The 144,179-nt window shown below is 38.5% G+C and overlaps 4 protein-coding genes across 7 annotated transcripts in view; 3 read left to right on the forward strand and 1 right to left on the reverse strand.

Moving 5' to 3' along the window:
* Positions 1-3,939: 3,939 nt before the first annotated feature.
* Positions 3,940-4,131, reverse strand: LOC129409290 (cortexin domain-containing 1 protein-like). Its single transcript, XM_055155045.1, has one exon. It carries the CDS (start codon positions 4,129-4,131, stop codon positions 3,949-3,951), a length of 183 nt encoding a protein of 60 aa, XP_055011020.1. The 3' UTR covers positions 3,940-3,948.
* Positions 4,132-15,163: 11,032 nt separating this feature from the next.
* Positions 15,164-68,636, forward strand: arnt2 (aryl-hydrocarbon receptor nuclear translocator 2). Of its 4 annotated transcripts, none has more exons than XM_055154755.1 (20): positions 15,164-15,642; positions 22,269-22,380; positions 23,342-23,389; positions 24,610-24,657; positions 25,478-25,706; positions 26,484-26,697; positions 35,188-35,290; positions 45,013-45,078; positions 47,065-47,150; positions 49,468-49,544; positions 54,422-54,556; positions 56,274-56,348; positions 57,523-57,674; positions 59,829-59,904; positions 63,352-63,475; positions 64,052-64,148; positions 65,069-65,207; positions 65,626-65,776; positions 66,288-66,433; positions 66,722-68,636. In XM_055154755.1, the coding sequence occupies exons 1-20, from the start codon at positions 15,612-15,614 to the stop codon at positions 66,818-66,820; spliced, it is 2,208 nt and encodes a 735-aa protein (XP_055010730.1). In that variant the 5' UTR covers positions 15,164-15,611; the 3' UTR covers positions 66,821-68,636. The 4 variants fall into 4 exon arrangements, with proteins under 4 accessions (XP_055010730.1, XP_055010733.1, XP_055010731.1 ...); XM_055154756.1 differs by having other exon boundaries at positions 15,166-15,642; positions 25,493-25,706; XM_055154758.1 differs by lacking the exon at positions 24,610-24,657 and having other exon boundaries at positions 15,165-15,642.
* A 6,118-nt stretch (positions 68,637-74,754) lies between these two features.
* On the forward strand, positions 74,755-85,017 carry abhd17c (abhydrolase domain containing 17C, depalmitoylase). Its single transcript, XM_020927498.2, is given in 4 exon segments — positions 74,755-75,588; positions 79,226-79,259; positions 79,261-79,406; positions 80,850-85,017. Coding segments are annotated over 4 exon segments (885 nt in total). The 5' UTR covers positions 74,755-75,103; the 3' UTR covers positions 81,070-85,017.
* Positions 85,018-89,624: 4,607 nt separating this feature from the next.
* LOC110162588 (cell migration inducing hyaluronidase 1) overlaps positions 89,625-144,179 on the forward strand; it is a 139,609-nt gene continuing 85,054 nt past the window's right edge. The window contains 1 exon segment of the mRNA XM_020927486.2: positions 89,625-89,797. The gene's annotated coding sequence lies outside the window, so the exon portion shown is untranslated.

Here is a 144,179-nt window from a genome sequence, read left to right on the forward strand (position 1 = left end):
TGAACAAGTATCACGTATCATGTAATTTGACTACACTAACCTGGCTGGTCTTGTTTGCTTATGTTTACAGACCTGTCACTTAGTACACATGTCTGCCCTCTCTCATCATGCTTTTGTATAGTATGAGATATTATTTTATTACTTTGCCATATGAAGTTACTGCTCAGTGTGTTCCTTGTTTCTACATATCCTGTGTAAAACCTAATCCCCACAGACACCTGAGTCAGTATCGGGAGCCAGAGCCCACAGCACCATAGCAATAACATCAGCACCATGGTTAAAGACATCCGCGTCTACGGAGATGACAGCTGTTTGATATGCATTACAGCGCTCCATCATGAGCATTGTACAGAGGATCAGAGCTGACCTTGAAAGCCCAGTGGACCTGAGTGAGCTGCATACGTCCTTGTGAAAGACCAGAGAGCAGATCTGAGGAGCATTCACACACACAGCAATGAGACACAGATTTGCTTTTATTCTTGTGTTCACATATACTAGTACAACAGATGCAGGCATTATTCTTAAAGTGCACATGACAGGTTTTCATGTTTTTCTAAGTATGTCTTGATTTTGAGGGACTGTACCTATAGTAAATATATTAGTTAAGGGACCAATTGAGGAAAAAAAGTTTGAAAAAATGTGCAAAAAAAACTAAAGCAAAACAAAACGGAGGTAGCAGTGAGTTTTACCTTTGTCATAAACTCTGAAAATTCCATCCAAATTTCAGCAATTTAAGTATAAGGAATACATTTTGCTGACATATTAAAGACTGATGTAAAGAAGATCTATTGCACTTGTCTCTGCTGTACAGTTAGAATCTATGACACCCATGGGTCATAATGTTATCATTTGCACATTTTAAATCGCATTATCAATCTAAAACGACTTCATAAAAGAAACAAGTGCACAGACTTCCGCTTTTAAAAACTGAGGTGCCCAATGGGAGCTGATGACCCCATAAATGTCATCACAACAATGAGTCGGCAAGTTCTATGGATAGCTTTAGAGCATGCAGTATTTTTTGTCATTTGTACCAAAATGACTATGCGACACCCAAAGTAAAATTGGGGGGTTTGGGTGTATGCGGAGAAAACAGGAGATGACTGGCAAAATGGCATCTTGAAAATAAGCAATAAAAAATTACTCAAATATGCACAAATCACTCCAGATACAACTTTGGGTGAGTAACTGGTGAGGGGAAACAGCTATAACAAGGATATAAGCTCGGAAAAGTCAATTTTGCATAATAGGTCTTTAACAAAATAAAAGTGATGTCATTATTTTTTATATGTCTAACCATAACTAATGTATAATTTTTGTTTACACTATGGTTGTAGGACTGGAACTACCTCTATGTGCATCATATTTGCTACTCTTGTCCAACCACAAAGTAAAATTATAAATGTTACAAAATTTTACAAAAATAGAAAACACAAAGTAAGATTTTTAGTACAATCTTAAATATAATGATGCTCACTAAGTTTTGGTGAAATGAGTAGTCTAACCTCTCATGTGCACTTTAAGTTATTATTGCATCAATAAGATACTTTTTACCAATTACATTACCACAACTTGAGACATACTTCATTGCATTCAGTCGCATAATACTGGTGTGCAAATATTTTATAGAGAAGACCATTTAAAGGTATTGTGCTAAAACAACCCTCTGTCAGTGAACTTATAGGCACTTCAGAACATGCATTTCACAATCATTCTATAAAGTGTGAAGTTTTACCATGGATGCCTTCAGTGTCATACATAATTATGCTCTAATGGACGTGAGAAGAATTTAGTTTTTACTGTATTCATAAATTAATGTCTATATAATATCTGAATGACAGTACATATTCATCTGTGTTATCTATGTATAATACACATCTCTTGTGGGTCCATCACCTGCTTGTTTCTATGAATATGTCATACTGTGAAACATTCCAGACAAACCATTCTCCCTGGGTGCAACATCTCCATGGAGACAAGCAGATGGACCCTTCACTAGAAAACTTGCTTAATGCACCTTTAAAGTGTATATGACACTTTTTCAAATTATTATTTTGTTTGTATTTGTGGGTCTAAGAAAGAACTCACCAAATATCATCATGTCACCAAAACAATATTATTCCACCCAAAATGCAGAGACAACTTATTGAAATAAATAAATAAAACAAAACAACTAAGGAAGATGTAGAGCTAAATCTTAAATGTAAGTCTGTTAAATTAATAAAATGTGCAGCTTAATCTGCCTTATGCACTTCAAATTATTAATCTTAACCACAGAAGTAGCATTGTGTCTTGATGTGCTCTGCTGCACTGTGCAGTGTTTTGCTTTATAAAGTTGATGTTGGCTGGTCTTGGACCAGCTTAAACTTATATACTGTAGATAGTAAAGGGACTTTGCATTGTGCTGCTCTCTGGAGGAATGTGGATTTGTGCCAGACTCTATGGCACCTGGATCTATGGCTTTGGACCAGGACTGTCTCCTCTCCACCAGGTTCAACGTCAGGGCTCACATGTGAAAGAACGATTAATACTAATAGCTAATAACTACTGATTCTCTTTATAGTGCTCTTCATACTTTGGGTCAGTTTGCTCTCATAATGTATAAAGGTTCACCTGGAATAACACTGACTAATCAACACTTAAGGACATACTGGGAAAAAAAACAATAATAATCAGGCATCTCAAAATGCATTTTTACACTTTCAATTGTACTTAAAGCCACAGTATGCAACTAGCAATGTTTTAGCCAAAAAAAAAAAAAAAAGCATATTTTAGTTTTTTGTTTTGCCTCCACAAACCTGCCTCTTACTTGGCCTGGAGAAGGGCTTCTTCCTGCTTGTTTCCATGGAGATGATCAAATATATCTATCTCCATGGAGAAAGCTCCAAAGTATAGTTTCTCTTTCCATGAAATCATGCGAGTGCCACCTCCAGAAAGTTACATACTGTACCTTGAGTATTTACATTTTTACAGATTTGTTGTTCCAGTCAGTCTATTGATGTTTGATTTATTTATATATTTTAAATTGATATCTACTTTATTCAAACACTAAATTGGACATCCTAAAGTCAAAGTGTTTAATGTCAGCCAAACAAAAAATACTGAAATTTAAACTTCACTTTATCAATTTCTTAAGCATATGTATCCCAAATATGTGCAATGTTATGTGCAAATGTGTGCAATTTTGGCATTTTTTACATATAAATTGGATTATTATTACTTTATGTAAGTTACTTACAGAAAAAGATTCAAAGTGAAATCTCTAAAAGGAAGTTGTTGTTTTTTTCCCTATTGCCCTGCACCTTTACTTCTGCAGTCCTTGAGTTTCCGTCATGGCACAGGAATAATATAGATGTGTTCTGTAAACACATGACAGTTTGTCATTTCAGCGTGTAAACATTAGCAAAGGCAACGATTATCTGTCTGTACTAATACATGCTTTTGCACATTGTCCATACAGTCCACACTGGAGAGGTGGAAGACAATCATTTTGAATGACCAATACAGCCTGCTCCTCTAGTCACTTTCCCAATCATTTAACATAAAAATCCTGTAACCTGTTCATTTGTTTTCCTCATCTCTGGAGTTGTCTTTTATTTCATTTTCACCTTTGAATAATTTTGCATGTTAAGACTATCTTCCTGAGCCAAACTAAATTTGCTCTGTTTCACCTTGTGACATCATTAGCTGGTAATCCAGCAACTGCCTCTCCACGTTTTTAAGGCCCATAGATCTCAGGTGTGGGAGTGAGAGTAGTCCAGTTACTTCTCCTCCCAGGTGTAGGTGGGGTCTGTTGTGCAGGTGCTGCTCCTGCCAAGTGCGGGCAGGTCAGTGGTCCAGTTACTTCTCCTGCCAGGTGGGGGTGTGGTCAGTCATCCAGATACTGCTCCTCCCAGGTGTGTGCGGGGTCAGTCATCCAGATACTGCTCCTCCCAGGTGTGTGCGGGGTCAGTCATCCAGGTGCTGCTCCTCCCAGGTGGAGGTGGGGATGGCACTGTAAGGGTCCACGATGACTTTGGCACAGCGGATGATCATGGCGACCAGCAGCAGGCAGAGGAAGCCAATACAGGCTAGAGTGAGCCCCTGATCCACGTCCAGAACATCGGGCTCTGCGGTGCCACCCACCTCCATCACCTCCATGAGCGCTGCCACGGCAACCCGCTCGGCCGCCATGCTGCTGCCCTGCAGGGGCAAACATCACACTGACTTCAGTGAGAATGTAATCATCAATACTGATGGTGAAAGATTCATCACAATCAAATTTGAATGAATGTAATTAGCAAACCAAAACAGCTGCAGATTTGGAAGTTCCATAATGTATTCCACAAATTAGAAAACTTAATTCTGGACTGAGTGTGACATGGTGTCAAATAAAGCCACCGAGGCTAGCAGTTATGGGGCAAATTTGGAGCTGGGTACCATATTAGGAATAGGAATTGATTTACAGACAAAATAGCTACATAAAAACCCCAGGATTATGTAAAGTGGGTAAATATGAACATTTTAAAACCAGAATGAGAAGCCTGACAGCAGCTGTTACACAGACAGGGCTGATGTTTTATCAATAAGTGAAGTGTAGCTGGAGTCAGTGGAGCTGCATGCACTCTTCTGCTCACTTCTTGTTTGGAATGCAGCAGCTAGCAGGCTAACGATGTTCATTTATACAGTGTATGGTACAAACATGTTCTGAAGTCTGATTCTTGTACTGTATTAATTTGTCATTTCATATTTCCGTACAGAATAGTATTATTAAAACATAAACCACAAATGTAATACTTTTCAGACAAAAATGCAATTCGATATTTTTCCCAGATCGTTCAGCCCTTGTCTGTACTGTGTAGCACTGCAAAGTCTGTCTCCTGTCTCTCTGAAGCTCCGCACCATTAGGCCGGCAGCTCTGTGTAGTTTTCCATTTAAAGCAGAGATGCTATCTGTGCGAGCTGAGGGAGGAGTGTCAGAGCCACTGGTGAATGACTGCATCTGCCCTCTTCAATCACAGAAGCCCAACTCCATGCAACTAAATGAATAAAGTTTATAGTGAAAGTTTCATCATAAACTAAGCGCGTCACTGCTGAAGAGGCAGCTTGAGATGCAGTTACTGGGCACTTTGTCAATTCTATTTTCTGCAACAATGGTTTTCAGATCTTTTATAGGATTGTATTTCTTTTTGTATCGTTTGAGTAAAAGTACTGATATATGACCAAAAAGTATCTCATGAAAACATCTACTTGAGTAAAAGTAGTGAAGTACCCATTTAATAATGTACTTTAAAGGGCCTATTGATACTTTGTAGCTGATATTATCAACAGTATTTGGGGGTGTGATGCTAACTGTAGGCACTGCTCTGTCTGTGTTGGACTTTAATCTAACTGAGCCTTCTTTTACCACATCTGACCCAAAAGAGTTGCCTTAGTTGGAAGTACAACAGGTGAGCTGATCTGTGCTATTTTGGGGTTTTTTTTTTAGGTTTTTTTTTTTTTTTTTTTTTGTATCTTTTTCTGCCAGCTAATGTGTACATTATCTCACCATGGTAACTGCTGAACATTCCGTCATACACATAAGCGTAGAACACACCCAGCATGGTGTCACTGCAAAGTATCAATATTGCATACGATTTTTTTTTTATGATATAATGTATCCTGATCAAAAATGTACCTGGAGTTGTGTTTTGTTTCATTTACACAACACACAAATCCTAACTTAAAACTTTTTTGGCAGCTGATGTGTACATCACTTCACCATGGTAACTCCTGAACATTCCTCCAGACGCATAAACGTAGAACACCCCCCGCATGATGACACAGTAAAGTATCAGTATTGCATAAAGTTTTTTATTTATGTTATAATGTTGTATCCTCATCAAAAATGTACCTGGAGTTGTGTTTTGTTTCATTCACACAACACACAAATCCTGCACCAGCTCAAAATACTCCACCTTGTGATGTCATGAAGCAGTGTAGAGGCTAAACTTTGACTCGTTTTCTCCTTGTTACTAACTTAACCTCTTCACAAAGAACGATGACTAATGAGCCTGTCTTACGCGTTTATAACTTAATGTCGTGGCAGCATGGTAAAACCACCGTGTTGCTCCATCCATCTCTTTTCTTTATTGTTAACAAGTTCGAGAACAGCATTTCTTCACATGTAATTACATGAGAATACAACAGATAGGCACTAAGTGCGCCCCCAAATGTTCAACTCATGTATTAATTTTCTTTCTTTTAAATCAAACATATAAATCATGTACTGAAACATATTAAATTGCCTTTTAAACAAAAATACAAATGAGTTATTATGAATTGTTAATTATTTATGCAAATATGTAAACCTTATGAAATGGTGCTTACAAGCAGTTTTCATGTTAAAGGCTACTGTATACTTTTCATTCAGAAGAGATTGGCAATTCCAGGGCCGAAATCATCCAAAAGTTTCTAGTGAAGGTGGCTAAAGTTTCAAAACACACTGGAGTACTTCCTGTCTAATCACATGACATCACAAGGTGAAACTGAGTATTTTCCGTCAGAGAGAAGAGCTTAAACAAAACACAGCTCCAGGTATGTTTTTGACGAGGAAACAACATTATAACAGATCGGAAAATAGCGTAATATGTGCGCTTTAATAAAACTATTAACAATATATCAAGCATCAGCATCGATTTTGAGTTTGCGACAAAAGGAGCCAGGCAGATCCATAATAGCTGTGATCCATACTGTTGATTTCACAGGCAGAGCGGTGCTTGCTGATCAATGGTAATGGCTGCTGAAAGGACATCTAATTAAAGTGATGAATGTGAGATGTGGAGTTTATCTGGAATCACCTCAGCAAGCAACTGTACGCACTATACAGTCTAAATACCTGCATACGACTGCACACTTAGTTATGTATTTCAAACCTGCACATACAATTCACATAACAAAATAACAGCACACACACAGATACAAACATGCAAAGCTTATACATCAATAGCACATGGGATACAAGTATGCAAATATTTTCGTACCACAACTGAGAGAGGGTAATAATAACCTCACATTCACCCTCAAATTTAAAGGGACAGACTGGAATTTTGGACATTGGACCTCATTTCCTCTTGAGCCAGAGTGTTAGAGACGTAGGACACTTTTTAAAATATTCCATCCAGTCCTTGTATTTGCAGAGGTCACTGGTGCTAGGCTAGCTCATGTCAATGGCCATAGTTATTCTGCCACTAAAAACAGTCTTACCCACTCCACAAAACACCCGAAGTAAACCTGTTATTACACCAGACTGTCTGTGTTGATTGAAAAATGTTTGAAATAAAACTAACCTTGCATCGCATGAATTGTCGCATGTTGTGGGACTATTTTCTCAGTAGCAGCGGAATTTTACTTTGCCTGTAAGATAGGTGCTAGGCAGTGTTGTAGTGGGGATTTTTTAAGTGGGGATATGCGATTCGTGACTGAACCAGGAGAGAGAACCCCGAGCTCGTGGAGCAGGGTGTCCACAAAGAGCGATCGGGCGACAGCTGTGCTTCGCTCCTTTGGGTGCAGAGCTCTGCACTGGTCCTTTCGCCTGCGGTCACCTGAGGGTCTAAGCGGACGCAGCTCTAGGCCCGTCCCGACACTCAGTCCTGGTTTAGTTCTGGTTTAGTCCCAGTTCAATCCTGGTTCTCTCATGTCTCAGGTCAGTATAGGACAGTACTGAAGATATCATGTTTTCACCGTTGCCAATAGCTCCAGTTTGACATTTAAGTTGTAGACTATTTTATATTATTTTGTTTTATTTTATATTTATATTGTTGTTTTTTTTATATCTCACATGAGGAGAAGTGGGTGGACGGCGTACCCCTACGTACCATGCCCACTACACCCCTGGTGCTACGTGATATCACTCCGTAGTGTTCAATACTTCCAACCTGTGTCTGTTGTGTCCTTGAGGGAGACACTTCACTTGTACATACCAACTTTAAAGTGCCCATATTACACTATTTTCTGATCTGTGATAATATTTTCCCAAAAACAAAAACCTGGAGTTGTGTTTTGTTTGTTTAACACAAAAAACCTGCATATTTAAGCATAAGAGTTCTTCTCTCAAACAGAAAACATTTGTTCCTTGTGATTTCATGTGGTAATACAGGAAGTGCCTAAACTCCATAGACCTTCACTAGAATTCAGAATTAGAAAGTACCAATCTCTACTGAATACGTGAGCACATTACCCCGATTTAAGCACTGTTGCACTAGCTTTCAGTTTGTTTTAGAGTTGATTTTAAGATTTTATTGTTTGTTTTTAAAGCTTTGAATGGACTGGTCCCACAGTATGTCTCGAACCTCCTCAAAATTTACACCCCCGATGCGTGCTTTGAGGTCCAAGGTCCAGCTTGTGGTGCCTAAAACAAGACTTAAAACCAGTGGCAACAGGACCTTCTCTGTGACCTTCCCCAAATTCTGGAACGCTCTGCCCCTCCATGTCTCAACAGCCCCCACAGTGGAGAGTTTTAAGTCTCATCTTAAAACCTACTTTTATTCTCTGGCTTTTAACACTGCGTGAGTTGTGTAGTCCTCTGTGTCTATTATTTATTTTACCTGTTTACTGCTATTTTATGGCTTTTGCTTTTATTTTGATTTTACTAGTTTTATTGTTTTAGGACTGGTATATTTTTGTTGTCTTCATTTTATGATCTCTGTGCAGCACTTTGTAAACTGCTTTATTTGTAAAATGTGCTATACAAGTGGATTTGGATTTGGAACAAAAGGTAAAAGGTAGCTTTTAACTTGGAAACTACAGCTTTGTGACATCACAAGTTGGAACAGAGCATTTTGAGTTTTAGAGATGTAGACAGACTAATAATAAAGGATGTGTGAATGAAATGAAACACGACTCCAGGTCTGTTTTTGAGGAGCTAACAACATTCTAACATGGCTTAAAGCTCACAAGAGTCAATTTTGCATCATATAGGTCCTTTACAGGGCTCTCCACATATGCATATTTCTATAACTTACTTTTCACTTGAGCCCACTCAGCATATTCTCAGGGTATTCCATTTGTGCCATCGTCTCCTAATGTAATACTCGTCTGAGTCTGACCATGTAGTGAGGAGCGAGGCTGAGTCCATAAAGCTCTCTTCGCTCTGTCACTTTAATCTGCTCTGCTGCTCCTCTCCCAGCTCCCAGCATGCTCTGGCTCAGGGCCTTATCTGTGACTGCACGGGGAGCTCATATCACAGCCACTCAGGGAAAGTGCTGAGGCAGAAGAGGAGAGACGTATTACACATCCAGCCTCTAGGGGGCATGAGGAAACCTTCTTTGGTGGTTTCTAGATTCTAGGATATGTGTAGTTTAAGCGAGGAGTGGTTAAAGCAATGGTATGCACTCTGAATTGTTTAATCCCCTTATATGGTCCCACAAACTGAATGTTCACTTTTGAATTGGACAACCTTTTAGCTGTCCATGAATGTTAATGACAGATAACATTCTGTTTTACTTAATAATAATGCATTCAGCTTATGTAGCAATTTTTTAGATGCTCTAAGTCGTTTTACAATTTTGTGCATTATTCATTCAGTCTGGACTCAGTGGTTGTAAGATACTATTGTATCCACAGCTGCCCTGGGGCAAACTGACGGAAGTGACGCTGCCCATCTGCACCACTGGCCTGACCGACCACCACGCACACCCCACATTTATACTAGGAAATGTGGATAAAGTGTCTTGCCAAAGGACACAACAGCAGTTTTTGCCACTAGCACCTCCTTGTGACACCTGATTTTCCCAGTGCTCTCCCATCCAAGTATTAACCAGGCCTAGCCCTGCTTAGATTCTAAGATCTGATGAGATCAGGCTTTTACAAAGAGGTTAGGTCTTGATGTTAGTCCCTCCATTCTTAAGTCTTAATGTCCACAGCATAGTGTTGTATAATAACAATAATACAAAAAACACCAAATAATGTTCAAATTAAGATGACTTTTAAGTGAGGATTAAACAACGAGCAGCTTTACACAGAACACACCAGTCTAGTCTAGTCTGGCTGTGTGTTTTTGTGTGGGTATTGTGCCCAGCCCACCTCCCAGTGTGTGTCACCGAAAAGTTTCAGTGGGACTGTTCATGGATCTAAACACACATGCACACGCACACAGACACTCTGTCTGAACATGTCGGGGACATAAACAGTTTCACACAAAGTAATATCAGTGGGTATACTGATTTTTCAGTATTTATCTTTTTATTTAGCCTTTTTAGGGCAATATTCAAAGATGGGTAGTGCATAGTTACATTTAGTCAGTTACATTTACTTTTATTTTATTGAAGTATGGTCAATGGTCACATTTTTTTAAGTATTGGTTACTCTTGCCAACTCTGAGTAAGTCTAAAAGTAACAAAAGCTTTATGTTCATATAGTCAATATGAAATGATTTGAATATTTGTGTTTATTGTTCTGCTCCTTAAGATATGTGTTGTAGTTTTTCTTATTTGTCTGTCTCTCCTTTGAAAATATCAGATACTCTGAATTATGTTTTGTCTTTTCTAATTACATTCATTTCAAATTATAAATCAGATATTTTCATCCTGACAGTTACTCTGTAAGTTACTCTTACCTGAGTGATAGAGATTATTTTTTTACTCTTACTAAAGTATTTTTTTGGAACACTGCTTTGTACTTCTACTTGAGTAATATTATTTAGAAGTAATGTCACTTTTACTTAGTAAATTTTTTGGCTACTTTGCCCGACTCTACCCATATTTTAACAAAAGAAATATTTAAATTATTTATGTTCAAAATGTATTTCTAGATGAAGATGAGAATTCATGGTTTGGTTTTATGCATTTTACATTTAGCTGTTTAAAAGTTGTTCTGTCTGACTGTGCTCATGACTAAGGCTGCGTTCACACTGGTTTGATCCTGGTTTAATCCTGGTTTGATCCTGGTTTGATCCTGATTTGATCCTGCTTTTAGCCCATGAAGTTCAGTCAGACCTGCTGTAGACTTGGTTCGGTCCTGCCCTGGTTTAGTCCTGGCGTGTAGGTTCACTGTAGCTCTAGTTCTTTAGTTCCAGTTTTGCACAGGTTGTTGCATTTAAGCTTTAGCGACTCAGATGGATCTGGTCTCAAATGGTGAATTGTGTGTGGCGACCCCCCTCCCCCTGAATTGTCCCTGCTCCAACAGACGACTGAAGATTTGTGACTAGTGCTTCTCTGTGTAAACGCCATCTGCTGTAGAGGAAGAGGAGAGCGAGGATACAAGGGTGATTCATACGAGCGCACTATCTCTCCCCTCACACACACACAAACGGACATGTCCCATTCAACAGTGGCTATATGTTTACATACACCCTAAAAAATCTGATCATTATCTAATTTCTGGAGTAGCCAGATTATTGAAATGTCATGTCATGATCTGATTTCTGTGTGACTGTGCAGGTTTTGAGAAGAACAATTATCCAAAAAAAAAGTGGCAAACTAATGAGGTGAGGATAAAAATGAAAGAGTTATTTTAAAATCGTAGTGTGTATGTTTTTAGTCACAAAAAGCCAAAAAATAAAAGCTGAAAAACATAAAAAAACATGCATCCTTAGTGTGAACGAGTGAGGAGGTGACAAAGAGGGAGTATTTGGATGGTCAACTCAGAAAAGTGGAGATCTCTAGCATTAACTGTAGTAATAGCAGCAGCAGCAGTAGTAGTTTTAGTAGTTGCAGTAGCAGTTATAGTTAGTCATGGAATACTGAGTATATTGTTAGTAGGGATGCAGGATTCAGCTTTTTCAGTTCAGATACCGATATCAATACTAGGACTTTAAGTACCTGCCAATACACAATATTAACCGATACTATTGTAGGGGTGGAAAATAGCACCCTTATTACACAAGAGATCCAACTGTGTTACGCAACTGTTATTTATCTTTCAGATCACTACAAAAGAGCTTTGTGTGAAGTTCCAACACTATGACACGAACAAAATGAGCTTGTAAATGGTCTTATTACATCCAATTATTGGCCAAATCACAATATCAACTTCAGAGTGATTCAGAGTGACACATACACGCAAAAATGTTGACTGAAATAAATAAATAAAGTATCAATTTTTGTCAATATCAGTCAGTATATAGTGATGTTCTGATTGACTAACTTCTGCAGTGGTCTGAGCTTGTGCCCTCTCCACATTTCAGCTTTCATAGATTTTGCTGGTGACATTTAGAAAAATCACAAGGGTAGAATTCTTTATGTGCTATAGTCTCCCCTGCAAACAACTAAATGATGCATTATATGTCCTTTGGATCCTTTAAAAGCTGCTAACTCTGTAGTTTAGTTCAGTTTAGACCTCAACAAACATTTTTGGGGGGATTTTTGGATTAGTTTATACATAAATTTCACTTTTTTTGTTTTTTTTTTCATTTAGCCACCTACCTGTCAATGCCAAGCGCCTAAATGAACCAAAACAAACCCAGACTAAAATACAGACAGTCTTTGTGTTCGTGAAAATGTGCAGAGGGAAAAGCTTTGTGCATTTGAGGACAAGGAAGAAGTCTGGAACAATACAGAATTACTCAAACATGCAAATGTCAAAATACAACTGCAAGTAAACTAGTGATGAGAGAGCACCATTATTACCAAGATAAAAGTTGATTTTAGAACAATATTTCTCCTTCGACATCCACTAGTTCTATTCATCATCCCACATTTCATTTTCAATCTTTATAATTTTCTCTTACATTTTTGTTTTGGACACATTTATTTTTTCAGTATTCCCATCAGATGTAAGTGTTTCCATGACATTTCAATAATCTAACAACTCCAGAAACCAGATAACAGCCCAGTTTTTTCTGATTCTGTAAACATAACCACTAGTCATCATCAAGAAATCCAGTTTAGAAGTATAGATTTTTACTCTTAATCATAACTCCTAATTACTCCCATATTAAAAAAGACTCTTACCTGACTCACATCCTGCAGTAGCGGAGAAGAGGCTGTCCTGAGCTGTCTTCCCCCCCTCTCCCAGTGGCTCCACTCAGACACGGAGCGGGGACGGTGAGGAGCCTGATGGGACGGGGACGCTGCGGGGACAGGGGCGGGGGACAGCGGAGGGACAGGAGAGGGACAGGCACAGACACAGTAGTCGCTCAGTGGTCTACAAATCTCTGGCTCGCTGCTGCCCTCCTGCTCTGACTGAGAGAGAGAGGAGAGGGAGCACACACACACACGCACAGACTCACGCACACACACACACACACACACACACACACACACACACACACACACACACACACACACACACACACACACACTGAGATACATCCAGAACAGCAGACAGCAAATGAACCAGGCACAAATTTCTTGATTTTGTCATTATAGCCTTTAGACTTCTTAAAGGTGCACTTTCCAACTTCCAGAGGGGCTCCGCTACCATAAGATGTTATTGCTTAGCCTGGAATGTTCCTCACTGTGACATTACTCATAACTAACCGGCATTAAATCAGTTATAAGTGTATTTATTTGCTGAGAAAGATGCCTTGAAATGCATGGATTTTTACAGTCAGTGGAGTCACTGCTTCACAGATCTGACTTGGAACTTGGCCTAGTGGTGTCATCTGCTTGTTACCATGATAATAAAAATGTTTAATGTCATACTTTGGAACATTCCAAACACAGCAATAACATCTACCACCAGAAAAGTTACATAGTGCATCTTTAAAGTGGCAGGTTAGACACATTTCAGTAAAACACAGTTAACATAATTGTACTTTAGATTTTACTAAAAATCTTGGTTGTTTTTATTTATTTATTTAATTTTGGTTTATAATTTTACTTCTTGGTTTGATATGGGCAGCAAACTTTGAGATTTTTTGTTGTTATAGACCTTCAGTACAAATGACAGGTTAGACAATACTCATTTCAGTAAAACATAACCAATATAACTTTATACAGTTAGTTAGAAAGTTGATCATTTGACTTCCTGGTTGGACATGGGCGACAGACTTCCAGGACTTTTGTTATTATAGTCCTCAAACGTGTCAAGGTAAACTACTCATTTCAGCAAAACATACTTAACATAATTGTTTTGACTAGTTTTTAAATGTATAAAGTTATACAGTTTGTAAAATGTACTTTTTAGTTGGACATAGGCAGCAGACTTCCAAAAATTATTATAGTACTTGAACTTAACAAAATGGTATTTAACATTTTACTAAAACTATTATGTGTTTTAACTAGTTTTTAAATTTCAGTGAAGTGTTTAATTTTACATCCTGGTTGGACAAAGGCAGCAGATATGACACATGCTGAGGTAATTCCATAACCATAAAGTTAACAAAGGCCAACATTGTAAAAGACTTTTGTCATTCTAATCCTGACCTCACAGGCCTTAGACTATCAACCCTATGTAATAACCTGGTCTCAACTCTCTTTTCTTCTTCTCCTTTAGTTTAAGATGCACTATGTAACCTTTCTGGTTGAGGGTCCAACACCTTCTGGTCTCCATGGAGATGATATTTCCTGACATTTCCACATATGGCATTAATTCAAAAGACACCTGGCCACCAGGTTAAGTCAGATCCTAGGAGAGGTGAGCCTGCACATAGTTACATACCTGAATATTTCAGAAAATAGCCTCTGTGTGCTACATTGCTTTGTCTCCACAGAGCTATACATTTTAGAGGTGGCAAGAAACTAAGTAGACCTGTAGAGTTGGGCATCACAATGATACATTTACAGTTGTAATATGTATAACAATTTGAGTTATACAGCGTAATATACACATTTCATAAGTACTTTGGGGAGCAACTGGAAGGTGATGAGAGCTACTGAAGCTCCTCAGCAACAGATTGGAGACCTCTGGTCCAGGCTCTGTAGTTACACAGTGTAGTTACTGCAACAGATGCAAAGACAACTGGAGGTCTAGATATGTGTAGACTACTTAGTAGCTCATTGTGCTCAGTGGTCAAAGAAAATCCTGCTCCAGGTTTAGACCTAACATGTGTCAGTGATATTAGATATAGACCTACTGTAGTAGGTCTACTGTAGGCCAGTGTAGGACTACTGGTGCTGTTGGTCAGGGGAGCAAAAGAGACAGAAAGTCTTGGGTAAAACAGCAGACGTGTGTGTGTTGTGGTGCAGCCTGTATTGTTTCCTTTGAGCTGGCTCTGGTGACAGTGATGTGCCGGTCAGCAGAGGGTTAAACACCGCTGCACCTGTGGCTCCCGGACCGCTGCACTCGGCCTGTGTCGGATCACATGTTTGGACAATAGGCTCTGATCCGGTATGCGTGCATACAAAGGTGATGTACGTCAGTAGCTGCCTCCGCGGATGAGACAGAGCACAGAGACTGCTTCTTAACATTAATTTATTCAAGCGGCAGTAAGATCTCGCGGTGCTACCGTTCAGACATCTTGCACTGGTTTAGTCTGGCCCTAGCGAACATTTGCCTTAAACACCGCCTGTCAGCGCCCTGGCTCGCCTGGATCCGCTCTGTTCTCAGCTCCCCGCGCTGTGACCTCGGCTGAGCTAATGCGAGGAGCGGAGCTCATAGCGTGACAAGCCCGTGGACTTTAGCAGCCTCCGTTGGAGCTCGCAGCCTGCCGTGCATTGTGCGTCATTGTGCGCCATCACCAACGTTCGCGTCTTTTTCTCAGCCGAGAAAAACATGGCAACACCGGCCGCGGTCAACCCTTCAGGTGAGTCCCCACGGAGCGTGTTTGTCCCGGCACAGCGCTGCGCGGTGTGTCGGTCTAAACAAAGGCGAGTGGAGCTGTTCGTGCGGAGGACACAGGCTGGCGTGAGGCCGCCTGGCTCCGCATCCAGCCCCTTCCCCCACTTCACCGAGGCGACGGGCTTTTCTCTACAGGCAGCACAACACAACTTCTGTGAGCTAAGACTACACAGAGCGAATATTCACGTTACAGCTGTATCCTTTATTACACCGGAACGAGCTATTATGCGCCTCTTATCCATTGGTTACACAGTTTTCTCAGAACACGGTGCTTTTTGTATCGGTTTTGCAAAGCTCTTCTGTGACGGTCAGTGGAAACAGCCTGTAGCCTGGTGATGTAGACACTGGTCAGTTATGGACAGCACTTGTGCCTTAAACTTGTCCAAGTTTACAGAGAAGTAAAACCTCTGAGAGGACATGAGAGACAGAGCATGTCTCTGTGGTCCTGCAGCATGCTGAGTTTCAGATTCCCGTGTTGAATGAACACATTTTATTACAATTTCACTCTTTAGGAGATGCGGTGTAGACTATAAGTCCCCGTAAAAGCTGTATTAATGTCTTGGCATAGAGCACAACAGTAACAAAACCAACTCTCTGGATTAAATCCAGTATGTTTGGATTTCAGATTATTAGCTGCTTTGCTACTTGTTGGACAGTACCACTGGCACTTGTCACAGAGGAAGGACTCTCCTTCCTCTGAACGACAGAAATTCATTGTTGTGTTTGGTCAGACAATGGTGATTGTGCCAAAGGGACAATGTCTTAAACCAATTTTTATTGTTAAAGGTAAACTATGCAACGTTTTTGTGGAAGGTCCTCCACCTGCTCATCCAAATTGCTATTACTGCTTTGCCTGGAATGTTCCAATGTATGGCATACATTTATCGACATGGAAACAAGGTGACACCACCAGGCCAAGTTCAAGTCAGATCTATGGAGGTGACATGCTTACATGTTTGCAAAGTATTTCTTCACCAGTAATAGCTCCTGTCTTTTCTCTCTTTTTTTATATAAATGTAGGCTAGATAGATAGAGTGAATGGTGTACTGTGATGTAGAACATTTCAGACAAAGCAAGAACTTCTCCATGGTGGTGCACCAGAAGAGTTACACAGTACACATGCACCTACATGTCTTCATTCATATATGATGGACAGTGCTCAGATGGAACTACAAAAGGCCCCCTGCATCTGAAAACATCACAGTTCAATGTCAAATATTCATTTTTAGACTATAAACTTTTGTGAACAATGACTGTGGTTAGATGCACAATTTGATTATTGTCAGAGAATAATAAGATATTTAAAGTGTGAAAATGTGAAAAGCAAAATCATCTGATTTCTCTCAGGTCATGCAGTTTGCATGCCATTGAAATCATCTTAAAGGTCCAGAAATCTGATCATCATATTTTGGTGTATGTAAACATAGCCAATGTCAAATGCTGTGCTGAGATGTGGGATGTCTATCAGGTGAATGGTTACTCATACAAATGTATTTCAGACCAATACAGCAACAGGGACCTCATGGAGCTTTGCACAATCAACTGATCGATTACACATATAAACTAAATATACAATCAGTGATGTAGTTTAATCAAACAGAAAATAGTGTTACCATGTTAAACCTATGAACACATGCTCTGAATATTCTATAGAACAGAGGACATTCTGAAGTTGACCTGTGAATACCAAGACCATCCCTGCTTGTAAAGTGTAAAATTCCCAATTACTTCTATGACCCTCATCCATGTCACATACTGCACAGAAGAGACTAGGAGGCTCACCTGGTTTGAGTCAGAAATATCCTCCACCGTTAATATTTTTTCCAAAGGATGCTTTTAAAGCCTGAATCACTCTTGATAGATTATGTATTAATTATGAAGTAAGTGGTCATGCTTTATTAAACCTGTAAATAGTTAAATATAAACATGACAAAATATCACCTATCTTGAACAGTTTTAGAATAATTTTCAACATCATCAACACCAGTTTAGAACCACATGCTAACTTAAAGAAAGCACTATTATTTTGTACCAAATTGTAATACTGTGAAAACACTAGCCTGACCATATTTACTACACCAGCAAACCAATGCCCACAGTACCATCCCTGCTTGCTGTGAGCTTGGTGCTTTCCTGGTCTCTCAGCCTCACAGCAACATGCACAGATCCTGTAATTAATCCTGTGTGGGAGCCCTCAGCTGAACAGGTCAAGCGCGGCCTTCCTCGCGTTCCTGTCACTTCATTGTGGATGTAAATGAAGCCAGAATATAAATAAAGAAGTGGTGCTTATTAGTGCTACGGCTGCATACAGAATGTGTGCGTGCTGCTGGAGAATCACAAATGAGCAATTGTATCTCCACAACGCACTGTTTGAGAGGGCTAAGGGGTCTACGGAGGCTGGGTCTGTGTGAGGAGCTGGGATCTGATATGAGGTTTGGTCTCAGTTTGGGTTGGCAAAAGTATTGAAAATCAGATGATAATTGTTACAACAACTGGTATCGAAGCTATATACACGTTCGAGCAGGTATTGATTCTAAAGAAGTTGCATTCACAGGACAGAAATTAACCTTTCTTGAATATCTTTAGAATTGTCTTGTGCTGTTTTGGAACAAGTATTAGCGCATAAACTAGAATACACCCATGGAACCTACCTGGACCACTGAGGGTTTACACAGATATAAGGCTGCATGGAAATATAAAAATACTTTGTTTTAATGTTGAAAATGACATAATGTCTGTGGTCTAAATAAAAAGTGTCGGAATTGGTGTGTTCCTTAGTATCAAAATTGAGTTTGAAATTTTAATATCATGACGACATTAGTTTCAAGTCTGTGATGATCTGATGCGATGCCCTATCCGATCCATTTTTGTCAGTAATAATTTAAGATCTAAAACAAATGACACTTGGATATTGGATATTTTCATCAGTACGTAAATAGTCACTGATTGGTTAAATTGGCTTGTCACTCACTCAGAGCAAGAGGAAGGGTGACCAGTAGAAGTGGGTGAGGATGAGCATACAGATATTAAATTGAATATTTGTGAATTATGACTTTTCATTTCACCAAACTAGCGTAGCCCTAAGATCTATTCTGAGGTCTGTTCTGGTCAGTTCTGACATCAGTTCTGAGATCAGTTCTGGCCTGTTCTGAGGTCTCCTCTGAGGTCTGTTCTGGTCTGTTCTGAGGTCAGTTCTGAGGTGTGTTCTGAGGTCAGTTCTGAGGTCTGTTCTGAGGTCAGTTCTGAGATCAGTTCTGGCCTGTTCTGAGGTCTCCTCTGAGGTCTGTTCTGGTCTGTTCTGAGGTCAGTTCTGAGGTCTGTTCTGAGGTCACTTCTGAGGTTTGTCCTGAGGTCAGTTCTGAGGTCAGTTCTGAGGTGTGTTCTGAGGTCAGTTCTGAGGTTTGTTCTGAGGTCAGTTCTGAGGTCTGTTCTGGTTTGGTCTGAGGTCAGTTCTGAGGTCAGTTCTGAGGTCTGATCTAAACTCAGTTCTGAGGTCTGATCTGAGGTCAGTTTTGAGGTCTGTTCTGAGGTCAGTTCTGAAGTCAGTTCTAAGGTCAGTTCTGAAGTCTTTTATGAGGTCAGTTCTGAAGTCTGTTATGAGGTCAGTTCTGGTCAGTTCTGGTCATTTCTAAGATCTGCCATGAGATATGAAAACTGGTTTGCTCAGATAGAGCACAGCGTTCCCCGGCAGACACAGTCTTGTTAACCTGAGGACGTTACATAGCAGCAGCCTTCCATGTTGTTCAATACTTTGGGCCATATCAAAGAGGATATGGGTCAAAGAGTATGTCAAATATTTGCTGCAATTTCTTCATTGTGAATTTAAACAGTTGAATTGGATGGCTTGAAAATATATGTGCTGAACATTCAGTTAAAAAATTCAGAATCTGAAACAAATGATCTTTTGTAGTAGATAAGGTACAATAATACCCGTTAGGGGATAACTGCATAATCTCAAATGTTATCAGGTTAAACTGGACGCTGTTAATACAGTGTTCTAGATTGACTGTACATTCTGACCAGTGTACAGTTTGACCAGATAACATTAGTCATTATTCTGTTATTCTCTCATTAGTTGTTCTGTTATTCCTTAATAAGAACTAGTACATTCATACTGAATTAATTTACCCTGTGCTTCTCTTACGTTCCAAAAATACAAAATCTGCTTAAATAATTCTTATCAGTAACTGCAGTAACTGAATGAACGTGAACAATGCCAGCCCTGAATCTGAATCTGAAAGTGTATGTAATCTCCACATACTTCTGATGGATGGTCTTGCTTATCTGTTCCATTTTAAAGCAGTGAGGTTAGAGGCCTGGTCACTTTTGTCCAGAAGTTTGTGTCTGACTCTGATCTGATATCATCATCTAAGACCTGTACTTGTGATATTCCCCTCCGGGGTCATCTTTTATGAATGGTGTTTGACCGAGATAAGTGCAGATATGAAGCGGGTGCAGGCCTGGTGCATACTAACTGAGTGAGGAGTCTGGGGAGCTGAGAGGGTCCTGAGGGAGGAACACTGCAGTTTGACTGACAGAACACAAAGCACTAGTGTCATACATGTTCCCAGTGGAGATAGCTAAACATGCTTTGTATAATGTAGGGCAGGGGTCTCCAAACTGTGGTTCAAGTACCTACATGAAGAGTGACAATAGGATGCACCATTTCACAGAAACACTGAGAAGAATCATTCAAATGATACAGATCTATAAAAATATGATTTTAGTATTTATGCACCAATCCAACCTTTCAAAAATTGTTAACATCATTTGTAAATGTTTCTTACTTATTAACTAATAATTTACTAAGAAATGCCAAGTCATTAACAAGTGTTTAATAACCATTTACAATCATGGACAAGACAAAAAGTGTCATTACTGATTTATAAAACATTCATAAATTTTTAATTAGGAACATTTGTAAACAGTTTATTTTTAAAATTATTTTATTTATTGTATTTAACTACTCATGTACTAATAATGACATACTTGTATTTTTTAGTCAATGATTAGTTAAAGGTTAATGTACATGTACAAATGATGCAGTCATGCCTTATTATAAAGTGTTACCAAAAAATCTATAACTTCTAGTCCTTTAGTTGTTTAGTCAATGAATTGGCTGATATCTATCGGGCTGATATTTGCACTTTTAGAATACGGCTATCATCCTTAAATCAGCCGCACAGGCCGATGTTTTGTTTTGGCCGAGCTTTTGCCTAAAGAGGACACATAAAGCTTTATTTGCTCTTAAGTACAGAGATTACAGCACACAATGTGGCTTCACCGCTATCTTATGAGTTTATGGTAAAAAATGGCTGCGGGTGAGCTTGTAGTAACTTTAAATTACTCAATTTGGAATAAAACAATCAAAATCAGCTCTACATATTGGCCCAAAAATATCGGCAACGTTTATTAGTCATCATTCTCTCTGGTTCTAAACAATCCACATTGGCCATGAAAAAAGCCCACATGGGTTGACCTCACATTTTTATTAGTTGAGGCAACTAACTATTTTAATTTTGGGATTACGAGGATAAAAGCAGAAAAAGGAGAAGGAGAAAGCAGGGAGCGGGCTGGAGATTTTGTGGTGACTGAAACGTTGCATCTGCCTTTTCACTTATAAAGATGCAGTTAATAAGAACTTCTCTTGAATAGTTGTTTTTGTGTGAGATTCTAATCATGTTGAGGGCTTTTGCAAGTGAAAATTCATGGAATGATATATTTAAACATGCTTGCCTTTTATTGAGGATTTCATGCTTTGACTTTTTTGAGTAATTAAAAATGTTTTAAAGGGTTAAAAATTGCAAGCATTTGAATTGGTAGGGTCCTAGTATAGGTATTGCAGAGAGATCTATTTCTATGCACTACCTGTCTGTACCATATGGATAGTGTTCATAGGCAGCCTCATCAGAACAGTGCCCACCAGACCCTGAAAGCAATCAGACACATGTATTTATGCAAAGGGGGTTCTGGGTACCTGGAGACACACTGGGTTGATAAAGCACTTCTCAGCTTACAGACCAAGTCCTACATTTTGACTAGTGCATGCACACTATTTGAGGTGAAAAGTGAGTATTCACACAGTGTTGTTGAGTACCACTTCACAGCTCCAAACTGTTCCAAGCTCCTTAGTCATATACTATATATATATATATATATATATATATATATATATATATATATATATATATATATATATATATATATATATATATATATATATATATATATAGTTTATGTTTTGGAAATTAATAATGAAAAAAAAAGTCTTTGTTTGTAAGACAACAAAGACTGAATCAAAAATCGTGATCAATCAAGAGTGAAATGAGGAAAAGGAATAATGATTATTTTTTTGTCACGTTGCCCACCCTTACATTAAAGATGGGGTATTAAAGTTTTGGGTATTAATTGCAAGCACATATATATTTAGATCATTATGCTACTGTTTATTGTTTTGAAAATGCTATGTTTGTTGAAAACAGCACATTAAAATGCTTAATACATTTTTTATGTTTTGAGTTCCAAAAAGTTGATTTTGTATAATGCTCTGTAATGATTCCTAAATGTGTTTTTGTTTTCATATCTTTGCAGAGATGGCCAGTGAGCTGCCCGGTGCTGTGTCCATGCCTGGAGCCGTGGGAGGCAGTCAGGTACGGATGGGAGGAACGGTCCCAGGACGAGGAGGAAAGAGGCGCTCTGCTGGGTGAGTGTGTTCTTTCACACGAAAGAAAAAGCATTCTGTTTACAGGGACATGAATAAGTGATACAGAGCATATGGACTCAGGATAAACAGTGAGGCACAGAACAATCACAGCTCTGCACTGCTCTAAGGCTTTCAGCAGTTCAGGAGTGACTGTACGAGGCTGCAGAAGGCCCATTTAACATGCTATGACCCCCCAACCCCGCCTCTAGAGAACACCATAGTGAATGGCGCTCCATTAGGTCCATATCTGGTTTGGTTTAATACTTGATTATCAACCCCTAACACAAACCCTAACCCTAACCAACTTAACCATGTGACGGCTTAAATTTCTAACATGTCTAACATGTTTTTGTTCACAACAGCTAGTTGTGATCTCATTCATGTTGTAATGATGTGCATAATGTGCTTTTTTGGTGATATTGTCAGATCATGGTTCAGTATTTTTCTATTTAACACAGGTCTATGATAAAACACAGACACTTTTTCCCACCCACTCCTCCATAAATCTCTGAGCTAGTGACAGGTGGAATTAACCTTTCATTGTGATCTATGAACTCTCAGAACAAGCAGATGGCTTATTTTACAATTTAAAGGCATTAAAGATACCAAGTTTACATGAATCATGATAAAATTGAAATCATGATCTGGCTCAAAGATAATCATGCTATAAACTTTTTGGCATTATCCACTCCACTCTTCACCAATGGTGCCCAACTCTGTACAACGGCTGCAGCTGGACCCTCTTGGATCATTTCAGTGCTCAAACTGCCTTCATCAACATGTATCTCCACTGTGAATCAAGCAACTATTGTTTTAGAGAGCACCTGTGCTGCACTTGCAGTAGGTGTGCATGTGATTGTGTCCACAAATACATGTGTAGCTCTGTGTCCATGATCCTTTCAGTATTCAGAAGAGCTTCCTCTTTCTTGTTTCTGAAATGTGGTTTTCTGGTTCTGTTCAGGATGGACTTTGACGATGAAGATGGAGAAGGACCAAGCAAGTTCTCCAGGTGAGAGATCAAAGGAAGCAGATGTCATTGGTCATCTTATCTCAAAACATCAGGGTATCAGCGGTTTCAATTCAGCTCATTACAAGTATATAGACTGAACTCCTTCTTGCTTGCAGATGCGTAGGGCACCTTGAACCAGTAGGGGGCCCCCAAAGCACATGCTTAGTCAGTAGCAGTATCTCAACGAGTGGTCTAACATATTACATAAAGAGGACAGGGTTAAAGGTGCTGATACCTGACCGGTACCTGTTTTTTACTGTCTTAAAAACAGAACCAGTTAATTTTAAATGGACTGCAGTGGTTCAAAGTTATTCCTCACTTACATTATTAATATTATAATTCAGAATATCCTAATTATTCATCGTGATGAGTTTATAAGTGCTTTTCACAAATTTCAGAAACCAGAGTGGACTTTTGTCACCACAAAATAAAGCAACAATTAGCATGAGATCTGTGCACTTCCTGATTCTAGGATATTAAAGCATGAATTAGATGTAGACACTTAAAAATTATGTTTTATTGTTCTTAATATTTATTGAAAACATTTCCTTTCAAATATGATGGGGTTATAATATCACTTCATAAAAATATGGTTGCTGTTTATTGCAATATTTCCTATAGCAACAACAGATTACTCTTCTTTTGTTTTGGACCAATTAAGCATCTTGCAAAGGGGCCCTCAGAGCTACTGTATAAGTTTGCCTAAGTCTAAACCAGTTGATACCCTGCCTGTCCCATGTTTCCACTCTCACAGCCGTCGCTCACGTTTACAGCTTATTGTTTTGAATGAATGTAAAGAATGTATGAATGCATTTTTCACTATATTGTCAAAGTGGTGACCTTACAGAGTTCATTCACTTCAGGAAGAGAGCTCCCACTGGTGGTCACAGGAGGAACTACAGCAGTCTGACTCCCAGGGTTTGACTCCACAACAGATTTATCCTATATATTTTTTAGTATGCACAAGTAAGCAATTGTAAAAAGCTATTGATAATTATAGATTTTATTTTGTTTTATAATTGTTTTATTTTGTTTTACATTTACATTTAAAAATAAAATTATGCACCACAATAAATAACATATACCCATTTTAGGCCCATATGACTGAAAGTGTTTTTAACTTTTGTTTGCCATTTCCTGCCATTGCCCCCACTTTTTATTAGATGTTTTGAATATTTGTGCATAGTTGTGTATTTGACGGAGCATCTTCTGTGTTGCAGGTATGACGATGATCAGGGGTCTGGTGGGGATAAGGAGAGATATGCCAGGTATGGAGAGCCGTCTCTGGGCTTCTGTAGGAGATCAGACAACAAACAGGAGGCACTGTCCTGGGAACTTGTCCAACTGTTTAAAAGTTCAGTCAGCTTCATTTGGTCGTCCAGGAATTTATTCTAACAGATTACATTTTCAGACCTAAAAAGAAGGGTCTAGAAAATAATGTGATAGAATAATTGATTAAATTGACAAATGCAAGCTGAATAAATTTAATGCCATTTTGTGGAACATTCCAGGCAGAGGAATAAGATCTCCATGGAAACAAGCAGATGGCGGTCCCTCCACCAAAAAAATTTGTGCACCTTGAATATCTGATATCAAATTGTAATTTTTCTGACAACCATTGAGATTAGAGTGGCAATTTATTTTGTAAAATTTTGATTTTGTTTAAAGTGCACATTAGAAGAAACAAACTGAAATATGAACTGCCACACTCATATGTCACGTCACATATTTTTCAAAACATGTGACATGAGACATGGTCTAAAAGTTCAAGATGTGCATTATGTCACATATTACTAACTAAAGTTAAACTGTGGTAAATGAATGAATATGATTGTACACATTTTTGTTAGTTTGTCAAAATGATAAAAGGTTAAATTCAGGTTTCCATTTATAAATACATGATTGTTTTAGAAATGTTATCCAATTGCAAACAGTTACATTTTGACAGTGTTTTTTGTGGGGTGATATCCTCACCCCCCTTCTTCATGTAACTTCACCCTGTACCCATGTGTAAAAGTGTTAGCGGTCTCATCATCACCTGTGTGTATTTTTGGTGTGTATTCTTAGCGTGTTTCTCGTCTGATTTAGTTCCTTCCTCTGCAGAGAGAACCATAGTGAGATCGAGCGACGTCGCAGGAACAAAATGACTCAGTACATCACGGAGCTGTCGGACATGGTGCCCACCTGCAGCGCTCTGGCCCGCAAGCCCGACAAACTGACCATCCTGCGCATGGCTGTATCCCACATGAAGTCGATGAGGGGCACCGGGAATACCTCCACAGACGGGGCCTACAAACCCTCCTTCCTCACAGAGCAGGTATGCATGATTTGCTTATTATTACTTGTTACAAATATTCATCATAGTTCTACATTAGTTAAGTGGTACTTTATAGAAAAAAACAGAGAAGAATATACAAAAATATAGGAAGCAGCACTCCAGAACAGCTTTGAATCATCTATGCCATCAACAGAAAACTCTAGCAAAAATTTAAGGAAGATTTACATGCAAAGAACATTTTTTTTCAGCTTTATTGTTATTTATTTTATTTTTATTATAAGTCTAATAATAACTACTGTGTAAATTAGATAATTATTGGCCATTGTAAACATTATGGTTGGTAGGTAACAGTTATGGAATTACTTTTACTTATGTCATAGCCTTTTTGCTGCCTGTATTGAAACAGGAAATAAGTAGGCCTATAAACCACCAAAGTTAATGGTGTTTTGTTTTTTTTGTTTTTAATGATGTGAAGTATTTTTTAGATAAATTAGTAGTTTAATCTGTCAGTCTACCACAGGACAGCTGAGGCTGCAGAAGGGAGCTTACCACCACTGTGGAGTGAATGAGTAATGAGTACACTGTATTGAATTATAGTAATGACACAGTGTAGTGCCTTTGTCAGGCTCATAGGCACAACACTCAAAGGCACTGTATTATTTGTGGGTGCACTCTCCCGCACAGCTGCACTTTTTACTGGGAGCAGAATCACAGGAGCATATATAAGGGCCTGAAAAAAAAACAAGCCTTGGCTCAGAAGTAACAGTAGTTTTCAATCTGCGACACAGTAGAGGTAACTTTTTTTGTGTTTTGTAGGAGCTCAAACACCTGATCCTGGAGGCAGCAGATGGCTTCCTGTTTGTGGTGGCAGCTGAGACCGGCAGAGTCATCTATGTGTCCGACTCGGTGACACCCGTCCTGAACCACCCACAGTCTGAGTGGTTCGGCAGCACCCTGTATGAGCAAGTGCACCCTGACGATGTGGACAAGCTGAGGGAGCAGCTAAGCACCTCTGAGAACTCCATGACAGGTATTCATGACACAACTCACAACTGAGGTCACCCTCCCATCACGACTGTTCACACTCCCATCATGACTGTTCGCTCCCACACCACAATTGTTCTGTACCATCCCTCAATTACCATAGTAACTGGGGGTCTGTGGTTAAAGCAGGGGTCCCTCAGCCTAAAGGTTGGAGGATTGATTTCTGTTTGGACCAAGTTCTGTTGTTTTGTTGCTTCCATCAATCTGCCCCAGGGCAGCCGTGACTACAGTAGTAGCTTACCACCACCGAGTGTGACGTGAATGAATAATGCACTATTTCATGCAAAACGTTTTGGGTGTCTTTAAAGGCGCCATATAATATTAAAATCACACCATACTATTTTACAATGTTTTCTTTTTTACATATAGAATAACATTTTGTACTTTTGAACCCAGATTTTCTTTTGCACTATGGCAATGACAAATACTGTTGCTGAGAACAGGGGTCTGTTATGGCCTCCATGGTGAAATGGTGGAATGTGCGCTAGTCAGCACAGGGTTGATTTTTTTAATACGGTTTGTTTTGGGAGATGTCTCAAATGCTGTTGAAGTAGGAGTGAGTGGGAAAAGGTCATTTATCATGTTTTGCACTCATGTATAGATCAATTTTTCTGTCCTCAAATGTGAATGTTTAGGTTTCAAACTGTGTGCAAGCAAGTATTGTACTTTTTTTTTTTTTGCCTCTGAGGGTTGTGTTGATGTCTTGCACTCTGTTTTTCGACACTAGAGGGCAGTATTGTGTTGTATAAACCAGTCAGTCTGTCAGCAGGTCTGAAGCAAGTGATTGATAGCTAGTGTTCAGTAGATTCTGCTCTTCAGTCTAATGCCAAATAAAATGTAATTTATTTTTCCTGTTTGAATGCTTTAAAAGTACAGTATGTAGCTTTTTTCTGATGGAAGCCCTTCCTCGTGCCATCTGCTTCTCCCATGAATGTTATTGCTTGCTTTCAGTCGCTCCTGCAATGTTATCTCTTTCATTTGCCACAGCTGCAGGTATTTTTATTGATCAGGCTTGCCTCTCCATAGCTGTGACTAGTACTTGGTAGCGTCACCTCCTTGTATCCATGGAGATAGTTAAGTTTAGAGCTGTGGTGATTCACATATATTTCCTAATAACAATTCTAATGCAGATTTATTCTTCATTGCAATAAAGTGAACATGATGGTCATGTTATAATTTATGTTTTGGTTGTGATGTGTCCGATCAGTAAACAGAATGAGCCTAACTCGAGTCTCATTTGGGTTGCCCCAGTACTTGCAGCCAATCAAGAATCAGTGCTAGTGCAGCCTCTGGAGGTTCTGAGCTTTCACATGAGGCATGACCTGTCCATATACTGAGAATGAGAAAAAAAGTGTCCTCTATCTGCAGATTAAGGAACAACCCAGCTTCAGTTGATTGTAATAACTTTTTAAAAACAATAAGAGCTATTGTTGTCATGATACTAAAATTTCAAACTTGATTGCGATACTTAGAAATAGATTCAATACTCAACAGAATGAGATTTTCAGCATTAAACAATAGTACTTTTATATTACCATGTGGTTTTATATCTGTGTAATCCAGGGATCTCCACCCTTTTTCCTCCGGTGAGCTACTTTTACAAAACGAAAATGAAAGAGAGCTACTAGTTTTAGCGGTCACAAGAAACTGAGCATATATAAGAAGCACGGTAAGCCCTACATGAGGTACAGTTAGATGCCTATAAAACATAACCATTTATTAGTGTAGAAAATTATATATGTATCAAAATGATACAATGTACAGTGATAAAAAGGCATTTAATTAATACAATTTTACTTATTCAGCACATTACGTGTAATTCAGAAATCCCTTGGTGAGCTACTTGAAAAGGAGTGGAGAGTTACCAGTAGCTCCTGAGCTACAGGTTGGAGACCCCTGGTGTAATCCCTCAGTGCAGGTAGGTTCGGAAGTAGTCCATGGGTATATACAAATCTATGTGCTCTTATATTTGTTCTGATGCAGCTCAAGATCATTCTAAAGCTATTCAGGAAAGGTTCATTTCTGTTTCTACCTGCTCAATTGAGTATCTACTAGATAATAGTTGTAGTATCAATTAGTGTCTAGTTTTTGATACGTTTGACAACCCTAATAAGAGCAGAGACTACTATGGTTCCTTCCGTTTGTGATGGGGAGTAGAACACAATAATAAACACTATATTGTTAACACAATAACCGAGTGACATTGATTCACTTAATTAGCAGCTTGTTTTGCTTCACAGTTCAAGTCTTAGTGACGTGGTGTTTATCAGGGCTATAAAGAATGCGTGGGGAGTGGGCTGTGCGCCTTCAGCTGCCACTGGCTAACTCCATATTATCACGCTAAAAGGCTGCTTCCCATCAGTGTGCTGTGTAGAAAAGTCTGATGTGCACATTCCGCTGGAGGAAAACATCTCCCCCTCACACACATACACACACACACATACCCGTACAAAAACACTCGAGAACATAACACATCAGTCATTTTGATTGTAGGCCTTGTTTTGCCTCTATAGTGCACCTTAATATTTGAAAAGGTTGAATTCAAGGTAAAAATGATGTAATGTATCCAGAAGGATTTTGGCGCTGTATTGTACGTCAGCCCCAGGAGCTCTCTCAGGGATGTTTTGAGCTTTGCAGGGGCCCTAAGATGCAGCTATGGGCCCCATACTGTGGAAAACATGTTAAATACCTTGACTTGTATAATCCATATTCATGCCAAAAATCTAAATCACCTACAACTATAAATGTACACATATTGTTCCCATAGAGAAATATGTCCTCTGCATTTGACCCATTCTTCAATGTCTGGAGCAGTGGACCCCAAGGACCCATCTCCAGATCTTGAGCTAGTCTTGGTCAGGACTACCTTTGCTGGGGGATTTTTTTTTACCTTGTTCATGTTTTGGGTTGATGAGGGAAACCAGAATGCCCAGAAGAAACCCACTCATACACAGGGAGAACATGCAAATGCTACACAGAAAGAGTTTGTTTTTCATACCTGACAGTTTCGACTGCTCACTTCCCTTCCTCAGAGTGTTCACGTGATGTGATGTGTCCGGTCTGCTGATTTATACAGGTTTTGGTGCTGTTTTCCTACCAGAGGAGGCAGGATGATAGCGCCATCTGCAGTCCAACTTCCTCAGGACAGTATCCCTAGGACGGAGCAAACATCATTGGGACAGAGGAAAACAAACATCGCCATTGGATTAAAGATGCAATCCAAATACGGAAACGTGCCCACATGACTATAAACTGGGACTGGGGCTTTTTTACTCTCACACACCTGGGATACTGTCCTGAGGAAGTCGGACTGCAGATGGCGCTGTCGTCCTGTCTCCACCGGTAGGAAGACAGCGCCAAAACCTGTTTAAATCAGCTGACCAGACACATCACAGCAACGTCACGTGACCACTCTGAGGAAGACCACAGGAAAAACAAACTCTTGGTCTGAAAAAAGAACCTCATGACATAAAATATATGAAGACCAAATTAACCTCATTGGACTGCTACATAGAACGGCCTGGGCATCTCTCACACTAAGACATTTTGAAGCACAATTTATTGCTACAGAGAAATATTGTGATGAATGATAAGTAAATCATCTTTAAAGGTGCATTGTGTAAATTTCTGGCATTGGATCAAATGGTTTAATCCATGGAAATGTTATTGGTTTGTCTGGAATGCTTCACAGTCTGGTATTAAATCTTCCTATCTTCATGTGGACCAAACCAGAGCAAGTTACAGGTCAGATCTGTGGGGAGGCGACCACTCTCACAGTCAGAATGTCTGTTTTTGTAGGTAATTTTGAACAATAAAAACACATGTAATTGAATAAATGTAAGGATGACATATAGAATGTCATACTCTGGAACATTCGAGGCAGAGCAATAACATCTCCGTAGAAACATTAGAAAGGTTACACAATGCACCTTTAAATATACTGCATGATTAAAAGGCTTGAGCTGTAACACAAAAATGAGAGAATGAACTAATAATTTGTTATTTTATTCAACCCTCTGCAGCTCAAATCTTCCCTTAATACATAAAATGGTGAAAATCTCCCCACTGTTGCAAAGAAACGGTATACACGACAAATACTGAATAATCGTGACAGGCCTAGTAGCATGTGTATGTGGGGTATTATAAAACGTTGCTTTTCATTAGTGATAACAGCTCTAATTTGTTTCATCTGCTGGCAAAGCGAGCCTATTGTTTACATCACATTTGATCTATCATATTGTTTTAATTAATTCATACTTCAAATATAGTATTTATTTGTCACTAAAATACAAAGGACTGGCACTGTCTATCCAATTTTATCCCAATAAAATACTAACCTTAAAATATATCTTTGGGGGTTGCCCTGGCTGGTGGTCCTATCCATCTACAGAGCCAGCTTATACCAGAGAACAGCATTGTCCTCTGTGTACCAGAAGTTTTGGACCACATGAAGCCTGGAAGCACTTGTCCCAGACTGAGTGCGTCTCTACGGTTGGATGAAAAGCAGACTTGCAGACATTCACCAGTGCTATTTGTTCAGTGTCTACAGCAGTTACAATCACACTGCGAAGACATTTTCAGAAGTTATATCTGCTTAGGGACAGAGTCTGGGCTGAGGCAGTGGTGCGGACCTGCCACTGTCTTCACACTTTGATTGATCTTTGTTCATTAAGTGAAAAGAACTACAATCTAGATAATAACATGCATTTTTGTAGCTTTTTCTGCTCAGTCTGGTAATATAATGGCAATTATCTTTGTTGGAGATGATTACAATTATACAAAATGTACCACAAACGATTATTGTTAACCCTTTTAATAATAAGCAATAATGTTGTTTATCACCTCATCCTGATTGGGTTTTACTTTACATCGATTAAAACTGAAATAAATTATGAATCAAAATTATTTGTCTAACTTACCTAAACTAAATGAAACTGTGTCAAAAAGACGAGAGTTGTCACACTACTAAAGCTTGATTTCGATACTAAGGAATAGATTTGATATTGATTCAGATTCTATGATGATAATTTAAAAAAAAACACTCTTTATTTAGACAATAGAACATCATTTCCAACATTAAATCGTTATATTTCCATGTGATCTTCTCTCTGTGTAATCCCTCAGTCGTCCAGGTAGGTTCCATAGATTTCCATGGGTGTATACTAATCTATGTGGTTTTACAGCTCAAGATCATTCTACAATTATTTAGCAAAGGTTAATTTCTGTTCATTGATGATCTTTTTGTATCTCGTTTTTCTATACTTTTGATAACCCTACTACATTACACACCTGTTCTCCACATGTGTAAAGAGCAGGTGACCCTAAAACATGTGAGGACACTGTGAGCCTCAGGAAGTCACAGGAAGAATTCTTCTCCTCTGCATATTCTCTACATATGTGAGCAGACAAAAACATTAGGCTGTTTGTCCATCAGCTTCAACCTGGGCGGGAGGGAGTACACTGGACAGATTCATGTATTTTTCCAATTATGACATGTTATAGTGATATAGCACATGTCGTAAATATTCATCATTTTTTTACATACATTTTGTGGCAGTTTGTGAAGAAGCGTAGAAAAAAAAAAGTTGTAAAATCCAGGAAGTATGAGTGAGCTCTAAAATGAAATCCCTCTATCATCAACTATCATCAGTTCCATCCAAAATTCAAGGACAGTTTATGCACGAGGAAGACATTTTCTTACAGTTTAAACATTGATAACAAAATAGAGGCGTCATTTATATTTTATACTAACTCTTGTGTAATTTAGGCAGGCTGTGACAAGGGATGCACCAATACTGATACTGGCACAACACAGAAAAAAATGACTGGATTACATATCGGATCCATGATGTTGGTTCAGCCGATATCCTGGTTGGGGTTTTAATAGAACGTAATGAGACTATTTACTAGGGCTGGGAATCACTGGCTCCCTCACGATTCTATGCAATATACACGATGGTTCTCGATACGATATCACAAAATAGCGATACGTGTGATAATCAATATATTTCACATGATACTCTGTGATATATTGCAATTTATTTTAAGAACCATACACATTTTAGCATCAATATTTCTTTGTTAAACCACTACTTGTGCAAAGTTGATATGAATACCTTTTTTTAATAATCAAAAGAAGTGAATATGTTGTGTTAAAGTTTCCTCCCACTAAATAAACAACAAAGACCACCTACTATTTACATGATTTTGTCAATGTCTTATAAGATTTTAACTTATTCATACAAAGCTATTCAGTAGTGATTTAAAGGATAAATAACAGTGATATAACACAATTAGATCTCTGGTGTAGTAAGTTAACTGTTTTATTTTTAAGTTAATAAGTGTCGTATTCCATCCCTATACAGGTATTTGTTAATATTGGGTATCAATAAATACTTTAAGTAGGGGTGTAACAATAACTGAAATATTGTGAAATCGTATCATCAAAGTTCTCACAATAAGATCTTGGGCCATCACAATATATTGAATTACAAGAGTCTTTGCTTAAATGAAGAGCTATGGTGCGGCAATAGCTAAAACAAACAGAGCGAAGTACATAGACCATGATCTTTTGCTCCATTTCAGTGTAGACTACAAGAAGAAATAACAGTTCTAAGCACTTTTAAGTTGTCATTCTTTGGATTAAGTCTTGTCAAGGCATTTTAAGAGGAAAAAGTAGTATATTCACAGTTTTGCTAGCCTCCACAAAATATCACAATAAATATCATACCATGAGATAGATTTAGATATTGTTACATCCCTAACTGTGAGCTTTCCCACAATATCGCAGTAAATATTGTACCGTGAGGGTCATACCATGATGATATCGCATTGTGAGACTTGGATATCGGTACCTCTAACTTTAAGTCAAAGTATCAGAATTGAAAAAGCTGGATCAGTGTATCCCTAGTTTTGATTAACATTATGTAGGCTATGTCAAATTTGCTGTCCATGTTCAACCAAAAGTACAAAACTAGAAAAGACTGTTCAAGATTTTAGTCAAGTCTTAAATATAATATGTATGATGTAATATATATAATAAATATATGATGTATAATGATGAGAAGTGAGTAGTCTGATCTGGCATATGCACTTTAAACACACACGGTTAGTAAGGTATTTACTGGGGCAGCATATTGTATAGTATAGTGGTATATGTATTTGTATGAAAATCTAATAGCTGAATGGGCGTGTATAATATTTGGGGCTGTAGTATCGCCAAGACTTCACAGTCATGACTTGGTTATTGAAAAAATGCAATGCATGCATAATTGTTGCCAAAATGAATTCTTTTCAAAGACATCTTGAAAAGTTTGTCTCGAAATTGCACAAGTGATGCTAAAATTAAAAAATTTGAACAACTGCAGATCATATAAGTACAAGCATGTGGTTTGGGGCAGCATTCTCTGAGAATTGGACATTGGAGAAAGAAATTTGGCAATTTTTGCATTGTTTACATTTAAGGATAAAGTATTGAAAATGTTGTTTTTAATAAGATAAAATCAAACAAAATCAAAAATTCTGATCGATCAAGTCATGGGAAAAACAAAATCATAATACATTTTTGTCATATTGCCCTACCTTATGCAAACAATGGTTGGATGGTTGCATAACTGTTTTGCCATGTTTGTTAGTAACATTAAAACACCATTTGAATATTTGTAAAGTTACCAGAATATAACTTGATACCACTGACTCACTTCAGATTAAATAATAAATCCAACCTGGCTATTAATGTTGTCACACCACAAAAATGTTGAAAAACTCGATTTCGAGGAATAGACTCAGAACTCAATACTGATTCCGATAACACAATGATAATAACAAAAAAAAAAAAAAAAAGAATGCTTTTGATACATTGCAGTGACATCATGCTGAGGGTGTTCTACATGTATCTCTAAGTAGAAATGTTCAGCAGTTATTATGGAGACACAATGCACATATCTGTCGAAAAAAAAAAAAAAGTAATTTTAAGATACTCTGAAAACTCAAGAAAAACTGCAAAATGCATTTAAACAACACATTTTCAGGAGACTGTGGTTAATACAGGCGTTCATAATCCTGTTTAGGTGTTTGATTTTCAACAAAAATGTGAGCGTGACTAACTGAAAAACTGTAAACTAATGCTTGCTACCTTGTGACTGTAACGTTGTGTGTGACAGACGTGTTTAACACTAAAATGATCCAATCAAGCCAGCTTTTTCTGGTCTGATTATGTTAAAATAAAGATCAGTCTAACTTGAACAGTGCTTCAGACAGAGCAGTGTCTACAGTTAGCCTCACACACCTGTGAATGTTGATATCAGCTGCAAAGGATCAATTCCGGGAAGGTTAATTTTTGTCCTGTGAATTTGACTTTTTTAGTATTGATACTTGGTCAAATAAGTACCTAATATCTGATTTTTGATACTCTCGACAGCCCTAGTTGCCAGTGAGAACCACCAGAATGACGTGCTCTGTTTTGTGTTGTGCTCAGGCCGGATTCTGGACCTGAAGACTGGGACGGTGAAGAAGGAGGGCCAACAGTCGTCCATGAGGATGTGTATGGGCTCACGACGCTCCTTCATCTGCCGCATGAGGTGGGTCACACAGCTACACACACGCACACATTCACTACTTTTACATGCAAAAAGGAAACCTGGATAAGTGGCCTGGTCCAATTTAAAGTGTGTATGATAGATTTTTATGATTTTCTATTTTTGACTTAATTTGGTGGCTTTTTAACTATTGTAAATAAAAATATATATAGTTTGACACCAATAGAAAAGCAATTTGTAAAGAAAAACTGAAAAATTTTCAAAATTACACTAGGGAGAATTCAACAAACTGGAGGTGTTTTCTTATATTTGTATTTGTAATATAATCATTTCTGTGTGCATTAGAAGAGTTTTAGTAGGTAACAGTAACCAGGAAATAACATTTTAAGCCAAAAAAATTGTGAAAACGAGTGTGAATATTTTTGCAAAAATCGTAAAATAATGATCTTAACTGTTTTAGTAAAATGAGAAGTATAACCTGTCAAATGCACTTTAAACTTTTTTTTTTTTTTTCGAAATGCATCTAAATCTGGGAATCTTTGATTGCTGTGTAGTGGATTGCATTTCAAAGATTCTAATGACAAATTTGGAGGAGCCAACATGTACTCGGATAAATGCTACATGTAACAAAACCGACTGATTTACAAGTTGAGCCTTTAAAAAACACCTTATCTCAGATTTTGAATGTAATTTTGTGTGTTGATGAAATAGGTATATATAATCCATTTTAGAACTCTCCTCTACATGCTTTATTTTTGCATTTTTTACAAACTGCCGCTTAACTGACGTGGAACTAAATATAGATAAATATTTACCACAGATACTATCCCATCAGACCAAGAAATAATTCAGAAAACATGAAACTGTCATTTTAACCCATATCTGATTTTGAAACCATGTTGATGATGTAATAATAACAGATTTAGATGATGGGGCCCACACACAGACTGCACACAGGGTCAGCAGCCATGAGCAGGCTGTTGGCTCAGTTCATACTGTGTGTTTGAGCTGTTTGTACTAAGAGAGTCAAACTAACATATAAATAGACAGTGCTGGACAATGCTCAAAGCAGAATAAGCAGAAGTATACCCCGATTTCCATTTGTGAAAATTAAACAGCTGTTAATGACTGACATATGCTGTACCTGACCCGAGTAAATCCAGATATGACATATAAATAAACAAACACCAGACCACGTCATTCTGTGCTTACATTTTTGTGCGGAAATAATCTACTTTGTTGAGATGATTGAGTGTAACAGTAAGTGATAGGTGGAGGTGGTGGAGTGCAGGGTATAAAACCAGAGCCTTGCCAGTTAATTTCATGTTCCTACTAGGGATGGGAGTATTGATATTGAAGTATCGATATATTGATACTGACTTGTGCAAATTTGGGTATCAGTACTGTTATGCAAATATTGATACTAATTAGCATATGCACCTTTTAGGGCTAGGCATCTATTTTAGACATATTAGAGGCATTTCTTCATAGTTTTGATTTAAAAAAGCAGCAGCCTTTTGGACTGACCCATATGTCAGGTGTATGGTGATATAATGGACATATTTGAAGCCCCTTTATATACATGTTTTTTTTTTTTTGTTTTTTTTTTAAATCCCTTCACCCCTAAGGTTAGACCAGTACTTAGCATTGGTATTGAAAAAATGACCCCCTGGAGTACTTGGTATTGTATTGATCAAATCAAAAATGTTGGTATCACCCAAGCCTAGTGCCTTGTCAGTTTATAGCTGTTGTGTCATTTACTAAAACACATTCCTTTGAATGTATAAGAGTCAAATTTCATTTGATATATGTTGGACAGTGGCCATTAGTATATTGGCATGTTGCTACAGTGTGTACCACATATTTGACATGATCTCATGGTCATCAACAGCATGTTATAAGAGGAAGTCTAGTGGTCATTATGCCTTTCAGAAAAGTCTTGGAATTTGTCTTGAAATGCTTAATCCTTGAGCTCAAATGCCGCTTTTACATGCTAATTGTCATTTAAAGTAATATATTAGAGTTTCCACACACTCACTTTGTGGTTTGTGAGGGTTAATGCTAACAGCTATAGGGAAAAATACACCGGCTTAAAAAAAAACTGCCAGACTAGCTTGATGGCGAGTGATTGATGGTATTAGCGTCAAACACTGTATGTATTCATTATGTGTATACTGCGCATCCAACCTCTCTGACACCATCAATCACACAGTCATACTACTACACTGACAAAGGCACGGCAGGTGAAGTGTTTTCTCTTTGCCCAAGGACATAGATCTACCTGCAGTGTGCAGTGCTGCTAGCGGGTTCAAACTATCAGAAAGGTACTGTTAGGGCATTTGAACATCAGATTATACTAGTTAGTGTTGTCACGATAGTAAAATTTCAATTTTGATACAAAGGAATAGATACTGACTCCAATAACACAGTGATATAAAAACAATAGAATGTCAACTTTAAATCATAGTACTTTCTTTTATATGTGGCCTTATATCTATGTAATCCCTCATTCGTCCAGGTAGGTTCCATAGTGGTCCATTGGTCCATAGTCTATTTGGTCTTATATTTGCTCTGATACAGCTCAAGATCCTTCTAAAATTACCAGGAAAGGTTCATTTTTAGTATCAATACCTGCTCAAATTAGTATCTAGTCTTAGTATTGATTAGTATCTGATTTTCAATACTTTTGACAACTATTCTGCTCATGAATATGGTGGTGTTGACTTGAAAGCGTTGAGAGCAGCATGGGCAGGTGATGTCAGGTACTCAGAGTGACAGGTGCATTGTTCCCTCTTCAGAGTGCTGTCATTAGTCGCACAGGGAGCGCTGGTACTGCTACAGGACTGTGGACCGCTGGGTCTGTCAAATGCACCTCTGTGGGCAGCGATCAGGAGAACAGAGGAAACCAATGGCAATGAAAGTGTGTCTCAACCATAAAACAGTGGCTGTCTAAGTGTGGTGAATGGGCTGCTTCTCGTGGCACTCAAGGTCCTCTGCATTTCTTGTATTAAAAGGCACTGTACCTGAGATGTACCGTCTGAAAAACAAGAAAAAACAGAACTAATTCATTTTAAACTATTTGCGGTGGTCCAAAATTATTCCTTACTTGCCTAATGTGTTCCAAGCATCCTGATTATTCACCATGATGAGTTTGTGAGAGCTTTTCATAACTTTCAGAGGATGAGGATACAGTAAAGTTAACAAACATTAGCAGGCTATCGGCATACTTCCTGTTTCGCAGGGAGAACACAATGCTTTATAATTAGATGCAGACAGCAGACATTGGTCTTATTTTGACTCTCAAGAACTGTTTTTTCAATATATCTGTACTGAGACTGAACACATTTTACTTTATTATTGTCTTGATTTGGGATTTTTGTTGTTCAGAACTGTGATATTTATGTTTCTCAAACTGTAATACTTGTCTGGTTTAGCCCTAATTTTAGGCCAGTTTAAAATCCGGTTGCACTCACACAGCCAATATTATCATGTTACTTGGTGTGACATGAGAACCGCTTGGACCTGGACATTCTTTAACCAAAATTTAAGTGTGTGAAAACCTTTAGCACCAATTAGATGTGTGGCCAGCACATTCTACTAGTATATCTATATCTCTGGAACACAAGCCATTTCCTCCACCTTCCCTATAGGTTCTGCTTCACTGTGATTGTAGTGGTCAGGATATTATTACATTAGATTTTCATTAAAAATAATTGATATTGTGACATTTCCTCTGACGGCCCTGCTGCTGACCTGCTGGTGGACGCACATTTATCCAGCAATGAGAGATGGCAGCCCTCCCTGGAGCTGTGGTGATTTGTGAAAAACAGGAAACTTTCGAATTGAAAACACACCGATTTGGCTGAGCTGAGCTTGAGTCCAGATACTCAGAACCAGACCAGAAGATGGAAATATGTAAAGCAACATTCTCCGGGCATAAAACATATTGGGGTGGTTTATTTAAGTAATTATTCATAAAGTTACTTGTGTTGTCATGATGCTAAAATTTCAAACATGATTTCCTTGGAATATGACTATGACTTCATACTTGGTACTGATTCCAATGCCATGATCATAATGAAAAAAAACTCTTTATTTAGACAATCAAATGTCATTTTCAATATTAAATCATAGTACTTATTTTAGTATTGATACATTCTCATATCTGCTTTTGATAATAGTTTTAGTATCAATTGTCTAATTTGATTTTGATTTTTATACTTCTGACAACCCTGATATTTGCATCAGTCGCGCTTCCTATTACAACCAGACGTTAACGTTACTGGATCGGTTAATGGAACTCAAATCAGCCTTGTCTGATGGAGATATGAAACGCAACATTTCTCTCCAAAAAATATTGTGGCTGCAGTGTTTGGCTCAGTGGCAGGGAAGTGAACTTCTAACTTCCTCATTAACAACATTTAGTTTTTTCTTATTTTTCATATTTCTTATTTACTGTTCCATTTGTTTGGTCTCAAGTAACCTGCTGCATGCTATTGTATATGATGATGATGATGATGATGATTATGATGATTATTATTATTATTGATGATAATAATAAGGACAAGCCTCATTACTGTCACCAGTGGAGTATGTGTCCACTGCAAATATGTAAATGATGAATAAAGGTCATTGAGGCTATTGAGAAAAATATACTAAGATCTAAGAACCGAGACAAGAGGGCGTACTCCTTATCACACACCTGGCATTGCTGACACAATGTCTGACTGTAGGGGGCGCAAGCTTCTCCCACTGAAAAACTACTTAAAACAGCTTTTACGTGCCACGGTTCAAAACAGAATGAACCTTCACCGAAGATTTATGGATCCAATTTCCAGTATAATTTTACAGAGAGGCTGTCCCATATTTTCAGCGTGATTTGTAGTGTGTACCTGCTGTCGACAGATGTAAGGAATGGGGCAGTTGATTAAAAAAGGAGAGAGAGAACAAATTTATTAAGTCTACAATAGAAAAGCGCTTACCAGAAAAAAGAATCTTGTGTTAAATGTTTGCCATAGTGCTAGATTGCAGTAACTTGTAACTGAGATGTCTGAGATGTGTCGCTTTGGCCTGGGCTGGGGTAAAGATAAGGTAATGTGATGTTTTTTGTAAATTTACAGGTTGTATAATAGGGTTAGTTCAGAAGTGTTATCCCCCCATTATACGTCAGCCTGTCTCACATGTATTTCTGGTAAGGTAAGATAAACTTCATTGTCCCTGTAGAAAGAAAATTCATACTTCAGTGCAAGAAGGATTCGAGTTCAGGCAATTCTGTGCGGAGTTTGCGTGTTCTCCCTGTGTCTGGGTGGATTTCCCCTGTCAACTCAAAACATGCCCCATGAGTAAAATCCTCCAGCTAAGGTCCTGATCAAGACTAGCACAAGATGTAGAGATAGGCCCTTGAGCGTTGTAGGACAATAGCTCACTGCTTCTGACAGGTTACTGAAGCTCCACTTGTTGAGAGATGGGTCATATATAGAGACTGAATTTCCTTCATTGAGTGCTAAGTATACTTTACAGAGGGAGTATTATGCAAAATAGACTTTTTGAAGATTTCTATCATGCTATAACTTGTTCCTTCATCAAAATCAGATGTTTTAGATGTAATCCATGCATGTTTGAGTACCGTATTTTTCGGACTATAAGTTGCATTTTTTTTCATGGTTTGGGTGTTTCCTGCAACTTATACTCCGGTGTGACTTACATATTAAAATTTTCACACTGGCAGCCACGAGAGGGTGCCCTAGGCTTGTGTGTCAGTATCTAGTACTACTATTACCTCTGTACCACTGTCACTTCGCACTCTACTGCACATGCCTATGTAGAAAAATCCTCTGTCTTGCCCCAAATAGTGAAATATGCAGCCAAAAATGGTAATCGAGCAGCGAGAAACTGAGGGACTCATGGAAAGCGGGGGATGGAAAACACAGCTTCACGGTAACCAGGCAAGTACACCATGCAACTTTCCTGGAAGTCACTGGATGAATCGACAAAGCCTGAACTTCAGTGATAACCGAAACCATCCTGTCAGGATTCAGAAACCCTAACCTAACCCTAACTGGAACTGATGCTGAGTCTAACGATAGCAACACAGAAGAGGAAGCAATGCTCCGTTTACATCATGGATCTATGGTTTATCTCCAGAGCTTGCACAGAAATGACACGGAGAATGAAGAATTCAATGGATTTAGTGATTTGAAGTGAGATCGTGAGTTTGGTAAACTTGTTATGTTCTGTTGTCTATGCTATAATTATCTTCATAACTGTTCATATGTGACGTTAACATATTAAGGCATATTCAGCCTGTTGTTCTCTGTTGTGTTGTTATTACTGTAACTTGCCTTTCAAGATTAAATGTCGGTTCCTGGTCTCTGATTTTATAAAATACATTTCCCCAAACAGTGCAACTTATAGTCCAGTGCGACTTATAGTCCGGAAAATACAGTAATGTAGTGATCTCTCCCGGGCCGTATTTGAACCCTCCTTGCGGTTAGCTGTACGATTCTGTCCAAAGCTCAGCCTCCAAGCCTAGCTCACCCAGGCTCCCGCAGAGCAATTTTCCATCAATATACAGAAACATGATACAAAACAATAAACTACAACTTCACAATCCTGTATCAGGGTGCAGCAGTTTTTTGCACGCTGCTGTGATAGCGCTCTGCAGGGGCTGAGAATGACTTAACACAGTAAAAAGAGGAGAGATTCAGGGCAAATATCGCATTTTCAAAACAATAATAGGTAACATGGTGATCTAAAAATGTAAAAAAATGTGTAAGAAATTAATACCCTCTGAACCTTAGAGGGACTGTCCGGAATTTTGGACACAGGACCTCATTTGCTAGTTAGCCAGAGTGTATTTGCAGAGATTGCTGGTGCTAGGCTAGTGCATGTAAATGGCCAAAGTTATCCTGTCACTAAAAACAGTCTTACCCACTCCACAAAACACCCGAGTCAAATCTATTATTACTGTAGACTAACGATGTGAATGTCTGTGTCGATAGAATAATGTTTGAAATAAAACTAACCTTGCATCGCAAAAAATTGTCGCATGTTGAGGGACTATTTTCTCAGCAGTGGAATTTTACTTTGCCGGTAAGATAGGTGCTAGGTGATGTCAGTCCATCGCTGCCAAGCTTTTCTATCAGGAAGTACAACTCACTGCTGCTGCTCAGACATAAATCCTTCAAATGCAAGGTTGGCTTTACTTGCATTTGAAGACATTCACATCGACAGTCTAGCATAATAATAGATTTGCTTCAGGTGTTTTGTGGAGTGGGTAAGACTGTTTTTAGTGGCAGAATAACTATGACCATTGACATGCACTGGCCTGACCTCTTCAAATACAAGGACTGGATGGAATATTTAAAAAAGTGTCTCCACACGTCTCCAACACTCCCTTTAACATGTAAACTTTGCACAGAAAGTCCTTGTTTTAAATGGGAATTTAACCAAGGACCGTTGCTTAGTGTCACAATACATGCAGGTTTCGGTACATCTAATCTATATATCTACCCTCTTAAAAAAAAAAAAAAGTCTGTAAGATATCCCTCTACCTGCTCAGTTATGAGAGAATATTTGTTTATCAGATCAGACTCAGCCTCCATCGCTCCAGCGTCGACACAGGTAGAGACTTAACCCCCTGCGTGGTGAGTACAGGACCCAAGCATGGAGGAGCTGTCACCCAGACCTCCGTATCTTACCACAATGTGTTCAGCTGTTTGGAATGTACCCGACTCTGCTTGTGCTGGTCCTATTTTAAGGCTTTGCATAATTCAAACAACATGGCCGTCTGCCGCTGTGACTCGCTGAGGAAAGCTGGTGCTGGAGCTTATTGGAAACATGCAGGCTTATGTAAGGGCCGTGCACGCGACTGCAAAACAACCTCTGTGATGCAAATGAACCTGCGTGTGTTATCCCCCTGACCTCTGCCCATAAGCCACATTCCGTGCGTTTTTGCGCATAATGATGAGATGATGAGAATGATAAGATGGATGAGTTAAAGATGTTACCTTGGACTGGCTGACAGAATCCAGGAAGTGTCGCGACTGGACTAAAAATGTGTTTTGTGTTATATTGAAGCATCTGTTCATTGGTCGGTGCAAGATAGTATGAGATAGGTAAGGGACGGGCGGCTGTCACTTGTCATGAGAAGTGATGGAGACAAGTTAATTAAACATCCTAATTTGACATGTTAGCATGTTGTTACCTCATCAAAACAGACCTGGAGTTGTGTTTTGTTTCAGTCATATATGTTTGAGAAACCTTTTATTGTTAGTTTGTGTCTACATCTCCAAAGCTCATAATGCTCTATTTCACCTTGTGATGTCATGACGCTGTTATTTTCAAATTAACAGCTAGCTTTTGACTTTAGTTAAGTAGAGATTGGCAGTTCCAGGGCTGAAATCATCCAAATGATTCCAGTGACACATGACAAGGTAGAACAGTGTCTTCTATCTGAGAGAAGAACTCAACCTAAATATGCAGGGTTTGTGTGTTGTGTGGTACAGGTGTAAATGAAACAAAACACAACTCCAAGTATGTTTTTGATGAGGAAACAACATTATAATGGAACATAGTATAATATAGGCCCTTTAAGGTTATGATACTGGTTATGGTTAATTTTAGGAAAATAGTTAAACTTTGGGTTAGATAAGGTGTACTGTGTAACTTTTCTGGTTTTAGATCCATGGAAAAGTTATTGCTTTTCCTGAAATGTTGGTTTGTTTGGCATTACACTTGTGATGAACATTGTGACATTGTTTAAATTACAGGTGTTTTTAATGTTCATAAATACCTTGAAAAACAGGGTCATCTCACTACAGATCTGACCGGTACTTTGGCCTGATCTGTCATCTGCTGTTTCCAAAATTTGATGATTACTGTATAACATTCAGCAAACACATGCATTCTTACTATGAGTGGGGGCGCCTCTCCATAGATATGATCTGTGACTTTGGCTGGTGCGCTTGTTTATTATCACTTGTTTTAAGTCATTGCCATATGTTAGTGTGATCTCGCCTAGCACTTGATTTAGTTCTGCTTACTTCTCTTTTGGTTCAGTCTTGTTCACATACACTGTGCAACCTTTGGGATGGAAATTAGCCTTTGGCTATAATTCATGTGTTTATATTCATGTTGTATCATGTCCATCCATGCACTGTCCCAGTCAAATAAATAAATACATAAATTTACCTCAAACATGCACCATGAGCCACGTGAGAGGCCATCAGATGATCGTCGTACTTATTTCCATGACAACACACTTCAAGTGGACAGACAGAGACCCATAAATATGCAAGTACACGCTCATTGGTGCTAAACATGGTGGTCTTTCACCTGAGGCAAAACACAATGTGAAAGCTGTACGTGCTGATGACAGCAGAAAAGAGTGTCTCACTTAAGATGATGCAAAATGCCAGAGAAACATGTTAAACAGTAGCTCTGCAGTGCCCATTCATACAAATACATGATCCCAGAGCTTTTTTGTCCAATTCTATGCACTGTTATGGCCTGAGGTCAGCTGCTTTCACACTGCACTCTCTCCGCTCCAAAGTGCGAGTGGAGCTACTCTGAGACCACCTGTTTGAAACGCTTTCCAAGCTTTTAATGTGAATCAGGATGTGTTTGTCATGTTCACATTGGCCCAAGCACTGCTCTTGGAGTGAATGCTCTTTTACATCAACCAAACATGTGGCAGTGTGAAGACAACATCAAAGTGGTAATAATTGTCTTCTCTTTGGGTGTGTGTGTCTGTGTGTGTACAGGTGTGGCAGCGCTCCTCTGGACCACATCTCTCTGAACCGCCTCTCCAACATGAGGAAACGATACAGGTACGGTACACTATCTCTCACTGACTGAGCCAGTGCAAACTATAAGAGCATATATGCATATACTGTGCATATGGTACTACAGTGGAGAGCAAAACAAGCTGAACATATCAGTATGGAGTAGTATGCAGTGCCACAATAATATAAATATTATATCGACACCATCCTATAATAATGGCCACCAGAGTTTTTTGCATGAATCAGAGCAGCGTCCACCTCTGGTACAAATTTGACTTAGACCATTTTATTGAAATGGCTACATTTGTTATAAATATCAACACTGTCATAAAATAATGGCCTAGTCATTTAGTGTCACATGGGCCATACAAAAATATGTCCTGTTCAAAATGACTGAAGTCGCAAGCATTAATATATCATTTCTTATCTGTTACTATTACTATTATCTTTCTGTATGAAAACATAATCACATGTTGTACTGTTTCCTATTGGTACAGTTTTTTTGTGCTTCCTCAAAAATGGAGGAAAATGACTTAGGCCATTATTTTAGGAGGGCATCAGTTTTATTGATTGTCCCTCTGTTTTGAAGAGTTCAATTCCAGATATCTCTGTTTTGAAAAATTATCAGAAAGTATTATCAGTGAATACGATTTCTAGTGGCATTAATCAAAGAGGGGTAGAATATTATTTGAAACTGAGACTTTGAGACTTTTTCAAATGGCACTTATCTGTTTTTACAAATTAACTCTTATTTTTAATGCATGGCCCTGGGTGAAAACAGTTTGGATACCTAAACAAGAGCATAAATGCATGTAAAAGGAAATATGTCTTTAATTTGGTAAACATTTCACATGCTGATATCCTGTTGTCCCAATGTTACATGGCCCTGAGTTTATGAACTGAGCAAAGAGACATCATAATAATAAGGTCATAATAGTTTTAAAACTTGCCCTCAAGTCAAGATTACTGTTACTTAAAAATAACATTACTTAAGTGTCCATATCAATATATCATTCAGGTCTTATTCCACAGTATGGCATTAAAATGATCTTGCTTCATTTAAATGTCCTATATTGCGCAAAATTGACTCGTGAACTTTATGTTAAAATATTACAACACTGTTACCTCATCAAAAACATACCTGGAGTTGTGTTTAGTTTCATTCACACATCGTTCGGTAATCCTGGTCTACAAATATAAAGCTCAAAATGCACTGTTCCACCTTGTGATGTAATGAAGCGGTAGTTTTCAAGTTACCGTTTACCTTTTATTTGGTAGATATTAGTGATATTAGGGCTGAAATTATGGAGCATTTTCTGCATGGGAAAATAACTCAGCCTAAATATACAAGGTTTGTGTGTTAAACATGTGTGAATGAAACAAAACACAACTCTAGGTATATTTGCGATGAGGAAACAACATTATAACCTAGACCCAAAAATAACATACTATGGGCCCTATAATGATGGGTGTTTAAAAGTCATAATACAGTAGTTTTCTAGTAATGCATTTTGAATTGATTGGCTATTGTGTGTTACATTTGGTGCAGTACAATACTCCAAAATAATATTACCCAGCTCTAATCAGGGCAGTCCTATGTGATGTCACCAACTTCTAGAAGTTGCAGAGGCCACTGAGGGCAGCACAAACTTAGATTTAGGTGCTTTTTTTTTTTTACCTAGTTACTAAATAGGCAAAAAAAACACTAGGAACAGTAGATACTGCTATTAAACACCATATACACAATTTAGTGAGGAAAAAGGGAATTTAGTGTTTAGATCCACTTTAAGGATGATGTGATACAATTACTTATGGTAGTCCAGATTACTCAAGTACAAGTAGTAGTAAAAAATACCCACCTCTGTATATTTTGAGTTCTGTTCCCCTTATCACACTGCATTCTTATAGTAGTTCTTCTCAGCCAACAACAACTCTTCTACCATGTTTTCCCTCAGATATTGAAAAGCACTGGCTCTCATGTTGTTAGAGGGAACCATGTTTTTTGACTCGTGCTTTGTTTGTGTGGGACAGGAACGGGCTGGGACCATCCAAAGAGGGAGAGGCGCAGTACTCGGTGGTCCACTGCACAGGATACATCAAAGCCTGGCCCCCAGCAGGTAACACAGGCCCCTGGGTGTGAAGAGGGAGAGAAGATTCGAGATGGTTTATTTTGCAGGACCCAGGACTGAGCTAGGACATAGTATGCAAAATAGGCCAGAAGTATCATAATATTCTCCACAAACACCAAATCATCCTTTCTTATTCTGCAAAAAAGCTGCTAACCCTGTAGTTTAGATCTGTACAAACATGCTCTCAAATGTGATTTTTGGATTAGTTTGTCAGTTCATATTTTTAATTTAATCTTTGAACAGAATCCTATTATTAAAGCATTAATTGCAAAGTTAATCGCAATGGCAAAGCTTGAAAGAAAAATTGTAATGAGATATTTTTTTCCCAAATCATGCAAACTCATGCAAAATCAACTTTTAAGAGCATTTTTTTCCATGTTATATTGGTTCTCTCTTCTCATTTTTGCACTTGAAGTTATATTTAGACTGAATCATGCATGTTTCTTTCATCTTTATTCTCCTGCATTCAAGAAGCCATTCCTCCAAAAATCCACGTTGCGTCCAACCCTCCCATACCCACCCGCTGCTTTGTAGTTTGATTTTTTTATTTATTTTTTCATAAATAAAGATGCATGTACGATTCAGCATGCTGCGTAGCCTTTTTGGCACAAAAGAAGAAAATCATAATCTCAAGGGAGACATATTATGCTAAATTAACTTTGGTTATCAACACTGTTATAACCTTGATTCATCATTAAAGCCGAGGTTTTAAGCTAAATCGAATTTTTAGAGCTTTCTACCATGTTACAACATTGTTCCTTCATCAAAAACATGCCTGAAGAGGTTTTTTATGTCATCCACGAATGAGTAATCTTGCTATCTCTCCCAGGTCCTATTCAAACCCTCCTTACGGTTAGCAGACTTAACCCACATGCCCACAAGCCCACAAGCCCATGCTCATGTGCTTTTATTTTCCATAAATATACAAAAGAATGCAACAAAATAACACACTACAACTTCACAAACCTGATGCAAAATGCCATAGTTTCATTGGTGAAATGCACACCGGTTGCGTTGTGATAGCGCTTTGAAGGGGAGTGACTTCGCAAAGGGAGAGTGTCACAAACGAAACTGAAACTTATTGAACAATATGTTGTTTTTGGCAAATATCGCATTTTCAAAACAGATACAAGGTAACATGGTCATCTAAATATGTAAAAAAAATTCTATAGATTAGAATTTTATAAAATGTGAAAACTGATGCAAGTAATACAAGGTTTACAGGTAATACAGGTTACAAACTGTACATGTAGAGACTTGCCAAAAGGTAATCATGACTCAACTGCCTTGACTCAAACTATATTTTAATGACATGGAAATGTGTGAAAGTTGACACTTGGACTCATATCCTGTTGACTTGAGTGAAGCTTGGATTGCACTTCTTCTCAGTCAGTGTTTCGCTCCTTTCTTCAAACTGATTGAGCCATGGGTGCTGTCTGTTTCTTGTGCCCCTTGTTCCTTTGTCCTGGATGGTCAGACGTGATGGTCAGTGAATAGCAGTAATGACCGTTCACTTGAGCTCCCCTCCATGCTCAGAGTAAGCATGTGGTCAGTGAATAGAGCTAAATGAACAGTCACCTGATTGTGTCACTGAGAGTGTGACCCATGTGGAGAGCAGGGCTGTGGTTCTTTGGCCACTCTAAAGGGCAAAACATGGAAACAGGCAGGCTCCACAGAGCATGGGGCTGTTGTGAAAGCTCCTGTTGTGCTCTCTATTTAGTCATGAACATTTCAGATCTTTAATGGGAGCCAATTTTGTGTATTTTATTCAAAATGTATAAGATTACAAATTAAGAATTGTACTTATTTTATATTTTCAGAACAAAAAGTGACAAACCAAAAGCAGCAAAAGAGCCACCACCATTAAAGTGTCTGAATTAGGATATTTTATGATCTATTTTATAATGTTGTTTCCTCATCAAACATACCTGGAGTTTCATTTTGTTTCATTCACACGTTTAACACAAATCCACCACCACTGTTCCACTGTTCCACCTTGTGATGCCATGTGGTAATACAGGGAGTGTTCCACTGTGTTTTTTAAACTCCATACATGTTCACTAGAATCATCTGGATTAACTCTACTGAACTAAAGGTAAAAGGCTTGAAGAGGTAACAATACTATAGCAAGGCTTGTGTAACATATGATCTTTACAACACATGCTTATAGAATTGTATTGGATATGGCATTCTTTATTCAAATGTTCAAATGGTGTTTCTACATCAATTTAAAATAATATATTCAAGCTCAAGTAATATTCTGCTTCCTTCACTCTCTCTCCTTACCTCACTCCATCCTTTGCAGGTATGACCATTCCAGACGAGGACACAGAGGCGGGCCAGGGCGGAAAGTACTGTCTGGTGGCCATCGGGCGTCTGCAGGTCAGTTCTGTGCTCGGTCTCTGCCATGTACTGTGTTCACTGTTAGGGTTGTCAAAAGAATTGAAAATCAGTTATTAATTGATGCTAAAACTAGTATCAAAACTACATATTCATTTTAGCAATTCTCAAAACTAAAGAACTCATATTCATAGAACAGAAATTTACCTTTCCAGAATAGCCTTAGAATGATCTTAAGCTATATCCATAAACTGCATAAAGAAGAAAAGAAAAAAGAAAAAAACAAAATGCCAAGACTCAGAGCAGTGAAGTCAATTGAGCCAGAAGTGCCCCTGTGTTCACTTCGCGGCAGTTAGGGGGGTAGCTATGTCCATTTATATACAATCAATCAATCAATCAATCAAACTTTATTTATATAGCACTTTTCATACATTTGAAATGTAGTACAAAGTTCTTCACATGCAATAGAAAAATTACAATGATTAAAAATAACAGCAACCCCACCCCCATGGTTCCATATGTACAGCAAAAACACAGTGAAATTGTATAAATGCAGGAGCTGCCAACTAATATATGCCCATGGACCACTAACAAACCTACCTGGACAACAATGACTGAAACCACATAACATAATATAAAAGAAAGTACTACAGCTTAAAGTTGCACTGTGTAATTTTTGTGGCAGAGGGTCTGTCATCTGTTGGAGATATTGTCTGGAATGTTCCACAGTATGGCATTACACTTATTTATTTCTACAGCAGGGATCTCCAACCTCTAGCTCGGGAACTATCAGTAGCTCTCCAAGGGATTTCAGAATTACACCATTGTACTGAATAATAAAAATCTGGTTAATTACATGCCTATTATGATTGTAAATGTATAATTTCGATCTTTGTGCACTAATAAATGGACAATGGTTTATGTTTTGTAGGCATCTAACTGTACCCAAAGACTTGCTCTCTTTCTTCGTCTCAATTTCTTGCGACCCCTAAAATTAGTAGCTCTCTGGCATTTTAGTTTTGTAAAAGTAGCTGACCGAACGAAAACGGTTGGAGACCCCTGCTCTATGGAGACAGCAGGTGACCACAGTGCCAAGTCACATATCAGATCTGTGGACAGGCAAGCTCACTCATAGTAAGAACGTAAGTTTTTATGTCAATAACAACCCATGTTATTGAGTAAATGCAAGATGGATACGTTTAATGCCATACTGGGACATTCCCAACAAAACAGTAACTTCTCCATGGAGACACTTGGGTAGCTGACCCTCCACCAGAAAAGTTACCACAGTGCACCTTTAATATTGAATTGCTTGTTGTTGTTTTTTTCATTGTGATACCGTAATCAGTATTGAGTATCGAGTTTATTCCTTAGTATCGAAATCAAGTTTGAGTAGTAGTACTTTAGTCATAACAACACTACTCACTGCTCAAATCTCCACTCTCTTCAGTCAGTTGCCGCAGCTAGACTCTCATGAGAGGCTTAGCTAACAGTCTGCTATCACTCTGCCCCATGACTGCTCCACTGCTCATCCACAACACTGAGGTTTTCACTGGCCGGTTTGATGTGGCTTTGGCCTTAGTCTGGATTGATTTAGAGCTGTGCTGATGCATCTCTGCTCAGCCTTTGAACACATCGAGTCTGCCAGTGCTACGTCGACTTCAGCTGTCACTAAAACAATATGTAATTACACGCATAATTTGAAACATAAATTAATCTTATCAAAATAAGTCACTGGCTGTATGAATGCATTCAGTTGCGTCTGAAATTGAATGTTTCTAATGAATCCTGGAGGCGCTTTAATGATTTTGTGTTTGCCTCTGTTATGGCCCATCAACGTAAAATGTTGTGAATAGAATAAATAATAAAAGTCATCATTAAAATATAAATAAGCTCAATAAGGTTTTGAGAATACTGCTTAAAGGCAATGCAAAAATGACTTATTAAAAGAGAGGCAGGAGAAGAAATGTTGCTGTTCATGTGCTTTTATCAGAAACCATATAATTTTATGTTAAAGGTGCACTGTGTAACTTTTCTCTACATTACATTTATTCAGTTACAGGTGGTTTACTTGGTCGACCATACCTAGAAAAATTGGGTTGTCTCTCCACAGATCTGAAATTTGACTTTGTCTGGTTTGGTCTCCATGAAGATAAAAGGTTTAATGCCATACTGTGAAACATTCCAGACAAAGCAATAACATCTCCATGAAGAAAAGCATTTGACAGACCCTGCATCAGAAAAGTTACATAGTACACCTTTAAAGAACACACGTTATGCAAAATTGACATTGTTGACCTTTAAATTACGTTATACTGTTGCTCCTGAGCAAAAACTTACCTGGACTTGTGTCTTGTAATCCGCTAAACCAAAGTCATTCACGTATTGCCTGTTATTTCTGTCATAGATAAAAATCTGGACTTCTCCTAGACAGTTTATAAACCCATAAACCATCAATGGACTCATTCTGAGGTCAAATTGTATTCACAACAAACACATGACTCTATTAGCATAGCATTTGCTGTCACAAGGAATTCAGTTGTTTATTTTCTAAACAAGCCTCATCGGAAACGGAGGTGAAGTTCAGGAAGTATAAATTCCAAATGTTAGAAACTGTGAAAAACATATCCCGAGGTGATCAAATGCATGTTTAAAAGAGAAATAAAACCACAAATAGGTATAATATGTGTTTTTATAAGTGTTTTTTAGTTTCAGGTGCACTGCAAAATCTACTGGGTGCCATCTGCTTGTCTCCATTATTGCTTTGGGTGCAATGTTATCGTTGTATGACATTAAACTTATCTATCTTCAAAATGACATAAAAAGAAGTTACAGGACAGATCTGTGCTCACAGTAAGATGTATCCTTATAAGATAGATAGCCTGTACTGAAAAAATCAAATATAATAAATATTTGCTTTTCCTTCCAAGGATTCCCTGTATTAAACTTATCTATCTTGCCTTTATTCCATTAGAGATGTTCTTCAAACCTTACTGTGAGATTTGTCACCTCTCCACAGATCTGACCTGATGTCATCACCTGCTTGTCTGTATTGATAGACTGATTTAGGCCCTGTCCACACTAGTACGTATTCGAATCGTTGTTGTTGCGGATGCAGTGTTCGTCCACACTAATCCAATTGAAAACAGCTCCAGAGATGGGAACGATCTGGTGCCGCCAGCTCCCACGAATTCATCTGAGTACAGATCTGATCTGACACTGTGTGGACACCTGAAAATGCTGATACGCTGATGTAGTTCTATGCTAGAGCCCGACCGATATGGATTTTGTTGTGGCCGATATGAAACCGATATAATGCGAGTTGGAGCTGCCGATATATTTAGTGATGTAAAAATTCACTGTAAATCTTGAATTGTTTTAAAAACTTAGGTTTGGCTCTAGTGGATTCTAAATTGGGTTTATTTAGGCAACATTTATTGTTATTCTGACTCTTTATGTCATATTTACATAAAGTATATTGGCCTAATGGCATTTTTGCATCACATTCTAGCTACTAGTGATGGGGATTCCAGTTTTTTGTTGTTTTTTTTGGAGAACCGGCTCTTTTGGCTCGGCTCACTAAAGCAGCTGGCTCTTTTGGCTCCAAAGCGACTCTTGAGATTGTTTTGTTGCAAACAGGACTAAACCAAAACTGAACCAGGACTGAAAAAGGACTAAACCAGGACTAAAACAGATTTAAACCATGTGTAAAACAGGACTAAACCAGAACTAAACCAGGACTGAGTGTCGGGACTCGGTCTCTCCCTCACTCGAGCCCAAGATTAGTCCTGGTTTATTCATTTTATGCTGAACTGCAGCCAAATATGCACTTTTTTTATCCTATGCACATGCAGATTTCTGAAAGTTTCGTTTTCAGCCGCTGCTGCTGTCAACCTACGGGTCTACAAGTGGCTTGAAGAGAAAAAGTGAGAAAAAGAGAAAACACGGCTCCCAATAAGAAACATGCTCCCGTTGTTCGCTTCAAAGAGCCGGATCTAAGAGCCACTTCGATCGCGACCGACCCATAACTCCTAGCTAGTAAATAAACTAGCGCTATTAGCCTTTAGCCGTAAAAACGTGCGCGCCGCCACATATTAGCCACATATTAGGACATTTATCTGTCTGTAAATTGGATTAAATGAACATAATGTAGAGAGTCTAAGCTTTATAATGAGGTATAACATGCCCACGTGAAATATCGGCCCATATCAGCAAGCATATCGGCCGATAGCCGATATGTCTCCAGGTGCCCATATCGGCCAATAATATCGGACAGCCGATATATTGGTCGGGCTCTATTCTATGCACCAAGAAGTAGCTAATTCACTGCCAAAACGCTAAGAGGCTAGCATATATTCATATACACGGTCTATGCGTATGACCTGCAGACGTATAATCTCTGAAAAGTTCCACATGAACCATCTCCAACACGACAGAAGCACAGAACAGACTCACAATTAGCAGAACATCCCACTGTCACAGACAGAACACATTTAGTCCAACAGAAGCTGAACTGCATCAGCACTCAATAGTGAGCTGTTTTTTGAGCGCTTAGTTTATGTAAATTAGCCATGTGGTTTTAAGTTTAATTTCTGTAAAATGTAAACAAATATGCTCAAAGCTGTGTGGATAAGGAAGGCTTGTGGACACAGAAACCAATACGGTGATACGTGGATTCGTTTCAGTGTAAACAAGGTCTTAATCACATACAGTGGAACATTCTATGCATAGTAATAATATCTCCAAGGAGACAAGCAGGTGGCTTATGTTGCAAGTATTTTATTGTAGTCCCTGAATACAGAATTTGAAATTTATTGATAAACACTCCACTCAAAAGTTACCTAATACAAAACATATTTATTGAATGTCAGATCTTTTTGTGCAGGTCTTGCCTAACCAGTCTGTTTGTGTGTGCCCAGGTGACCAGCTCTCCCGTCTCCATGGACATGAACGGCCTGTCCGTGCCCACTGAGTTCTTGTCCAGGCACAACTCAGATGGTATCATCACGTTTGTGGACCCGCGCTGCATCAATGTTATTGGGTACCAGCCCCAGGTCAGCCCCCCACTCAAACCTACACTCTCCATTAGCCCTCTGCACTCTCCCCTCTGGGATGTAGGCTCAAACATATGGATCCTGCCGTGCCGTGTCTTTAGATGAGCTCCAGATGTGTCACATTCTTCCTGCACAGATGTTGTAGACAGAGGACATGCTAAAGCTATCGGCCTGTGCTGTGTTCAGTGTCAGTGTCTCTGTTCACAGCCGGCAGCACTTACAGGGCTGTCGAGATGTCTCATTTTAGGGTTAACATTGTTCCAGCCCCACACTGCCAACTCAGCCCGTGTTATCTTGACCTACATCATCAGAGGTATAATACTCCTGACAACAGAAACATAGCCAGACTTGACTTGAATGAACAAAACTATTATAATGTCTAGAGGTGAGTAGAGATGGTTCATGTCTGCAAGTTCCAGGTCCTATACTGATGGTAAAGAAACAGGCATTAGAGCAGCAGTAACTGGCTCCCACTGTTGCCAAACAAACCAAAAGAACAATGCAAAACGACAGCATATTATAGCAGAAATAGGAACTGTTTTCTTTTTGAAAAGCATGGAGAAGGTAAGTGCTTTACATTTGTAGACAGGGAACATGTATGTACGTTTTACTCAACTTGATTTAACATGTTTGATTTCTCAGCTTGTTGTAACTTCATATCTCTTTGTACAACACGCAGGCTTCTACAATACCACCAGATTAAACCTGCTGACAAAAGTTACAGGATATTTTAGGTTTTATCTATGGCTAAGACAGATCTAAAACAGGAATACAGTTTCAATAAAAATTTTAACCAAAGAACAACAGTTTACATTGACTCTAAATTCAGCAAATAGTAGAACTGAGCATGAGCTTGTGTACCAGTAGTACACGTAACACTGTTTGAGAACCAGTGTTGTAATTGGAAATACACTGACGTAATTATAGAGCACTTTAAAAAGCAATGGTAACTCTCCATTCACATTCAATCACACTGCTGTATGTGTTTTTGATGTTTGCCTAAATGATACTGGGGAGATTGTGTTACCCTTGAAATTCTGATAATTACATTTGGACATTTTGAAGTTTAATTTTAACATGTGTTTTGAATTCACGATGCTTTGTTTAATTTAATTAACAAAGCTTTGTTCATGTAAAGATGGATTCTGCCATCTTCAATTAAATTGTGCGTTACAAACAAAGTTTCAGATTAAAATTCTGTAACCTGATGTGCATTTAAAAGAGAAGACAAAGAATAGATGGATGAGATAATCACTGTAGCCTGTATAGTTCTTATTTCAGTAAATAACATGTAATCAAATCTTGCATAATGCGATAATCTAGTTGCTTTTTCTATTCCTTATTAGATCAAATTTCTGCTGTCAAAGGTTGGATTTAAAGAATGCAAAAAGTGTTCTGCTGTAGATCACTACTGTTGTGATAATAAAACATATGGGATAGGCCTGCACATTATATTGCGATCAAATCAAAATTGCTGTTTGAGTTGGCGCAATTATCAAATCAGAAAAGCTGTGATTATTTTAAGTAATGTAATGTCATCTGCAAATAACAAAATATCTGGTCTTTTTATTAGAAAATCTTATTAGTATTAGTTTATCAAGTGATATTTCAGTCTGTTATCGCACTCTCAGAATCCTACTTTATTGCAATTGCAGCACTTGATTTTTTTTCTTTGGTTTTATGGTGAGCATATGTCTGTGTGCATTTGTGTGCGCAGGACTTACTGGGCAAAGACATCCTGGAGTTCTGCCACCCGGAGGACCAGAGCCACCTACGGGAGAGCTTCCAGCAGGTACCACCCCCTCTGTCCACTCAGAGCCAGATCACTCACTAAGAATGGTCCAGTATGGAACAGATACCAATACCCGATATTCATCTTGCTATATTGGCCACTAACTGATATTTGCTCATATTGATAACTGAGAAATTAAAATCTATAGCATGGCTCATACATTTAAAGCTGCATTGTGTAACTTTTCTGGTGGAAAGTTGTCAAATGCTTTTGTCCATGGAGATGTAATTGCTGTGTCTGTAATGTTTCACAGTATGGTATTAAAACTTTCTATCTTCATGGAGACCAAATAACAAGTGAGATCTGTTGAGAGGTAACCCTGCTCACAGTCAGTCAATAAAACCATCTGTAATTGAATAAGTGTGAGGTAGACCTGTTTAATGTCATACTGTGGAACATTCCAGGCAGAGCAATGACTGTAAAAACAAATTGTTTATGTGGGTTTGAATGTAATTTGTTGTATTTTTAACATGCAGCCACCTCTTCACTGCTCTTCTATTTCCATTTGAATTACAATTCATTCAGTGTATTGCTCTCTTTTGGACAATGATGCTTAACATTGCATTGTTCATTCATTCCACACTCAATAGTGGTAAAATACTATTGTAGACTGACAGATTGACAGACGTGAGGGTCCCAATATGCCCCATTATCCACACAGAGATAGGCAGCTTACAAAACACGTGTAGTAAATATCTGGAAACTTTTTGAACCAATACTGATGTAGCTGAAAAAATCCCCCAATTAATACTTTGCTGTGACATCTTGCTAGGGGTGTTCTACATGTCTCTCTAATGGTAGAATGTTTAGGAGTTACCATGGTGACACAATGAACACAGAAGCAAGTCAAAAAAGGTTTAAGATTGTTTAAAAACTCAAGAAAAAACACAAAAATGATTTCTATTGCATTACATTACATTTTTATTTATTTATTTATAATTTTATGTGTGAGAGACTTGTTTAAGCCACAAATCATCAGTTCTTTATGGTCAGATTGTATTAAAATAAAGCTCAGATTAAAGTCTAATGAAGATCTTATTTAGCATCACGCCCGGAATGTTGATTACATCAGCTACAAAGTATCAATATCACCTATACCGATAATAGCAATGGATATACAGTCCCTCCCTATATTTGACCATCCTGTGACCTTCATCCTGTTGTTTTGTTCCAGGTGGTGAAGCTGAAGGGCCAGGTTCTGTCTGTCATGTACCGCTTCAGGATGAAGAGCAGAGAGTGGATGCTGATCCGCACCAGCAGCTTCACCTTCCAGAACCCCTACTCCGACGAAATTGAGTACATCATCTGTACCAACACCAACGTCAAGTAAGGACGCCCTCACACAAACAAACAGGCTATGTTTCATCACTACATTTTAGAGTTTAAAGGACCTATATTAAGCTATTTTCTGATCTGTGTTATAATGTTGTAATGTTGTTTCCTCATCACAAACATACCTGGAGTTTTGTTTCATTCACACGTAAAACACACGAACCCTGCACATTTATAGTATAGAGTATAGAGTTCTCTCTCAAACGGAAAACACTCCACCTTATGATGTCATGCGGTTTACACAGGAAGTGCTCCACTGTGTTTTTAATTCATGTATGGACCTTGACTAAAATATTGGGATCATTTAAGCCCTGGTATTGCCAATCTCTACAGACCTAAAGGTAAAAAACTTGAAAACGACCACTACAAGACATCACAGAGTATTTTGAGTGATGGTGATATAGACAGACTTATAATAAAGAATTATTCAAACACATGTGAACAAAACAAAACTCCAGATGTGTTTTTGACAATGTAACAACATTTTAACCAGTCTTAAAGCTTACAAGAATACATTTTGTGTAATACAGGACCTTTGTAGCACCTGTTAAGAGATTAAGAGGATTGGCAAATAGGATTGGTTTTAGCATCCACTTGTTTCTATTAACTAAAGGTGCACTATGTAACTTTTCTGATGGGGGTTTGTCTTCATGGAGATGTTATTGCTTTGCTTTGGAATGTTCCGTAGTGTGGTATTAAACTGATTTAACTTGTGTTTATTCGATCTCATTGTTTGTATTACTAAAATACAATAAAAATGGCAATTTACAGACCTGATTTGCGACTTGGTTGGTTGTTTCCATGGAGATATAGAAATTTAATGTCAGAATTTGGAACATTCTATGCAAGATAATAACATCTCCATGGAGACAAGCAGGCGATGGACCCGCCACTATAAAAGTTACATATTCTTGTACCTTTAAATCACATTGTGATGCATTGTAAACACAGAATGGTATGGTAATGTGTGGGTGTGTGAGTATTGGTAGTCCCGAGTGTTCCTCCTCATATGTGGAGCAGCCAGGCTGAAGTCCCTGAGAGACATCAAGAGAAAGTGCACCTGTTTTATTTACTAATGCTGTTTCTATCAGACACTTCTGACACAGACATGCACTCAGCGCATTTCTACCAATTCAACTCTAATGTGAGCCTTTTATTTTATACTTTAAAAACGATGTAGAGAAGGTTTCAAAGGTGATCTTCTGGACACTGTTTGCAATGGGTTCAACACAGTTAAGACAATATATATACAATATACAATGGGGGCATACCGACCCATAATGATGTCAGCTAAACAACAGCAGGGAAGTGTCATAGTAAAACTCCTCCCTCTCCCTCTTTTTTTTTATTATTATTATTATTTTTTTTTACATAAATGTCAGATTTGGGGCATTACAGTCAGTGGAGTGGTGAGTGTCCACAAGTGTAGTTACTGCTAATGGACTGAGCAGTGAAAGCCCAGGAAGCTTTTTACTTTCAAGGTTTTTCTATAAAGATTTAAAAAATGAAATTTCTTTCCTTTATGACCTGTCCTGAGGGTGAGACACTGCTGGTGATGTAATTTTTTATATAAAAATAAGGCATTTTATGTGTAAAATGACGTTTTAAAAAGAAACATGCATAGAGCCAATTTGTAATGTCTTGCTTCATTTTGTTGTCAGATTAGATAAAAAAAAAAAAAAAAAAGAATAATTTTGGATATTTTATTTTGTGAGACCATGAAATCACAGTGAAAATTGGCCCAGAAATTCACATTTTGCCCAAGTTTTGAAGTTAAAACTTGGAGCCACTTGGAACTTGGATATGCAGCCCTGGAATTGGATATTAAATATCCAACTGGATAATTTGTCAAAATCTTGTTAAATACATAATTGTGTAAAAAGTCTATGTGGGTATTATTTCAAGGGTTGATTCAGATGTCCTAATAGGAGAAAAATTACCCATGCAATGACCCACAGAAATCAATGGCTGCAATTTGATACAGGCAATTAATAAAGCCTCTTGTTTTTGTGGAGATTAGCTTGTATGTTGAGAGCCCAAACTGACCAAAAAGATAAAAATAAAAAAATAAAAATGAGTTTTGTCTATTGTGTATTGACAGTGAAATGCCAGTATGAGTTTGACGGGCTTTGTTTTGTTGTGTTGCAGACAGCTCCAGCAGCAGCAGCAGGCAGAGTTGGAGGTGCACCAGAGAGATGGGCTCAGTGCCTACGACCTGTCCCAGGTACCAACACTCAACACTCAACACTCAACGCTGCAAACAGCCAGTTCCAGCTTTCAAACACCAGCAAGCAGCAGTGGTCAAACTCTTCACACCACATACTCTGTGGAAATTTTCTTGAGTGGAACATAACTCATTACAAATACTCAGAAGCATATATAAATATTTTTGGGGCAGTTGTACTTTTTTGAGTTAATGTTTAAACTTGTACATGTAATTGAGTATAATTCTAGTCATGCTACTGTTACGAGTTACATTTTTCATCATATCAAAAAAGATTTTGATCATCAGTAATACACTTTCATTGTAAATATTCTCTGTTTAGAAGCCTTCAGTCACCATAATTCAACCTTTATTTAGTTGATAATTGTATTAATTATTATTAAAGTCTCAAAAGAACAATAGGAATAACTGCTCTGAATGGAGCGATGGGAGCAGGGAACCCTTCTCTAGATCTTGAACCAGGAGTGGGGGGATGTAAAGATTAAAGGAAACATATTATTCAAAATGGAAATTTAATGCTTTTATAACTATGTTATTGCACTGCTGTCTCTGCTTCTTTCTATAGCTGTCAGCACTGCATCATCTGCTCTGATTGAGAGCTCAGAGTACATGTGGATTGAGGTTTACGATGACTGAATTCAGTTTTACACTTTTTGACTGATCAAGATTTATATAAAAGTGTGATCTAAAATTCTTAAAAATGTGTGTTAGTATTAGTAGCATTTTTCATGTGTACTTTTATATTTGGTCTAGTACACATTTTCAGTACTCCTTCCACCACTCTTACTTGTATCTAATCAAAATAATATAATTTTGACACCTCATGCAGAAGTATCATTGATGAAGCCCTTCGTTTAAGAAGTACACTGCATTATTGTGTAAGAGGTGAATTTTCCATGCGTGACTTAAAGTACTTTTAAACATCCAAATAGATGAATATGTTATTCAGTACAAATTCTGCTTGCTTTCTTTTCAAAGCCTGTTATGCTGTGATGAATCAGAATTTCACATCACTTTAATATAATCAAAGCCGGTCTCACTGATGCCATAATCTTAAAATACCGAGGCTCTGATTAGACAAATATGTGAGAAATGTATGTGTAAAGCAGCCATGGACAATCAGCAGCCTCTCCTGAGTCCGAGCTGTTTGGGAGGCACAGATGGGCTGATGACTGGCCCCACACCAGCTGAGCTCCACGTTCCCACCACAAATATACAGCGCACGCCACACTGCTAGTATGTCGACACAACCATGACAATGCTCTTCTGGAAATGCTAACAATAAAAGAATGTTTATGGCATCACAGGGGTTCATTATTCATTTCAAAGTACTTGTGTAGACAAACAGGGTTTTTATTTTTCAGACCAGTAGCCAGGCTCTGTGAAGCCTTGAGGACTCATAAACCGTGTGTGTGTGTTGATTGATTTAGCCTTCACTGTGCCAGTGTGTCCACCTGCACACCACCAAACAACCAAGATTAATCTTGTCAAAAATAAAAGCTGAGTTTCTTTATCTTTTCTTTTTTTTCCAAGATTACGTCAAATATTTATTATATTTCATTCATTCATAGTGTTGTCACAAAACAATAAAATATTTCAAAACTCAATTTCAATACTAAGAAATAGACTTGATACTGTTTTGATACCAATTTTAATATTGATTATTATCTGATTTTCGATACTTTTGATACCCCTAGTACCTATTGCCTAATTTTATTTATTTATTTATTTTATTTTTTTAAAGCAGCACTTTGTGACAAAATCTGAATGCTTTGCACTGTCTGCTTCTAATAATAAGTATTTAAGCAAACACCAACTGAAAATAAAGAGACAATGCTGAGCAGGTTGGCGATGCGATTTCAGCTTCCACAGATGAATGTTGTTGTGTTCTTAATCAAGACACTTACCTTGCCTCACCCTCAGTGTCTCTGTGCTGATCTTTGTCTAGCTGTTGTGGTCAATAATCCACTGCAAGGACAACAAATATATGCTAAAGAGGGGGTGTTACGCAAAATCAGAATTTTAAAGATTTTTGACCACGTTATCACATCAAATATATTTCTGAAGAGATTTTATATGTCACCTATACATACATAATCTAGCGATCTGTCCCGCACCAATCGAACCCTCCTTACGCTTAGCTGTACCGAGCTCACACCCCATGTACAAAGCTCAGTCCACAAGCCTCCACCACCCATGCCCCCACAATATACAAGAGTAGACTACAAAACATTAGACTACAACTTGACAAACCTGATGAAATGTTCATCAGTTTCATTAGTGGAAGGTAGGGAGCAGGGACTGAGCATCAAAAATGAAACTGGAACTACTTAAATATGTATATAGCATTTTCCAAACAACAAAAGGTAACACGGTGATCTAAATATGCTATGTGGTAGCAATGAATACCCCATAAAATTGTGATATCACTTCTTAAGTAAAGACTACTACAAATTGTGTTTATCTGGCATATAAAATCATTTGTTGCATGATTGTGTAAAGATACAGCCATATTTTACCGTAATTGCTCTTCTATTTAAAGTTTTACTCGAGTGTTTGTTTAAAAAGACATTACTCAGAAAATTCTCAGATTACACAGATAATCCATCACTTGTATAAAAATGCCATATAAATCTGATCATTTACGATTTTCCTACTTACCAAAGGGTTTGTGAAAGCTCGGAACTTTTCACTGCGTCAGTGTGTGAAAATTAGTTTACAGTACAACTTTTGGCTATTCCCAGTTCTGTTTAGTCACCGTTGACAATATTCCTCATTGATTATGTTATTATCTTTTTATTTATTTTTTGTCCAACAAAACATTCCATCCGCGAAATCTCTGACGAACTATATTAGTCGACAAAAGTAATATTGAAAACATCCTGACCAAGAGGGCCAGATGAGGAGCAGTGGATGGTGCCCCTGTTTCCGCTGTGGAAGGGTGGCGTGCTGGCTCCATCTGCTTCTCATTGTCTGCTTCTGTCATAGTTCCAAGCAGCATTACCGGCCTGATGAAGGCATGCGCCTGCACTAGGACAGATGTGTTTGTCCTGCCATTACCTAACACTTGTATGTATGGATATATGTGTGTGTATGTGGTACATACACCACCAGTCAAAAGTTTAGGCGCGTTCTCATTCAATGTTTTTTTTGGTTTTTTTTTGTTTACTAGCTCTGACATTTTAGATAAATATGGAAGACATCAGTAACCACCACCTCCACCATAATCGTTTTTCATTCATTCCACACTTGGCGGTGGTAAGTTACTTTTCTAGCCACAGCTGCCCTGGAGCAAACTGATGAAAGCAAGGCTACCTATCTGCGCCACTGGCCCCTCTGATCACGAGTCACGCACAAACTATATTCACACTAAGCAACGCAGAAGTGAAGTGTCTTGCCTTAAACACAGCATGTGTATATAATAGTGTATGTATGTGTATGTGTCAGGTTCCAGTGGCCAGCGTCAGCAGTGGGGTCCACGAGGCCGGAAAGACCATGGACAAGTCTGAGGGGCTGTTTCCCCAGGACCGGGACCCACGCTTCGCCGAGATGTACTCCGCCATCTCCAACTGTAGGTCTTACAGTGCACTCACCTATACAAACACACTGAGGGGTTCAATAGTTGTGAAATGGACTCTAGTTTTTGATAAGGGTGTTTTCTTTTGTAGTGGGGGGTCAGCCACCTGCTTGTCTCCATGAATATATTACTGCTTTCCTTGGAATCTTCCACAGTATTTAAACAGATCTGTCTTGCACTGATTATGTTTTTATTGCTAAGAAAAAACAAGCATACTTTTGGTCAGCTTTCCACAGTCCAACCCTCTCTGTCCAGCCCTTTCCACAGAACCGGCCTGGTACTTGGCCTGGTGGTGTCACCTGCTTGTCTCTATGGAGGTAGAGACAATAAGTTTAATGTCATACTGTGAAGCAATAACAACTCCATTGAAACAAGCAGGTGGCATACCCGCTTCCAGAAAGTTACATAATGCATCTTTAATCTTTTGCATAGTGCAATATCACAGTGGCAGAATGGACTAAGTAGGCAGGGCAAAAGGTTCAAACTAAAACATGTTTAAAATCAGGTACAGACCTTTTGAATGGATGGAGGTTTAGATCTGTTTGTGTTTCATTGTTGTTTCTTGCCCAGCCGGGGACAAGAAGATGCTGGTCCCCTCATCCACAGCAGGAGGACAGCTGTACTCCCAGAGTTCCTTCACACAAGGACACTCAGGGAAGAGCTTCAGGTATGTGCCATTTATATGTAAACTGCACAAAAACATAAGATTATGACATGTGAAAAATCCCTGTCGTCCAGGTCGAATCCATGGCAAAAGGAGAAATTGAATATGTCAAATGGACAAAAATGTATTTGGTCAAACAGGTTTCGCAGCTCATCCAAGCTGCTTCTTCAGTTCTGGTCAAAATGCTGGTGGATACTTCATGGAGGCAGACAGATATGAGGAAATATCCACCAATATTTTGACCAAAACTGAAGAAGCAGCTTGGATGAGCTATGAAACGCATTTGACCAAACAAACTTTTGTCCAGTTGACAAATTCTATTTCTCCTTTAATTATTTATATAGATTAAAAGGTATTATTTTGCTAATTGAAAGCAGTGTACAAAATTCTTCCTGTCTTAAAAGTGTGATAAACAGAGCTAGTTCATTTTGCAGTGGTCCAAAGTTATTCCTCATTTACCTTATGCATTCCGAACATCCAAGTTATTCACTGTGATGGGTTTCTAAACACAACTTTCAGAAGCCAGAGTGGAGTTTTGTCATCGCAGTAAAGCTAACAACATGCTAACACGTACTTCATGATCATCGGACAAAAAAAGATTTATAATTAGAAGCTGACATAGTTTGATTTCAAGAGCTGCTTATACAACATGTCTGTACTAGGGCAAGAAAATTAGTATAGGGTGTTTATCTATATTTAAAAATGTTATAGTACATATTTTACTAGTGCAATAAACCTACTAAACTGTATGATATTCATTTATCATCACTCCTGTATTCTGTTTATAAATATTATCACAATAACAACATACATTTTATTTTACCCATTTCAACTGAACAAATCAGCAATGAGAGGTTGGGAGGGCATCTGAAAGCACTGAAGATCGTACTTTTAATGCTAAATGCCTGTGTACTTTCTCACAGTTCTTCAGTGATCCACGTCCCAGGTGTGAATGACATTCAGCCGTCAGCATCGACCAATCAGAATCTGGCTCAGATCTCCCGACAGCTGAACCCTGGACAGGTGGGCTGGTCTGGGACCCGCCCCCCTTTCTCTGGACAGGTCAGAATGCACTGTCACTGTTATGTTTTTTAATCGGGCTCTGATAGTGTTCACATGTGGTCAAGTGGTTATCTCTGGCCAAAATGATCTTGAATATTTATAGTGTTACATAGCCATGTTTGATGACCAGTATTAATACATCCATTGTAAGTTAATTACAAACTATTTGCCAATTCAGAAAGGTTCAATAATTTACTTGGTTTCGTTTATTTATTTGTTTATTTAAATGGTATTTTATTATCCTGCTTCTATTTCTGTTAAATAATTTTTTTTTTATTAATTCACTTTCATTTTAAATGTTTTAACTTATAGGTGACTTATAGCTGGCATCACTTTGAATACTGCCATACAAGTGGAATACATACTGTTTGTATACCAGCTACATAGCCCATTTATGTGAGTATCTTGTCCTCCACAGTCCAGTAAAGCCCAGTCCAGTCCGTTTGGGATCAGCTCTGGGCACAGTTATCAGACAGACCCTGCCTCCTACAGCCCCCTGTCGTCACCTGCCACATCCTCCCCCAGCGGCAACGCCTATTCTGGGCTCACCAACCGCACCACTGCCTTTGGTAAATCACATTGATTATGAATATATTATAGAGATGGATTTTACTGTTTTGCAGCTATTCTTTTAGTCTGTTTCAAGTTGCTTAATTCTTCAGTGAATTCCCTGGATTCCCATCAATGTTTTTCATTTTATGTGGGCGGGTTTCCCCCCATCAACCTCCAACATGCACAATGAGTCAAATCCTCTAGCTAAGGTAAGTCTGACTAAACCCAGCTCAAGCTCTGGAAATGGGTCCCTGGGGCCTGTACTCCAGCTGCTCCTGCAAGGCCCTAGCCCAGTGGAATTGAAGGTTGGGTCAAATGAGGAGGAGAAATTTCCTGAACAGGACAGTGGTATATCGTTCCTACAGTACTACCACTTCTTATACAGCATTTTTTAATTGGGGTTAAATGTAAAAGAGGGAGGCTTTAGTCTCAGTCTGCAACCATCCATCTTATGTCTCCTTTTCACCACAGAAGAGGACATTCTAACCTTTAACACTGCTCTAAGGATCTGTGTCGCTCTGTGTTTAGACGTGTCCGGAGAGAGCAGCCAGAATAGCGCACAGTTCCAGGGACGCCCCAGTGAGGTGTGGTCCCAATGGCAGAACCAGCACCACACCCAGCAGACGGGAGAGACGCATACACACTCCACCCCCAGCCAGAGCGAGGTCTTCCAGGTAACATCCACACTCTACCCCCAGAGTAAGGTCTTCCAGGTAACATACGCACTCAGTCCCACAGCGAGGTGTTCCAGGTAACATAAACCTGTAGCTAGAGAGAGCTGTTCGAGGTAATATCCACACTCCACCCCTAGCCAGAATGCGGGTTTCCACGTGACATACACAGTCCACCTCCAGAGTCAGGTAACATAAAAACAGCAGCTCCTCTAGAGGTCTTGTCTATTTCTTCTCTATAGGCCCTCTCACTGTTGGAGAGTTCTGTGCTGATGATGTTCTCCTCCACAGGACATGTTGCCGATGGCAGGAGACCCCACCCAGGGCACAGCCAACTACAACATTGAGGACTTCGCAGACCTGGGCATGTTCCCTCCCTTTTCTGAGTAGCCCTGCCCCTTCCTGTGGACTGGTCACCTCAGTGTCATGAGCAGCACATACCTCATCCACTCCTCAGTGCACTGAAGCTCCACCTCTGTGTCCATGGCCTGTGCTCTCCATGAACCTGCAGCAGAGCAACACTGTGGCTTTCTCCAAAAGGTCCCATGCATCCATTCAGCACACACCTGCCCCAGCCTGACAACAGTGTTTTGTACAGCATCCAATTACGTACATTGTGGACAGTTTGTTGTGTGATGATTTCTGAAGCATTCCAAAGCAATGCTCTCCGCTCTGACCATTCCTTCATGTGCTCACAGCGCTCTGTGTGCACTCATTCATGGACCAAGCGTGGAACTGGAGTGCCTATCAGAACCAAGATTGACCCAGTCCATGCAAACACCCAGGAATATGGGTTCCACACTGTAGGGACCTTTTCCTGTCACGTTTTTTGACTCATACTTATTTTGACACACTTTGTTGCATAGGTGGAACTGAGGACCGAGACTGTGAATTAAGGAGTTTTGGGCCCTAAGGCAGTTAGTTTCCAATCAGACCATCTCCAACTGTAGACTGCACTCACATACACAAACAAACTGAGAGGTTCAATATTTGTGAAATGGATTCTAGTCTTTTGGCAAGGATGTGTTCTTTTCTAGTGGGGGGCCAGCCACCTGCTGAATATGAATGAATATGTTACTGCTTTCCTTGGAATCTTCCACAGTATTTAACCTGATCTGTCTTGCATTAGTTCCGTTTTTATTGCAAAGATAATACCTTGGAAAAACAAGCATACTTTCTATCAGCGGGGTCCTTATCACAGATACAACCTGTCACTTGGCTTGGTGGCATCACCTGCTCCTCTCCATGGAGATAGACACAGTAATTTTAATGTCATACTGTGAAGCAATAACATCTCCATGGAGACAAGCAGGTGGCATACCCTCTTCCAGAAAAGTTAGATAATGCATCTTTAATCTGTGACATAGTGCAATGTCACAGTGGCAGAAAGGACGAAGTAGGCAGGGCAAAAGGTTCAAACTAAAACATGTTCCTGACCAATGGTTTGAAACATGCCTTTTAGGTGGACAGAGATTTAGTCTAGACTCTTGTCCAAGAACCATCCAGTGAGGTGGAGACTTATGTAACACAAGTACATGCATTCAATATTTATTTGTACCATGCAATCAAGATGCTAATTCTAAAGCCAGCAAGACTCACCCTATTAATCTCAGAAAGTTTGTCCATGGAACTAGCTTACCATGTTTCAATCTGACAGCTCTCAGTTGTGCAAACACAAGCAGGGGCACTGGGAGAATCCTAATACTGGATTAGGCCTAGGGTGTCCCAGGAAAACATTCACTGTACAGAATTCAAAGAGGTTAGCCTGACTACCTCTCTCAGTCTATGTAGTCATTTTCATACAGCTTACGTCATTAAAGCAGACCACAATCACAGAAAGAAGAGCCCAACTGGTGGTTCTTTGTGTTCTAGAGTGCTCCTCAAGATGCCCCCGCTGACCTGCTGCCATTGGGGGGCCGTGGACTTGTGCGCACTGCTGGTGGGATGGCTCGGACACAGGCTTTTGCTAAAATCTCCACTCAATGTTTTTGTAAATAAAGGTGATTTTTATGTAACTGTTGTTCTTTCACACAGTCCATGTTTTGTGTAGATCTAATGATATTGTGTGCAGTGTGGTACATACGTAACTCTGGCATTAGTTAGTCTGTCTGTGTACACTCAGCCCTGTATAAAGTGCTCCAATGTGGCCGTTCTTTTGTGTAACAGACTGTGCTCGTGGCAATAAACACTTCTTTGTTACACGTCACCATGGTCCTCTTCAGTGTCAGTTTCTCCCACTCATGCACCACCATCAGCGGGCATACACAAGAACTATAGGGGATTTCTGATTATGTTTATGAAAATAAAGTTTTGCACATATTTCATTGTATAATATAAAATAAGCTAAGAGAAAACTTTATTTGTTCCACAGTGATGAAGTTACAGTTTCAGTTTGAGTGAGAGATGCATGTGGGAGTGGGTATTGCAGGCTTTTGTCATGTTTTATGAATTGTGCGGGTGATGTGGCTGGCCTTGGTCCAGCAGGGGACTAAGAATGGAAATGAGCTTTGGCTACAATCCTGCATATTTACAAGTACATGTTTGTCATTGGCAAATAATAAATAAATACAAAACACAAATTGATGCAGAAATAACAAAAAAAACTATGAGTTATTGTCAAATGAATCAAATTTTCAAACCCACAATGCATTCAAAGTTCTATAGTGCATGAAATTTGTGCTTTAAGTCATGTTATAATGCTGTTACCTAATCAAAAACAGACCTGGAGTTATTATTTGTTTCATTCACACATGTTTGAGTAACTCTTTATTATTAGTCTGTCTACATCTTCAAAAATCAAAATGCTCTATTCCACCTTGTGATGTTATGAAGCAGTAGTTTACAAGTTTGCAGGTTACCTTTTACCTTTAGTTCTCCAGAAATGGGCAATTCCAAGGCTGAAATCATCCAAATGATTCTAATGAAGCTGCACAGGATTGAAAAATACTGGAGCACTTCCAAAAACACAACTCCAGGTATGTTTGTGATGAGGAAACAACATTATAACAGATTATAAAAGATCTGAAAATAGTGCAATATGGGCCTTTTAAGGTACCATGAATCACTCTTGTTTTGCCTAGAATGTTCCACAACATGGCTTAAGGTTTAGCAGTCTCAATGGAAACAAGCAGATGACTCCACCAAACCAAGTATTTTTGGCAATAAAAGCCTGTAATTGGATAAAGGAGAGGTAGATAAATTTCTACCATATTGTGGAACATTCCAAGCAAAGCAATAACATTTTGATGGACCATGAACCAGAAAACTAGGTCAAGCCGGCCTATCCAATTTTTCCCATGTATTTAAGTACATTTGAGTTGGCTGATACTGTTATACAGATATACTGTATAAGCAGCTCTTGAGCTAAAAAATATGCCCACTGTATGCTGTCTGCTCCAATTGGAAATATTTTATTGCAAGAAATCAGGAGGTGAGTGGTTAGCATGCTCGTTGTTGTTAGCATTATCACCACAGCAAAACTCTGCTTATAAACTCATGTCAATTAATGATTAGGATTTTCAGAATGCATAAGGTAAGTGAGAAAAAAAATTTGATTATGTAAAACAACTGTTTTGTTTTGTTGTTTTTTTTTAAGTTCATCCTACTCCTTTAGAGCGCCAAGTCCCAAATATGTACATGTACATGTCCATGTTTTTGTTTGTGTTGGTGATTTAGTTTTACCTCACTCAAATTAAAAGAAAAAAAAAAAGATTTTGAGTTTTTAAGACAAAACAATTGTTTCCGTGAAGATGGGCTAAGAATCTTCCACAGTATGACCATAAACTTAAAAATCTCCATGGAGGTTTGTATGCCAAATTACAGATTAGATTCATGTAGAGGCGAATACACTCACAGTAAGAATTCATGTTTTTAAGATATTTTTGAGCGGATAAAATAACACCTATATTTGAATAGATGCTAAATTTGTTTAATACCATACTCTGGACAATTTAACATCTCCAGGTTGCAGACCCTCTCCAGAAAAGTTACAGAGTGCACCTTTAAGTACAATTATTAGCCATCTTCTGCTCTACTCTGCCCCAGCCCCTGCCTTGGCTGTAAACAGCACTGTTCGACGGATCCTGATGCCAGCAGCTGCCCATCTCTGCCCCGTTGGCCCCATGATGAACACTGTCTCTGGGAACACGGTGCCCGAATTTTCCCCTCGCCCTCTGGAGGTTTAGTGTTTCATTGAGGGGCCAGCTGGTGCTCACAACTGGAGAACAATGTAAAAAAAAAAAAAAAAAATGTATAAAAGACTAAAATTACTTCAGAATCTGTGTCATCATGTAGCGGCATTAGTGGGCCTAGTATTTGTTGGTGTAAAGTTATTTTATTATTTTCAGTCTGACTATTGAATAAGAATGTTTGCTTTTTAGGAATATTATATTGAATAATAATAAAAACAAGGAAATACATCTACAGAACAGAACTACTTACTCTTTTCACTGAGAGCACTTTTAACAACTTTCAGAGACCAGAGTGGAGTTTTGCAATCAAGGTAAGCAACTGCGGCCATGCTAACCATGTACTTCCTGATACTCGAAGGATGAACACTTTCTGATTAAACGCAAGACAGTACACAGCTGACGTGTTTTGTCCTAAGAGCTGCTTATGCAATATATCTTTACTGAGACAAAGACAAATTCTGGTCCTTTAAGGTGGCTTTTTTGTTTCTGACAGTCAGTGTTAATAATTCTCCGAAAAAGCAAAAAAAAAAAAAAGTCTTATCCAAAAGTCAGATTGAAAATATATAAATAATACTGCCACTCAAGATGTACTCCTCTTCTCAAACCAGGAAACCATTCCAGTGATTTAAGTGCTCTTAAAGGCTAGATGTGCACTGAGGTGAAAGAGATAAATTAAAGGTTGACCAAATGCATTCATCATATAACATCATGATATCTTTAAAACACGGAATGTTCCGTACCAGGCTGTACAATGTTGGTAGACCATAAAAATGCAACCAACTGCTGATTTAACACTTGGGCAAGTCATGAAAAGGCCGACATGTGCACATGGACAGCTCAAAAACACCACTATCTATAGAAAAGATTGCATCAGAGTCAAAGGTTAAATGAAACTAACTGGTGAAAATGACAAAAGTCTCACAAAGCCTTTCACTGTTGTTGTGCTGTTGTGCAAGACATTTCAAAATGTAACCTTTTTTGTGGGTGATTTGTCAGGTGATTGTCTCCATGGAGATTGATGCTTTTTCTGAAATTCTCCACAGCATGCCATTAACATATATCTTTTGTTTATTAAATTACTGGTGATCGTTATTGCCTTGAAAAACTACATTCTTAGTGCAGCCTTCTTTACAGAGCTCACCTGTAATGTGGCATGGTGTCGTCTCCATGGAGATAAATATGCTTAATGCCACATGAAGAACATCCCAGGTAAAGGTCTGGTGGAGAGGGCGCCAAACCGCAGACATAAAAGGATTAAACAACATACAGTATGTGCAAGTAAAATTCCACATGCTTTAATCTTCTTAGCAATATTTTTTCACAAAAAAACTACAAAACAAAACAAAACACAAAACATTCCAAAATTAATAAAAGAAGAAGAGGAAATTACTTACTTTTTCAAATTTCCTAGGGGTGGATCCATAGATCTCCTGTCTTCATTCTGATATAATATCACTTCAGACTTTACCTTTATTTCATGATCTAGTCATAGACTGTATAAAGAAGTCATCTAACTGTGATGTCACCCAAATTCGTTCTGCTCAACTCAAATGAAGCTCGTGATGCTAGGCTCTGTATTATCTAGCAGTTGTAGAGAGAGGGGCCACAATATTCCAATGTAAGTCAATAAGAGCCAGGGTCAGTAAGAGCTGAAAGAGCCGCATGTGAACTTCCGTAGCAAAAATAACCAAATATGAGGGAGGCTGGTGGCAGGGGATTACAATATGAAATCTTGCCTTGGGCTCCAAAAGAAGCAAGAACCAGCCCTGGAAGACTGTCTTGAAAAGTTCCATAGTGCATCTTTATGTGCGTTTGTTAGTACCGTACTATTAATGCTGAGAGAATCAAGTACAAAAATGAGTAATGAGTAACAAAAAATATATGTATTAAAAAATCGAATCAGTGCGCTCAACTTAAAACAGATGAATAAACAAATGTATGGCTTATCAAGAGAACAGGTGCAAGAGGTGAAAAGGTGTAGAGGAGGATGGGTGTTGTACAAGCTGGGGTGGATGAGAGATGGATGAGTGAAGAGGAGGAAGAGAGGGGAGATAAGTAGAGTGAGGATAAGCCTTTGCTCGGGATTTCACCTGCAAATTCTATATGCACGAGGGAGAAAGAGAGGGAGAGAGCAAAAGAGAGAGGGGGAAATCAGACAGTGTGAGATAGCAGAGAGGGAGAGCAAAAAAAGCGAAAGTAAGAGAGACAGCGAGAGAGAGAGAGAGAGAGAGAGAGAGAGGGGAGAGAAAAAAGCGTGAAAGAGAGAGAGAGAGCACAGCTTAGCTCTTTAAAGCCTGTACAAAGTGTGCAATGAAGGCTGGAGAAACCTGATACTGAAAAGAACCCTATGGAGCTGACGTGAGAGTGGCATCACTCCTCCTGATCTCCACTGATCCCTCGAGAGCCCAGCACCGCATCCTTCCCTCCTATAGGCCAATATAATTACTATATGAACTTATCATTTAATAAACAAGTGGTCAATACTTGCTCTGGTAGTACTTTTAACTTTATTTCTTTGTGGTATACAACATTTGAGCTGTATTGGGTCAAATAATCATATCAGTAACTCACTATAAGTATCAGCACGCTTTTACACATTGAACATTGTGTTTTGTGTGAATTGACAATATGAGGTATATGAGTTTCACTTATGAGTTTACAATATTATCATTTATTGTGACATATTTATGAAACAATATACCCTAAAGACCATCCAAAAGTTATGGTGGTGACAGGCCCAGATCGTCCCTCTGTGCTTTCAGCGTGGTTATGGCATCATCAGGCAATGCAGTGAGCTGGTTCATTGTGGCTCATAAGGGGGAAAACAGTTTGATGTGAAGTGGGCTTAAACACGTGCGCTGCAGGCCTGTCACTGCTCTGTGGAGTGTGTGAGGAGGGAGATATGTGGATTTGCATAAGCTGCTGTTGTGTTCTCCGTCTGGGAATGGGGTTGGTGGTGGGGTTGGCTGGTGGTGCGGGGCCAGTGTTTGCAGCCTGTGTGTCTCCAAATTGACAAGTTTATCAGAAATGTGCCTCCCCAAATCCTCCATGATGCTTTAATCTCAAACCAGCAAATATGAACTTGTTACACCTCCTTTATACTCCACAGATTCTAAACTACACTTGATCATATAGTGGAATCACCTGCATTAGTTAATTACAGTAGTTGTTGTGTCTATGGGCAAGGCACTTTACTTGGCCTGTGTGAATGTGTAGGTGAGGATGTTGGTAGTGATCATAGTATTTCCTTTAGTTAGATGTAGTTTACTACAGTTGAGTGTGGAGAGTTTGAGGAGTTTGTAAGTGCAATATTATACAATATTATGAGACTAACTGTCTGGAGTGTCTTTGATTGTGCTGATGATTGAGTGTTGGTCTGATTGTTTACATGTACATCTTACACTGGATACTTGATTAATGATTATTGAACTGTATGTGATTTCAACACACCCGTGAGTCATGTTTAGGTGCCAAACATTTAAATCTAAGTTTCATTTAGTGTGGGACATAGTGCCTCCTGTTGAGTCCAACACAGTAGTGTGCACTCTAGAGAGCTCAGTTCTGACGGCCCATGCAGAGTTGATAATCTGATCTAAAGTGTAATGGTGCTATTATCCCTGCTCCTGTCTGCGCTGTCACACAGCTGCTGTCTGCTCTCTGCTAATGGTCTGTGATTACACCTGCTGACAGAGCTGACACCTGACCAGCCTGGAGGCTGCTACCCCGGGGTCCTGCAGGGTCTCCACTGTATCTTATTCATTCAATTATAGCTACATGATCCCCAGAAGGGACTGTCTGAATTTTGGGTAGAATTGTTTACCGCTTCTGGAACACTGTCCCAACGTTATGATCTCAGAACTACTCAGGCATGGAGTTTATAACCCTATTACTAAATCCTATTGTTAGTAGTAGTATCTTAAGGGCACAATTAGGCCTAACAAAAAATCATGCTGATGGGTTATTTGAGATATTAAACAAAAAATAAAAAATACATGCAATACTTTAAATTCATTTAAAAAATGTAACTTTAATTTAAAAATTAACAAAAATACTATTATTCTATTTATTTATTTTAATACATATTTATATTTTTGAATTAGAAAATGTGGCTACGTCATCAATGTGCGACACATGCCAAGTCGATACACGGAAGCTTAGCTTTGTGTTTGCGGATAGCCTGCAACAGTTAGTAGCACGGTGTTTTGTGCTCTCAAAATTGCATTTTTAAACAAAGAAAATATGAGTTGGAGGTCGATCCGTGTCCACAGGATTTTATACGGCGGATGTGAAGAAATCCTTTGAGCAAAGTGTGCCCTAGGCACCAGGTTTAGCCATTAGCTGTTAGCATTGTGCACCTGTCACCCTCAAAGATACCTTTGCTTTCCTCTGCTACTTTCTCCTCCAGCATGCTCTCGTCTGACAAATAGCACCGCTACTACCACCTGTGTTTACCCGGACTCCTTTAACACTACACCGAGGCCAAATGCCCGAGCAGGGTCCCAGGATGAACGGCTTCTCCCTGGGCGAGCTGTGCTGGCTCTTCTGCTGTCCGCCCTGTCCCAGCCGCATCGCCGCTAAGCTGGCCTTCCTCCCGCCCGAGCCCACCTACTCCATGCACACGGATGCTAACGGGGCCACCAACCTGCACCTGACAGAGCGGGCGGACTGGCAGTACTCCCAGAGGGAGCTGGATGCTGTGGAGGTGCTAAGCACCAGAAGCACCCGAGGGAACCGCGTCTGTTGCATGTTCGTGCGCTGCGCGCCCAACAGCCGCTACACGCTGCTCTTTTCTCACGGGAATGCCGTGGACCTGGGCCAGATGTGCAGCTTTTACATTGGACTAGGCTCCAGGATCAACTGTAACGTGTTCTCTTATGACTATGCGGGCTACGGAGCGAGCAGCGGTAGACCGTCTGAGAAGAACCTGTACGCGGACATCGAGGCCGCCTGGCAGGTGCTCCGGAACAAGTGAGTACTGTGCTCCGTGCGCCCACTTCTGCACTGTAAAGGAGCGCTTATACACAACTAGTGATACACAGGTTTAGACTGGACTTTATCACGAGACTTTTATAGTTAAATCCATTATACTACACTCTGTGGACCTCAGCCTGGACCTGTTGCTTGAATCATCCCCTAAATTCCCTCATATGCGCGTAATTTCCTGGAAACCACATAAAAGTTTACTGCAGGCAATGCACGGGCTGGAAACGGTGCTAAGCCCGTGAGCTAATAATGCTGTATCAGCCTGTATGAGCAAGTATAAGTCTGTAATATATTAGCTCACCACACTGGACAATGATTGGAGAGAGGCGGATGGATAGACCCAGTGGGACGCTGCTGAGAGCGAGGTTCTCTAGGAAGTTCAATAAAAATGTGCTCTCTCACAAGCTTTAAAAGTTTTAAACCAAAATCATTTTATTTAACAAGGAAGTCCCATTGTGATTCAGAATCTCTTTTACAATCTCTTAATTTTAAGTCCTGAAGGCCAGTATTGCCATGCCCACAACCACTCTGGTCTCCTGAGCAGGTTAGTGAGATAGTGAGATATTGAACATTGGTGAGACAGTGTCATTATGGATTCTACCTGGACGACTGAGGGATTTTACAAACGACAGTGTCATTACTTCAGAATCTCATTATAGACTTTCTTGTCCTTGCCACAGGTGAGCGCTGTATTGACTGAAGTCTGAATGTCACAGATGTGTTTGTTTTTGGCAGATGAATCCTGTTGCTCCTGTCCTGCCCTGGAGCGGCCATTAGCTCCTCCCCCAGGGCAACTGGGCTTAATCCATTTTTAATTTGCTCCTGGAAAAATCGTTAAGAATCTCCAGAATTTGAATATGTTTGGGATATAGCTCCTCCTCTGTGGTATGTCTGTGGCTCACAGTGGAATAATATATGATTTCTTGGCCAAGAAAGTTATAATTGTTTGAATAAAAAAACTTAGTTTGGTGGTGTAGTACCTGTGGTTAATATTTACCATTGTTTTACATCAGGGAAGCTGCCGTTTTCTGTAAAGAAAAGTACTAAAAATACAGAAGTACTAAATACCTCAATCTATGTCATCAACACTAAAACCTCCATGCAAAATGCAGAGACAATTTAGACTGAAGGAAGGTATTTTTCTGTCAGTTTAAACCTTCATTTTCCAAAACAGAGGACTATTTTTATTGGTCTAATCATAACTACTGTGTAATTTAGACACGAGTTGGCCCTTGTTAAAGTACACCTATTGTGCTCGAGGCTGTTCTGTAGTTATTATCTACAACACTTGTGGATCATTTTGTTATAATTTGCACATTTTAAATGTCAATACTCATCTAAATCAACTTAATAAAAGAAACAAGTCAAAATTGGTCAACAAAGTACGTACAGAGCAGTAGTGGTGAAAACGTGGGTTGATCGGCAATATGGCATATTGAAAATAAGTTATTGAAATTGTATTTGGAGTCATTTGCTCATGTTTGAGCAATCTTTACAGGGTCAGTGAGAAGGGGACACACCTTATAACATGGTTAAAAGCTCTGAAAAGTTGAGTTTAGATAATAAGTCTTCTTTAATATTATGATTGCTAGAACATAACAGTTATCCCAACTAAGAAGTAAAATTAGAAATGTCATCAAAATTAAATAAATGTGAAAACCTAGACAATTTTTAGTGCATTCTTAAATATAATAATGTTAACTTTTTTTTTTTTTTTTTTTTTTTTTTTTTTATGAAACAAGTAGTGTACCCTGTCATATGCACTTTTAAAAATAAACAAAATGGGCATATCTACTCTCTGCACTAGACCTATGTTTTTGGCTGGACTTTTAAACAGCCTTTACTCATTGATAATTATTATTAATTATTGCAGAAGATAAGTGGCCGGTATGAGCGTGACTAGAAACTAGACATTGCAGCCTCACAGAAGAGCTTAGTGTGTGAAATGCCTGTCCTTCTCACGAGCACTGTGCTCGCAAGGACATGTACTCTCAGTCGGTCCACCCGGCACCACTGCTTTCATTGAAAACATATTACTCATGGTTCAAGAGTGTACTGCAAAATCATCACAATGTTAAGAATTACCTGGAGCACAGACACAGGCTTTTTGATAATGCTGCTTCTTTTGGTTTATTGCTTCATTTAGTTGTGGCGTGATGTTTTAGCAAGTTTTTTATATGAGATGCCTTGCCTGTTGCTACCAGCCACTAGTGTTACAATGCTTAAATGTCGATACAACACACAAATTAACAGAAGTTTCTTTAATATATATTACCATGTGGTCTTACTTAGTTCTAACTAAGTAGAATAGACCATTCAGTATCAAATTGATAGTTGACAACCATACCAGCCATAATGTACAGCAGGCATTATAATGCCAAGAACATACCTGTATTATGTAGTAGTTTAGATGGGCGGAATCTAAACTATGGCCCAGGAGCCAAATGTGGCCCTCAGACTAATTTTTGTTAGCCCTCAGGCTTCCTGCTGTATTGGCCTATATGATCAAAGGCAGTAATTTTAACTGGAACTGTAAGTATTTCTACCACTAGGTCTGTCATGAGAACACAGTTTGAAGTATGACATGCTAAAGAAAATATAGACGATAAAAAGATTTTATTGAACTCATTTATGCCACTGACTGAATCTGTGTCATTATTGTAATCGTGCAAATTACTGCCATAAAGAATAAATCCTGATACTCAGTACCAATTTTGATAACACACTGAGGATAAAAACACCTCTTCAGCGATACAGTGCAATTTAGAAAATATGTATGTATGTAACTTTTCCTATAACATGACCTGATGGCGTCACATAGACAAACGGGTAACACTACCAGGTCAAGTTACAGGTCATATCTGTGAAGAGGCGATCCAGTTCACATAACATAATTTAATTTTAAACAATTAACACCTGCAATGGAGTAAATACAAGGTATATTTAGTTTATTGCCATAATGGAGAACATTTCAGGCAAAGCAAAACATATTCTCTATGATGGCAGACTGCCCACCAGAAAAGCAACATAGTGTCTAGTGTATACTTCTGAGATGGACCATTGTAAGACTATTCAGGAAAGGTCAGATTTGATCTGTTATCAGTATAGATGCCTTTTCACACTTGTTCAGTATTGATTAGTATCTGGGTATCTACCATACCTTCAGTAGTTTCTTGCCTTGAGACTGGAGCAGCACTAGTCCAGTTTATGTAAATGTAACAGTGCTAAGGAATACTAAGGAATAGACTCAAGACAGATTCTGATACCATGATAATAATTAAAAACTCTTTATTTAGACAATAGAATGTGCTTTTTAACATTGAATTATAGTGCTTTCTTTACCTTGTGGCCTTATATCTGTGTAATCCCTCAGTCGTCCACGTAGGTTCTATGTGCTGTTATTCTTGTTCTGATACAGCTCAAGATCATTCTAAAGCTATTCAAGAAAGGTTCATTTCTGTCCTGTGCATGTGACTTTTTTAGTAGTAGATACCTGCTTAACTCTAGTTTTGATGCTGTATTTATTATTGATTACTACCTGATTTTCGATACTTTTGACAACCCTAGTAAGTGCACAAGTCCAGTTTATGTAAATGTAACTAAGAACCATATGCTCGTGTAGGTACGGTGTGGCCCCAGAGAACATCATCTTGTACGGGACAGAGCATTGGCACTGTGCCCACCGTAGACCTGGCCGCGCGGTACGAGTGTGCAGCTGTCATCCTGCACTCCCCCCTCATGTCCGGACTCAGGGTGGCCTTCCCAGACACGCGCAAGACGTACTGCTTCGACGCCTTTCCCAGGTACCAGCACCACATCACCAAACTCCCAAACTCATTCCTCTGTGTGACGGGCATGTGCTTTGAAATGTCCATCCTCATTCTCATTGGTCCCAAATTCTCACATCTGAAATAGGGCTGAGTACTGATAAAGCTAGGGGCCCTGTTTGAAAGAATAATGTAGGTAATACCTGTCAAAAATATGGACACACTTTTTCATTTTTTGTTATGTCTTTATTTTCATTAAAAAAGAACTGAACTTGTTTTAGAAAAATAGCCACCCCTTGATTTGATCACTGCTTTTGATATTTGCTATTTCTTGACCTTGACAGTTCATCCTTGTGAAGTGAAAACCATTTCAGGTGACTGAAAACAAAGCAATCTGTGACAACTCTGAGAAATAATAAAGACAAAAAAACACTGAATGGGAAGGTGTGTCCAAACTTTTGACTGGTAGTGTAAATGTGTTTACTAGTTCCTAGCTAGACACATCACTAGCTCAACATCCATACGTTTCTTAGTGCGTACAGCTCTAGATCATTTTTTTCCTGACATTAAAGTGAAGTATGAGTGGACTGCCATTGCACATCCAACATATTCTCATGTCAATATGTATTTAATCTGCCTTTGCAATTCATTAAATGTTTGACAATTACATGCAGACAGCACAGTCTTATTAGTCTTTTTAATAAAAAAGAAGAAACAACTAAGGACAAATTTACAATGTAACCTATGGGGGGATTCACTTTTCTCTTCAAACCCCCAGCCCACAAGATCACAAGGCCCACGTTAATATAATAGGAAAAAAAAAACCCTGTTGATAGCATGAGAGGAAAAACTCACATATGTACATAAGAGACATCTCAAAAGAATGACATTAAAGTGGGCCTAAACACCTAAAGTGCTCCCCAACTCCATTTTAAATGAAGCTCCTAAACTGGGAAGGACTCAAGAAGAAAGTGAAGGGGAAGAGGGGTGGGGACATATGAGGAACAGTGTGATAGATCTAACAGGTATCCACACTTTGAACTCTACCCCTGTAGCCTGGTGTTGGTAATCAGAAACACTTGGCTGTAGTCAAGTCGTGTGATCTCAGCAAGTACTTACAATAGCAGTGGACACTGGAGCCAGGGCACACAAATTTTTATAATTTTTTTCACCACAACGCTGCAAATATAACTAGCTTGCACTTAAGCTTTCGAAAAAAGCGATAGGAACAGCAGTTAATGTTACAGGATTAAAGCACCATATGCACAGTTTAGTTGCAAAAAAAAATGTTGATTTGCTTGATGATTGATTGTGTTTAGTTTCACTTCGAGTAGTATATATTAGCAAGCTTTTCCATTCACAGATCTGCCTTCATTTACATGCTTACTTACCCACAACAAAGACTAAAGCTCATTGAATGACCTCCACAAACCTATTTCTAATCGTTCTTCCCCCGTGTGTGTCCCCATCTCACCGCAGTATCGACAAAGTGTCCAAGGTGGCGTCCCCGGTGCTGGTCATCCACGGGACGGAGGACGAGGTCATCGACTTCTCCCATGGGCTTGCCATGTATGAGCGCTGTCCACGTGCCGTCGAGCCTTTGTGGGTCGAGGGGGCGGGACACAACGACATCGAACTCTATGCGCAGTACCTGGAAAGGCTAAAGCAGTTCATCTCCTTCGAGCTGTCCACATCATGATGATGATGTTCAATGCGCCAAAAATGTCTTGCGGCAGCGGAGTGGGGTGTAGCCTGCATTTCAAGCCTGGATCATAGTGCTGCCCGCTGCTAAACTCACTCCAACGTGGTTCAGTATGTCCCCTGTGTCCCCTTTACCTGTCTCACTGCTGTCCCCAAAAATGTCAAATTGTCTCTTTCCCCATTTGTCCCACTTCTGTTCCCACCATAGCCTGTATAAAGAAGTGGACTAAGGGAGTGCGACTTTACCCATAGCATTCGACTCCAGTCAAATGACAATGATCACGAGGCTAGCAGGTACACAAGCAAATTTGGAGAAGATTTCCATATTAGTAATTGGATTTTTTTTTTTAATGGACAAACATAGTGAAATAAAAACACCAGGATGATGTGGCGTGACAACATTTTAAGCCCAAAATGATGAGTCGATGGAGCCAGAAGCACCCTCATGCTCACTTCCTTTTTGGAACACAGCGGCTAGCTATGTCCGTTTATATATACAGTCTATGTGTCCCCCCATTCTCACTCCAACTATTTCAGAAAATTTTTTTGTCTACGGGACATGCCTGTACTGTAGTTGTTGATCTTGTTTTTGTTAGTTTTTTTTATAAAGAGGTCTATTTCTAACTCCCTCCAGAAACCTAGAGATGGGATGCAAGTGCTACTGTTTTTTTTTAGTTTTTTTTTTATGGGTCCTTATTTTCAAAATAGATTATGGTCCAGAAGCTGATTGGTTGTTCGTACTGCCACAGAGGTAGTTGCAATCCTTTTGTTTTTTATACATATAGTTCTTTTTGGCAAAGTTTTATGTAGAGCTGTTCTGATATGGATTTAACGTGGATACCGTCGTTTTCAAGGTACCGGCAAGTATCTAAGCCAATTCATTATACCGATACAATATTTTTCATGACCGAGGAACCATACATGCAATCTTCATGGTGTTGTGGCTAATGCTACTGTTAATACCCAGAACTGCGATTGTGGAGTTATTTTTTACACACTGACCTTGGCGTCGGACTGGTACTCAGCAGGTTCTCGGCAGCTTCCCTGAGCCAAAGTATTGGAATGGAATGAAGAAATTTTAATAATTTTTTGTAAACAAATATTTTTGTTTTTGTTTTCTATGTGTAGTGGGGTTCAAAAGTGAAGTGAAACACAGATTCAAACTGAAGGAGTAACTAATAGTTCCATCTCATCCCTCGAGCTACACGGCGGTCATCCGGGATTCATAGAACCATGGTTAGTTTTAATGAGTACGACTTTATGAACTGCCTTATTCCCCAAGAAAGTCCCAGACCAACCTAACTGAGGATTTCTGACCAAATACATGGGGTTTTCTGACATAACACTAATACGAATTTGTAACTTCTGAAGCCTCCAGACAATTTTACGTTTTATGCCTGTATTTTGTATTTTTTATAGTGAAGAAATCTCGCTTTTGCACCAGATTTGATTTTGTGCGTTCATGTAGTTGTTGAGTTGCACTTTGATTGTGCAGATTAATATCAGGTAATGGTTATTTTCTAAGTTTTGTTCTTTTTAAATGTGTATTGACTGTTTTAATTGATCGAGTACTTTTTTGTGTGAATTTTTTAGATATTTTTGTTTTCAAGATTGAGCTCAAGGTGAAATCTCTTACAGTTTAGGTTAGGGCCCATATGATTTCAAGTACCGTACTCATTTCAGCTACACTCCACATACTGGCTAGCCATATAGCTCTCTGTTTGTGTTCTGTGCTGAGAAAATCTATCTTTATCCGTATTACTCCATAGCAACCAGTCCCAGGGGGTAAGCTCTTTGCAACGCAGCATGTCCTGTCTTAAGAATTCTTTTACCAAAACAGTCAGGATGGTGGTTGCATGCTCCATATCTTTGCAACCTTTTGGATAATCTAAACAAAAAACTCAGCAACTGGCAGCTTTGAAAGACCAGATTTTTGCCATGGTTTGCTATGATTGAAATTAGAAAAAGTAATACCAGATGTACCCGCTAATGTGTGTAGAAAATGAAAGAAATTGTAGGCATGCATAGTAATCACACTGGCACATGAATATATTAGGATATTACTATCAAAACCTGTTCAGTGAGCAGATTTTTTTGTGCAGATGGTTGCAATGTAATTAACTATGATGAAGGAACTATAGAATGTATCTTAACTCAACTTGAATTGTTTATGTTAATGACAAAAAAACAAAAAAAAATCACTGAATTTTCCAGTTATAATAATGTGGCTGTGAGCGTTCAAGATGTATGCGAAAAAGTATTTTTAAAGAGCCCATATTACTCTACATGGAGTTGCTTTTTTTTTTAATTCACACATTTAACACACAAATGCTGCAAAACAGAAAACACTATTCCATTTTGCGATGCCATGTGTCCACTCCATTAATCTTCACTAGAATCATTTGGATCATTTCAACCCTGGAATTGCCAATCTTTCCTAAACAAAACATAAAAGTTAGATGTTAAATTGAAAACTACTGCTTCATGACATCACAAGGTGGAACAGAGCATTGTGAGCTTTGAAGATGTAAACAGGCAAATAATAAAGGGTTAATCAAGCGTGTGAATGAAACAAAACATAACTCCATTCTAACATTCACTCAAACCAGGCAGAAGTAGACTTATTAGACTGCATAACTATTGCTGCCGAGCCAATACTACAGAAAGTCATATGGCTAGCCAGGTTACTACTACTACTACTACACACACTACTCAACAACGTGTCTGAATCTGACCGTCGGATGCTTGAACATTTGTAAAACTGTTAATATTCTATACAAAGCCTTATGTTCGGACCACTTTTCATGAAGGAGCTTTTGGACTGACGACGATGACTACTACTTCTATTACTACTGCTACTATTACTACTACTGCTGCTGCTGCTGCTAACCCTGTCTCTCACATATGGGACCGACCTGAGTGAGGAAGACATCTGGACACTCTGGCCTTGGGCACGTCCACTGGTCCAAACTCGAATCAATGTGAATAATGACCTGTCACAAGGCTGAAGGATGGTAGATGTTCGAGCAGAAGAATGTTCACTGCAAAAAAATAAAAAATGTATATCTTTGGGTGTTAAAATGATTTGAATTCAGATACTAATCTAGTTTGAGTAGATTCTGGTTGGACCCACTCATGAATTCCACAGAACTTCAGAGTCGGTCATCTTAAAATTATGGTTCTGGTGGAAGCACCGTCCAATGCTTTTTTCCACTTAAATGTTTTTGCTTTGCCTGGAATTCCTCACAGGGGTATTGAAGCTTTCTGTCTTCATGGAGACCAAACTAGACCAAGTTACAGTTCAGATTTGTGGAGAAGCGACCCCGCTCACACTCCGAAAGCATGTTTTTCTGGGTATATTTGAGCTGTATTTGAATAAATGCAAGGTACAACCTGTTTAATGTCATACTGTGGAACTTTCCAGGCAGATTAATGGCATATCCATAGAAACAAGCAGTTGATGGACCTCCAATCAAAAAGTTACACAGTGCAAGTTGAAAACAGATGAAAAAAGCATAAAAATCATTATATAGATTTGAAATTTTCTATCAGTAACCCAAATATCCCAACACAAAAATGCTATGTCAAAACTACTCAAATCAGTATTGTCCATTGAACTCATTTTAACTCTTGCAGTGTTGATGACGACAACTGTGGGCTGTTTCATCTGGTCAACCCTCACTTGTCTATGCATTCTAACATTCTAATGCCAATGTTTGATTTTGATACTGAGATTTTTTTTTTAACTATTTTTCAATGTGAATGTTTGAACGGTTCTATACTCGTGCTGTACCCGGAGAAGAGATGGTGTGTCTTTATGCAATGGTGCCGTAGATGTGGGTCTCGTTGGACTAAAGCCTTAAGATGCTGTGATGATGAAGATGATTGTCCTGTCACTGTTCTGGCAGCTCGGTGATGTTTGAACTAATAAAGAATGCATGAAGTATGGAGTCTGTCAGTGCGTCATTTGTGTTCAAGTCGATAAAGTATGTATGGCAGGTTTTGATGTTTTTCTGATTCTTTGTTTGGTGGGGTAGAGTCTGGGAAATGTTTAGTACAGTGTAGTTTTACATTTAATGGTAGTTTGAAGAAATGTTGGGGAAAATGTCTGGAAAAGTATCTTTAAATATAATTCTGTTTTAGTAAAATGTGTAACCCCGTCAGATGCACGTTTCTTATTTTTGCATCTTTAACCAAAATCAAAAAAAAAAAGAAAAAGCTTGAAATTCTATATTAGTGTATATATGTGCTTAAAGACACAGTAAAAAAAAATAAAATAGAGACAAAAATAAAAGCATGTTTATGACACTGAAAAACACAGAAAAACGTATGTGTGAGCAGAATTGCATTTCCACAAAACTGACTCATATTTGGCCGGGAAATGGGCCTCCTCCTCTTGTTTCCAAGGAACTTTTGTTCTTTTGGCTATACTATTCCAAGGTATACTATAAAACATATGCTTTTGATCTCCATGGAATCATGCAAGTGACATGCCACCTCCAGAAAGTTGCATACTGTACCTTTAAATTGTTCATGCTTTTAGTTTTTACATGCTACTTTACTGGTGGAGGGTACGCCACCTGCTTAAGTTTAAAATGTCTGACAGGTTTGACTCCTTATTAAATCACAGTTAAAATCATTATATTTAAGATTGTTTGCGCAGTTTAGCCATTTTTAAGGTTTAAAATTGTACCTCCTGGTTGGAAATTATGACATTACACTAAATGTTACTTAGCCAAACTCCTTTAATGTACACATATACAAATACAAATGTAAGAAAACACCTTTATTTTGTTGAAATCATGTTTAAATTAAATTATCTGAAAAAAAAAAAATAGTTTGATGTGTGTAAATTGTGTCAAACTTTTGGACAGAATTCACCCAACTTCTCTTATGAAATTGCTTCTTGATTGTTATAAAACTAATTTATATTTACAATAGTTATAATCACACCAAATTAAGTCAAAATTAGAGAATCATACAAATCTGGCATATGAACTTTAAGGTTCCCCATTGTGATATTAATCTAATGCATTTGACCCAATCGTCAGTGCTGCTGGGTCAACCTGTCCTATCCTGGAGCAGGATCCATCTCCAGATTGTAAACTATTGTGCAGGTTTAGCCTCAAAGCATGTGCAACTCCTGGCCAATATAGTTTTTAATACTTTAGTGAAAAAATACCTTTTGGAGCTACTATATTTTAATATATATAGATCCAGTAACCAGTGCTGGATGAAGTACTTAATTTTGTTAGTTAAATAAATGTACAGTTACCAGAGCAAAAAAAATGAAACATTTCATCACATGAAAAAAATCTACTTAAGTTAAAGTATTAAAATATCAGTTAAAAATGCACTTAAAGAATAAAAAAGTAAAAGTATGTTGTGTACATTTTAAGACTTAACAAAGCTTCAAATGGTTTTCAGTGATTTCAAGTGATTTTAATGAAGATTTGTATTGCATTTTGTTCAACAGAAACTTTTTTTTTTCTGTAGCATTTTTTTATTTGTATATTTTTATTTGTTCAAATTGCAAACATGTTAAAAATAAACTACTCAGCCTTTTCAGCAGACGTTTAAAAAAAAAAAAAACTTCAGTGCTGTTCAAAAATGTAGTGGAGTAGAAAGTAGATACCTGCTCTCAAATGTACTAAAGTCAAATTAAAAGTATCCACTATAAAATGTACTGTACATAAGTAAAGTGCACATACCCAACATTTCTACTTAAGTAGAGTATTTTATTACTTTGACTTTGTTACATTCCACCACTGTCTGTAACTCATATAGAAAGCTGTCTGCCACCATAGACTCTGAGCAGCTTAGAATATAATGATGCCACATGAACCCAATCAAGGGTTTGTGAAGAGAGAAGAGAACAGACATTCAACCCTAATCAGGAGTCTAATGTTGGCACGGGCTTATGTGGAGATGGACCAAAGATACAGAAGAACAATCAACTCCTCATCATCCCACAGCTCTGGCTTTTCTCAGACAAAAGGCAAAATCTGGGACATAGAAATGCACAAAAGGGTTACTCCAGGTGCCACAATTCTATCCTCATTTCCACTTTTAATATATTGTGTTTATGTATTTATATATATCATACAAGCTGCCAAATCTCTATCCATCCATTTTCTTCAGTCTAAGCAAGGACTCCCAGACTTCCTTCACTCAGGACACTTCCTCTGGCTGCCAAATCTGCTTGTTTCTATGGTTGCTGTGCCTTAAATGTTCCACAGTATGACACTGAACAGTTCTACCTTACTTTCATTAAATACCAGGTGTTTTTATAGCTCAAAAATACCTAGAAAAAACCTGTGAGTGGAGTTGCCATTCCATGTGGTCTGGTTTAGTCAAGATTTAAAGGTTTAATGCCGTACTGTGAAACATTCTAGACAAAGCAATAACATCTAATAAGTAAAAGTATGTCTTGAAGATTTTAAGATCTAATAAAACTTCAAATGATTTTCAATGATTTCAACTTTTTTATTGCTTTTTTTATTTGTATATTTTTGTTTCCTCAAACTACAAACGTGTTGAAAATAAACCACTCACTTCCATGGAGAAAAGCATTTGACAGACCCTCTACTGGAAAAGTTACACAATATGCACCTTTAGGGGTTGTAAAGCCATATGTTTGTTCCATAAATATGAACTTTAAGGTTCTTCATTGAGATATTAATCTACTGCAGTTGACCCAATCCTCAATGCTGCTGGGTCAACCTGTCAGGAGTAGGGACTGTAAACAGTTATGCAGGTTTAGGCTCCAAACACATGCAACCCCCAGCCACTATATTTTTTAATACTTTAGTGAAAAAAAACTTTTTTGTGCTATCTTAATATATAGAGAAATCCAGTAACCGATGGTGGAACTACTATACTAAGTGTTCAGTTTTGTTACTTAAGTAAAAGTACAGTTACCAAAATAAGTCACATGAAAAAATCTACTTAAGTTTAAGTGTTAAAGTATCAGTTAAAAATGCACTTAAAAAGTAAAAAGTAAAAGTATATTGTGAAGATTTTAAGATCTAATAAAGTTTCAAATGGTTTTCAATGACTTCAAGTGATTTTGATCAAGATTTGTATTGAATTTTATTCAACAGAAACTTTTTTCTATTGTGTTTTACTTGTATATTTTTGTTTCCTCAAACTACAAACGTGTTCAAAATAAACCACTCATCTCCATAGAGAAAAGCATTTGACAGACCCTCTACCGGAAACATTACACAATGCACCTTCAAGGGTTGTAAAGCCAAATGTTTTTTCCACAACTACTAAGGTTCCCTATTGAATTTAATAACGTTCAACTGGAAGTGCCACCACAAAAAAGTGTGATTTAGGAACATTTAGACACAAAAGTGGGCAGGGTGTAATAAAGTGGATAAAGCAGTTTTTATTTGATCAAAATTACATTGAAAAAAATTTAAAGTTGTGAGAGTTGTGTTTTGTTTCATTCAGACATGTTAACACACAAATCCTTCATATTTAGACTGAGTTCTTCTCTAAAATGGAAAACACTTGGTTCCACCTTGTGATGTCATGTGGTAACACATTAACTGCTCCAGTGTGTTTACATGTTAACTTGAAAACTAAAAAAAACAACTACTAAAACTAATAGGCCATAGGACCTTTAAATTAAGAGCGGGGTTTACACTGTGGGCTCATGCTTCACAGCAGTTTTTCAGAAAAGGTCCAATTATGTCCTATGGAATTGTTTTAGTAAGGTATAACATGTAGTTTAGATACTAGTATTAGTGTTGAGTAATATCTATTTTTGACAACTCCAGCTGAACTTTTTGGAAGAACTTTTCGTGGTAACTGCTGCTGGAAGCAAACAAGAGTAATTAAACAGACAGTGCGTCCGGATTGTGGTACATGTGAGAACTGTTTACTTATGACTAACCGCTGTGTAAGCACAAAACTGTCCAAGGACTACCGTTAAGGCCCGGTGGCGCCCCCTACTGCAGCACCATGCAAGCTACCCAACCTGCCTCAACAGTGGAGGCTGCAGTGGACCACCAACTACTGGTCCAGAATTAATTGAATGACTCTATTATTTATATGTAGCCTGTGATGATGCGGTGTAATCAGAGCCTAATATTTCAAAAGGAAATGGTCATTGTGATCTAATGACAAGTGCACTGATCCCCCTCATTGGCAGACCGCCTGTGGAAAGTGAGTTAAACACACGGAAACTGCAGGCCAACTCTTGAGCTTCTACTCTGGAATTTTCCTCTGGGATTATTATAGCCTTTAATGCCAGAGTGTGGTAGCGCAAAACCCTCAGCACCTCCTCCAGACTCCTCCAGACTGGAGTGAAACGGTGATCCGCAGCGGAGGTAAGTCGACCCGCACGAGCAGCTCGAGTGTCCGCTGTGCCCGGTGTGGTATAGGACCGTGCACAGGAGCGTGCACAGGACCGCGCACAGGAGCGCCTCAGCTGTAGTCTGGGATTGACAGTTCACAACCCACAGGCGCGTTTTGGAGCCACGCGCGCTCTCTGGGCGTGTCTTATCTGAGCCGGAGTAAATAGAGGCGGCGGGGTGTCGAGGAGGAGATGGCGTGTTTGCGCGCTCACACACCGCCTGCTCACTGAACATCTGCGCTCCACCGCTGTCTCTGCCTCTCTGTGCCACGGGCTACTCAGGTCTCCCTGCCGCGTCTGACGCTGTCTGCAGCTGTCACTGCCGCTGTCTCCTGCCGCTCCACGAGGACTGCACTGCACGGTAAGAACATCTCTGTGTGTGATGAATGGGTGAGTGGAGAGCCACAGGTGTGCGCTCGCGGCAGACTGGAGCGTGCCTCCTGGTTCTATAGGCGCTTTGCTCCGTCCTCAGTGCGCTTGGAGCGGCTCAGGAAACATGTGCCGCCCGCAGCTCCTGTCCAACAGGTCCACGCACAAACGGGCTTTGTGCGCGAGCCTTTGGAACAGTTGACACGGAGCTGAACCCTGTCACGAGACGCACCACTTTGACCAAAAAGCTTATGGCACAGTGTCCACGTCCACTTCATTTCTCATTCAGGTGATGCTCAGCCCGGCATCAGGGAAGATTCTAACCATCATCGAAGCTTCCCAGCACCAGCCAATAAGATTCTCTAAATTACTGTCCAACTAACATCATGAACCATTTCTAACAGTGGATACTTCTAATGTCTCATATGCGCACCTGTGTCTCGTGTAACCTTGTTGATAACATTTGAGTGTGACTGATGGGTATTTGGAGTGTTGTGTGTGTACTGAGCGCTGCACCTGCCTCAGCCCTGACTCCTGACAGCTCCGCGGGGTGCTGGAGGTGCTGAGGGTCGCTGTTGTACGCTGTTGTTTCTGTCACACTGATTATGAATAGTGCAGTCACAATGACCTTAAGCTTCTTGTAGTGCCCTTTTCATTTTTTTTTTTATAATGCTTTGCTACTGGGCGTGTTTACAACAGGATTTCATGTTTTATCACATAATGACTGTTTGTCATGTTTTGGAATGTTGGTACTGTGATAGAGACAGACAGAGCGTGCCATGCATGTCGCCCTCTGCTGGCAGTGGTGGGGAGTGAAGCAAGTTGAAATGACTTACGAGCAGCACGGCTATTTGCAACAGGATCCTATAGTTTATAAGTTGATATTATCATAAGCTAAGATAATACATCTCCTGCTTTTTAGAAAACCGATAGATCCTCAGTGTGAATATTAAAGGGTCTATATTACACAAAATTGATTATTGTGAGCTTTAGGTCATGTTATAATGCCGTTACCTGCTTAAAACATATCCGGAGTTGTGTTTATTCACACATGAATTGAGTAACATTTATTATCAGTCCGTCTGCACCTCCAGAGCTCTAAATGCTCTGTTCCACCTTGTGATGTCATGTAGTGGTTCAGTTAAAAAATGTCAGTTCCATAGCTGAAATGATCCAAATGATTCTAGTGAAGGTGTGTGGAGTTTAAAAACACAGTGGAGCAAATCTTGTATTACCACTTGAAGAGAAATATGCAGGTTTTGTGTTGAACATGTGTGAGTGAAACAAAACACGTCCAGGTATGTTTGTGATGATCAGAAAATGATGCAATATAGGCCCTTTTAAGGATCGTGTGCTTACGTACACAGAAGGCTATTAATGTCTCTGAACAAAGTGATAAGGCAGTAATTATTTTGAAGTTATCTACAGAGTTATCAGTGAGTGAATGTTGTACCAGGTAATAGGTTAAGGTTATGGTTAAGACAGATTGTGATAGTCCCTGTGGGGAGATCTGTCCTTAACCTTTAATTCATCCTCCAGCAGCACAATAGTGACCGGTCAACAATGGAGGCAATATATGGGGTAAGTAGTATACAGTTACATTTACTTGAGTAATGTTTCATACAATTGCACTTCTCTGAGTAGTTTTCAGACACCATACTCGAGTAATATATTTGACAGTGTAACAGTACTTCACATTTTGGTTCCTTTTAGTCTGCTAGTGACAAAAGATTTATGACATTATTAAATGATTTGAACATTTGCTCTGCTCAGATCTGAATTAGTTTCTCTCATTTTTGTGGTTGGTCCAAAAATACAAAATTCTCTGTTCTTGCAATTAAATCGACTTGAAACTATAAATCATGGTGTGTCCAGACAGCTCTTACAAATACTTTTACTTGACTAGTTTTCCCAAATTAGTTTTTACTCTTATTTGTAGTACCTGCTTTGTACTTTTACTTGAGTAATACTATTTATACTTTTACTTAAAGGTGCATCTTGTAACTTTTCCGGTGAAGTGTCCATCAAATGTAAAATTTTCTCCATGGAGATGTTATTCCTTTGTATGGAATATTTCACAGTATGGTATAAAAATCTTTCTATTTTCATAAAGACCAAACCAGACCAAGTTACAGGTCAGATCTGTGGAGAGGCGACCCCGCTCACAGTCAGAATGCTTGTTTTTGTAGGTATTATCGTGCTATAAAACCACCAGTAATTGGATAAATGTAAGGTCGAGCTGTTTAATGTCATACTGTGGAACATTCCAGGCAAACCCCCAACCAAAAAGTTACATAGTGCAGCTTTAAGTATAATTTATGTCTTCTACATAAAAGAGAGAGAACATAAATCTAAATCTGCCTTGAATCTAGTGTTTGTGGTTTGATGCCTGCTTCAACCAGTGCATCCTATTGTGCCCTTGAGCAAGACATTTCACCCTCTCAGTGTAACATGGTGTGTGAGTGGATATTTAGTAGCGTTTGGATAAGGCTGTAAATGTTGATATAGCAATATACTGTAATAGATTTCTTAACAGTACATATGACTCATGTTAATTCATTATAAATGGTTGAGTTATACACTTAAATACCTGCTGAAGTGAACCAATTTTTTGTTCTGATGCTAAGGCAATCGTGTGCATGAAATTATAGGGGAAATATCTATATTGTAAACCTTTAAGGCCTTTTTATTAGTTTTATTAGCATATGTTGTGGTGAACCCTGTATCAAAGTATGTATTGTATGGTAAGTGCTTGTTGGTGATACCAAGCCCTAGTGATTCGAACAGCTATTGGTGTGGATTATGGTTAATAATAATGATGATGAAGTCTTATATTGTGCTTTTTCAGACACTAATTGTTGCCTTAAAATTCTGTGCATTATTCATTCACTCCATACCCGGTGGTGGTAACCTACTATTGTAGCCACAGCTGCCCTGGAACAGACTGATGGAAGCGAGGCTGCTAATCTGCACCATCAATCCCTCCAGACACCACCAACACTCATGCACACACCACATCCATAACAGGTGAGTGAAGTGCCTTGCCTAAGGACACAACACAAAAGCCCCACTGTGGCACCGGGGACAGCCTCCTCTCCAAGTGTTTACCAGACCCAGTCCTGCTCAGCCTGAATAGCTGTGGCTCCTGGAATAGCTCACCATCATCAAGTATAGAGAGTGAATTAATAACAATGTAAAGTGAATAGCACCATTATTTTGCATTAGTGCTATATTATGACGTATCATGCCCAAGCAGGCATGTGACGCAGTGCTGGGACTTGAACTAGTGTGCGTACGCTTTTTCCACATTTTCCTCAAGTTTCATTCAAAACAACATTAGACACGCTCCTTTTATCAGATAATATCTTTTTTTTTATTTTTTCATTTGAGCTTGGGGACGCCATACTTAAATCCTTACAGCCTCCCTTGCTTCCCTGGAAAGACTTCTATCCACTATGCTGCGAGGAGCAGCTGTCACTTTCCAAGAGGAGGCCCTGAGCCGCCTAGGAGCCGGGCACAGCGCCAAGCCCAAATCTCTGGAATCTGGCATCCAGGAATCCAACCAGAGAGAGGGCTGCCTTCGAGCGGAGCATTCCCAAATCAAACTCCTAATCTCTGCCTGCTCGTCTGTCAGCGCTTTAATGGCCTGTGAAATTGTTTAGTGCACTTGTTTGCATGTCTGAGCCTGTGATTTCGAGAGGGCTAAGGATCTGACTCCTCTGTGTCATAGCTGGAGGACTGTCCCATCTGTGGATGATGTAGGACAGCCAGGGAGTCTGAAATAGAATGGTGGCAGTTTGGGTTAGGGTTAAGGCTGGGATTTGGGTGTGAGCTAAGGTTAGGGTTGAGGCTAGGGTTAGGATTGTGTCTAGGGTTAGTGTCGGGGTTATGGCTAGAGCTAGGCATCAAACCATCAAGGTGTATAGCTGAATTCAAGAACTGTGTTAGGGCTTTCCATGAATTCAATGAAGTTTTGTTTTGGTCATCCCATTAAGGGAAACTCAACCCAAAACATGCACAAACTAGGATAGCTAAGGTAGTCCTGACCAAGACTAGCTCAAGATCACAGAGATTGGTCCCACTGCTCTTGACAGGTTGCCCCAAAAGCATTGAAGGATGGGCAACCAGGGACAACAAAGTGTGACCTTAGCAATGTAGTGGAGGGAGTAGGAGATAATGAGAGAGTGGTTAGCGCCTCACAGCAAGAAGGTGCAAGGTTAAATTCCTTAACCTTGCAGAAGTTTTGGTGTGGAATCTCGATGAGGTTTCCTTTGAACATTCTGGTTCATTCCATTCTCCTTTTTATATAAATCTGTCTCAGGCATTTGGGCCATCATTCAACAATTAGTACTGGGAAACATATCAAGTAATTCTACATGTGTAAAAAAATACACGTTCAGAATAAAAATTTTGAGTAACTGGTGGTATTTCGATACATTTGATGGTGTTAAGAATACAACGTAAATGTCATAAAATGAATACAAGGCTGAACTTTATCATCCAAGTTATGTTTCAGACAGTATTATTGAGAAAAACCAAAGCTGTTTTTAATCCTATTGTGTATCCGTAATTCGTTCACTGATCTGAAGGTTTGCGGTTCGAATCCCTCTCTTGACATAAACATCATCGGTAGAGCGGTCAGATCCACTCCCCCGCAGAAGAATGTGGTCTGATTGGCTTATTGGTTGTTTCCTGATGTTCAACACTTGTACCGGTCAGTGTCCTCCCACACAGCGGCCTGCTCACTGTCTCTCCTTGCTGGTGTGAAATGTCTGCACGCCTCACTTCCCACTTACACTTTTCATCTGTTTAAATATTATTCACACATGTCACTGTTTAGGCGGATAGCACATTCACTTCTTCTTTCAATCTTAAAATATCAATGCCCTGGAAAGCAGAACTAGTCTATTTTTTAGAAGTCTTAAATCAATTCCTACTTCCCTTATGAATTTCGAGCATCCCGATTATTCACCATGATGAACTTATAACATAAACTGTATAAAGAAGTGAACTGAGGGAGTGTGACGTCACCCATAGTGTTCGACTCCAGTAAAATGAAGCTCATGACGTTAGCTGTTATAGGAGTGAATATGGGGCCAGGTCCATTATACTGGGAACTGGAATTAATTTACGGACAAAATAGCAAAAATAATAACATCAGGATCATGTAGAGCGGGTTAATATGAACGTTTTAAGACCAAAATGACAAGGCTCACTGCAGCAGTTACAGAGAGAGGGGTGACAATATTCCAATGTCAATAGAGCCAGTCAGAAGTAGCTGGAAGCGCCCCTATGCTGACTTTCTATATGGAACATGGCAGCTGGGGGGTAAGCTATGTCCATTTGTAGATATACAGTATATACAGTCTATGGTTCTATGGCAGTGTTTCCCAAATTTTTTTTTTAATTTTTTTTTTTTTTCTTTTCTGGGGACCCATATTTTAAAAGTCACAAACCTTCGCAACCCAAGTCAATAGACATTATTAGCAAATCGCAAAATAAAGGTGGATTTGACCATTATTGAACATTAATGAGGATATTTTATTGTTGACTGACTGATAGTGTCTCTCTGAACCATTAGTGTTACTCAAGTTTTAAACAATGAAAAACGGTAATTGAACCAGCAATAAAAGGTTTCCATAAGTATCTTGAAGTGCACTGACCTTTGCTGATTTATCACCCTTCGTTTTGGACAACCAAGTAAGCATTTCTCAACTTCTCAGCTGCAGGAACACTTGTTCAAGGCAGTCAGATAGGATTCGCTGACTCACTACTTCTCTCACGTGTTAGAAATCTATATTATATGCAGACCTACATGCAGATCGTGACAAGGCGACCCAAAAAAAATCTCTTGTGACCCACCTGAAAGTCACGACCCAGTCTTTGGGGAACAGTGTTCTATGGGATAGCCTGAAGTTTTGAGAAAATCTGACATCTGATCCAATGCTTCTGCCCATGACATTACATTACAGCCCTGACATATGTCCTTGGACCATAGAAGAGACCACACTCAAATCACAGACTGTATACTATATACTTCTAGGGATGTAACAATAACCGAAATATCGTGATATTGTGTCGTCGGAGTTCTAAAAATATGATGGACCATCACAATATATCGAATTACAAGTCTTCTTTGTTTAAATTAAGAGTCATTCTCTTGGTCTGTAAAAAGAACCTAATAACATAAAATATCAGAAGACCAAATGAATCTCATTGGTCTATCCCTACTTCTTTATACAGTCTATGACTCAAATCAAATGAGTGGTCTGAATAAAGGTTTATCACACACCTGACCTGTTGTGATTCAGCCTGATAACTCTCTCCCGCCCAGCCCCAACTCTAAACTCGTATCATTTTACTATTATAGGCTCATGAATGGATAACAACATTCCTATGTGCTATACGAGTCATGGTTAGTTCAACAGGTGTTCCATACTGTTCTTTCTAACATTAGCAACCATGGGACCCATCTCCAGACTTTGAACAAGATCTTGGCCAGGAGAATAGCTATAGAGGACATCAGCAGGATCACCATAGATAACTCACACAAACATAAGAAGAACATTTAAACCAACACTAACTTCTAGTTTCGGACCAAGACTCAAAACCCAGAGAGCGGTCCCCAGGTGCTGCTATGCCAACCGTGGCTCCTGTCAAATCTCCTCAGCATCATTTGAATGTGGTTCAAAAGCAGAGGACATATTTCTCTTGTGCTTTGTGAAACTGTCAAACTGGTTTTGTTTTGTTTGATTGTCCCAGTGCTGACTAAGAGAGAAAGGCAATAACACGATGAGTCATGAGGGACAGAATAGATGTCTTGCTTACTTTTCTTTTTTTTTTTTTTTTTTGTGCTGATCGCATTGTGCCGAGATTCTGTTGGAACTTGTTTTTTATCTTGTAACGGTCACATTTTTGCATAATCACTGTGCTCTGAATCCTGATTGCTGGGTGTTTTTATAGTTGTTGTGTTTTATTGACAGTTAAAGTGCCTATGCAGGTTAGACTACAAATGTTATTAAAACACTTTAAGATCATTACATTTGAGATTTAGCTAAACCTGTTTTCTTTCTTTTTTTTCAGTTTGGAAATAATTTTAGGTTTTAAATTTTAGACTTAGAGTTGGACAAACAAAAAAACTTTTACTATTAAAATAAAAAATAACACTTACTATTTTCTACTATTACTATTACTTTACTTTACTTTTTTACTTTACTACTTTACCTTGCTTTACTTTGCTCTTTGTTATTATAATATATTGTCATGTGTGAGCAACTGTGTCCAAGTAATTTCCCTTGTGGATCAAAAATTTTTACTTCCCGACTGGCAGGAATGATATCACAGTAGGAAATTCCATAAACGTTACCTCGCAACCACATATTACACTTCCTCTAATGTTCATAAAAATATTATTTGTAGAGTAAAAACATACAAAAACATGTAAATAATGTTTAAAAAATCAGCTAAATGTGTTTATTTAGTGTAAATTGTGGGAACATTTTGTGTAGAATTCTCCCTGATATTTGAGAACTCTCTACTTTCTGTAATTTTCAACAGTTGTTTCAACATTTTTTTCACAAATTGCTTCTTGATTTGGATAAAAATATAATTTATTTACAACAGGTATTATCCCACCATATTAAAGGGACAGTCCGGAATTTTGGACATAGGACCTCATTTTAGTTAGTCAATTAGACATGTGGAGACACTTTTTTAAATATTCCATCCAGTCCTTGTATTTGCAGAGGTCGCTGGTGCAAGGCTAGTGCATGTCAATGGCCATAGTTAGCCTGGGATTTATGTCTGAGCAGCAGCAGTGAGTTGTACTTCCTGATAGAAAGCTTGGCAGCACGGACTGATATCACCCAGCACCTATCTTACCAGCAAAGTAAAATTCCGCTGCTGCTGAGAAAATAGTCCCTCAACATGTGACAATTCATGCCATGCAAGGTTAGTTTTATTTCAAACATTATTCTATCAACACAGACATTTACATCGACAGCCTGGTGTAATAATGGATTTGCTTCAGGTGTTTTGTGGAATGGGAAAGATTGTTTTAGTGGTAGGCTAACTATGGCCATTGACATGCACTAGCCTAGCACCAGCAACCTCTGCAAATACAAGGACTGGATGGAATATTTTAAAAAGTGTCTCCACACGTCTCCAACACTCTGGCTCACTAGGAAATGAGGTCCTATGTCCAAAATTCTGGACTGTCCCTTTAAGTAGAAATTAGAGAATCATCAAAACCTGTCATACGCACTTTAAAGTTAAAATCGTGAGTTATACATTTACATTTTTCTATACTGGAAAAAACATTCAGTTTTTCAATTGTCTCCTGGTTTTTTTGGGTTTCTTTGCCAATAAAAAACACATGATAAAACACAAAAAGAATGTATTTTTGGACAGGCTGGTTAGCAGTGTAAAATAAAGTTGAAGAGTGAGTGAGTAGGGTTATGAAAAGTGTCAAGAACTCTGATATTGATCAATACTAAAACTACAAGTAGTATCAACACTAAATACTAATTTGAGCTATCAATATTAAAAAAGTCACATTCACAGGACAGAAATGAACCTTTCCGCAATTGTTTTAGAATGATCTTGAGCTGTATTAGAACAAGTATAAGAGCACATAGACATGGACCAGATATAAGAGCACATATGAATATTGAAAAAAGATTCTATGATCTATGATCTATGATTTAATGTTGAAAATCACATCCTATTGTCTAAAGAAAGTTTATTTTTGCTCAGTATCGGTAGCCATTTATCAGTACTGGTAATTATTTATTTATATTTTCCATTTTTTTATTTATCCAATTTTTGTAGCAGAATTTATGTCTTCTTATGACATGCAAATACACCGACAATATTAACTTTTTACATAACCCTCAGCTTACATAATAGAAAAAGGAATGCTTCCCGCTAATGTCAATTAACACACATATTTAATCCAAATTTATAATGAAAGTCCAAACCACAGACTTTTACTGTCCATTAAAGACCACAGAGCCAATAACTGCAATTATAATTTGAATTTCATAACATAAGCTGGCACTGATCCTGTATGCTACCAGGAAAAACTTGGACACACCTTTTCATTCAGAGTGTTTTGACTATTTGACTATATTGATTCTTGTGAGCTTCAAGCTACGTTCTAACATCTTTATCAAAAACATATCTGGAGTTGTGTTTTGTTTTATTCACACATTTTTGACTAAACCTGCATCACTTGTCCGTCTGCATCTCCAAAGCTCAAAATGCTCTTTAGTTTTCAGCTTAACAGGGCTGAAATGATCCAAATTATTGTAGTAAAGGTGAATGGCGTTAAAAACACAGTGGAGCACTCCCTGTATTACACATGACACCATAATGTAGAACGAAGTGTTTTCAGTTTGAGATGAGAATACAGCCTAAATATACAGGTTTTGTGTGTTAAACTTGTGTGAATGAAACAAAATACAACTCCGGGTGTATGTTTTTGATGAAGAAACGATATTGTAACATAGACAGAAAATAGTGTAATATGGACTTCCTCGAAAATGCCACCCTTTTTATGAAAACAAAGGAAAAGCAAATATGAAAAAGGGTGTCCAAACTTTTAACTGGTAGTGTATGTTCATGTATATTCAACAGTTTTTTTTTTTTCTTATCCTTTTATTGTTATGTTGGCTCCTATTTGGTACCTCTCTTTACTCCCCCTACAGACCGTAAACAGCACTAAAACATGTACTGGGTTATAGGTCATGTGTAGTGCTCTTTACTCCCCCTGCAGATCATAAACAACACTACACATGGCCTATACCTCCGTGCATGTTTTAGCAGCTTGTGTGGAGAGCGGTGCGTTCAGGAGCTTGTTTGTGTGTAGAAAAGAGCAGCTCTTGGCAGGAGGATCACTGGGCAGGCTGCAGGCATGTGTCTGGACAGGCGGTTCTCTAAAAAGAGCACAGTGTGTTGGATAAAAGCAGTGCTCTGACTAATCATTATTGTGCTGACACTGTGTTTGAGAGCAGCACACAGGTGTACAGAAACCACTGAGCTCTCCTCTCCAAGTCAGACTCACAACTACCACCTCTGGACTTTGTTGAACACTTCATTAGGGCTGAACAATTTTTGGAAAGAAATGCTTTTCTGTCTTCTTTATCTTTATATTTTGCAATATATGTGTCAAACAAAAAAAGGATTCTGTTCAGAGTGCACATTGTAAACAAGAATGCCCAGTGGTCTAGTGGGGTATGCGATTCGTGACTGAACCAGGAGGACTAAACCAGGACTGAACCAAGACTGAACCAAGACTGAACCAGGACTGAACCAGGACTAAATCATGACTAAACCAGAACGAAACCAGGACTGAACCAGGATTAAACCAGGTCTAAACCAAGTCTAAACCAGGACTAAACCAGGACTGAACCAGGACTGGTCCAATGCTGTTCTTGTGGCTACTTGTGCTCTAAACCAAGTCTAAACCAGGACTAAACCAGGTCCAAACCAGGACTACACCAGGTCTAAACCAGGACTAAACCAGGACTACTCTTGGGCTTGCCTGTACCAGTCCATTTGCCTGTGGTTATCCAGCGGTCTACATGGGCGCACCTCCGAGCCCATCCCCACACTCTGTCCTGGTTTAGACCTGGTTTAGACCTGGTTTAGACCTGGTTTAGACCTGTTTTAGTCCTGGTCCCTTCATGTCACAGGTCACTATGACAGTATTGCAGAGCCTATGCAGTTTGTTTTCACCATTACCAATAGCTCCAGTTGTACATTTAAGTTGTAGCTATTTTATATTTTTTATTTTTTATATCTCACCTTGGGAGAAGTGGGTGGATGGCGTACCCCGCATACCACACCCACTACACCCCTGTGAATGTCTCACTCCAAGTCTTCTTCTTCAAAACAACAGCAGCCACTAAGAGTGTAATGAGGCATCGTGCCGCGCTGCAGCTACGGCTGATCTGTATCGGGATGAGATCGGTGCTGGGAATTGCAAATATTTTAAAAATCTGTATCAGATCGGTAGCCGAAAAGACTGGATCAGGACTTTCCAAATAATTCCATGAACATTTTTTTTAGATGTATTGCGACAAATTGAGTCATACTTAATCGTGACTTTTCTGAATCTTAAAGTCAATTAAAATGGTTAGCTTGTAGATCTGCATATAGAATACCAAGCATAAGATGGTAGAAAAAAGCTGAGTACACATTAAACTAACTTGTAGCATAACATATATGGCTTTAAAGCTACCATCCGTAAGTTTATTTGATTTTCTTTTGCCACCAGTAGATGCGAAACCTGTTCCCCCTCATCCCTCCCTCTCACCTTTTCTCAGACTCACCTGTGCTCTCTGCTCTTTTATCAGTCCAAAACTGGAACATTGTGAAACAGCTGTAACGTAGGTACCATCTAGAGGTGATATGTGAGAAGACAACAGGGGTAGGTGAGCCAGTCTAATTACAGATGGTAGCTTTAAGTGATCAGGACCAGACGTACCATATGAGTGGTTTAAGCAGCTTCAACTGGTTGCTAATAATGAAAAACCTTGCCTTGCCTTTTAGCCAACTCAATGACATTAAAAGGTTTAGGAAAACAGGAAAAATTGTCTAGCATTAAAAAAAAAAGTCCCCAGGCGCACGCACACCCACACCCCCTGTCCAATGCTGTTCTTGTGGCTACTTGTGTTCTTCGCCTTCAAATGTCTTTTTTCCATTTAATATTTCCATGTGATGCTGGAATACAGACACAGCTAGTGGTTGTGAACAGCTGTGTGCCATGTTGGGAGAAATGAATCATCAATAGTTAAGCTGAGGCAGTGAAATGGTGAGGGCAGCAAATTTAGCTGAGTGCCCCCTGCAGGCTTGAGTTGGCACTGTAAGTGTATTTCCTGAACTTTTTTGCACATTTCTGATCTATCATAATATTGTCCAAATGCGAATATATATTTAAAAAAAATCTAGTTTGAGTTTTTGAATTGTTATAAGTTTGACTGGGCATTATTAAGAAGTTGCCAATTCCTCGATACATAGGCCACGATACGATACATATCTCGATACAGTGAGCTTTCGATTCGATACGGTATATTTCAAATCGATTCGATACGGTTCAATAAAAATAATGGCCAAATGATGACTTTTGTTAAACCACTTCTCATGCAAAGTTCATATGAAACACAAAACATTTTAATCCTCAAAACAGTGAAAATGTCAAATGTGTCGCTTCAACAAGTTTCCTTCCTCTAAACAAACAACAAAACAATTTAGTAAAGTAAACCAAAAAATTCTCTTGGCAGTATATCGATACAGCAGCCCATGATATCGATACTGTCATATCATCATCATATTAAATGATACGATATAGTGATATGTCGATATTTTTGTACACCCCTAGTTATAAGTATGAAATCATTAGTTATTGAGTTAAAGGTGTATCGTGTAACTTTTCTGGGTCTGTTAAATTATTTTTCTCCATGGAGCCATTATTGCTTTGTTTGGAATGTTTCACAGTGTGGCATTAAATCTTTTGACCAAACCAGATCAAGTTACAGGTCAGATCTGTGGAAAGGCGACCCCCCACCATCAGAATTGTTATTTTTCTAGGTATTATTGAGCTATAAAACCTCCTGTAATTGAATAAATGTAAGGTAGAGCTGTTTAATGTCATACTGTGGAACATTCCAGGCAGACCACTAACATATCCATAGAAACACGCAAGTGACGGAGCCCCAACCAAAAAGTTACACAGTGCATCTTTAAGTTCCATGTCTTAAACCTAATCCTGTAGATAAGACGCCTACAAGCATGATATGAAATACATGAAAATCTTGTATTACTTTAACAATTTATGCTTCTAGATCTTTTTAAAATGTACCATGTGAACTTTTCTTTCAATAAAGGGGAAAAAAAAAACAAAAAAAAGATTCCAGAAGATTCCACATGCAACTTGTAGCCTGGTTGTGGCTATGATTGGCTGTGTTCCATAGTGGTGCTGTGCCGTGATTGGCTGCGGTGAAATATATATGGGACTCTATATATGGGACTTGATTGGATAACATAAGCAGTAATTATCTGTTGTCTTTCGTGATTGGTCAATAGCTTACTCTTTGCTGTGATTGGCTGTTCGTGCTCACTGTCTCCCCCTGCTGGCGTGAGGTGTCTGCACGCCTCACTCCTCTGCTTGAGCCCACGTGGACTTTTCATCTGTAAAAATATTATTCACACATGTGACTTAGGTGGATAGCACATTCTCTTCCTCTTTCAGTCCAATAATATGTCTACTTAAAGGCACTGATATTTACTGTCTGAAAAACAGATCATGAAAAGTAGAAGTAGTTTGCAGTCTATGGTCCAAAGTTATTTCTCGTTTACCTTATGCATTCCGAGCATCCTGATTATTCCCAAGTTTATATGTTTTCTTTCACAGCTCTCAGAGACCAGTCTAGACCCTAATGCTAACAGCAACTAGCATGCTAATGTGCACTTCCTGACTATCAGAAAGTAAATTGCTTTATAATTAGATGCAGACAGCACACAGACTAAATTTGACCTCAAGAGCTGCTTATATAATAATAGTCTGTACTAGGGATGTAACGATAACCAAAATGTTGTGATATAGTATCGTTCAAGAGTCTTGCAATAATATCTTGGACAGTCACAATATATCAAATTACAAGTTTGTTCGCTTAAATGCATGGTTTTATAGTAGCAACAGCTTATGGACATCAGAAACTACATATCCCATGATTCATTTCAGTGCAAACAACATGAAGAGATATGTTTTTTACTTGAATTCTTGGGATTATGACGGAAATAATTCACACCAAAATTGTGTCAAGGTATTTTAAATGCAAAAAAGTGTCCCATCTACCATTATATTAGCCTCTTCAAAATATTGCAGTAAATATCATGCCGTGAGATGCGTATCGTGATAATATCATACTGTGAGATGCATATCATGACAATATCATACCATGAGATGCATATCATGATAATATCGTACCGTGAGATTTGGATATCGTTACATCCCTAGTCTGTACTGGACACAACAAATTTTGCTCAAATACAAATTGGGTGTAGGGTCTTTATTTTATGCATCGTTTGGGCTTCTAAAACTCTGTGGTACACCATGGCTTTGGCATAATATAAAAAAAATATATAACATTTTTAAAGGTGCACTATGTAACATACTGTTGACGGCCCATCATCTTTTTGTGTTTATGGAGTTCCACAGTATGGCATAAATGTGTTCAATTACAGTTGGTTTTATAGCTCCAAAGTACCTAGAAAAAACTGGTGTTTGGTGGGGTGGCCTCTCCACTGATCTGACCTGTAGCTTGGTTTGGTTTGGTGTCCATGATGATAGAAAGGTTTAATGCCATACTGTGAAACATTCCAGATGAAGTAATAACATCTCCATCAAGAAAAGCATTTGATGGACCCTCCACCAGAAAAGTTACACAGTCCAAGTATAATTATCTTACTGTATATAAAACACCAACAGAGGGCGCAAGGACCCCACCACCTTCACACTGAGGATGGAACAGTTTGTCTGATAAGGTTATGGATTCTGGTGTATGAGAGGAGTTTGGGAGTTAAAGGTCCATTGTGTAACTTTTCTGGTAGAGGGTCCATCAAATGCTTCTCTTCATGGAGATGTTATTGCTTTGTCTGGAATGTTTCAGTATTCCAATATGGCATTAAAACTTTCTATCAGTATGGTATTAAACCTTTCTATCTTCACAGAGACCAAAACAGACCAAGTTACAGGTCAGAGTTTTTAGGTATTTCTGAGCAATAAATCCACCTGTAATTGGATAAATGTAAGGTAGAGTTGTTTACACAGTTACACAGTGCACCTTTAAATACACCGGAATACTCAAACATCAAACAAAACACAACTCCAGGTATGTTTTTAATGAGGAAACAGTATATAGATAAGTTAAGGAACAGTATGTAAGATTTTGATTTAAGTAAACACATTCAAATCAAATAAAGCTTTTAATGATAACACTTCTAATGCTGATTTATTCTTATTTAAACACTGGACATAATGCCTCGCATTTTAATGTGTTTTTGTTCTCAAGACGTCCAATCAGAAAGCAGAGTGAGCCTCTTTCATGTGGGCTGCCAGTGTCAATACTGAAATCCAGTTGGTTTAAACCTAAAATGCCTCTCTCTGATCTGATCTCACTAAACCCCAGCACCTGCAGCCGGTCATGAATCAGTGCTAGAAGTTCTAAGTTTGAAACATGAAAAACGTGTCCTCTATCTATATAGAGAGGTTAAAGAGGCCATATTACGCTATTGTCTGATCTTCTATAATGTCGTTTCCTCATCACAAACATACCTGGAGTTGTGTTTTCTTTCATTCACACATGTTTAACACACAGATCCTGCATATTTAAACTTCTTCTATCAAACGTAAAACACTCAGTACTAGGGATGTAACGATATCCAAATCTCACAGTATGATATTTTCACGATATACATCTCACGGTACGATATTTATTGCAATATTTTGTGCAGGCTAACAAAACTGTGAATATGCTACTTTTTCCATTTAAAATGCCTTGACAAGACTTAACTGAAAGAACTAAGATTTAAAAGTGCTTAGAACTGTTATTTCTTCTTGTAGTTTGCACCAAAACGGAGAAAAGGATCACGGTCGATGTAGTTCCCTCTATTTTTAGCTATTGCTGCACAATAACAATGAATTTAAGCAAAGAAGTTTGTGAGTCGATATACTGTGATGGGCCACGATATTATTGAGAGACTTTTGACGATACGATATCACAATATTTTGGTTATTGTTACATCGCTACTCAGTACACATAGTACAAGAAGACAGATGGATCATTTCAGCCCTGGAATTGCCCATCTGTACTGAACAAAAGGTAAAAGGCAGGTGTTAACTACTTTAAAACTGTAAAACTACCGCTTCATGACATCACAAAGTGGAACAGAGGTTTGAGGTTTGGAGATGTAGACAGAGTAATAATGTAGGATTACTTAAACAGGTGTGAATGAAACAAAACACAAATCCAGGTCTGTTTGATGTTTGCGAGGTAACAGCTTTATAACATGGCTTAAAGCTTACAAGAACCCAATTTGCGTAACATAAGACCTTTAACCAGAAGTGATGACCTGATTCTTGTTTTCAACCCAAACACCATTAGCAGTATAATCTCAGAAGCAGGACTCATGTGTAGCTTTGGATTTGAATTCTTGTTGAAGAAAAAACACATAAAGAGCTCTTCTCTGCCGCCCTGTGATTGGACTGACTTTATGCAAATTCACTTTTACTTATGTTAGTCCTTGTTCAGGTCCAGACTTGTTTAGTACACCGCAAAACCTCAAATCTAGCCAAGTTCAGATGACTTGAATTAAGAACGTTTTATCGTCATTTCAGTACATTTTACTTGACAAGTAAAATGATCTACAAGTGGAGCAAGACTTTTCAGTACTTCATATATGAAAATACATCTTGCTTCACTTCACGAATCAGAAAAGCAACAACATTTTGCACTTAAATAGGGAACAAGATGTAATGTTGCTTGAAATAAAAAAACTTACTTGTTGCATCAGTAGAACATTTTACTTATCAAGATGAAACTGCTCAAATAAAGTTAAATGTTCTTAATTTTAGTCATGTTAAGCTTTTTGCAGTGTAGACCTGATGTAGACCTGGTTTAGACCTGGTTTATACCTAGTGTAGACCTGGTTTAGACCTAGTTCAGACCTGGTTTAGACCTAGTTCAGACCTGGTTTAGACTGGGTGTAGACCTGGTTTGGACCGGGTGTAGACCTGGTTTGGACCGGGTGTAGACCTGGTTTAGACCTGCTGTAGACCTTGTGTAGACCTGGTTTAGACCTGCTGTAGACCTAGTGTAGACCTGGTGTAGACCTGGTTTAGACCTGATTTGGATCCGGTTTAGACCTGGTGTAGACCTGGTTTAGACCTGGCTTAGGCCTAGAGTAGACCTGGTGTAGACCTGGTTTAGACCTGGCTTAGGCCTAGAGTAGACCTGGTTTAGACCTGCTGTAGACCTTGTGTAGACCTGGTGTAGACCTGGTTTAGACCTGGTTTAGACCTGATTTAGACCTGTTGTAGCCCTGGTGTGTAGACCTGGTTTAGACCTGTTGTAGACCTAGTGTAGACCTGGTGTAGACCTGGTTTAGACTCGGTTTAGACCTGGTTTAGACCTGTTGTAGACCTGGTTTAGACCTGGTGTAGACCTGGTTTAAACCTGGTTTAGACCTGGTTTAGACCTGGCTTAGGCCTAGTGTAGACCTGGTTTAGACCTGGTTTGGGCCCGGTTTAGACCTGGTGTAGACTTGGTTTAGACCTGGTTTAGACCTAGTGTAGACCTGGTTTAGACCTGGTGTAGTCCTGGTGTAGACCTGGTTTAGACCTGGTGTAGACCTGGTTTAGATGTGGTTTAGACCCGGTTTAGACCTGGTTTAGACCTAGTGTAGTCCTGGTTTAGAACTTCCACTAAGCACACCAACAGACCCAAATATCCAACCCAGTACTTTTGACCAGAGTTGGGCAGTACTCAGTTACATTTACTTGAGAAATTGTACTTTTTCTATTCTAACTTCATACTTTTACTTCTACTTGAGTCATATTGTTATTGAAGTAACTACACTCTTACTTGAGTAAAAGTGTTGGTTACTCTTCCCACTGTGAGTAAGTCTACAAGTGACAAAATCTCTATGTTGACAATATGAAATGATTTGAATATTTCTGCTTCTTGCATCGCTCCTTCAGATTTGATTTACTTCATTTTTGTGTCCTTTGAATGTTCTAATCAAAGTCATTTCTTGGACCACTACTTTGTACTTCTACTGGAGCAATAAGATGTTGAAGTAATGTCACTTTAATTCTCTTCTAGAACATATTTCCTCTCCTTTACTCCTTCAGATGTGTCAGCTGCAGTCACGTCAGCTGTGTTAATCTGCGCTGGGATCAGGAGGGCAGTGGAGCGTAGCGCAGAGAGAGGAGCTATAAGACTGCATCTGTACCTGTCCGCCACATATCCAGACCAGGACAGGTGTCAGCTCCACTTAGGCTTTGTAAAGACACACACCACAACAGGAACACTACTACTATAATATAAGTTGCATTAGGCTTTTACTGCTACACCAACAAGGACAAAGTCAAGGAACGTTCATGGAGATCTTATATACACTGCAAAATGAACAGCTAGTCTTGGTTAAAATGAGTTTAATCCTGGAAATTTGGGATTAAAGTAGGGGTATTTTACATCTGTGGGGTATTAGCTGCTAACACATGATATATTTAGATCACCATGTTACCTTTTGTATATAAGTGAAAAAAAGAGAAACTACTACACATTGTATCAGGTTTGTGAAGTTGGAGTGAACAATGTTATAATACATTTTACATTTTATTCATACAGAGCTTTCTAAACACTCAGACGCTGGTAGAAAAAAAAAAGATTTAGCAAAATACCACCTCTTTAAACTGGTTTTATTGCTATAAAATACATGCATTATATATTTGAGCAAAGATGCCTGTTCACAGATCTGACCTTTAACTTGGCTTAGTAGTAGTATCACTTAGCCAGGCTGGCGCCACCTAGTGCCTCCACTCAATTTCATTTCTCTCCAGCGACTAGGTCAGGAATTGGAATACACTAGACGGTTCGCAAAAATCCCAGAAGTGTGAGTTCGGGCACCAACCAATCAGCGAAGAGCCATATATTCTGTGTTGGCAACGGTTCCCGAGATCGAGGATTTAAAGCCGGAACAAAGAGAATGTTGAATGTTGTGAATTTTATCAAGGGGAAGGATGTTATTGGGATATTAACTGCTAACATAATATGTTTAGATCACCAAGTTACCTTTTGTATATAAGTGAAAAAAAAGAGAAACTACTGCACATCGCATCAGGTTTGTGAAGTTGAAGTGAAAAGTGTTTTACGTACATTTTACATTTTATCAATACCAAGCTTTCTAAACACTCATAGATGCCAGTAAAAAGCTCCAAAAAGAAGATTTTGAAATGGTGTTTTTATTACTATAAAAATACATGCATTTTATATGTAAACAGAGATGCCTATTCACAAATCTGACCTATAACTTGGCCTAGTGGTATCACCTACACTACCCATCAAAAGTTTTAGAACACCACACTTTTTCCATTTTTTTAGTGTTTACTGTTTACTGTTGACCAAAACTTATTTAAACTTTTGATTCATGAAAGTCTCCACCTTTGGCAGATGTAACAGCTGAACACACTCGTGGCATTATTTTTTACAATAGAAATCCAATATTCTTCAGAAAGTTTTTCCCAAGCCTGTTGCAGAAGTTCCTATAAATGTGTGGCACTTGTAGGTTGCTTGGCTTTCACTCTTCTTTCCAGTTCATCCCAAACCAGCTCAATGGGCTTTAAGTCTGGAGATGTTTTCAAGTTTACAATCTTGTACTTTTTTCCTGAGGTAGTTTTGGCAGAGCTTGGACTTGTGTTTTGTTAGCTTTTATCTTTTTTTAACCTCTGTTCAGACTTACCTTTGTACCATTTCAAGTTATTCATTGGACTTGCACGACTTGAATTGCAATAAATAACTGGAAAAATTTTAGTGACTGGTAGTGTACATGTAATTGATAAGTGTAGTATCATTCTGCTGAACATTCCAAGCAAAGCAATAATGTCTCCATGGGGACAAGCACCGCAGAAGACAGCGCTTTAACGTGCACAGAACTTTAGTGCACGGGGCTTTTGTCATAACTTGATACTTCCCTCCACTACAGCTGAACTGACCCATGAGTTATGGCAATACACTTCACACATGTTTAATCCTGAATCCCATTTATATTAGTTGAGTGAGCAACTCTTCAAATTCAGATCATATGCTTACCTTTGATTCTGTCATTATATTGTTCATAGTCTATTTATAATTTGCAAATGTAATAAAAGAACAAGTACATTGTCAGCTCAAATCAAGACTGCTATTGCTGGGTTTCAGATGCCATCACAACGTTCGATAGGACAATATTAACTCATACAGATGGGTGCAGCAAAAATGAGTACTGTTAAAATGCAAAACGATGTAGTAATACAGTGAGCTAATACAGTGAGCTGGAGCAGGGACTCCTACTATATATATAGGGGTCCCTGTTCCATTTCTCTCTCTCTCTTTCTCTCTCTCTCTCTCTCTCTCTCTCTCCATATATATATATATATATATATATATATATATATATATATATATATATATATATTATATATATATATATATATATATATATATATATGTATATACACACATATATCATACAATTGTGTTTTATATTAAACTGGGCCTAGTGTCATGTATGAACAGCTACTCTGTTATTGTACATTCAATACTAGGGGGGTATTCCATCAAATTTCCTTAACAAGTCTAAGTTTACCCTGAGATCCTGAGCTGAAATTAGGTCCATCTCCAGTTTAACCCTCAAGTCGTTCCATGACAGAAATAAGCCTGACCAAAGCTAATTCAGGTCTGAGGTTTAAGCTGCACTTGACTCTGAGAAGGCCACGTCAATGGAGCAACAACATCACGGAAAATGGACTCCAAGTGTGATTTTTTAAATGATCTGATTAATGATCTGACCCCCTTGTTGAAGACCTCTGGTATAGACAGTGAGTGCTTATACATGCACATCAGTATCCTGGTTATGGCAGTATTCGGGATACTGCGTATACATGCCACAGTATCCCGGTTACTATCGGAATATACCAGCTTTAGTATCCTGATTTCTCTTAACCGGGATACTGCCGATACTACTACTGAAAACTGTCTCTTGTTCTCCATTTGGTAAAAATAGACAACAAGAAAATTACCTATTGAGTTCTTGGGCAAGACACTTCATTTAATGAACGTGTTAGTGTCACTGCAATTAGTGTTTGGAGCAGCTGCTAATATGTAAACCACTGTATAACCACCTCCTGATTGTTTACAAGGAAATAGGTAAGTTTAAAGCCATAGTGAGGAACAGTCCAGGAAAAAGTAATAAAATCTCCATGGAGATGAGCAGGTGGCAGACCTTTCTCTAGAAAAATTGCAGTGCTGCTTTAACCTGGCACCACTGCATGTTAAAGTGAATGAAAAGTGCCATGTCATTTTTCATAATGTATATCACCTCAGGCAGTAGATAACTATGGAATGTACTTGAAATTATTTGACAAGATGCTTATGGATTTACAATGAAATCACATTTACCAATAGGTTTGTGTCTGTCAGTGTGTACCTGTGTGTGTGTGTGCTGCTCTCCATTTCATTAAGTCCTGTTGTTGACGCGTTCTTCACCTCTCCGGGGCCTCCTCTTTGTAGCAGTAAACAGTCCATTCCCACACAGTGATAAATGGTGCCTCTGATTGTATCTAATTGAATCTTTCGGCCGGCACTCTGACAGTGAGGTCCAGGGAAGACGTAGAAAAGCATTGCTCCGGCAACAGCCATCTCACTGCGCCTCTCTGGTATTGAGTTTGTATTTTCCTCTGCAGCTGTTCTGTGTGAGTCACTACGCTTACATGCACAGGGAAATCCGAGTGTGCTAAAATAGCCCATTTCTAAAGGGCTCTGGTCCAGAACCTGTCAGAGCACTCTACACCAGACTACAGCAGGTCAGAGAAGTGAAGCGGTGCAGGGGCTATGAGACTTTCAGGTGCTTCTTGTAATTTACTATTACAGCTATAATCACTAATAAAGCAAATACCGTGCATAAAACCAGACTTTTGGTAGCAATAAATGAGCGACATCTCACTTACATTGAGCATTAGATTTTCAGACATGATAGTAACTTTATTATTTGCTCTCTGTAGAAAAATAAGCACAATGAAGCTCGGGTAGGTTTGGCTTTCACTTTAACATAAAGGACCAAAAAACAAACTACCATTCTAATATGGACTTTCTGATACGCTGAAATAAAATTCTTTCTAATAAGCTGCAGACAGCACGCAGCAGACTTAATTTGACCTCAAGAACGTCTTATACAATATGCATCAATATCTGTACTGGGGTAAGTTAAATTTGGTTCAAATCAATGGGAAAAGGGTACAGGCCCTTTAAAAATCTCTCTCTCTCTCTCTCTCTCTCTCTCTCTCTCTCTCTCTCTCTCTCTCTCTCTCTCTCTCTCTCTCTCTCTCTCTCTCTCTATATATATATATATATATATATATATATATATATATATATATATATATATATTCTTAGAGAGTTGCACCTCCACAGATTCACAGATAAATACTTTCAAAGGACTGAAACGAAACTTATATATTTATATATTTTCTGATCTACTGTATGTTATAATATTGTTTCCTCATCACAAACAGACCTGGAATTGTGTTTTCCTTCATTCAAACATGTTTAACACACAAATGCTGAATATTTAGGCTGAGTTCTTCTCTCAGACAGAAAACACTCTGTTCCACCTTGTGATGTCATGTAGTAAAACCTGAAGTGCGCCACTGTGTTTTTAACCTCCTTGCACCTTCACTAGAATCATCTAGATGATTTCAGTCCTGGAATTGTCAATCTAAACTAAAGATAAAAAGTTGCTAACTTGAAAACTGTCATTACATGACATCACAAAGTGGAACAGAGCATTTGGTGATACCGATAGCCATGTAACCCTGGATTATTAATCCAGAGTTGCATGTGTGAATGAAACAAAACACAACTCCAGGTATATTTTTAAGGAAAAACTACATTTTGTGTAATATAGGACCTTTAATAAAATCTTTTGGAAAATTCTAGGAAAAGCAATGAGATCTCCATGAAGACAAGCAGGTGGCAGACCCTCCATCAGAAAAGTTCCGCAGTGCACCTTTATGCTATTTCACCCTTTCTGCATCCTCACAGAGCTGTGGCCTGGATGAGAGAATGCCACCTGCTCGTCTCCATGGAGATGTAATTGCTTTGCGGGCTTTGGCTTTCAGTGTTGGTTTGTAAAAGGACTGTTATCAAAGACAATCTGATGACTAAAACCACTGTGCCTTCACTGGATGCCAGAAAAAAGAATGTATTTTCTTTCTTTTGTTATATTATCATAGAATAAAATACAACTATATTTGCAGAGGTGGTAGAGTGGCCAAACATTTTTACATTACTTCAAAATAATATTATTCAAGGAGAAGCACAAAGTAGTGGCCCAAGAAATGAATCAAGTGAAGGTGAAAAAGTATATGGGGAAAACTAAAAGGTACTAAAGAATAAGTATAAGGACGTAACACCTGATTTATATTTTGAAGGTAAGATTATGTAAAGTCTGGCATTTTCAAAAGATCAGACAAAAAAAGTAAAAAAAACAAAACAAAACAAAACTGAAAGAAACACAAATATTCACATCATTTCATGTTGTCAACATAAAGCTTTTGTCAATTGTAGACTTACTCAGAGTGGGAAGAATAACCAACACTTTTACTCAAGTAAGAGTACTGTCACTTGCAGAAGAAGCTCTACCATTAGGCAAAGTAGCCGGCTGCTTAGGGCCCCCAAACCTTGAGGGGTCCCCAACCAATTGCCCTCAGCGTCACTAATGGCCGAGGCCTCAGAGCAATTTGATTTTCTCTCAATATGGCATTAAATTAGAGTAGTTTACTTTTAAACAATAATCATAAGAATAATAATAATCATCATATGTAATGGATGTAAACAAAAATGTAATTGCACCAGCAAAAACATAAAACTACTTTCATTTCTACTTATTTAGTAGGCGATTGAACAAATAAGACAAGTTTCTAATCCACCATAATTCAAATAAATAGAGATGTGCATGTCTTTATTATTTGTTATTTATTTATTTGTAAATGGACAGCACATATTGATGAATATTAAAAATGTAAACATGTAAAGATTATAGCCAGCGTGGCTAATTTCCATCTTCAGTCCCTCGGCAGGTTGATGTGAAATCATCTACAGGACAGAGAAAAGTACAACAACAATCACACAAAAGTACATAACACCAGCAAACTCACTATACATACAATACACTCACTATACATACAAATTAATTTCAAACTGTTCATTTGAAGTTCAAAATCAAGAGTTTAACAGTTAAACCAAGAGTTAAACCAACAACCCCTCAATATACAAGAAAATGTAACTGTAAAAATTTTATTTTCTCATTACATTAAAGAGAGTAAAAATGTAATGTATCAAGAACAATAGGAAAAAAACAAACAATAAATATATTGAAAAACTAAATAAAACAGAAAGTGAGGGCCCCAAACTCAAGTTCACCTAGGGCCCCCAAACTGCTAACTCCGTCACTGGTCACTTCAATAAAAATATTTCTCAAGAAGTTGTAAAAGTATGCTGCTTGAGTACTCTGAAAAGTAGAATTTTTTAAAAAGTTAGTTAAGTAAATGTGATCTACATGTATTCTTTCCTTATAGCAGACTTGAGACATGTTTTCTCTGTGGGCTGTGCAGTCTGTCATCTTGCTGCCAGTATAAAATGATCAGACTTCCTGTTCTACTTTTAGACATAATAATTTTCCCCTGCTCCCTCCTAAAGCATTATTATAGAGCTCAGGGGTCACTTATGGCTGTGGTGAGGGCATGTGGGGGCCACGTGGTGGAGTCGGCCGGGCCCCTCCTGCCCTGTGGGCTCTGGTCTGAGGGCCTATCCACACTGACTGCATACAGCTGTGTTTAAAGAAGAGCCATTGTGCAAATTATGTTTAGCTTTCCACCTTGTCATAATGTTGTTCCCTCATCAAAAGTATGCCTGAGGGGTTTTAAGGTGTAATCCATGCATATTTCAGTAATTTAGTGATCTCTCTCCTTACGGTTAGCTGTAAGATTGTGCCCAATGCTCCGCCCACAAGCCTACCTCACCCACACACCCACATGACAATTTCCCATAATTATATAAAAGTAGGATACAAAACTGTACACAGCAACTTCACAAACCTGATGGTATGTGCAGTAGTCACATTAGTGTGATGCATGCTGATTGTGTTGCGATAGTGCACTGAAGGGGGAGTGATTTAGCTAGGTTAATAATGTGTTATAACAAGTTAAAAAATATAAATATATAATAAATGCTTAGTTTAATTAGTTTTATTCCAAAACAATAAAACCAATAAAGTCAAATAAGACATGTCAGCTCAAGATACTAGTTATCATTGTTTATTGTGATCTATGTAAAAGTAAGGGATGTAATGATATCCAAGTCTCAAGATACAATATCAGCACAGTATGAACCTCACAGCACGATATTTATTGCGAAATCATGGGAAAGCTCATGATATGGTGGGGAGGATGTAACAATATTTTCACGATATACATCTCACAGTAGAATATTTATTGCGATGTTTTATGGAGGATAATATGCAAGTTTTTCCTCTTAAAATGCATTGACTAGACTTAATTTAAAGAACTAAGACTTAAAAGTGCTTAGAATTGTGATTTCTTTTTGTAGTCTGCGCTGAAATGGAACAAATTATCATAGTCTATGTCAGACATGTCAGACTCAGGCCCAGGGACCAAATTTGGCCCACAATATAATTATATTTGGCCCTCAAGATCATATCAAGTAAGTGCTGAGCTGGTTCGCCTGCTACAGATAGGCTATAGAGACATTATTAAATTTTTTTTTATTTTTTTATTTATTTTTATACTTGTTCTGGATTCAGTGTTTAAGCAAAACTTTTATTAAACATTTATTTGAATAAGAAATGGTTTAACATTATATATCTTGAAAGAAGAGAAACATGCAGATGTTGATGAAATTTTTCAATAAATATTAGTTTGGCCCACGACTTAGTCCTAGTTTTAAATTTTTGCCCCCAGTGAATTTGAGTTTGACACCCCTGCCCTATGTAGTTCCCTCTGTCTTTTTTTTTTTTTTTTTTTTTTTAGCTATTGCTGCACCATAACTTTTAATTTAAGCAAAGACACTTGTAATTCGATATATTGTGATGGTCCACAATATTATTGTAGAACTCTGACAATACGATATCACAATATTTCGGTTATTGTTACTTCCCTATATGTTATAGTATTGTTTCCTCATCACAAACATAGCTGGAGTTGTGTTTTGTTTCATTCACACATGTTTAACACACAAATCTTGCATATTTAGTTTTGTTTAGATTTTCTCTGAAATAAAAACACTTTATTCCACCTTGTAATGCCATGTGTTAATACAGGAAGCACTCCACTGTGTATTTAAACTATCCATAACTTCATTAGAATCGTTTGGATGATTTCACCCCTGGAACATTCAATCACTACTGAAATAAAGGTAAAACGCGAATAAGTGCAAGAAATATACTTAAATACAAAGCAATAACATCTAAATGGTGACAAGCAGCTGGTGCATCCGCCTCCAGAAAAGCTACATAGAGCACCTTTAATGTATTCACACATTAAATCATTTTCAATAGAAAGCTAATTACACATTTCTGTATCTGAGCGAGCCCATGTCCCCTGGGAGAGTCTCTCTATGTCTACTGTCCACTGGCATCAATTGATTTTCACAGCAAAAGGACAAGAACATGTCCTGAATTTCAACGCTCACAAATAAGTGTAGTGTCAAAACATTTCTTGACTTTGATTTTTGTTTTCCTCCTTTTCTTTTATTTTAGCACGAGTTGATGTTAGGGTTGTGAAAAGTAGCAAAAATCAGATCATAATCAATAGTTAAACTAGTAGAGAAACTAGATACTCATATGAGCAAATATCGGTTCTAAAAAAGTCACATTCACAGGCCAGAGAATAGTTTTAGAATGATGTGGAGCTGTATCCGAACAAGTATAAGAGCAAATTGACTAGTATACGCTCATGGACCACTATGGAACCTATCTGAAGTGTTTTTACCTTTACTTTAATTTACTACTTTGTGGTATTATTATCTGTATTGGGTATCAAGTTCGAGTCTATTCCTTATGATGCATTTACTGGGTTTTAAGAATAGTAAGGACCTTGCCGAAACTTATATCTCCCTCACCTTATAAACCCCCATGTTGGTCGCTTCTTGTAACTAGTTTTGGTTCCAAAGATTAGAGTCACTTTCCTGATAGTATCAATAATATCAGCTGTTCTCTTAGCATTTTCTAAGGGCCTCTCTGTAGATATCTCCTTGCACTCCAGGTCTACAGAGAGATGAGACCGTCCTTTGGCAAGAATTTACCCATACGGTCTGATCTCTCTCCTCCAGGTTGGCGCAGTGGATAGGACAAAAGTAACTTTTTATAATCACTTCTATACTTACCACACCTTCCAGTTCACCTGGTTCAGAGGCTCTACACTAAAAGTACTTCTCTAAATCTGGGCTCATTAAATATCAAACTAATGGGAGGCGGGACAGTGTACACAAAGATCTCCATAGACTTACACTCCATAGACTCCATAGACTCCATAGACTAAATAGACTGTACACAAAGAACAAAGGGTTACCAGTTTACAGATAATTTAGATAATAATCTCTAGAATATTGTGAGGTATATTCACGCAGTCTACAATGATATCAGAAGGTTAAGTTATTGGGTTTTATCCTGGGTCATGAGGGCCCCAATCATCTCTCTTGGCGTCCAACCATCAACTTTGAATAACCAACCCAACCCAGCCCAGACCCCCAATCTTACAACCCCAAAAGTTCCTAAATATTACCAAGCCAATGCATGTGGGTGGCAGTCTCTTAGTAGATGCTGACCCAAGAGTGTGAGGCCCCAGAGGCACCCCTTCCTAAGGCGGGCGTGCTCAACGAGGTGAGTCCTGGAAGTTTATTAGCCCTGGAACTTTTTTATAGTTGCCAACATCTTGAAGTAGGTCGCGTCTAACGTGGTGATCAGGAGATACCTTCGCTCTTTTTTCTCTGTCAGACGTACCACATTAAGACAGTCGTACATCTGGTTTGTGCTTTTGTAGTTTCCAGGTGAGGCATTCAGTGAAGCCACAGCCTCCTACAGTGTGCGGTTAGATGCAGTAGAACAGTCTGCTCTCATGATTTGGAAGCAGCAGATATAGTAGTTGGTTTAACATATTAGGACCACAAGTGGACAAAGAGGGTATTTTGACCTTGTGGTTGTGGTTATACGATCTATATGATCTATATGTGTCCATCAGGCTGCTGTATGAGCTATACACAGACATCAGGTTATTTTCAGCTTTTGCAAAAACACAAGGTTTGCAATTTTGAGTTCACTTCATGTGAAACATAGTTCACTACTGAAATAAACAAAATGAAATGCAAAAACATACTGCATTCATGAAGTGAAGAAAATAAATGAGTACATATATAAGTGCAAGACTTAAAGGTGCATTGTGTAACTTCTGGTGGAGGGTAAGCCAAATGTTTTTCTTCGTGGAGATGTTTCACAGTATGGTATTAAACCTTTCTAGGAGACCGAATTGGACCAAGTTTCAGGTCAGATCTGTGGAGAGGCAGCACCAATCATAGTCAGAATGCCTGTTTTTCTAAATATTTTTGAGCTATAAAATTGCTATTAAAAAATGTAAGTTAGAGCTGTTTAATTTCATTCTGTGGAATATTCCAGGCAGAGCAATGACATATCTATAGACACAAGTAGGTGATGGACCCCAGTTAAAAAATTACACACTGCACCTTTAATATGAAAGTGATTTATAAATTAAAGAACAAGAGCAAACATTTTTAGAGCAAACTGAGTTGCAGCCTTCTCAACACTCAGCAACAGAAATTTAGATTTCAATTCAAAATCGAGTTTGAAATTTTAGTATCGTGACAACAGGAGTTGGTATAAATATTAAAAGGTAAAGAGCATTTTACAGATGTTTTTCTAATTTGGTATGGTGTAGTAAATATTTATCATAGTTGTACAGTTGGTGGAAAAAAATACAAAGACACAGGAAGTAACAGTGAGTTCTACAACAGAATAGGCTCTATTCACGCTTACATCACAAACCAGGCATATGTTTGGAAACATGCAATGACAACTTACGTCAGGCTCTGTTCGTGGTAGTAAGTCTGACAAAATCTAGGAAAAATGAGAAGTTGGCCAAGTTGAAGCATCATTGAAACGTTCTGTTATGTTTGACTAATCAAGAATTCCAACCATACCTCAGTTCTCATCATTTCCCCACTGACACACAATTCTGAGTGCACTGGGTACATGCGATTAGAAGAGATGAGGCACCAAATTCAACAGCACATACGTATGCAGTCTTCATTTTACAGCTGACCACATTTACTTCAATGGGTTTTATCACAGTCGGTCTGCGAGTCCAGTGTCGGGAACTACACCAGAAGTTGTCGTTGCATGTTTCCAAACGTCTTCCTGGTTTGTGACATAAGCGTGAATAGAGCCTAAAGCTGCTGCCATTTATTTTATTTTTCTAATCATCACTATTGTGCAGGTTACACAGATTTTTGTCTTTGTTAACATTATGTTTGCCAGGTAACGGTTCTCAAATTACTCCTGTGTTTGTAATATCAGCTGTTCATATCCATCTAGTAAGATAAATTCAGTTGTTGACCTTATGACGTAGCTCTCAGAGGTCAGCGAAAAAGAGAAGGAGAGCCCAATTTCAGATGAGGGTCTTAGTTCCTTGAGTGTGTTGGTTTGCCCCCTTGGTTAGACTCCTCCCTGACTCCGTCCCCCTGCCGAAAGACTCCTAATGAGCACTTTGAAACACATATGCGCATAGGGGCCTCTATAGGTTGCAAGGCGAGAGTAACCAGCGCACACCTGCAGGAAGTCATATCTCATAAGGATTTTACACACTGTTAAAATATAGAGTACACCGGAACAGGCACGATCAAACCCAACCACACGTACCACCAGATCTGAAGTCCTGACCTATATCACGCAGACAGGCTTTGTAACTGTGAAACTTTTATGATGGAGGGTAGGTAACAGAGCTGTCTCTATGGTGATGGTATTGCTTTGTCTGGACTGTTCCTCATGGAGAAATCAATGGACGGCACCAGGTCAAGTTGTCGATAAAGGTTATAGAGATGCCAAAAATTGTATTCAAGTAAGCGTAACGTGAAGAGTAAAGAAGTACAAAGCAGTGGTGCAAGAAATTTCTTAAGTAAGAGTGAATTAAAGATTGAAGTTAATGTAATATGAAGGTCAGAAGAAACACAAATGTTCAAATCATTTCGTATTGTCACATAAAGCTTTTGTCACTTGTAGACTTACTCACAGTGGGAAAAGTAATATAAACTTTTACTCAAGTAAGAGTACTGCTACTTAATAATTACACATATCACTCAAGAAGCAGTAAAATATGGTACTCTGAAAAGTACAATCCCGCTCAAAGTATGCATGAATATTGTACGTGGCATAAAAACACATGTCATACTGTGGTTTTATTCACACTTATCTCCTAGCTGACTTGCAAGTCATGATTTGGACTCGAGTCAGACTTGAGTCACTATTTTTAGGACTTGAGACTGGACTTGATCAAATGGACTAAGAATTGGGACTCGACTTAGACTTGAAGGTGAATACTTGGGACTTGACTTGGACTTGAGCCCTGTGACTTGAGAAGACTTGATGCTTCTCCTAAAAAAAAAAAATACATGTTTTTATAAAATACTTTTCTCTTTACAGTTGATAAATGTAGCGCTGAATTTTAAAGGAACAAACTGGAACATGTCCCTCCCAGTTGTGTTTGGTATTTTGGATGAAACTGAAGTACTGTGATGTGGTATCTTCAAATGTACTACAGTACAATACAGTAAAACAGGGAGAACTACATAGACCATGATCCTTCCATTTCATGACAAAATAACTGTTATTTAGCTCTTTTAAGTCTGAATTCTTTCTATTCTGACTGTAATGATTCACTCTAAGATCTTGTTAAGACATTTGCAAAACTCTTATATAAATATACCATGACTTTTTACAATTTAGTTTAAAATTCATATAGATTGCAACAATCTAAACTATATTTGGTACCTTAGTTTAAAGACTTGAAATGACTTGAAGCTCAAAGCAGACGACTTGGACTCGACTTGGACTTACGGCCAGTGACTCGAGACTTGATTTGGACTTGCCTGTCTTTGACTTTGACTTGACTCAGACTTCAGGTCAAAGACTTGAGACTTACTTGAGACTTGCTAAACACTGACTTGGTCCCACCTCTGCTCTGTTCCACCTAGTGATGTCATGAGGTGCCCCCCTTTTCAGGAAATGTTCCAGTAACCGTCTTTTCTAAAATCTTTCTAACCATTTCACTGCATAAATGACTTTCTCTATGATGCTGTCTCTGCCAATAACGCATGCAGCTACTGTTTTAGCCTTATCTCAAAAGCATTTCATTCTTTACTTTTGCCAGATTGTGCCGTTTCATTCAATGGGATCAGAACTGAAATGTCCATGGGTTTCAGAATGATGAAAAACGATGCAATGATGTAATAGAAATAATAACAGAAATGGGGTTAGGGTCAAGAACAGAAAGAGAATAGAAACGGACACTTAAAATTCAAGATAAACACATGTTTTAATGAGAATAATAAAACAGACTTTTGAATGTGAGGGCTAAAACACTTGATTACACTGTATAATCAAACCAAATGTGGTGTTCAACAAAAAGGTGAGAGTGACTAACTGAAAATCTGTTGACTAATGCTAGTTAGCTTTTGATTGTATTATGTGTGAGAGACTTGTTTAACAGCATGAATCATCTCTGTTGTAGTTCCAGCCAAGTCAGCTCTTTCTGCTTTAATTGTCTTAAAATAAAGCTCAGATCAGGGGTCTCCAACATGTAGCTCAGGAGCTACCAGTAGCTCTCCCTTTCAAAATAGCTCTCCAAATGATTTTTCAATTATATGTATTGTGCTGAATGACTAACATTTGATTAACTACTATTGTAAATGTTGCTGCACTAATAAATGGATAATGTTTTTTTTTTCTTTTATAGGCATCTAACTTTGCCCATGTAAGGCTTGCCATGGCTCTTATATTTATCGAATTTCTTGCAACCACTAAAACTAGTAGCTCTCTGGCAATTTTTTTTTGTAAAAGTAGCTCCCTGGAGGAAAAAGGTTGGAGACCCCTGGTTCAGATCAAGTCTAACTTGAGTATCAGAGCTAATAGTGCTTTCAGTTAGCTTCACACCCACAGGGACTGTTGACATCGGCAGTAAAGTATCATGCATCATACAGATGATGAAAATGGGACATAATGGGATACAATTTCCACAAGACGAAACAAAACGAGATTTTGACACAATCTTTAAGAAACACATTTTGGCAATTCAGTCTACTCATATTTTTGCTGTTACTGCAGCACTGCTTTTTGGATCAGTGTCAGAAGTGTAGAAGGTCCTGAGGAGTGTCCCTCAGTCTCCTCAGGAGGTTGAGCTGCTCCGGCCCTTCTGTTCAGTGCATGTGTGAGTCCAGTCCAGTTTGTTGATGAACACTGAAGGTTTGAGTCTACTCTCTGAATATCCTTTCTCTGGATGTTCACTGGTGAGGGGAGAGTGACGTTTGCAGAAGCCCACCACCATCTCCTTCTTTTCTCCTTGGTGTTGATTAAATTAATGATTTAAAGCAGACCTATTATGCAAAGTCGACTTTTCAGAGCTTTTAACCATGTTATAGTTGTTTACCCTTCTCATAGTTGTATTTGGAGTGATTCGTGCTTGTTTGAGTGGTCTCGTTTATTTTCAATACGCCATATTGATGATCAGTTTCTGAGTTCACAAGCACGGGCATATTCCCACTGCTCTGCGCTTATTTCGTTCTTCAGTTTTATGTTCTTAATCTGTGATACACATAGGATTCGACAGTGTTGTGTAGTCGTTTTGGTACAAATGAAAACAAAATTTGCTACTCATGTGATGTTCAGATATCTACACGAGGCACCAACAACTTGATGGCACTTAGTTGTGATGATGTTTATACCAATATCAGCTCCCATTGGGCACCACAGTTTTCTAATGCTGTAGTTAGCGGACTTGGACTTGTTTTGTTTTTATTAAGTCATTTTAGATGAATATTGCAATTTGAAATGTGCAAATTAGAAATTAATGATGCACAATGTCATAGATTATAACTGTTCAGCAGACATAAGTGCAAATTACTTCTTTGAATAGGAAAAGTCCTCAAATTGTTGCATATGAGACAAATCTAAAACACAATAATTCCCCCCACAATGTAAATACAATTTCTACTACGTCCAAAAGTTGTTGTTGTCTTTTTCTTTTTTCTGTTACTGAAAAATAACCATATGTGCGGTTTAAATGTCATTAAATAAAACAAAAACTCAAGTAGACAGCACACAGACTGACCCCGAGCCATGTGGACACTGTTAACCGCTGTCCAAACATCTCATACTTATTTGTCCCAGTGTTTGTCCTCAGACAGTGGACATGTTGAGTTAATGTTTGCAGACAGTTCAAATGAGTCCTCCCCCGTGTTGTGTCTTTGTGAAGTGTCCCCGCTCCCTCTGCTCTCTCTGCTGGTCACGCTGCCAGGAAACATCCAATGTCTGATCCAGGAATGTGAATCTGGAAACGCTCCCCCTACGCCTCTGTGGTTGTACTGCGCCTTAGCCAAAATAATATGAAAAAAGGCGAAAAAGAAAAATAGACAGTGCTGGATTAGAAAGGGTAGGGTCAGGCAGGGGTACGGGGAAAGCTGTTTATCTCTACAGTAATACGCTCACCTCAATTAGCCCCAGGAATAATACCACTGTTGTTATTGTATTAAAATAACTCTAGTCTCTTTGTTTAGTTTCTTTTGATGGATAGTCTATTACCTTTTGGAATAATATTCATTTTCCGCTTGTGGTGGATTAGATTAGAGCTGCATATAAATGGAACTGAAATTGTTTTTTGCTTCTTACAAAGACTCATCATTATTAGTGGTCGGACCTCGTTGTCAAAGCCCAATCAGCTCTCAGAAACCAAGTAAGGTCGAGGTTGGTGAGTACTTGAACGGGAGAGTGTTGGGAATTCCTGGTGTCACAGTTGAGCGCTGGTGACAAAAAAATTTTTATTGTATCCTTAGGCAAGACACTTCGCCCACATTTCCTAGCATGAATGTTGTTGGGGGCTGATGGCTAATAGGAGTTTAACGCCACAGAGTTTGAAGTGAATGAAGAATAGTGCACAAAATTGTAAAGCATACATGTGTTTGGAAAAGCACTATAAGACTAATACATTATGATTACTGTTGGCTTCCTCAAGCGAGGGCCTGCAACATGCACTGGGGAGGTTTGCAGCCGAGTGTGAAGCGGCTGGGATGAGAATCCTCCAAATCCAAGGATGTGGTTCCCGACCGGAAAAAGGTGGCTTGCTCTCTCTGGGTGGGTGGAGAGTCCTTGCCTCAAGTGGAGGATTTCAAGTACCTCGAGGTCTTGTTCACAAGTGAGGGGAGGATGGAGCGTGAGATTGACAGGCGGATCGATGCAGCGTCAGCAATAATGCGGTCGCTGTATTGGATCGTTGTGGTGAAGAGGGAGCTGAGCTGAAAGGCAAAGCTTTTTCTACCCTCACCTATGGTCATGAACTTTGGGTAATGACCGAATGGACAAGATCGCATATATAAGTGGTTGAAATGAGTTTCCTTCGTAGGGTGGCTGGGCGCTTCCTTAGAGACAGGGTGTCGAGCTCAGTCACACGGGAGGAGCTTAGAGCTTTGGCTGTTTTAAATGTGCTATATAAATACATTTGATTTGATTTTGATGTGGAGTTGAACCGCTGCTCCTCCACGTAGAGCCAGTTGAGGTGATTTGGGCATCTGTTCCGGATGCCTCCTGGGTGCCTCCCTTGGAAAATGTTCTGGGCATGTTCCACCGGAAGGAGACCCTGGGAAAGACCCACGACACGCTGGAGGGACTATGTGTCTTGGCTGGCCTGGGAACACCTTGGGGTCACCCTGGAGGAGCTGGAGGAAGTGGCCGGTGTGAAAGAAGTCTGGGAGTCTCTGTTTAGACTGCTGCCCCCACGACCCGGCCTCGGATAAGTAAGAAAATAGATGGAATTATGATTAATACAATATCAGTAATCTGTGCATTGTGTAACTTTTCTGGTGGAGGGTCTCTCAAATGCTTTTCACCACAGAGATGTCATTGCTTTGTGCAGAATGTTTCACAGTATGGTATTAAACCTTTCTGTTTTCATAGAGACCAAACCATGCCAAGTTACAGATCACAACCCAGTAAGGCTCAGAGTAAGAATGCCTGTTTTTCAAGGTAATTTTAAACAGTAAAACCACCTGGAATTGAATACATGTAAAGTAAAGCTGGTTAATGTCATACTGTGGAACATTCCAGGCAAAGCAATGCCATATCCATTGAAACGAGCAGGCGACAGACCCTCCACCAGAAAGGTTACATAATGCACCTTTAAAACACAGATGAACACTCCGTTTTTACTCCTTTTTATGAACACCGCATTCCCACGAGGACACTTCATTTCTTTTCACACAGGTGCAGGCCATTCATAGTTTTTCAGCTCACGGTATCACAAAAACGCACACGCTATTGGGAACAACACAATCAACACAAATCATATGACTAATAATAATAACAAAATGAGTGCATATCTCAACGCCCCCACTTGCTCACCTTTGAAAAACGCATATAGATACAAACACAAACATAAACCCAAACATGATTAAACTTGAGGAAAAAGAAATATTGAAGAGCCTGTTTTTCATCTGTAGTTCCCTGGCCCTGATGGTAGCATTTATTGCACAAAATTCTAAAAAATAAAATTGTTCTTGCTTTATTGACCTTATTTCTCCCTGTCCACTATTAAGTGATAACTCCATTCATTCCATTTGAGAATTTAGGAAAAAATTCACAGCTTCAGTATGAAATAAAGTGGGTTCATTTCTGTAAAACCTTCAATGTTCATGTGAAGTCAAAACTCCACTGATTCTCTGAGGGGCTTTAAAACTGTGGTCCAGATTGAACTTATACACTGTGGAGGTCAAAATATTTAGGGCTGGACACGTAAATGTGTTAATTTTGCGTTAACTAATGAATTATCACAGACTGTTATTTATCTCTCCTTAGTGCAGTTTTTATTATTTAATTTTTTATTGTAAATGTCTGTTGCTCACTGGCTTTTATTTTGAAAAAGTCCATTGTGTGTGAATGTTGCTTATGGCTACGCCGCTCACAGGAAACTGAAAAGAAAAGAGAGAAAGAAAGAAAGTGCATTAAACAAACATGGAGAAGGGTACGGAACTTTTACATGGCCATTTTCATTTTAAAGTTCTTCCAGACAGTTCAGTCGACACAGCGAAAGTCATTTGTAACTAATGCAATGCTGAAATGTCTTATCACTGGAATTTCACGAGTCTGAAATATCACCTAAATGCAATACACTCTGTTGAGGCCGGCAAATGATTCAATGAAACAAGTGGAGCGAGGCGTCGGCCAACCTAAATGCAACGTGTCAGAGCCGTGGCTCCACACACGCACATTACACACAGTGATTGTATTCTTAATAATAATAATCTTGTAAGCCTTAGCAACTGGCTTTGTGCAAAGGAGTAAAAAAAAGTTCCAGGAATTGACAAACTGTGTGTACCGTTTTCTGGTAACTGTTTTTGACTGAGATTCTCGTTTTTATATCAAACAGGATAAAATTAATACCCTGGCAACAGCAATACATTTCAGTTTTGTATTTAATTTGATTAGAGAGTCTTGACAAAGATATAAAAAGATATAAAAGAATCAAGTACAATGATGACATTTAAAAAATACATTGTTGTTGTGCATAAAAGTGAAGATTTCTGTTTACTATTGATTAATAATTGTGCCTGAACTGAAATGTACCGATTTGAAATGTTTAGTAACCATAGGTGTTGATGTATTGTCTTGAAAAGGGAAAAGGTTTCATTCATATGACATTGTTGATGTCTTTTTATACTTTACGAATGAAATAAATAAACAAATAAAATAATAATAATAATAAAGATTGTTTTAGTTGAAATTTACACTTATTTTACTGTTCTTTTTTTTTTTTTTTTTTTGCTTTTTTGCTTTAAAATACTGATCACATACACTTTACTTTTGAATTCAGTTCATTATATCAAATTCTAGGAACTGACAAACTGCACTGAAAGTGATTCTTTTTTTGAGTGAGATTCTGCAAAGGAAGAAATATAAACATGGATTTTACAGACTAATTCCCTGCGACTGTATAAAGAAATGCTGTTTGCAAACAAATGTAACACTTTTGTTTACAGTTGCAATAAAAGTGCACTATACTCTGCTTTTGAATTCATTAATTGGTTTTGCGTATAATGTGCGATTAATTATGGTCAATCACAGGAACTTATGCAATTAATGTGATTACGTTTTTTTACATTTTTGCGCACCCCTAAAAATAATACAGCCTCAGTGATGGTGGCAGAGCCCATGGCAACTTCCAGAATAAGGTGAATTCATCTACACAGATCTGAGTTGTATATTGTATCTGTATTGTATAACACAATTCATACACAAAGTAATTCAAAGTGCTTTATGGAATAAAAAAGACATGAGCTTAGCCCAGTGAGGAGAACGCCACCTGCTTGTTTCCATGGAGATGTTATAGCTTTGCCTGGAAATGTTACTTTAAATATTGCTTTGTCTCACCTCAAGTTACCCCATAAATATGATATTAAAGGTTCACTGTGCAACTTTTTCAGTTGGGAGTCTGCCACCATGGAGACGCTATAGCTTTGCCTGTAATGTTCCACAGTATGATGATACACTGATAAAAGATGCATTTATTCAGTTATGGGTGTTTTTAATTGCTCAAAAATTCCTTTAAAATCTTACATTTTGCCTGTGAGTGTGATCGCCTTTTCACAGCTCTCACCTGTAAATTGTTCTGATATCGTCTCCTGCCCTGCTTGTCTCTATGGAGGGAGTTTAATGCTATACTTTGGGACACTGCAGGCAAAGCAATAACATGGAAACAAGCAACTTGTGGACCCTCTGCCACAAAAGTTACACCTTTAAGCACCTTTAAAGTAACTCCAGTGTTTTTATTTCATTTCTTTTGACGGATAGTTGATTACATTAGGAACAATATTCACTTTCCGCCAGCAAGGGAACAGCGATACTCTACACCTAAATTGCAGAACTGTCAGAGTGCAGTCAGCCAAATCTGTAGCATCAGCAATAAGGAAGTATGGAAAGGTCACCCCAAATTTCTGTAGAATTCACCCAGAAAATTAAAAAAAGTGTCATGATTCATTTAGGTGGAATTTGTGGAAAGTATTTTAGAATCAGCCCTGTGCTGATATTGTGCAGATGGGACCTTTCAGTTTTAAATGCACTCTGTCATAACAATATAAAACAGCTTCTGAATGGACCGGCTCCAGATAGCTGCCACAGGAGCGTTGAACCCTAACACAGCCGGGCGTGGGGACTTGATGGTTTGGTGGAGGATTGACCCAGCCTGTTTGACAAAAATAAATAAATACATTCAAATTCTGTCATATTGAACTATCCTGATTTTTCTGAACATGAACTCTACTTTTTTCATTGCCATCTAAAGGCCCTGTATCACAGACTGTACAAAGAAGTGGACTAAGGGAGTGTGACGTCAAAATTTATCTCCAGTCAAATGAAGTTCACTGAGGCTGGCAGTTACAGGGGAGTTCCATATTAGGAATAGGAATTGATTTACAGACAAAGCAGCAAAATAAAAACACCAGTATCACGTAGAGATGGTCCATTTGAACATTTTAAGATCAAAATTAGGAGCCCGGCAGCAGCAGATAAAGAGAGAAAGGGGTGATGTTTTTTTCAATACAAAGTGAACTGGAGAAGGAGACGATGGAGCCAGAAGTGCTCACGTCCTATTTGGAACACGGCGGCTATGTTCACACTGTCTATGCCCGGTACCTGATAGATTTTTTTCCATATTTTTGAGCAAAATTTGTCTTGCCTCAGTACAGATAGTAAAAGCAGCTCTTGAGATCAAATAAGTCCATAGTACACTGTTTGCATCTAATTCTAAAGCATTTTATTGTACGGAAGTATCAGGAAGTGCGTGGTTGGCATCAGAGGTGAGACCAAGTTGTTGTTTTGTAAGTCTCAAGTCTTTTACCTCAAGTCCGAGTCAAATCCCAAGTCAAATACAGGCAAGTCCAAGTCGAGTCTCGAGCCACTGGCCCAAAAGTCCAAGTCAAGTCCAAGTCATCTGCTTTGAACCTCAAGTCATTTCAAGTCTTTAAACCAAAACACCAAATAAAGCTTAGATTTTTGCAGAAGATAAATTACACTTTTTAAAAAATCATAGTGTATTTATATATGAGTATTTATAGAGTATGTAAAAGTTGTAGAAATTAATTTAGTTATTTTTTCCTTTTTAAATGTCTAGACAAGATCTTAGTGTGAATCATTACAGTCAGAATAGAAAGAATTCAGGTTTAAAAGTGCTTCTCAAGTCTTCTCAAGTCACAGACCTTCAAATCCAAGCCGAGTCCCAAGTCTAAGTCCACTTTATCAAGTCAAGTCTCAAGTCCTAAAAACAGTGACTCAAGTCTGGCTCGAGTCCAAGTCACGACTTGCAAGTCCCCACCTCTGGTTAGCATGGTAATTGTTTTTAGCATTACTGTGACAGCAAAACTCCGCTCTGACCTCAGAAAGTTGTGAAAAGCTGTGAATAATTAGTCATTCTTGAGGTCAAAATAAATCAGCTGCATGTTGTTAACAAATGGCTTTATAATCAGGAAGTACATTTTAGCATGCCAGTTGTTAGTTTTACCGTCACGACAAAACTCCACTCTGGCCTTTGTAAGTTGTGAAAAGCGCTTATGATCTCATCGTGGTGAATAATTAGGGTGCACAGAATGTATAAGGTAAATAAGGATAAACTTTGGACCACTGCAGTCTGTTTAAAACAAACTATTTCTGTTTTTCACATTTTTAAGACTAGTTCAAGTGCAGCGCTTTTAACACACACTCATACACACACAAAAAAGTTGGATTTCTTCTTCTGAACTCTGCTCCAAGGCACATATTTTTACAGACAGAGACTTGGCTGTGAACCTCTCCATTAAAAAGCATAAAGTTCAAACTCTGATTAATCACATCAGTTCCTAGTTGATGTTTATTTATTACATATGGGACAGTGCACATTAAAAAGGCTGAATGTACTTAGGGAATTAACTGCTAATACATAACATATTTAGATTACCATGTTACTTTAGTTAGTGTTAGCAGAAATGAAGCTACTGCACATTCCATCAGCGTTGTGAAGTTGCTGTGTGCTGTTTTGTATCGTGTTTTTGTATATTTATGGAGAATTGTTGTGTGGAAACATGGATGATAGACTTGTGGGCTGAGTATTGGACAGAATCTTAGAGCTAACCATAAGGAGGGTTTGAATAGGGCCCGGGAGGGATCACCAGAATACTCAAACATGCATGGATGACAGCAGGCTAAAAATAGCTGAAACCACTAACCACCACTTCATGACATCACAAGAAACAGAGCCTTTTGAGCTTTGGAGATGCAGACACACTAATAATAAAGGATTAATCAAATGTGTGTGAATAAAACAAAATAAATATTCCAGGTTTGTTTTTGATGAGGTAACAGCATTCTAACATGCCTTAAAGCTCACGATGAGTCAATTTTGAATATTATACCTTTAAGGAAAACAAGACAACAGATAAAATCACATCTCTCAACAGCACAGTTGTTAAAATATTAGTTAGAATCACACAGAGATCAGACCATGTTATGATCACATCACATCATGTTGCTGGGAGATGGTGGTTGCTGCTGTGTTTGAGCTCGAGTCCACTTGAAGCGATTCACAAGACCAAATCGATCAAGCTAACCAAAGCAAACATGGAGACACGTGTTTATTTAGTTCTATTTAGAAGAAATACAAACTGTTCTGTTTCTGTGAAATGTGCTGAGCGAAGTGATGTGCTTTTCTCACAACTGGGTTAAGCCAAAGTTTGATTTCTCGGCTTGCTCTTCTGTTGTGACGACCAATCAGCTTGAAGTATTTGTGTGAACGTTTCCTGAACTTTTCCTGATTGTCTGTGTGATCGTGGACTGATAATGTGCAGAAGCTGACTCGGTGTACGACGCCATCAGGCTTCTGGCAGGTTAGGAGATTTTTATCAAACAATGTTGGGAATTTGAGGCTGTTGGAGGTTGATGTAACCTGGCAAATGTCAGACTGATAATTCTTCGCTAATAATGTTGGCTCTGTGTAGTGTTATCACCGTATGAAAATTTCAGACTTGATTGCGATACCGAGCAATACTCAATACTCAATATTGTTTTTGATACCAGAATGAAAATGAGAAATTCTACTTTTTAAAGGGCCCATCATGCTATTTGATGATCTATGTTATAATGTTTCCTCATCACAGACATACCTGGAGTTTTGTTTTCTATCATTCACACATTTAATATACAAACCCTGCATTATTTAAGTCATGCCCAGGAAGTGCGCCACTGTGTTTTTAAACTCCATACACATCCACTTGAGTCATTTGGCTAATTTCACTACTCAATTCCAGTTTTTACTTTGTGGAAACCGTCTGACCTTACAGCATTAGGATTTGTTCGCTTGACGGTAGGCAGGTACTTTTTTTATTTAACCAATCGCTGCTATTTGGTCGAGACGTATGTAATGCACCACTAACACGATGAACTGGTACATTAAGCTTTTCCCGAATCCCGTAGGAAGAAGGGCAATAATGTCTTTCCCCTTGATAACATTCACCAAACATTATCTTTGTTCTGGCTTTAAATCCTCGATCTCGGGAATCGTTGCCAACACAGAATGTATGGCTCTTTGCTGACTGACTGCCCGGACTCGTACTTCCAAGGTTCTTGCAAACCGTCTATTGTATTCCAATTCCTGACCTAGTTGCTGGAGAGAAATGAAATTGAGTGGAGGCACTAGGTGGCGCCAACCTAGATATTCGAATTGCCCATATCTGAACTAAAGGTAAAAGGGAGCTGTTAACTTGAAAACTACCACTACATGACATCACAAGGTGGAACAGAACATTTTGACCTTTGGAGATGTGCACAAACTTGTAATGCAATGTCACTCAAGCATGTGTGAATGAAACAAAACACTTCCCTGGAAATGGTTTTATTGAGGTAACAAGATTCTAACATGACTAAAGCCTTTAAAGGTGCACTCTGTAAATATTTTGGTTGGCCACTCGCCCGTCATCTGTTTGTTTCTATGGATGTGTCATTGCTCTGCCTGGAATATGGAATATGACAGTAAACAGCTCTACCTTGCATTTATTCAATTACAGGTGGGTTTACAGCTCAAAAGTACATAGAAAAACAGGCATTCTGACTGTGAGCGGGGTCGCCTCTCCACGGATCTGACCTGTAACTTGACCTGATTTGGTTTCCATGATGATTGAAAGGTTTACTGTGGAACATTCCAGACAAAGCAAAAAACATCTCCTTAGAGAAAAGCATTTGACAGACACTCAACCAGAAAATTACACAATGCAATCTTTACTTTTATCAGAATGTTTGGGATTCTAACTATTGTAAATATAAATGCTAGTTTTAAACAAATCGAGAAAATTTAAGTTTAAGAAAAAAAGTTTGGCACAATTTACACCTAGAAAATTCTAATACTTTAAACATGATTTCAACAAAATAAAGGTGTTTTCTTCTATTTGTTTTTGTCAGATAATAAGGTCTGTGTAAATTAGAGGAGTTTTTCGAGGTAACAATTATGAATTCCCTAGTGTGAAGTCGCGATTTCCCACTAGGAAGTCAAATTTTAAAGCTAAAAAATAGCCAAATTTGGAAAACAAGTGTGAATGTTTTTGCGAAAATGTGAAATACAATGATCTTAACTGTGTTTTAGTCAAATTAGTATGCACTGTAAACTGTATCAACATAACATACCAGGGCTGCTAGTGGTTCAATAGTATAGCTCAGCCCTAAATATCTTAAATACCACTAATACTGAGGTACTTACAGAGGAGGTGGCTGTATGGGGATGCACTGGGATTGCTGTCAGTCAAACCGTGCGTGAGACTACATCCACACAGGGCGTCGCGTGCAGCCCTCTCAGTGCATGTTCTGTGTGCGTGGTTAGCGTGCAGCGGCTTGCAGGCTCTTCTCTACCTCTCAATATTGTTATTATGATGGGAGCACTCTGCTACTGTACGAGTGTGGACAGGCCGTGCAGACGGGATTACAGTCTGACATGACAACAATGCATGCGCCTCAGGTATTTGCAGAATCTTCTTCAGGGGGAGAAGACGTGCAGAGTAAAGTCACACTGTTTTGGAGAGAGACCCTTCCAGGAGTGACATGTTTTGAATTGCAGCGCACACACTCGGGTACTGATACTCACGTTCTATGAGTGTTGCCACGATGCTCAAATTTCAAACTGGATGGAGATACTAAGGAATGGACTTAGAGATGCACCGATCCAGCTTTTTCAGTTCTGATACTGATTTTGATACTATGACTTTAAATATTTGCCATTAACCAAAACTGACCAATACCAGTGTAGAGATAGAAAATGTCACTTATTGCCTTAATACACAGTTAATTTATTACACAAGAGATCCAATTACGTTATGTAACTACTATTTATTCTTCAAATAACTACTGAACAGCTTTGTATATAAGTTCAGTCCAAAATCAGTCTGTAAATAGACTTAGGGCCTATCCACACAATAACGTTTTTTGGTCAAAACAGTAAAGTTTGTATTCGTTTTGGCATTTCGTTTACATGGAGCCGGCATTTCGGGTGGACGGAAATGGGGGCTTTTGAGAACGGGTTCCAGAGTGGAGATATCTGAGAACACCGGTGTTGCTTCATTGTCTTCTGGATGTGAATATTTATTGATCTGACACATGTGTGGACGCAAAATTTTTTCAAACTGCCAAAAAATAAATAAATAAATAAAAAACCCAGGAGCATTGTCATGTGGACATAGTCTAATTAAAGGCCTACTACGATAATGGCTGAACCAGTATTATGGAACTGATACCTGATCCAGCAAATTTTTTCAGTATCAGTGCTGATATCCCTAGTGCATCTCTACACTTTATACTCAGTGACAATTCTGATACCACAATGATCATAAAAAAACTCTTTATTTAGATAATAGAATGTTATTATCAGCATTTAATCATGGTAAAATGTATGCATACCATGTGCTGTTATATCTCTGTAAACCCTCAGTGGTCCAGGTAGGTTCCATAGTGGTCCATGGGTGTATATTAGTCTATGCGTTCTTATACTTGTTCTGATACAGCTCAAGATCATTCTAAAGTTATTCAGGAAAGATTCATTTCTGTCCTGTGAAAGGGACTTTTTTAGTATCAATGTTGTCAAATGAATATTTAGTTTCAATTTTCAGTTTTAGTATCAATTAGTATCTGATTCTTTTGACATCCCTACATTTTATCCTATTCATTTTTATGGGACAACAAAATGAAAACATTAGGGATGTAACAATAACCGATATTGTATCGTCAAAAGTCTCACAATAATACCGTGTGCTGTCACAATATATCGAATTACAACATCCTTTGCTTAAATGCATGGTTTTATACTACAAATAGCAAATAAACATTGGGAACTACATATCCCATGATTCATTTCAGTGCAGACAACATGAAGAAATATGTTTTTACTTTAGTTCTTGGGATTATTTGAGTAATAATTCACATCGAAATCTTGCCAGGGTATTTTAAAAGCAAAACAGAGTCCCATCTAAAATTATATCAGCCTCTCCAAAATATCGCAATAAAATCGTACCGTGAGATGCATATCATGATAATATCGAGAAATTTGGATTTTGTTACACCCTATAGAAAACATGAATTTGGACGTTTGTAGACAGCACAGATAAATGGCCAATACCTAGCTTCCAGCTCTAATTTCTAATGTCATCAAAAGCAGGAATTCACTCTTAAACTTGACTTTACTAATTGTTGATGTAGTAACACTGTCCGATTACCACGTTAAAGATGCACTATGTAACTTTTGCTTTGGGGTTCCATCACCTGCTTCTTTCTATGGATATTTTTGCTTTGCTTAGAATATTCACAGTATGACATGAAACAGCTCTATCTTGCTTTTATTCAGTTACAGATGCTTTTATAGCTCAGAAAAACATAGATCTGACTTCTAACGTGGTCGGTTTGGTCTCCATGAAGATAGAAGTAGTAGTAGTTTAAAACCATACTGTGAAACATCCCAGACAAAGCAATAACATCTCCACGGAGGAAGACTTTTGACAGAAACAGCATTTCACGAGAAGTTACACAATGCACCTTTAACTTAACTGGATCCTCATTGTGGCTGATTTGAGCACTTTCCAGGTATTTATTGCTTTATTGAATCTTCACCGTATCTTTACTGGTCATTGTTTTTCCAACTTGGGAAAACTTGGGAAAGGGCATCTGATGTTGATCTCTGAGATTCTGTATCCCGTTTACTCCACAAGCGTTTGAGAGAAGACTGAAACACGAACTGCTAAACTATTACAAGAATCCTGTGCATTTCAGAGCATTGTTAAGATCTAACTACAAGTACAACAAGATTTTTTTAAGTGACGGGGTATTTTGTTCTTTCTATTATCTACATAATTGCAACCTTTGATAAATGTGCCAACTCAAATTTCAAATGCGAGATTGTGTAACTCTGTGTGTGGTATGTGAGACTGGAGCTTTGGAGGAGGACAAATGTAGACTACAGTGAAGTCTAAACCAGTGTTTCCCAATCAGAGGTACACTACCAGGGAGTACTTGGAATGATTTCTCAAAGTTAAATAGTATAAAATGGTCTCTGAAGTAGGGCTGTGTATCATTAAGAAGTTGCCGATACAATACATACCTCGATACAAAGGCCATGATACGATATGCTTTTCGATACGGTACAATTTCTATTCAGTACGATATATTTCAAATTGATTCAGTACGGTTCAGATACTAAAAGTCTTTATTAAACCACTAAGTTTGTGCAAAGTGAATATGAAAAATATTCCCCACCTGTTTTACTCAGTGAAAATATCAAAATAACTTTCTCTAAACAAGCAACACTATTGTAGCTCTTTATCAAAATTATTTAGTAAAATATGCGGAAAAAATGGTCTTGGCAATATATCGATACACCAGCTCATGATTTCGATACTGTATCATCAAATGAAATGACCCAATATATCAATATTTCAATATTTTTGCACACCCCTACTTTGAAGTAAATGTTACATTCATTCCACAAGAGTAATTGAAATCCTGATTTGAATGATCGCAATGAGCAAACAGTACAATCATTTCCTGAACAAACAAAACTGCAAATATGTTTGTAAATACTATTACTATTATACTATTATAAAAACATAAATCGTAATTTGAATTGTAATTGTAAGATTTGCCAGAAAACTCATATATATCAGATATTTTTATATAAAGCATCATGCAGCCCTAGTCTTTATAGGACAATCCTGGTGTCTTTAAAAAAAACTAATGTAATAGCATTCAATAATGATAGATGAACATATTTATACCTATTAAAGATACATGAGTTAGAGCAGGGGTGTCAAACTCAAATTCACAGAGGGCCAAAATTAAAAGCTGGGACTAAGTCATGGGCCAAACTAAATATTTATTGAAAAATGTCAACAACATCTGCATGTGCTCTCTTCTTTTGAGATATGTAATGTTAAACCTTTTCTTATTAAAATAAATGTTTAATCAAAGTTTTGCCTAAACACTGAATCCAGAACAAGCATAATATAAAAATAATTACACAATTTTAAATTAATATCTCTATACCCTATCTGTAGTCTGCAGGCCAGCTCTAATGCATATTTGATATGATCTTGTGGGCCAAATATAATTATAACGTGGGCCAAATTTGTCCCCCAGGCCTGAGTTTGACATGTCTAAGTTAAAGGGTATCTGGTAAGCAGTGTTGGGAAGTAAATGAATACATGTACTGAGAATACATTCTGAATAGTAATTTTGAGTATCTGTATTCTGGTGACATTAGAGTTTCATTTTTTGGTATTCAGTATTCAAAAATTACTAAAATTAAAAGGAGTACATGACAGTACTTCATAGGGGTGTAACAGTACACTAAAATCACAGTTTGGTACATACCTCAGTTTTGAGGTCATGGTTTGGTTCATTTTCGGTACAGTTTGGGAACAAAATGCAAAACCATTTGATTGTTGCTTATTTGTGTTTTTTAACAAAAGTGAAAAGTGCTAAGTGTGTGACAACCATAGTTTTGTGAGGATTCACGTGGTTTGAGGGACAACATAGTTTGTAATTATGTGACATGTTTTCTCACTGTAATCCAACGTGATGTAAAAGTATTCCAAGTACTCAGAATATAGTACTCTATAGTAACAGGATGTTACATAAAACATTAATTCAGGTATTCACTCTTGTGTAACTAAATACATTTTCAAGTCTTTTTCCCATCACTGTTGGAGTGTAAGTGCTGGGAACCACTGGTCTAAAATAAACATCAAGATTTTTCTATAAAGACACAGGATATGTAGTCCTTTATAGATGACAGTGTATTAAATAATTGCAGACTTTGTGATTTGATAATTGCATCAAACTCAAATTTCGATTTGACTTCGAGTGACATATTGTGCAGCCCTATGGGAGAAGAGAAGGAAGAGGAGGAGAAGCTGTCTCTAAAGAGGAGGCTGAGACAGACATCTGGAGGCACAGGCAGCAGCTGGACTCCTGACAGGTTTACAGCCGGCCCACATGGACACTCTCATTACCGCTCTGACTATAACGACACTGGATTCATCATAGAGAAGCTCTACCCCAGTGTGAGTTTGAGCTCATGATCAGGAGACTCACACATCCTGAGCAGAGGCAGAGTGACCTTTGACCTGTTGGGACTGTTAGATGTATCATTCATTTTCAGGCAGTAACAATACAAAGAAAAACAATAAGATCTGCCGATATTTTTGAGCCAATATTTAGGGTACATTTTTATGTCATTTTAAGTTAATACAAACTTGACCACTGCTCTTTTTTTTTTACTTTACCCATAAGGAAACTGTGTAGCCATATTTTGTGCCATGTTTACATAAGTAACTAAGGCTCTGTGTGTGTTTTTAGGCAGCAGATCAACCTAAACAAAATATCGGCCTGTGCTGGAGGTGTAAGGCCCATAGGTGATGCTAAAAAGTCAAAATATTGGCCCAATTTATTGGCCAACCAATATTTTCATCTATCTCTAAAAAAAAAAATAAAAATACAATTGCACTTCTTGAAGCATTATTCAGACACCATCATTTTACTCCTATTTCAACATTTTGGAAGCAAAAATTCTTACTTTTACTTACAGCTACGGTGAGATGAGGGACAAAAGCTTGATGTTGAATATGCTAAATGAAACATTTGTGTTGCTCACTCTGCCCATCTATCCTGTCAGATATGACTTTTTTTTTTCTAATTTTGTCCTCTAGACTTTGTAAATACCATGTTTTTGAGTTATTTCGTGTTTTGCCCCTCCAATTACATCAATGTCAAATTATGAAACAGATGTTATGTCCTAGCAGTTACTATTACTCTTACTTACAGGGGTGGTCTTGACTGCACTTGTATCCGGACCAAAAAAGACCTTGTGCATGTGTCAGATATATATATATATATATATATATATATATATATATATATATATATATATATATATATATATATATATATATATATATATATATATATATATATATATATATATATATATATATATATATATATATTTATATATTATGTTATAGTTTGCATTTTATTTTATGACAATATTCATCCAAACGACTTAAAAAAGCAAGTCTTCTTACTTCTACATGAGAAAGCTGCAGTGCCCAGTGGGTCATATGTCATAAACGTCCTCACAACAAAGGGTCAGCACTCTGGTTAGTAGCAACTGTTTTTTTTTTTTTTTCTTTTATTATTATTTGCCCCACTTGGATCACTGATTAAGAAAATAAAATTGGAGAACGTAGTAAGTACAGAGCAGTGGGCGTGTGCCTGTGGCGATGAAAATGGGGGTTGGTTGGCACTATAGCATGATTAAAGATTACTCAAACATCCACAAATCACTCCAAATATAACTCTGAGGGAGAAGACGAGAAGGCTAAACAGCTATAACATGCTTAAAATCTTGCTTCAAGTCAATTTAGGGTAATAGGTTTGCTTGTAAGCCAAAACATAAAATAAAAGCATGTGTTCTTTATTTCGTTTGTTAGTACAGAAAAGCATGTGCCTTTACTCTGAGTGGACTTGCATCTCCACAAACCTGACTCTTATTTGACCTGCTTGTTTCCATGGAAATGTTGCAACCATCCCCATGAAGAATGTTGCAAAGTATAGTTTTAACTTTCGATTTGGACTGGAGTGACACTTTCAGAAAGTTGCATGCTCTACCTTTTAAGCTTACTTCTTCCTTCATTCCATCACTGACAAAGACTGGCCTCATCTAGCTCAGGAATCAAACCGGAGACTCTTTGGCTGTGGGGCAGAAATGCTAACCACTCTGCCAGGTCATCCACACAGGCTCTGGTTCCTCACAGTGACAGAAGCGTGCTCTCTGTCCCGCATGCCCTGCTCGCCACAGGTGTGTACACAGGTCCAGTATGTGGCCTGGAAAAACCAACAGTATTCTGACCATTAGCCGACTCTGCAGATGAACTGTGGAGAGGTGAGGGCCCATCCAAAACACTGTCACAAATACTGCTCTGATTAAACCAACAACACTGAGGAAGTGCTACAGAAGCAGACGTGAGTAGAGTAGCCAAAACTTACACTCGAGGAAGAGCCAAATCACTTCAAAATAATATTACTCAAGCTGATGTAAAAAGGAGTGGAAATCAAGTAAGAGTAGAAAGTAATCTCAAGTTCTCTCAAGTAATCTGATTTATACTTTATAATGAATGTAACCTCAAGGCAATGCCCAAAATCTATATTTTTCAAAGGATAAAATACAAAAATTATAAAAACTAAACCATATCAGAAGCAGCAGTGGAAGCAACACAAATGTTCAAAATATGGAAATTTTTGTTTCTCAGCAGCAATGCTTGCAGTTTATAGCTCATGTCAATCTTGTGTGTCAATCATCCCACATGTTTGGTTACCAGATTTGAAGTAGGACTGCACCAGAACTGAACCAGGACTAAACAAGAGGACTGGCCTTTACTAGGACTGAAGGACTCTGCCTGTCTTCTATTAGGCTCATAGTGAGTAGAAAAGAGCAGCAGACTCCTCAGAACAGCCGCAGGAATAGAGTCTTTTTGATATTTATAAAATAGTTTTGACTTGAAAAGGCTTTTGATATGATTTGGACTTCATTTCATAGAAAAATCATATCCAAGTCAAAACAGCACAACACTGGTTGAATGCTCTATATTCTGATCAAGTAAAGAGCTCGAAGCTAAAACAAACCTTTATTATATTGTTTAGTGACTTTTATTTGCAACATGCGATTAGTCACAATTTAAGCGTGTAATTAATCCAAATTAAATATTTCAATAGCTACCCACTCTGGTTCAAATAAGTCTATATTATCAACATAAAGCTTTTGTCACTTGCAGACTTATGTATTTATTTACTTATTTATTTATTAGGGATGTAACAATAACCAAAATATCATGATATCATATTGTCAAAGTTCTCACACTAATATCGTTGATCATCACAATATATCAAATTACAAGTCTCTTTTCTTAAATGAAGAGTTATGGTTCAGCAATAGCTAAAATAAGACAGAGGGGACTACATAGACCATGATCCTTTGCTCCATTTCAGTGTAGACTACATGAAGAAATAACAGTTCTAAGCACTTTTAAGTCTTACTTCTTTGGATTAAGTCCTGACAAGGCATTTTATAAGGAAAAAGTAGCGTATTCACAGTTTTGTTAACTCTACAAAATATCGTAATAAATATCGCACCCAGAGATTTGGATATTGTTACATCCCTAATCATGAGCCTCCCACCGTATCATGACCTTTCACACAATATCGCAATAAATATCATGCCGTGAGGTTCGTACCGTGACGATATCGCATTGTGTCTTTATTTATTGTTAATTTGAATAGGGACAGATACACAAACATAGATTAATAATTCAGCAATTTGATGCAGGTATACAGTGTTTACAGTCATTCAGAGTGGGAAGAGTAGCCACAACTTTTACTCTAGCGAGAGTACTGTTACAATGTCAGATATATTACTTTAGTATAGTCTCAGACAGGTACAAATTAAATGTAAATGTAACTAAGTACTACCCACCTCTGTCTCCTATTAGTATATTTCACTTGAATCTGTCCACAAATGAGACATGTCCACCATCTTGGGTTTGTGTGAGGGTTTTGTGGTCCAGGGGCCGCTCTGGGCCCTTGGACAAACAGGACACAAAGGGGCCCTTGTGCGGCAGGCGGACGGAGACGGAGCGCTCCACTCAGCCTTTCCTCCCAAACACCAATGTAGGGCACACAAACACACGCATCCTCCCAGGCCTCACTGCTACCTGTGTTCAGATGAAGCATGGTGGTACTATGACTACTGAAATATTTAAAGGGCCATATTACAGGATTTTCTGATCTATGTTATAATGTTGTTTCCTCAACAAAAATATACCCAGAGTTTTGTTTTGTTTCTTTCACACGTTAAACACAAATCCTGCTTATTTAGGCTGACTTCTTCTGTCAAACAGAAAATACTCACACATACAGGAAGTGCCACAGTGTGTTTTTAACCTCCATACACCTTCACTAGAATCATTTGGATGATTTCAGCCCCGGAATTGTCAAGCTCTACAAAACAAAAGAAGAAAGGTGGCTGTTAACTCGCTCAAACAAGTGTGAATGAAATGAAATACTAGCCCGGTTTGACTTTGTGGAAACCATCTGACCTTGCATCATTAGAATTCGTTTGCTCAACAGTAGGCGGGTACTTTTTGGTACTTTTTTTTATTTAAACAGTCACTGCTATTTGGTCGTGACATATGTAATGTGGCTAACTGGTATATTAAGCTTTTCCCTTTTCCCCGTAAGAAGAAGGGCAATAATGTCTTTCCCCTTGATAAAATTCACCAAACATTCTCTTTGTTCCGGCTTTAAATCCTCGATTTCGGAAATCGTCGCCAACACAGAATATTTGGCTTTTCGCTGATTGGCTGGTGGGTGCCAGTACTCGCACTTCTGGGGTTCTTGCAAACCATGTAGTGTATTCCGATTCCTGACCTAGTCACTGAAGAGAAATGAAATTGAGTGGAGGCACTAGGTGGCACCAGCCTGGCTAACAAAATACAACTCCAGGTTTGTTTTGATAAGATAACAACATTCTAACATGGCTTAAAGCTCATAAGAGTCCATCCATCCATCCATTTTCGTCCGCTTATCCGGGGCCGGGTCGCGGGGGCAGCAGCCTAAGCAGGGACTTCCAGACTTCCCTCACCCCAGACACGTCCTCCAGCTCCTCCGGGGGAATCCCGAGACGTTCCCAGGCCAGCCGAGAGACATAGTCCCTCCAGCGTGTCCTGGGTCTTCCCCGGGGCCTCCTCCCGGTGGGACATGCCCGGAACACCTCCCGAGGGAGGCGCCCAGGAGGCATCCGGAACAGATGATCGAGCCACCTCAACTGGCTCCTCTCGACGTGGAGGAGCAGCGGCTCTACTCCGAGCTCCTCCCGTGTGACTGAGCTCCTCACCCTATCTCTAAGGGAGCGCCCAGCCACCCTGCGGAAGGAAACTCATTTCGAGCGCTTGTATCCGCGATCTCGTCCTTTCGGTCACTACCCAGAGCTCATGACCATAGGTGAGAGTAGGAACGAAGACTGACCGGTAAATCGAGAGCTTCGCCTTTCGGCTCAGCTCCCGCTTCACCACAACGGTCCGATACAGCGACCGCATCACTGCCGAAGCTGCACCAATCCGCCTGTCAATCTCACGTTCCGTCCTCCCCTCACTCGTGAACAAGACCCCAAGATACTTGAACTCCTCCACTTGAGGCAAAGACTCCCCACCCACCCGGAGAGGGCAAGCCACCTTTTTCCAGTCGAGAACCATGGCCTCGGACTTAGAAGAGCTGATCCTCATCCCAACCGCTTCACACTCGGCTGCAAACCGCCCCAGTGCACATTGCAGGTCCTGGTTCGATGAAGCCAACAGGATAACATCATCCGCAAACAGCAGAGATGAAATCCTGTGGTCCCCAAACCGGACCCCCTCCAGCCTCTGACTGCTCCTACAAATTCTGTCCATAAATACAATAAGAGTCATAAGAGTCATTTTTTCATAATATAGGACATTTAAAATGTAAAATATATATGTTAAATTATGTTTGGTTGCATAAAATTTTAAATCGAATTATTAACTTTCACAAACTTTCTAATATTCCTGATGCACTCACTGCTACCTGTATAGTGTAGGCTACTATTAAACCAAGTAACAGGTCAGATCTATGGAGAGCTGTTCACAAAGCATGTTTTTGTTTGTTTGTTTTGCAAAAAAATATGGAATAAATGCAAGATAGATAAGTTTAATGCTATGCTGTACCTGATTTACTCTCTTGATGTGAAAACGTTCATTTGAAGTAGTTCAAAGTACTTATCTTATACATTCAGAGCATCCTAATTATTTAGTTTACTTTTCCGAGACCAGCACGGTGTATCGCCATAGTAAAGCTAACAACAACTAACATACTAACACACACTTCCTGATTATCAGGCATGCTTTCTAAAATGCTTTCTAATTAGATGCAGACAGCGTGTAGTGTACTTTATGGAAGATAATTTGTAACATCAGATTTTGAATTTTAAATACCTCTGAATTTCTCACTTTGAACTTTTTAACTACATATTTTAATTATTTTTATTCTGAGATTTAGTTCCTGAAATTTTAAGTGTATAATTCAAAATAAAAGTTTAAAAATTCAAAGCGAGAAATTCAGCAATATTTAAAATTCTAAATCTGATGGAATAAATTATCTTCATAGTACTTATTTTGACCTTAAAAGCGGCTTATAATCTGTCTGTACTGGGGCAAGACAAAGTTTGCTCAAACATGGGAAAAATGTTCCACAGTATAGTTTCTACCTTATCTATCTCCATGGAGACAAGCAAATGACACACAGTGAAGCCACCAGGCCAGGTTACAAGTCAGGTCTGTGGAGAGCTGTTCACAAAGCATGCCTTGTTTTGAGAAAGATAGATAAGTTTAATGCCATGCTGTGCAACATTTCCTTTAAGCGCGATTATACATTGAATAAAGGGGGAGGTGTAAACAGTATTGTAACTAGAATAAGTATAAGTATGTCTAAATGTAGCATTCTAAAAATGACTGCAGAGATGAAAGAGACACGCATCCTTGTACAGCCAGGATTTTCAAATTGGATGTGCCTGCCTCTTTCAGAACTATTTTAGTCATATTTATGGAAAATGTCTTCTGTCCCTTTGAAGAAAATGTGTGGGGTCCTCA

The sequence above is a fragment of the Boleophthalmus pectinirostris genome, unplaced genomic scaffold (assembly GCF_026225935.1).
Source record: "Boleophthalmus pectinirostris isolate CB_2022bp ecotype Guang Dong unplaced genomic scaffold, ASM2622593v1 HiC_scaffold_19, whole genome shotgun sequence".
Taxonomy (NCBI): Eukaryota; Metazoa; Chordata; class Actinopteri; order Gobiiformes; family Gobiidae; genus Boleophthalmus; species Boleophthalmus pectinirostris.

Bases quoted from the DNA above. Each gene is read 5' to 3' on its own strand.
- LOC129409290 (XM_055155045.1), bottom strand. From the start codon at position 4,131: ATGGAGGTGGGTGGCACCGCAGAGCCCGATGTTCTGGACGTGGATCAG.
- arnt2 (XM_055154755.1), top strand. From the start codon at position 15,612: ATGGCAACACCGGCCGCGGTCAACCCTTCAG. The intron at 54,557-56,273 runs GTCAGCCCCCCA...TTGTGTGCGCAG, and splicing joins TTATTGGGTACCAGCCCCAG to GACTTACTGGGCAAAGACAT. The intron at 59,905-63,351 runs GTACCAACACTC...TGTATGTGTCAG, and splicing joins GTGCCTACGACCTGTCCCAG to GTTCCAGTGGCCAGCGTCAG.